The 104,204-nt window shown below is 46.5% G+C and overlaps 2 protein-coding genes and 1 long non-coding RNA gene across 5 annotated transcripts; 2 read left to right on the top strand and 1 right to left on the bottom strand.

The window, feature by feature from the left end:
• Positions 1 to 10,316: 10,316 nt before the first annotated feature.
• uba2 (ubiquitin-like modifier activating enzyme 2) lies at positions 10,317 to 57,845 on the top strand. Of its 2 annotated transcripts, XM_059993327.1 has the most exons (18): positions 10,351 to 10,491; positions 12,458 to 12,602; positions 17,259 to 17,342; positions 18,805 to 18,875; positions 23,777 to 23,841; positions 26,494 to 26,594; positions 28,267 to 28,388; positions 30,406 to 30,473; positions 32,467 to 32,588; positions 36,881 to 36,980; positions 44,931 to 45,094; positions 47,656 to 47,749; positions 48,416 to 48,528; positions 50,299 to 50,454; positions 51,500 to 51,596; positions 52,723 to 52,828; positions 54,264 to 54,400; positions 56,667 to 57,845. In XM_059993327.1, the coding sequence occupies exons 2-18, from the start codon at positions 12,501 to 12,503 to the stop codon at positions 56,849 to 56,851; spliced, it is 1,887 nt and encodes a 628-aa protein (XP_059849310.1). In that variant the 5' UTR covers positions 10,351 to 10,491; positions 12,458 to 12,500; the 3' UTR covers positions 56,852 to 57,845. The 2 variants fall into 2 exon arrangements, with proteins under 2 accessions (XP_059849309.1, XP_059849310.1); XM_059993326.1 differs by lacking the exon at positions 12,458 to 12,602 and having other exon boundaries at positions 10,317 to 10,491.
• Positions 57,846 to 57,995: 150 nt separating this feature from the next.
• On the bottom strand, positions 57,996 to 73,833 carry LOC132407074 (uncharacterized). Of its 2 annotated transcripts, XR_009516371.1 has the most exons (4): positions 73,020 to 73,833; positions 58,585 to 60,725; positions 58,149 to 58,528; positions 57,996 to 58,095 (listed from the first exon to the last, which is right to left on the bottom strand). It is a non-coding gene; the product is annotated as an uncharacterized LOC132407074 (long non-coding RNA). The 2 variants fall into 2 exon arrangements; XR_009516370.1 differs by having other exon boundaries at positions 58,149 to 60,725.
• A 37-nt stretch (positions 73,834 to 73,870) lies between these two features.
• Positions 73,871 to 76,220, top strand: LOC132407072 (Wilms tumor protein 1-interacting protein homolog). Its single transcript, XM_059993341.1, has one exon. It carries the CDS (start codon positions 74,287 to 74,289, stop codon positions 75,802 to 75,804), a length of 1,518 nt encoding a protein of 505 aa, XP_059849324.1. The 5' UTR covers positions 73,871 to 74,286; the 3' UTR covers positions 75,805 to 76,220.
• The last annotated feature ends 27,984 nt before the right edge of the window (positions 76,221 to 104,204 follow it).

The raw sequence follows: 104,204 nt of genomic DNA, 5'->3' as shown, positions 1-104,204 counted from the left end.
GTCAGGCCTTCATGTGTCCCCAGGTGTAACCCATCTTCGAAGATCCCTTCTCTCCCAGGGTATGAGATCTTTGGAGCTTCCCTTGTTTCTGTAGCTCTGGGTTTTTATGGAATTGGGTTGCTAGCCCCATGTCCGATCCTCTTTTCACACTTGGGCTTGGACCAATCAGAGTTCCACTCTTTCTAGGCCTTAAATATTCAATATTCAATGAGATTCTTCCCCCCCCCCCCCCCCATTCTATTAAACTCCATTGAGTAAAGGCCCTGAGCTGTCAAATGCTCCTCAGGATCATTCTCATGAAGCACCTCTGGACTCTTGCCACTGCAGGCACATCCTTCAGCAGGTCCCCAGTGTTATTTCTGATCCTCCAAGCTACACCCTCTGGGGGGGGGGGGGGGGTGGTTGGAGAAGTGTTGAACAGACAAGTTAAGAAAGCATTTAATTGGACTAAGGGGAAATATGAAGCTATCAGGCAGGAACCTGGAGGCATAAATTGGAAACCGGTGTTTTCAGGGAAATGTACGTTAGAAATGTGGCAAATGTTCAGGGGATATTTGTATGGAGTTCTGCATAGGTATGTTCCAAAGTGACAGGGAAAGGATGGTAGGGTACAGGAACCATGGTGTACAAAGGCTGTTGTAAATCTAGTCTAAAAAAGAAAAGAAGAGCTTACAAAAGTTTTCAAAAAAACTAGGTAATGATAGAGATCTAGAAGATTATGAGGCGAGCAGGAAGGAGCTTAAGAAAGAAATTAGGAGAACCAGAAGGAGCCGTGAGAAGGCCTTGTCGGACAGGATTAAGGAAAACCCCAAGGCATCCTACAAGTACGAAGAGCAAGAGGATAAGAAGTGAAAGAATAGGACCAATCAAGTGTGACAATGGAAAAGTGTGTATGGAACTGGAGGAAATAGTGGAGGTACTTAATGAGTACTGGACTTTGCTTCTGTGTTTACTACGGAAAAGGATCTTGGCAGTTGCAGAGATAACTTGCAGCGGACTGAAAAGCTCGAGCATGTCGATATTAAGGAAGAGGATGTGCTGGAGCTTTTGGAAAGCATCAAGTTGGATAAGTCACTGGGACCAGACGAGATGTACCCCAGGCTACTGTGGGAAGCGAGGGAGGAGATTGCTGAGCCTCTGGCAATGATCTTAGCATCATCAATGGGGACGGGAGTGGTTCCAGAGGATTGGAGGGTTGCAGATGTTGTTCCCTTATCCAAGAAAGAGAGTTGGGATAACCCAGGAAATTATAGGGCAGTGAGTTTTCAGTGGTTGGTAACTTGATGGAGAAGATCCCAAGAGGCAGGATTTATGAACATTTGGAGAGACATAATATGATTAGGAATAGTCAGTATGATTTGTCAAAGGCAGGTCGTGCCTTACGAGCCTGATTGAATTTTTTGAGGATGTGGCTAAACACATTGATGAAGGTAGAGCAGTAGATGTAGCGTATATGGATTTCAGCAAGGCATTTGATAAGGTTCCTCATGCAAGGCTTATTGAGAAAGTAAGGAGGCATGGGATCCAAGGGGACATTGCTTTGTGGATCCAGAACTGGTTTGCCCATAGAGGGCAAAGGGTGGTTGTAGACGGGTCATATTCTGCATGGAGTTCAGTGACCATTGCTGTGTCTCAGGGATCTGTTCTGGGACCCCTTCACTTGGTGATTTTAATAAATGACTGGGATGAGGAAGTGGAGGGATGGGTTAGTAAATTTGCTGATGATACAAAGGTTGGGGGTGTTGTGGATAGTGTGGAGGACCGTCAGAGGTTACAGTGGGACATCGATAGGATGCAAAACTGGGTTGAGAAGTGGCAGGTGGAGTTCAACCCAGATAAGTGTGAAGTGGTTCATTTTGGTGGGTCAAGTATGATGGTAGAATATAGTACTAATGGTAAGACTCTTGGCAGTGTGGAGGATTAGAGGGATCTTGGGGTCCGAGTCCATAGGACACTCAGCACTGCTGCACAGATTGACACTGTGGTTAAGAAGGCATACAGTGCCTTTCTCAACCATGGGATTGAGTTTAAGAGCCAAGAGGTAATCTTACAGCTTTTTGGACCCTGGTCAGACCCCTCTTGGAATACTGTGCTCAGTTCTGGTCATCTCATTACAGGAAGGATGTGGAAACTATAGAAAAGCTGCAGAGGAGATTTACAAGGATGTTTCCTGGATTGGGGAGCACGTCTTATGAGAATGAGGGGTGGCATTACTGGTCAGGGATACTATTACAGCTACAGAAAGGGTGGGTAATGTAGCAGGATCCTCTTTTGAGTCAGTATGGGTGGAAGTCAGGAACAGGAAGGGAGCAGTTACTCTACTGGGGGTATTCTATAGGCCCCCTGGTAGCAGCAGAGATACCGAGGAGCAGATTGGGAGGCAGATTTTGGAAAGGTGCAAAAATAACAAGGTTGTTATCATGGGTGACTTTAACTTCCCTAATATTGATTGGCACTTGATTAGTTCCAAGGGTTTAGACGGAGCAGAGTTTGTTGAGTGTGTCCAGGATGGATTCCTGTCACAGTATGTTGACAGGCCGACTAGGGGAAATGCCATATTAGATCTAGTATTAGGTAACGAACCGGGTCAGGTCACAGATCTGTCAGTGGGTGATCACCGCTCCCTGGTCTTTAGCATTATCATGGAAAAGGATAGAATCAGAGAGGGCAGGAAAATTTTTTATTGGGGAAGGGCAAATTATGAGGCTATAAGGCTAGAACTCACAAGTGTGAATTGAGATGATGTTTTTGTAGGGAAATGTACGATGGACATGTGGTCGATGTTTAAGGGTCTCTTGCAGGATGTTAGGGATAAATTTGTCCAGGTGAGGAAGATAAAGAATGGTAGGGTGAAGGAACCATGGGTGACAAGTGAAGTGGAAAATCTAGTCAAGTAAAAGAAGGCAGCAAATATGAGGTTTAGGAAGCAAGGATCAGATGGGTCTATTGAGGAATATAGGGTAGCAAGAAAGGAGCTTAAGAAGGGGCTGAGAAGAGCAAGAAGGGGTCATGAGAAGGCCTTGGCGAGTAGGGTAAAGGAAAACACCAAGACATTCTTCAGTTATGTGAAGAACAAAAGGATGACTGGAGTGAAGGTAGGGCTGATTAGAGATAAAAGTGGGAAGATGTGCCTGGAGGCTGTGGAAGTGAGCGAGATCCTCAATGAATACTTCTCTTCGGTATTCACCAATGAGAGGGAACTTGATGATGGTAAGGACGATATTAGTGAGGTTGATGTTCTGGAGCATGTTGATATTAAGGGAGAGGAGGTGTTGGAGTTGTTAAAATACATTAGGACGGATAAGTCTCCAGGGCCTGAAGGAATATTCCCCAGGCTGCTCCACGAGGCAAGGGAAGAGATTGCTGAGCCTCTGGCTAGGATCTTTATGTCCTCATTGTCCACGGGGATGGTACCAGAGGATTGGAGGGAGGTGAATGTTGTCCCCTTGTTCAAAAAAGGTAGCAAGGATAGTCTGGGTAATTATAGACCAGTGAGTCTTACATCTGTGGTGGGAAAGCTGTTGAAAAAGATTCTTAGAGATAGGATCTATGGGCATTTAGAGAATCATGGTCTGATCAGGGACAGTCAGCATGGCTTTGTGAAGGGCAGATCATGCCTAACAAGCCTGATAGAGTTCTTTGAGGAGGTGACCAAGCATATAGATGAGGGTAGTACAGTGGATGTGATCTACATGGATTTTAGTAAGGCATTTGACAAGGTTCCACACGGTAGGCTTATTCAGGAAGTCAGAAGGCATGGGATCCAGGGACGTTTGGCCAGGTGGATTCAGAATTGGCTAGTCTGCAGAAGGCAGAGGGTCGTGGTGGAGGAAGTACATTCAAATTGGAGGGTTGTGACTAGCAGTGTCCCACAAGGATCTGTTCTGGGACCTCTAATTTTCGTGATTTTTATTAACGACCTGGATGTGGGGGTAGAAGGGTCGGTTGGCAAGTTTGCAAATGACACAAAGGTTGGTGGTGTTGTGGATCGTGTTGAGGATTGTCGAAGATTGCAGAGAGACATTGATAGGATGCAGAAGTGGGCTGAGAAGTGGCAGATGGAGTTCAACACGATGAAGTGTGAGGTGGTACACTTTGGAAGGACAAACTCCAAGGCAGAGTACAAAGTAAAGGGCAGAATACTTGGTGGTGTGGAGGAGCAGAGGGATCTGGGGGTACGTTCACAGATCCCTGAAAGTTGCCTCACAGGTAGATAGGAGTGTTAAGAAAGCTTATGGGGTGTTAACTTTCATAAGTCGAGGGTTAGAGTTTAAGAGTCGCGAGGTAATGATGCAGCTGTATAAAACTCTAGTTAGGACACACTTGGAGTACTGTGTCCAGTTCTGGTCACTTCACTACAAGAAGGATGTGGAAGTATTGGAAAGGGTACAGAGAAGATTTACCAGGATGCTGCCTGGTTTAGAGAGTATGGATTATGATCAGAGATTAAGGAAGCTAGGGCTTTACTCTTTAGAGAGAGGGAGGATGAGAGGAGACATGATAGAGGTGTACAAGATATTAAGAGGAATAGATAGAGTGGACAGCCAGTGCCTCTTCCCCAGGACACCACTGCTCAGTACACAGGGACATGGCTTTAAGGTAAGGGGGGGGGGGGAAAGTTCAAGGGGGATATTAGAGGAAGGTTTTTCACTCAGAGAGTGGTTGGTGCGTGGAATGCACTGCCTGAGTCAGTGGTGGAGGCAGAAACACTAGTGAAGTTTAAGAGACTACTAGACAAGTATATGTAGGAATTTAAGGTGGGGGGTTATAGGGAGGCAGGGTTTGAGGGTCGGCTCAACATTGTGGGCAGAAGGGCCTCTAATGTGCTGTACTATTCTATGTTCTATGAATAGGTTGAGTGAACTTGGCCTTTTCTCCTTGGAGTGACGGAGGATGAGAGGTGACCTGATAGAGGTGTATAAGATGATGAGAGGCATTGATCATGTGGATAGTCAGAGGCTTTTTCCCAGGACTGAAATGGCTAACATGAGAGGGCACAGTTTTAAGGTGCTTGGAAGTAGGTACAGAGGAAATGTCTGGGGTAAGATTTTTATGCAGAGAGGTAAGTGTGTGGAATAGGCTGCCAGCGACAGTGGTAGAGGTAAATATGATAGTGTGGCGGCTCATTTCCTAGCGTATGCGAACCGACTCACAATTAGATAGCCTACGGGGGTTTGCGAGCACAGAGCTTTGGAGCCTCTTCGCCATGGGGGGCCGGTTGACAGAGGCTTAAAAGTGAGGCTGAAGTTTTCGAATAAAGTTTTTCCTTCGACTGCAGTTACCGACTCCGTGTCGTAATTTTAGCGCTGTTTGTAGCACACCGCTACAATTGGTGACCCCGACGGTCCAAACGATTTTTGGACCAGAAATGACCGACGCCGCCTCTGTTCATGCGGTTTCGTTGAAACTGCCGGGTTTCTGGACACAGCGCCCGGACCTATGGTTCCAGCAAGCCGAAGCCCAATTCCACGTTCGCCGGATCACCTCAGAAGACACCCGCTACTACTACGTGGTGGGCTCCCTCGACCAGGACACAGCGGCCCAGGTCGCGGAGTTCGTACAGTCGCCCCCGGCAGACGGCAAGTACACGGAATTCAAAGCTCTGCTCCTCAGGACTTTCGGACACTCACGGCGCGAGCGGGCTGCCCGTTTACTGCACCTGGATGGCTTGGGCGACAGACCTCCATCGGCTTTAATGAATGAGATGTTGTCTCTGGCCGAGGGACACACAGGCCTCATGTTTGAGCAGGCATTCCTGGAGCAGCTGCCCGAGGACATACGCCTGCTGCTGTCCGACGCGGATTTCAGTGACCCCCGGAAGGTGGCAGCCCGGGCGGACTTGCTGTGGAACGCCAAAAAGGTGAGCGGGGCGTCCATCGCACAGATCTCCCAGCCACGCTCCCGGCAGCAAACCAGTCCAGGCCCGGCCACAGAGCCCACTAACCCCCGGCCCAATGACCACTGGTGCTTCTACCACCAGCGGTGGGGCGCAGAAGCCCGCCGTTGCCGCCCGCCCTGCAAGTTCCCGGGAAACGCCAGGGCCAGCCGCCGCTGATGGCTACGGCGGCTGGCCATCGAGATAGCCTCCTGTATGTGTGGGACAGAAGGTCGGGACGCCGCTTTTTGGTCGATACTGGGGCTGAGGTCAGCGTTTTACCTCCGACAAGTTACGACACCCGCAGCAGGGCACCGGGTCCCCCCCTGAGGGCCGTGAATGGCAGCACAGTAAGGACCTATGGCACCCGTCAGGTGCAGCTACAGTTCGGCCCCAGCCAGTTCACGTGGGACTTCACACTGGCCGCCGTAGCCCAACCGCTTCTGGGTGCGGATTTTTTGCGAGCTCACAGCCTGCTGGTTGACCTGCCCAGGAAGAGACTGGTACACGCCGAGACCTTTCAGACGTTCTCCCTGGGCGCGGCCCAGTTGCCAGCCCCTCACCTCGGCTCCATCATGCTGTCCGACAACGACTTCACCAGGGTCCTGGCGGAGTTCCCATCGGTTCTGGCACCGCAGTTCACAGCAGCCATGCCCAGGCACGGCGTACAGCACCACATCCCGACACAGGGACCACCCCTCCATGCCCGTGCTCGGCGGCTTCCCCCGGACAAGCTCCGACTGGCGAAGGAGGAGTTCCAGAGAATGGAGGAATTGGGGATCATCCGGCGGTCCGACAGCCCCTGGGCTTCCCCCCTGCACATGGTGCCCAAAGCGACGGGGGGCTGGAGACCGTGCGGCGACTACCGCAGGCTGAACGAGGCTACCACACCGGACCGCTACCCTGTGCCGCACATTCAGGACTTTGCGGCAAACCTGCACGGCGCCCGGATCTTCTCCAAGGTCGACCTTGTCCGAGGGTACCATCAAATCCCGATGCATCCTGACGACGTCCCCAAGACGGCTCTCATCACCCCGTTTGGCCTCTTCGAGTTCCTCTGCATGCCGTTCGGCCTGAAGAATGCCGCACAGACGTTCCAGCGGTTAATGGACGCGGTGGGACGGGACCTGGACTTCGCGTTCATCTATTTGGATGACATCCTCATAGCCAGCGGCAGTCGTCAGGAGCATCTGTCCCACCTCCGTCAACTCTGTGCCCGACTGAGTGAGTACGGTCTTACAATCAACCCTGCCAAATGCCAGTTCGGACTTGATACCATTGACTTCCTGGGCCACAGGATTACTAAAGACGGGGCAACCCCTCTGCCCGCTAAGGTAGATGCGGTCCGCCACTTCCCCCGACCCACCACGGTCAAAGGCCTTCAGGAATTCGTAGGTATGGTCAATTTCTACCGCCGCTTCCTCCCTTCAGCTGCCCGGATCATGCGCCCCCTGTTCGCCCTGATGTCGGGTCCGAGCAAGGACATTACCTGGGACGAGGAGTCCGCCGCCGCTTTCGTTCAAACAAAGGAAGCTTTGGCTGACGCCGCAATGCTAGTACATCCCAGAATGGACACCCCTACCGCCCTCACAGTGGACGCATCAAACACGGCAGTCGGTGGGGTGCTGGAGCAGCTCATCGCAGGTCGCTGGCAACCCCTGGCGTTTTTCAGCAAACACCTGCGGCCACCCGAGCTCAAGTACAGTGCTTTCGACCGGGAACTGTTGGCGCTCTACCTGGCAATCCGGCATTTCAGGTACTTCCTAGAAGGTCGGCCCTTCACCGCGTTCACGGACCACAAACCGCTTACCTTTGCGTTTACGAAAGCGTCCGACCCCTGGTCGTCCCGCCAGCAACGCCACCTGTCCTACATCTCTGAATACACGACGGATGTCCGGCACGTCTCGGGTAAGGACAATGTCGTGGCGGATGCGTTCTCTCGCCCTACCGTTCATGCCCTTTCCCAAGGGGTAGACTTTGCGGCACTGGCAGAGGCACAGCAGGTAGATGAGGAGATTCCGAGTTACAGGACTGCAGTCTCCGGTTTGCAGCTCCAGGACCTCCCCGTGGGCCCAGGTGAGAGGACCCTACTCTGTGACGTCGCCACCGGCCAGCCCCGTCCGGTCGTCCCCGCAGCCTGGCGGCGACGTGTTTTCGACTCCATTCATAACTTGGCGCATCCCTCCATCCGGACAACTGTCCGGATGGTTTCCAGCAGGTTCGTTTGGCACGGACTCCGCAAACAGGTCAGTGAATGGGCCAAAACGTGCATGCACTGCCAGACGGCCAAGGTGCAGCGGCACACCAAAGCCCCACCGCAGCAGTTCCATCCCGCCCACCGGCGTTTCGACCACATTCATGTGGATATCGTGGGCCCCCTGCCAGTGTCGCGCGGAGCGCGGCACCTCCTGACTATCGTGGACCGGTTCACAAGATGGCCAGAGGCGGTCCCGCTCACCGACACCACCTCCGAATCTTGCGCCCGAGCCCTGATCGCCACCTGGATATCCCGCTTTGGTGTACCAGCCCACATTACCTCCGACAGAGGCGCCCAGTTCACCTCCAGCCTGTGGTCAGCTATGGCCAGCCTTTTGGGGACTCAGCTGCACCACACCACTGCCTACCACCCACAGTCGAACGGGCTAGTGGAGCGTTTCCACCGTCACCTGAAGTCGGCCCTCATGGCCCGCCTGCGAGGAGCCAACTGGGCGGACGAGCTTCCCTGGGTCCTTCTCGGCATCCGCACAGCGCCCAAGGACGACCTGCACGCCTCGTCGGCCGAGTTGGTATACGGCGCGCCCCTGGCCGTCCCCGGGGAGTTCCTACCAGCCCCGAGGGGGCAAGAGGAAGAACCCGCTGCAGTCCTGGGCAGACTTCGCGAGAAGCTCGGTAACCTGGCCCCCATACCCACTTCACAGCATGGGCGGCACCCGACCTGCGTACCCAAAGACCTACGGAACTGTAAGTTTGTGTTTGTACGAAGGGGCGGGCATCGGCCACCGCTGCAGCGGCCATACGAGGGGCCGTTTACGGTGCTCCGGAACAACGGGTCCACGTTCGTGCTGGACGTTGGGGGGAAAGAGGAGGTTTTCACGGTGGACCGCCTCAAGCCGGCCCATGTGGACCTGGCGCAACCGGCCGAGTTTCCGGCGCCTCGGCGCAGAGGCCGACCTCCCAAGCAGGTTCTGGCCCAGGCTGTGGACATTGGGGGGTGTATCGCCGGTTCTGGGGGGGGGGTTATGTGGCGGCTCATTTCCTAGCGTATGCGAACCGACTCACAATTAGATAGCCTACGGGGGTTTGCGAGCACAGAGCTTTGGAGCCTCTTCGCCATGGGGGGCCGGTTGACAGAGGCTTAAAAGTGAGGCTGAAGTTTTCGAATAAAGTTTTTCCTTCGACTGCAGTTACCGACTCCGTGTCGTAATTTTAGCGCTGTTTGTAGCACACCGCTACAATAGGGTCTTTTAAGAGACTGAACTTAAAAGTTCTAAGTAAATACATGTTTGGTTCAGCTTTGTGGTTATTATTCCTTTAAGGATTTATTGAGAATGTGCACAAGAAAATGAATCTCAGGGCTGTATATGGTGACACAAATGTACTTTGATACTAAATTTAAACTAATTGAATCACCGGAGGTTTCCTCTGGGTGGGTAGGTGAAAGGTTGAGGGAAATGCAGAGCGGAGGTTATAATTGACCAGCCTATGATAAATGAAGACTTCTGTATTGAGATAAAGATGTGTCAGAGATAAAATTTTCTACTTCAGAACTAGCGGTGAATGGAGATACAATTAGTTTAAATCGCTATAACGATTAGCACGGACACCTTGGGCCAATGATTTGCACTGTGTTCTTGGGCAGTTCCCCGAGGTCGAAAATAATTTGCTCCCTCTGCACGGATGGGGAGAGGGGTATTCGGGCCGTTGTACTCCCGCAGAGTATCACCTCTTAGTCCGGCATCGCCGCGAAAGGAGAGAGAGGAGCGACTCCATCCCGCACCGGTAAACAGGATGGGAAGGACCCGGTACCCATTGGGGAAGGTGGGTTGCCGGTTTCGTAGGGGGGCACGGGATTAGGAGCCTCGGCTCTGGACGCGGTACCGGTACCGCTAGTGGGTGCAGGGCTGGTCCGGTCACCGGAGGGGGCATGGGTTTGGGAGTTCCGTAGGAAGCGGGGGATGAGGAGAATCTGGTCCCGATAGGGGTTGGGAGGACCGTTTGCCCGTCCGGTGAGGATGGTGGGCGCCGTGTTCAGAGGTCTGTCGCCAACTCCGATGGGGGTGCCGAGTTGGGAGGTCCGGCTGCCTGTCCCGCTAGGGGCGCTGAGTTGGGAGGACCGCGTGCCGATGCCCGGTAGGGGGTGCCATGTTAGGAGGACCGGTTGCCGGTCCCGGTAGGGGGCGGTGCCTAGGGAGGCCACACCGAAACCCTCGGCTTTTCCCGGCGAGCGCTGTCCGCGCCTGGGCCGTTGGCTGTGGAAGATGGCGCTGGTCGGTCCCGTCTCCCGCGCTCTGGCCGAGCGCTTGTCCCGTTGTCGGTTGCTGGTGGTGGGCGCCGGCGGCATCGGCTGCGAGCTCCTCAAAAACCTGGTGCTCGCTGGCTTCAGAGACATCGAGGTGGTAAGGACGGGAAATCGGCGGAGCGGGTGGGCGGGAAAGGCCGGGTGGGCTCCTGGGCCTGGGCCTCACCTGGAGCTTTGATGCCGGCGGTGGAACCTCGCCGACGACAGGTGCCATGGGATGGGTGCGGCGAGTGGAGCAGGGAACCGGTTTCAGTACCGGTCGGTGGGTGGGGGTCCTGTCCGGTCCCCGGTTGGACGGTCAGGGATCGGATCCGGGTGTGGAATTGGAGCTGGTCCGTTCCCTGAGCAAAGGGGGAAATTGGTTCCTTACTGGGAAGAGCATTGTTGTGTCCTGGCTGACGCAGAGGGACCAGGGAGATCTGTCAGGCTGGTACGTGAGGTGGGGGGTTATTTTCTTTTCTTTGGAGCTGAGGTCGGTGGGCACTGGACTGGAGCTGAGGGTTGAGTGCAGGAGTTAGAGCTGGCGATCCCCTGATAGGGACCATTTCTTAATGTCCCAGTGGTAACACCACTGTGATGGTTGGACACAATGGCTAATGTGTACATATCAGGATCAGGAAGAAAGGGCACACTTTCCGTGTTTAAAGCTGCTCTAGTAAAGTAGTTCTGGGAGGTACTTCGGTCTTCGAGGTGAATCCTTGAGAAATCTATCAAGTTTAGAGGGAGGGAAAGTCTAAAAGGAAAGGAACAGAGAGGGGCAACACACAAAAGCGCTGGAGGAACTCAGAGGGGCAGGTATCATCTATGGAGGTAAATGAAAAGTTGTTGAACAGAGAGAGCTTAAAGTGAGGGACTGTGTTTCAGAGGAAGTGGTAAAGAAATTAAGGGAGGCAGTTAGTGGAGGGATGCCTGATAAAGGAAAGTGTTTGTAGTGTTGTGTGTGAGTGTGTGTGTGTGTGTATGTATAAGCCTGCACAGCAGCACCTGCATTTCCTGATGCTTGGACCAAGGCCTTCCTTTGACAAGCTTCTGTGAAATGGCTACCAAAATTCAATAACATTCAATTTAATTTCCAAAACGCAACTGTAAAGGAGAACAAGATCATTGTTACTCCGAATCTGATGCAGGGCAAAAAACACAATAAGATAAAGAACACAAATATAATTTACAATACATATAAGTAGAAAAGATAGCAAGTGACACTCGGCACAGGAGTGTCTGCACATAAGGTGACTGACAAGAAATGATAAAGTAGTGGTGGTTGGGGGTGTGGTGGGGTGTGTTATTGGGTGGAGGAGATGATCAGCATTACTGCCTGGGGAAAGTTACACTTTTTGAGCTTGGTGGTCCTGGGTTGGATGCTAGCTAACCTCCTCCCTTGAGCAGGGTGGGTGGGATTCTTTATGATATTATTGGCACCTTTCTGTATATATGTCCTTGATGGCAGGTAGGCTGGAGCTGGTGATATGTTGGGCAGTCTTGACCACCTGTTGTAGAGCAGTTTCTGTACCATGCAATGATGCAGCTTGTTAAGGATGCCCTTTACTGTGCATCTATAGAATGCCTAAGCACAGATGTGGAAAGTCCAGCTCGCTACTCAGAAAGTAGAGGCGTTTGTGAGCATTCCTGATTGTGTATAATGTATTCTGGGACCACGAGACGTGCAAGGTGTGCACTCCCAGGAGCTTGAAGTTGTTCGCAGTTGCCACAGCTGTGCCGCCGATACAAAGCGGAGTATGAGTGCTGTGAGTTTTCCTGAAGTGGATAACCATCTCCTCTGTCTTGTTGACATCAAGGAAGAAGTAATTGTTTAAGCAAGTGTACAGTAGCACAAACCAGCAGAGTCCTGGACCATTCATTCAGAGACAAGCAAAATTTACATTCCTACTATTTAACTTTATTGACTATTAGTAACAGTTGAAGACCCCACAGGAAATCTGCCTCTGTCATTAGAGGGTACAAAGGATATTGGCATAGTCATTGATAGCACCCACCCCAGCAAATAATCTGTATAAGTGACACAGGTTGGCACTGTAATTCCACACAACTCTTGTTCTATCCAGACACTCACGGGCAAACCCCCGGCCCACCAGTGAGCACATTCGTATGGAGCACTCCCACAGAAAGCAGCATCCATCATCTTCCCACTCTCTTCTCATTACGACCGTCGAAGAAGAAGGACAGGAACCTCAGGTCCCACGCCACCAGGTTCAGTAACAGTACTCCTCAACCATCAGCCTCCTGAACAAATGTGGATAATTTTACTCACCTCAACACTGAACTGATTCCACATCCTAGAGGCTCAGTTTAAGGACTCTACCATTCATGTTGTCAATATTTTATATTTGCACATTATGTCTCCTTTTGCACATTGGTTGTCAATCTCTGTTTATGTATAGTTTTCATAAAATTCAGTTGTTTCCTTATTTTCTTATAAATGCCTACAGGAAAATGGTAGTATATACCTACTTTGATAAAAATTTACTTTGAACTTTGACCTGCAGTCTGCCTGTCACGGGCTCGGCTTCCCCCTCCATCTTGAAGAGCTGCTGCTTGGTCGGTTAATTGCCCATAGGGTCAGTTGTTGGGCATGTGATTACAGGGAATTAAGTTCAAAGATTCAAAGTGCATTTATTATCAAAGAACTTAAAAATTATACAGCCTTGAGATTTGTTTGCTTAATAGGGGGTTGCAAAGCAAGGAACTCAAAATAAATTAATTTAAAAAAAAATCAGACCAACCCCCAGTGCCCACAAAGAAAGAGAAAAAAATCAGAACTGATCATGCAAACAGTGGAAGCGAGCAACAGCATTCTGAACCAAATTGGGTCCTTAGATCCAAATCCTTGGAGCACCTGGAGCAGGCTCAAAGCCTTGGTATTCAGTTCATGATATTAGCGGGGCAAATCGCCGCAAAGTTCGTGGACACGAAGCATAGCAGCTGGGTAGCAGTCTTGCAGCCTTAGTGTCGATGGGAGAGGAGCTCCCAGACTACCTGGGCTGGCTTTTAAGTTCTCCAAACCTCACACTAGGACCCAGGCCCCGCCACCAGCCAGTCACTCCAGGCCTAGATTTTCTGGCTGGAGAAGTCATTCTCAACCTCTCCAAATCTGCTGAACCTGAATGTGATCCAACCTCGTCCAACTCTCAACACCTTGTCTTTCCAGTCTATCTGAGCCAGTGTTTCAATTGTCCAAACAGCAGATTATACTTGGCATTAGTACCCGGGTCTTATCGCAGCAAATTGCTCTGGGCCTAGAACACACCTCTCAGTGATTTGCTTCAGACCTGGATTTCGCTGCCAAAGAAGCCGTTCTTGACCTTTCTGGATTGGCTTGACGTTTAGAGTGATCCACCCTCACACCCAGGTTAGTTGGAGTGGTATCAGAACTCCTCCATCCTATCTTCTCCCCTCCAAATCATTCACTCCAACCAGCAAGACTCCAACTCCAAGAGCGTCGATTTTGTAACAAACCAGCAAGGCACATCTCTTGTTCGCCACACCCTCCCTCACCTTTTCATTGTTTGCAGTAATGGCTTCCAAAAAAAAATTCATTAGTAAATTTTATAGTCGAATTCCAAAACACAAGTCAGCTGTCACACTTCAGTAGAATTGATGGATCGCTCTTAGACCTGGTAGTGATTTGATGGTCTGAATGGCATGTGACTTGAATCGTAAAAAGAAAATGAAGCAATAGAGGAGTTAAAGAAGCAGTTGTACATATTTTATCCAATGAAAGTTGAGTACAGAGAGGTGCTGGAAAAGGGCCAGCAACATCTTGAAGGATCCCACCCAGCCTGCTCATGGATGGTTTGTCCCACTCCCATAAGGGAGGAGACTACATAGCATCTGTGCCAGGACCACCAGACTGTTCCCAAGCAGTAAGGCTAATTGACACCTCCACCCACTAACCCACCCCTCCACACCCCCTATCTTATGTATTTATATTTATTGTTCTTTTAAAAATTATTGTGTTCTTTATGTAACTGTGATACTTTTTGTGTGCTGCTGAGTAACAATTATTTCATTCTCTTTTATGTTTGTGTACTGGAAATGACATAAAACAATCTTGAATGTTGAATAACACTCACAAGATGCTGGACACTTTCCAAAGTGTCCTGCATCAACAGTGTGTTCACCAGGTTTCCAGTGGTGGTCCTGACTGGATGAGTAAAGAATTTTTTCTTGGTTTGCTGATTTCAGGGATTAACACACAGCATAGAACCATGTAGCACAGGACAGGCTTCAGTTCATCATGTTGTGCCAGCCCTATAACCTACTCTAAGATCCCTCTAAGCCCTCCCTCCTACATAACCTTACACTTTTCTTTCTTCTATTTGTTTAGAGATGAGGCTTGTTACTGTGCCTGATCTCTAAGTGCATAAATAAAAGTTTGTGGGTTTCTGATAACGAAGAAGGCTACTGTTTGGTATTGATCGATTTTTATGTACTGAGAAATTCAGATGGAGTTGCATTCTGTGTGTGAGGTGATTCATCCTCAGCATCTCAAGTCAAGTTTTTTCTGAGAGATAGATGCGCAATGTTAGGACCACAGGGACCACTGAGAAATGTTGGGACTCAGTATACAACCCGTCTTTTCTCATCTGACTGTACATACATACAACCAAACAAAACAACATTCCTCCAGACCACGGTACACCCATACAACGTATATCACACACAGCACATAGAGCAAAATGTTGCCATGAATTAGTTAATAAAATATACAATTCAAAATGCATGTAGTGCACAGCACAGGTAAATAGCTCAGTGGTGACAGGGTATCCAGGAGGATGATAGTACAGATGATTACGCTGATTACTTGCCTTAATTGACCAACATATTGAATATAAAAACAGATTTTATAAAGTTCAGAGTAAGTTTATTATTGAAGGACATTTATGTCGCCATATACAACCCTGAGATTAATTTTCTTGCGGATGTACTCTACATCCGAGAAAAATTATAGAATCAATGAAAGACTGCACCCGAATACAAAGGGGAAAAAAAGCAATAAATATTGAGAACCTGAGATGAAGATGAGTTGAAGGTGAGCTCAGTTATGGGAACAGTTCAAAGGTGGGGCAAGTGAAGTTTCCCCTTTGATTCAAGAGCCTGATGGTCGAGGGTAATACCTGTTCCGAAACCTGATGTTGTGGGTCCTGAGGCTCCTGTGCCACCTCCCTGATGGGAGCAGTGAGATGGTCTGTATGGTGGGCATCCTTGATGATGGATGCTGCTTTTGTGTGACTGCGCTCTGAGTAGGTGTGCTCATTGGTGGAGAAAGCTTTACCCGTGATGAACAAGGCCATATCCACTACTGTTGGTAGGACTTTCCATTCAAAGGCATTGGTGTTTCCATACTACGCTGTGATGCTGCCAGTTGATACACTCTCCACTGCACATTTATAGAAGATAACATGCCAGGTCTTCTCAAACTTCAAACGAAGTAGAGGTGCTGCAGTGCTTTCTTTGTAATTGTACTTGCGTGCTTATGCCAGGACAGATTTTCTGAAATGACATCAAGGAATTTAAGGTTGTTAACCTTATCCAACCCTGATTCCATGGATCCCTCCCATGTTCCAGCAGGAATTGTTGGTGATGTATTAGCAATGCACTAATCAATAAGCTATCATAAACTGCTGGAAGGATTGTTCCCCAAATCAGATATGTATACAACCAAAGGGCATAGGTGTTGGGACAGGAGAAGAATACATTCACCCAGTGGGTGACTGTGATCCAAAATGCACTGCTATGGTGTGGTGGTGGGTGCTGAGTCTTTCCCAATATTGTAGAAATATTGAACACTTCAATCACCAAGGCATCAAATGCTCAGGACCTAAATGAGGTTTGTAGGTGGGTAGATAATGGTAGGGATGGACCCAGACAATGGGGATCTCAGTGAAACCTACTGAGTAGAGTACATGGAGAATCTAGGACCAGAGGGCACAACCTCAGAATAGAATGATGTCCCTTTAGAACAGCTTTTGTGTGTGCTGCTCTGGATTTCTAGCGTCTGCAGAATTGCTTGTGTTCAAGGGAAATAGTCTGCAGTAGTGTTAGGGTTTTTCATGTCAGTTTAAAAGCCTGATGGCAACAGGGAAGAAATTGTTGTTGAGTTGTGGGTCTTCAGGGGCTTGTACCTCCAACCTGATGGCAGCTTCAAGAAGAGAGCATGGTCCACAGACCCCTTGCTTAATGATATTGGTTAATGTCATAAAAAAGGTTGGGGACCCCTGGTCTAAACAGTGGAATTCCTGATGATGGATGTTGTCTTCCTGAGGCATTGCCTGTGGTTCTTCTGAAGCCCGTCACCCCAACTGACAGCAGCTCATGAGTCCTCGGTCCTGGGCTGAACGTTGATTGACCCCGTGGCTTCTGCTTTCCCCACATGACTGCATATGTTTTCCAGGAGAAGGTTTTTGGAGTTTCTGTTGCCATTTCTGTAGCTCTGGATTTTTACTGGATAGGGTTGCTATCCCATGCCCAACCCTCCTCCATTTGTAGCCAGACTTTGGACTGTCCATAGCAGAGTTAACGCCTCTGGTAAATGCCCTCAGTGGGGAGAGCTATACCCATGGTGGATCTAGCTGAGTCCACCATACTGACTAGCCTCTTGCTTTTCAATGTGTCCATATTTCCTTTCCAGGCGGTGATGCCTGAAAAATCAGTCATAATTTTCTTCACCTTTTATACAACTTGGGTTCCTCTGCTCCAGAGAAAGCAGTTCAGGTCCATCCAGCCTCTCCTTGTAACTCAAGTTGTCTAATCCTGGTAACGTTCCTCTGAATCTCCTCTGCAACCTCTTTAGTTAAACAATACTCATCCTCTAACTTTTGTTTCTATCTGTTTTAATGCTTCTAGGTTGACTTGGATACAATTGATGTCAGCAACCTCAACCGGCAATTTCTGTTCCAAAAGAAACATGTTGGAAAGTCAAAAGCTCAGGTAAGATTTGATCTTTTGCTTTCCCCTCATCTTTGATTTGTTATTTGGAAGATAGTCCAGAGGAGGTTCAAGAGAATGATTCTGGGAATGAAAGGATTAATGTGTGAGAAGCGTTTAATGTTTCTGGGCTCTTTTTTGCTGGTGTTTAGAAGAATGAGGGGTGATCTCATTGAAACATGTCAAATATTGAAAGGCCTATATAAAGTAAGACAGGGTAGATGTTTCCTACAGTGGCGGAGTCTATGACCAGAGAGCCACAACCTCAGAAGGACATCCATTTAGAACAGAGATGAGGAGGAATTTCTTTAGCCAGAGGGTGGTGAAGCTGTGGAATTAAATTGCCACAGACGATTGTGGAAGCCAAGTCGTTGAGTATATTTAAAGTGGAGGTTGAGAGTTCCAAGTGTGTCAAGGGTTACGGGGAGAAGGCAGGAGAATAGGGTTGAAAGAGATAATAAATCAGCCATGATGGAATGGTGGAGCAGACTTGATGAGCTGAATAGCCCATTTCTGGTCTTATGTCTGGGCTAAGATTTGATTGAAGTCTTTAAGATTATGAGAGGCACAGATAAGGTTGGCGAGGGGATGTTTCCCTTGGCAGTAAAGTTTGTTGTGAAGGCCGCAGATATAAAATGGCAGGTAGTGTATGAAGTTTGTACGTACCCCCTGCGAATGTGGGTTTCCTCCAGGTGCTCCGGTTTCCTCCCTTGTACAGGTTAGGGTTGGTAAGTTGTGGGTATGTTCTGTTGATGTCAGAAGCATAGCGACACTTGCGGGCTGCCCCAAGCACATATTGGGGCTACGTTGGTTGTTGCTGTGAGCAACTGTATGTATGACAAATGAAGCTAATGTATTCTTCCATGCATGTTTATCCTCTGAATCACCCCACCTTATCAAATAGCTTACTGAAGTCCACTGTCTTAGTCTTATCAAGCATCTTAGTCACCCCACAAAACTCAGTAACGTTGGTTCACCCCTCACAAAGCCATGCTGGCTGCTGAATACTCTGCCTATGTCATAAAACACGGGAGAACACAGTACCCCAAGTCTGGTCTAATCAGAGTTTACAGAACTACCTCAGGACTTGCTGCTGTACATTTACAGCCAGTTATATTAAGACATTAGCCACAGGAACAGAATTAGGCCATTCGGCTGATTGAGTCTGCTCTGCTATTCCAACATGGGTGATTTAACCCCATTATCCTGCTTTCTCTCCATAACCTTTGACACCCTTACTAAGCAAGAACTTATCAATGTTTGCTTTAAATACACCCAATGACCTGGCCTCCATAGCCATGTGGTAATGAATCCCACAGATTCACTACCCTCTGGCAAAAGAAATTCCTTCTCATCTCTGTTCTAAAGGGATGTCCTTGTATTCTGAAGAAGGTAAGCACGTCCATTGCTGCTTTGGGTTGGACAGAGCTGTGATGTGTTTGACTCTAGTTTATTTGGTTTGCAGGTGGCTAAGGAGAGTGCCCTACAGTTCTGTCCTGATGCCAAGATTACTGCTTATCATGACAGCATCATGAAGTAAGTCTTACTTTTCTGGGAAACTGAGGCTTGCTGTACAACAATATGAGCCAGAGAATTAAATTAAAATAAAAAGCTGCAGTTACTGGAAAGCTGAGGTAAATTCAGTCAGTTAAGGCAAGATTTGTGAAAGGAGAAATATTTAATGTTTCGAGAGTGGGACCCTTCATCAGAGCTGGGAGAGAAAATTTGCAGACACAAAATGCTGGTGGAACTCAGCAGGCCAGGCAGCATCTATAAGGAGAAGGGCCTCGGCCTGAAACGTCGACAGTGCTTCTCCTTATGATGCCTGGCCTGCTGTGTTCCACCAGCATTTTGTGTGTGTTGAGAGAAAATTTGCTTTTTTCCTTCAAAGTATCAAGTGTATTTATTATCAAAGTATGTATACAATATACAGCCTTGAGAGTTAAGAAACACCATAGGATCGGTTTAAAGAAAATCCCTGTACAACAAAACTATCAGATGGGTGGTGAAAAAGCAAATTGCGCAAACAGCAAGAAGTGAACTAATAACCCACAAAACATGAAACAGTAGAGTCCCCAAAACTGAGTCGACAGCTACAAGCTGCTGAGGCAAGTTAAGCCAGTCCATGAGCCGGTGGCTGCGGCCACAGCCACCGAATCAGTCAGTGTAGCATTCTGTCGATGGCTGCAGACCTTGATCAAATTGCACAAATGGTAAAGCACATTCAGAACGGAGGACGTGAAACATCAAACTGCAACTGAAAGTTGAAGTCCACAGCTGCAAGTCACTGATGTGATCACACTTTGCAGTGTAGACTCCTGTACCTTCTGCAGCAGCCCCGAGAAGGAAACCGGCCAGATGAGGTAGATGGTACTGAACACCCACACACTTCCCTCATTCTGCACCCTTACACAGATGCTGCCTTGCCTGCTGTGTGTTTCTAGCATTTTCTGGTTTTCTTAATTAGAGTAATATGTTTTAAAGTGATAATTTGTCTTCTGGTCTATCTGTGAAATGTTTGTTAATAAATCTGAAAGGTGAGGTTGTGTAGCAGTCTCCATAAATCTTAAAGATGTGCCTGAAGTATTACAGTGCTTCTGCCCTAGGTCAGTTGTTGCTCTTGCTATCTCACTAATTCTCTTCCCTATCTCCTTCCCTTTATTCCCTACTTCGCTGTCCTCTCCTATCAGATTGCATCCTGTTAGCCCTTTGTAACTTCCACCTATCATCTCCCAGTTTAATGCCATTCCTACTCCTCCTCTCCCCCACTTTCCCCCCTACATGGATCTACCTATCACCTACTAGTTTTTGCTTCCCCCGCCCCCGCCACTTTATATCTCCTGAAACATAGACTGTTTATTCCTTTCCATATTCCTGACCTGCTGAGTTCCTGCAGCATTTTTGTATGTCTTTGGGATATGGAAGGAAAGTGGAGCACCTGCTATCACAGGCATCATACATGTAGCAGCCATTTTGATGAGTCCTAGTAGCTGCACCAAAGTCCGTAGTATTATGAGGACAGATTTGTAGATAATATTTATGATCATTTTTGTATGAAGTATAACTGATCTGGTGAATGGGCATTGCCTGAAGATATACATTCAATGTTTTAGGAACAGCCTCTTCCCCTCTGCTATGATATTGCTGAACAGTCCATGAACACTACCTCATTATTTTGCTCTCTTTGCACTCTACTTTTTATTTATTTCTTTAAAAAAAAATACCAGGAGTTATGTATTGCTCCATACTGCTGCTACAATACAACAAAATTCATGACATATGTCAGCGAAAATAAACCTGCTGTGATTCTGATTGCATTGATGCCGTCAGACCCACTGAGTTCCATCAGCGTTGTGTGTTGTTGCTCATTTCCAGTATCTGAAATCTGTTGTGACTCCGTTAGCCTTTATTTGTTGTCCTTTGTAACCCTCAGCACATCCCGCTTCACAGCCCAGGGAGTGTCAGAGCAGTGACGTGCTGCTTGCAAGATTTTGGCTCCCAGCACAACAATGTAATAAACAGATAATCTGCTTGCTTGTAAATATTGGTCGAAGGGTGAATATTGCTTCCAAGATACTGGGAAGAATTTCGTCGTTATCTCAGGAGTAGTTTAAAAGGTGGTGGTTGGGGGAGAGAAACACAAGGTAATAGGTGAAACCCAGAAGGTGAAGGATGAAATAAGGAGCTGGGAATGTAACTGGTGAAAGAGCTACAGGGATAGAGAAGTCTAATAAGAGAGGACAGAAGGCCTTTCCTAGAAAGAAAAGGCATAGGAGTTCGAGGGGGAGGCAATGGGCAACAAGGTGAGAGAGGGAAAAGGAGATGAGGAATGGTGAAGGGGAGGGGCGGGTGGCCCTCGATGTTCATGCCATCAGGTTGGATGCTATTCAGACGGAATATGAGGTGGTGTTCCTCCAATCTGAGTGTGGCCTCATCGCGACAGAAGAAGAGACCATGGATTGATATATGGGAATGGGAAATATAATTACAATGGGTGGCCACTGGTATGTCCTGCTTCTTCTGGCAGAGCTCCCAGTGGCCACCCATTTTAATTACACTTCCCATTCCCAATCCCATTCCGATATGTCAATCCATATATTGATCATATTTGTTTAAGGGATGTAAACGTCATTGGCAGTGCCAGTACTGTATTTATTTTCCAAGGCACACAAAATGCTGGAGGAACTCAGCATCTATGAAGGGAAATAAACAGTCAACATTTTGTGCCGAGACCCTTCTTCAGAACTGGAAAGGAAGGGGGCAGAAGCCAGAATTGGAAGGTGGTAGGGTTAATCGTAAAAGATGGCAGGTTTCAACCATGTGAGGGGGAAGGTGGAGATGAAGTGAGAAGCTTTTGGAGGTGACAGATGGAAAAGGTAAAGAGAAGGAGGAATCTGATGGTCATAGAGAAATGCAGCACAGGAAGAAGTCCTTTGGCCCATCTAGTCCATGCAAGCTCATTTAAATTGCCTACTCCCATCAGCCTGCACTGGGATCATAGCCCTCCATACCCCTACTATCTATCCAAATTACAGAGGGAGGAATTACCGGAGGCTGGAGACATTAATGTTCATGCTATTAGGTTGGAGGCTACCCAGCCCACCATCTTATTCTGGCCCTTCCCCTCCTCCTACCACCTTATTCTGGTATCTTTCTCCTTCCTTTCCAGTCCTGATGAAGGGTTTTGGCCCAAAACATTGTTTGTTTATTTCTATTGATGCTGCCTGATCCGCTGAGTTCCTCCTGCAGTTTGTGTGTGTTGCCCTGGATTTCCAGTATCTGCAGAACTTCTTATTTAACATAGAACATTACAGCACAGTACAGGCACGTTGGCCGACAATGTTGTGTTGGCCTTTTAACCCTTCCACATAGCCCTCCATTTCTCTATCATCCATGTACCTTTCTGAGAGTCTCTGAAATGTCCCATATATATCTGCCTTTACTGTCCATCCTTGTTTGCCCTCAATATTGATTGGTCAGTAGTTGCATACAAGTCAGAGTGGATAAGATGGCAGATTTCCCTGAAGGAGATTCATGAACTGTGTAGGTTTTGACAACAATCTGGTAGTTCCATGGTTACAGTTACTGAGTCTAACTTTTCTATTTAAATTCTACATTTACTTAATGACTGGAATTTAAATTTTAATAGCCACCATGTTGGAATTCAAAATTATTTCTCTGGATAGTGGTCCAGACCTTTGGCAGTTGGTCTAGTAAATTAAACACTCTTGCGTTGCTGCCTTCCAAAGGCATCTGGAGGAGACTATCATCATTGATTCTGGATGCAATAAGAAATATTTTGCACATCAAGTGGTGTCTGTGAGAAGGAAGTGGAATTCTGATAGAAGCTCAACCAGCCTGAAGCTTTAACTCTGTTTCTGCTGAGATGCTGCCTGACCTGCTGGGTATTTTCATCATTCCCTGCTTTTATTTCATATTTGCAGCATCTACAATTTGTTATTTTTTAAAGTATGCTTTTTTGCCCACGCTGACTATAAATGAAAAATGATCAGTGCACATTAGAGCAAAGGATTAAATTGAAAACAGTTTCTGTATTCCTAACTGACATGGATTCCAGCTGAACACATCTCATTTGCTTAGAAGGTACTCATGAGTTCACTGTATCAAGACTTCTCATTCCAAAGACATCAGGGTTAGGGTTAGCAAGATGTGGGCATGCTATATGGCGCCAGAAGCATGACAATACTTACTGGCTGCCCCAGCACATCCTTGAATTGTGTTGGTCCATGATACAAACTGTGCATATCTTTACATGTTTGGATGTACTTGTGACAAATGAAGCTAGCCTTTAAAATAATGATCATAGGAATTAAATAATTCCTATTTATTCATTCAGTCATTTATCTATCATCTATTCTAGAGAGATGGTGCAGAACAGGCCCTTCTGGCCCAATGAGCTGAGCTGACCAGCAACCCACTGATGTAACCCTAACCTAGTCCCAGGACAATTTACAATGACCAATTAATCTACCATCTGGAACATCTTTGGCCTGTGGGAGAAAATCGGAACATCCGGAAGAAGCCCATGCGGTGATGGTCAGAGAGTACAAACTCCTTACAGATAGCAACCGAAATTGAGCTCCAAATGCCCTAAGCTATAATAGTGTTGTGTTAACTGCTACATTACTGTGATACTCAACCCTCTAGGAAGGTACTTATCTCTAGATGAGGTTACACAGCAAGTTCTGGATTTGCCAGCTTGAGATTTGACGGCTTTGACTGTTGCACTGAGGTCAGTTTTACCTGCTCACTTGACTTGATCAAACTCCCTTCATTTATCAATTTTTAGTTGGGCTATGGGACCAAAGAGCAAAGGCTTGTGGGTTACCAAGAGAGAGCACAATTTAACGAGGTACTGTTGGGTCTGTTGTATGTGATCTCGTTTACAACTTGGACTTGTGTTTTTATTTTCGCAGCCCAGACTATAATGTGGAATTCTTCAGGAAATTTACACTTGTGATGAATGCTCTGGATAACAGAGGTAAGCAGTTCTGGGCCTTGGGCTTGTCTTGTTTTCAGCCTAAATGATGGGTGCAAAGGAGACTGAAAAAATACTGACTACTCTGTAAGAAGTTTCACTTTCCTAAGTGTGATCTGCTCACTCAAATACTTGAATATTACTCACCTGAGCTACACGAGGAGGTCTTTTAACCTAAACAGGATATTGTTTTAATTTGATTAGACTATAAGACAGAAAGAGATTTGGGCCACTTAGCCCATTGAGTCTGCTCTGCCATTCCATCATGGCTGATTTATTATCTCTCTTGACCACATTTTCCTGCTTTCTCCTTGTAACCTTTGACACACTGACTAATGAAGAATCTATCAGCCTCCATTTTTAATATACCGAATGACCAGGCCTCAGAATTCCACAGATTCACATCCCTCTGGGAAAGGAATTTCTCCTCAACTCTGTTCTAAGTGGATGTGTCTTCTGGTCCTAGACTTCCCCAATATAGGATACATCCTCTCTATTCGATAGCTTTCAATGATATCCCAGTGAGTACAAAGCCAGAGCCATCAAACCCTCCTTGTACATTAACCCTTTCATTCCTGGAATAATTCTCTGGACCCTCCATAACTGATATATACATATAACAATTACAGCACGGAAACAGACCATCTCGGCCCTTCTAGTCTGTGCCAAACGCTTACTTTCACCTAGTCCTACCGACCTGCACTCAGCCCATAACCCTCCATTCCTTTCCTGTGCGTATATCTATCCAGTATTACTTTAAAAGACAATATCGAACCTGCCTCTACCACTTCTACTGGAAACTCGTTCCACACAGCTACCACTCACTGAGTAAAGATATTCCCTCTCGTGTTACCCCTAAACTTTTGCCCCCTAACTCTCAACTCATATCCTCTTGTTTGAAACTCCCCTACTCTCAATGGAAAAAGCCTATCCACGTCAACTCTATCCCCCCTAATAATTTTAAATACCTCTATCAAGTCCCCCCTCAACCTTCTACGCTACAAAGAATAAAGACCTAACTTGTTCAACCTTTCTCTGTAACTTAGATGCTGAAACCCAGGTAACACTCTAGTAAATCTCTGTACTCTCGCTATTTTGTTGACATCTTTTCTACAGTTCGGTGACCAGAACTGTACACAATACTCCAAATTTGGCCTCACCAATGCCTTGTACAATTTTAACATTACATCCGAACTCCTATACTCAATGTTCTGATTTATAAAGGCCAGCATACCAAAAGCTTTCTTTGCCACTCTATCCACATGAGATTCCACCTTCAGGGAACTATGCACCATTATTCCTAGATCACACTTACTGCATTCCTCAATGCCCTACCATTTACCACGTATGTCCTATTTTGATTATTCCTACCAAAATGTAGCACCTCACACTTTTCAGCATTCAACTCCATCTGCCACCTTTCAGCCCACTCTTCTAACTGGCCTAAGTATCTCTGCAAGCTTTGAAAACCTACTTCATTATCCACAATCTTAGTATCACCTGCATACGTACTAATACAATTTACCACCTCATCATCCAGATCATTAATGTATATGACAAACAACATTGGACCCAGTACAGATCCCTGAGGCACACCACTAGTCACTGACCTCCAACCTTACAAACAGTTATCCACCACTATTCTCTGGCATCTCCCATCCAGCCACTGTTGAATCCATTTTACTACTTCAATATTAATACCTAATGATTGAACCTTCCTAACTAACCTTCTGTGCGGAACCTTGTCAAAGGTGTTACTGAAGTCCAGATAGACAACATCCACTGCTTTACCCTCATCAACTTTCCTAGTAACCTCTTCAAAAAAAATTCAGTAAGATTTGTTAAACATGACCTTCCATGCACAAATCCATGTTGACTGTTCCTAATCAGACCCTGTTTATCCAGATAATTCATTCACTTCATTCCATTTATTGGCCATTGATCTGCATTCTTTGAGAATATAATAATCTGTTCTTTAACAGTTTCCGTCCCTACCACTGATAAGCACCTGGAACATAAATAGTTCCCTGTTTCCTGTCCTTCCTTCTTTCCTGAGCCCTAAGGATTGCCTCAAGGGGAAGTTCTACTAATGGAAAAATTTCTCTCCATACCTAATCTATCCACTATAACATAGGAGGGAAGTGTTAGATTGATCATAGAGTAGGTTCAGAGATTGGCACAACTTTGTGGACCAAAGGTCCTGTATGTTAATACATTGCAGGGAAAATCAGTAAGGTAATGGGATTACCCTGTGAGCCAGAATGGATGTGACGAGCAAGTGACAGCTTCCTATGTCAGAAAGAAAAACAATTCCTTTCCCCAAGCAGTAAGGCTGATCAACAGCTCCAGGCAATAACCCACCCCTCCACACCCCAACCATCATTACTTTACCTTTTCCTGTCAGTCACCTTGTGTACAGACACTCCTGTGTCTAGCGTCACTTTAGGGACGTGCAATCAGTCTATTTTTATAAACTATGTATTGATATTTATTGTTTTATTTATTATTATGTCCCTTTTCTTACTGTTTTTCTTATTTTGTTCTCTTTTACACTTGTGTACTGGAAAATGACATTAAACAATCTTAAATCTTGTAACAGCAGTTTTTGCTTCAGTGCAGAGTTTGCAGATCCCTAATGCTGTTGTTCTCCTTCAGCCGCCCGTAACCATGTGAATAGAATGTGTTTAGCTGCTGACATTCCTCTAATAGAAAGTGGGACTGCGGGATATCTTGGTCAAGTCACCGTCATCAAAAAGGTACGGAATGTTACTTGTATATTGTGGTAATCGGTGTTTAAGTCTAAAAATTTCTACCCTTGACTGCTCTTTTTTGTCTCATTGGATCTGAGTGGCAGCTTTTTGTCATGGCAGTGTGAATTCTCACTTGAATGTTTGAAGATAGAGGTTGCCACACATTGATGTACACCATCCTAGCCATTTTCACTGGGTGGTTATCAATTGTTGGGGTAGCACTTAATGTAATTTCAATTTAGAGATACAGCACGGTAACAGGCTCTTTGGCCTGGTGAGCTTGCACAACCCAGTTGCACATAGGTGGCCAATTAACCTAATACCCCAACCTCTCAGCTTCACCCCACCCCCTCTGATCTTCTCCTATTATTTCCATTTCCCCTCCCCCTCCTACTCTCAAATCTCTTACTATCTTTCCTTTCAGTTAGTCCTGACGAAGGGTCTCGGCCCGAAACATCGACAGCGCTTCTCCCTATAGATGCTGCCTGGCCTGCTGCATTCCACCAGCATTTTGTGTGTATAACCTAATACCCTGTCCACCTTTGGAATGAGAGAGGTAAAAGGGGCGTATGGAAGAAATCACATGGAGAAAGTACAAACTCCTTTCAGGCCATGATGGGAAGTGAACCCCAGTCACTGGCGCTGTAACGCCACGCGCTAACCACTATGCTACCAAGCCACCCTTATTGGAGGGTGGTTTGGGTTAAGATCAGCAAAACAGCATGGGAGCATTTGCTGCTTGTAAGTGGTTGAGGTTGACGCTGGGTATTCTTAAAGTCCCAAATTGTGACAAAACTCTACCTTGACCTCAAGCTTGAGCAGTTATCCAAAATAAAAACTTTACATTTCAATGTTCAAAAGGTTCAAAGTAATATATGTCACCATATACTACACTGAGATTCATTTTCCTGTGGACATTTACAGTAAATATAAAGAAACACAATAGAGTCAATGAAAGACTGCACACAGCAAGGCAGACAAACTAATGTGTGAAATACAACAAACCTTGCAAATGCAAAAAGAGAGAAAAAATAATAAATAAATAAACAATAAATATTGAGAACATGAAAAGAAGAGTCTTTAAAAGTGAATCCATGGGTTATGGGAACAGTTCAGTGATGGGGTAAATAAAGGTATCCCCTCTGGTTCAAGAGTCTGATGGATTGTTATTCGTGAACCTGGTGATGTGAGTCCTGAGGCTCCTGAACCACCTTCCTGGTGGCAGTGGTGGGAAGAGAGCATGACCTGATGGGGGTCCTTGATGATAGATGCTGCTTTCTTGCAACAGTGCTCTGTGTAGATGTGCTTAATTGTGTGGAGGGCTTTACCCGTGATGGACAGGGCCAGATCCACAAAGTTTTGTTGGATTTTGTGTTCAAGGACCATGATGAAACCAATCAATATACTCTGCATCACACATCTATAGCAATTTGTCAAGGTTTTAGATGACATACCAAATCTTTGCAAACCTCTAAGAAAGGAGAGTCATTTTTAAATTAACTTAAAGAACTTCTTGTAACACAAGATAACTCGGCGTTTCTAAGGAACTCATAGCCATTTCTTCTCTCAGTGCTGTTGCTTTTCATGTTACCATTCACTAGTTCCACCCCAGTGAAAGTCTGGAATCTGGCATGTGTCTGCAGAAATTAAATTGTTGTTGTGAATTGCCTCTATGCAGGGAATGACGGAATGCTATGAGTGCCAGCCAAAACCAACGCAGAAAACATTCCCCGGGTGCACAATCCGAAACACTCCTTCAGAGCCTATCCACTGTATCGTGTGGGCAAAGTACCTGTTCAAGTAAGGAGCAGTGTGATTGCGATTAGTGTGAAATTAATCTGAATCTTTTTTTGACAGACAGTCAGACAGACATAGTTTATTGATCCCGAAAGGAAATTGGGTTTCGTTACAGCCACGCCAACCAGGAATAGTGAAGAAATACAGCAATATAAAACCATAAATAATTAAATAATAATAAGTTAATCATGTCAAGTGGAAATAAGTCCAGGACCAGCCTACTGGCTCAGGGTGTCTGACACTCCGAGGGAGGAATTGTAAAGTTTGATGGCCACAGGTAGGAATGACGTCCTATGATGCTCAGTGTTACATCTCGGTGGAATGAGTCTCTGGCTGAATGTACTCCTGTGCCTAACCAGTACATTATGGAGTGGATGGGAGTCATTGTCCAAGATGGCATGCAACTTGGACAGCATCCTCTTTTCAGACACCATCGTCAGAGAGTCCGGTTCCACCCCCCAGTTCTGTCCTGTTCTGGGGACTGGACCCAATGCTCTTTGAAGGAGGGAATGGCTGGTGCCTCTGATCACTTCTCTCCCTCTCATTGTCTATTTAGAGATGCAGCACAGTAACAGGCCCTCTGGCCCAGTGAGTGTGACCACACAATCACACCCCATGCGACCAGTTAACTCGCTAACTCTTGTGTCTTTGGATTGTGGGAGGAAACCCGCATGGTCACGGGGAGAACGTACAACCTCCTCACAGACAATGGTGTGAATTGAATCCAGGTCACGGGCACAATAGTAGCATTATGCTCATTGCTATGCTGCCATGTGCCCAGTTTAAACGAGGTAGCTTGGCAACGTTCACACCATCTGTGTGTTGGTAGCCTGGTAGGTTAGCAGTCATTTGGTTGAAAGGGTATTCTTCTTCTCTTGCCCCCCCCCCCCCCCCGGGAAACTGAGTTCAATATATTTGCAAGTTGTAGCAAGGCACCTTACAGCGTAACTGAGTTGGTGTCAAAATACCTTGAGTTCACTCATCCCTTCCGTGATAGACTGGCCTCCTATCTGGGGGGGCGGGGAGGGGGGATGGGTCTCAGTCGCTTCACACCACGGAAGCAGACATAAGCACAGGCCTGATGAACCCATAAGGCTTTGGACAGACTTTAACTTTAACTAACCCACCTTTCAGGAAGGGGAACCTGCTGTTCTCCTACAGTGCCCCCACTGTGCATGACTCTTGTCTCTGAGCAATCAGAGCTGTGAATTATCCCATGCCCTGTGGCCAGTCATTCTCACTTCCTGCAACCCATCCAAAAAGAGAAAGGAATTGCAAGTTGGGGTATGGCTTCAAAAATTGTATACAGCCAATGGATTCCTGCTTCTGTGAGGAGTCTGAGCAAGATCCTATGTGATAAATGCATTTGAGCCACTGAGATGCAAACACTTAACCTGTCTGTTAGAGCCATAGAGTCACAGAACACTACCACACAGAAACAGGCCCTTTGGCCTGTCTAGTCCCATCAACCTGCACTTGGGCTATAGCCCTTCATAACCCTCCCATACATGTACCCATCCAACTCTCTCTAATCAAACTCCCAACCAACAGTTCTCACTAATTGCTTCTGGTATTTAATATTTTGTAAATGTTCTGGCTGTCTCATCTGGGGGAAAGGGGTTTGTCAAGTGGGTTTGAATAATCAGAGCACCACAGAGAGTGGGAGGGGCACAGTGGTCAGACAGCATCTATAGAAGGATATTGACAGTTAACGTGTTGGGTTGAGGCCCTTCATCTGAACTGGATAGGAGGAGAAGAGTGATAGCCAGTACAAGAGGGTGGGGGAAGCGGTGGAGCCAAAGCTCTGTCGAAAAGAGGAGGAAAGTTTCTGCAAGGAAGGCTTTCCTTGAAGAGACTTTGCAGTGGAGTGGCACAGTGAAGACTGGCAAGAGTCTTGAGATGCTGGAGATCTGCTTCCTATTCCTGCATCCCATCTGCAGCCTCCTCTGTCTCCATTTGACTAATCAGAGTGCACCTTTAAAGACAGGTGACCAGAATGTCAATGCTTTTGTTTCCTCAGCCAATTATTTGGAGAGGAAGATGCGGACCAGGAGGTATCACCTGACACAGCGGACCCAGAGGCTGCCTGTAAGTAAAGATAAAGAGTAGCTTTATTTGCAGCATGTACATTAAAAAATGGAGACATAGGTCGAGATGTGTCCGTTCAATAATGTGCTGGGGTGGCCCGTGTTTGCACTGGTGGAGATACTTCTACTGTGATCGCCATAAACATGAGCAAAAGGATGTTAGCCTTGCCAGCAACAAGTCCTGAGGTAAACCCGAGATTTTTCAAACATCTTAAATTATTCGTCAGGGTAATGAGTTCCAGAGCTGTGAGGTAATGTTGCAGCTCTCTAAATCTCTGGTTAGACCACACTTGGAGTATTGTGTTCAGTTCTGGTCTGAGTCTGCTTGGGATAGAGAGCATATTTTATGAGGAAAGGCTGAGTTTGCTAAGGCTTTTCTCTTTGGGGTAAAGAAGGGTAAGAGGTGACTTGCTGAGGTGTACAAGGTGATGTGAGTCATTGATCGAGTGGACGACCGAACTTTTTCCCCAGGACAACAAAGCTGATACGAGAGGGCATGATTTTAAGGTGATTTGAAGAAAGTATAGACTATATTACATTTATTAATTTACCACGTGTTCATAAAAACTTGCGATGAACTGTGTTGCTTGAGTTAACAACCTCCACAATCTGAGGATTTGCTGGGGACAGCCTGCAAGTGTCACCACATGTTCCAGCAAACGTAGTATGCTGACAATGTTCAGCAAAACAGCATGCAAGAAGCAACAAGGGCAAAACAAGCCCTTTTCCTTCCCACCCCATCCACACACACAGATGGGCTTCCAACCTCAGGACAGGCCACCTCCATTTTTTATAACGCAGAGACTGGTGTCTGTGGTGTGTGTGGGGGGGTGGTGGGGCCATTAGAGCCATTTAAGGGACTCTGAGATAGGCATGTGGATGAAAGTAAAATGGAGGGCTATACAGGAGGGAAGGGCTAGCATAGGTTAAAGGGGCTCCACGCAGGTGCCCCCCAGGGCTGTGTGCTGAGCCTTTTCCTGTACATTCTGCTCACACATGACTGCATGGCCAAACACCGGAATAATCACTTTGTAAAGTTTACCAGTGACACAGCGGTTGTGGGGCTCATCGCCAACAGTGACGGGCCTACAGAGAGGAGGCGTCAGAGCTCAAGACCTGGTGCCAGGCAAATAACCTCTTACTTAATGTCAAAAGGATAAATGAAATGATTATAGACTCCAGGAGAATTCACTACTCACACCCCCCTTAACAGCAGTGGCAACTGCGATCAGTTTCAAACTACTGGCAGTGTATGACGTGCACAACCTCTCATGGTCCAAGAATGCATTCTACAGTGTCTGGAAAGCCCACCAACGCCTCTACTTTCTGAGAGCTGGACTATGCACAGAAATCATTCTACAGAGGCCCACTGAAGAACATCCTGACAAGCTGTATCACTGTATGGTATGAAAACTGCACTGCAGCAGACAAAAAGGTTCTACAATGGGTAGTCAAAACTGCCCAATGCATCACTAATACTGGCTGATCTGCCATCAAGAACATATATACACAAAGCTACTGGAAAAGGGCCAGTAGCGTCAGAAGGATCCCACCTACTCGGTTCATGGACTGTTTGTCCCACTCCCATTAGGGAGGAGGCTACATAGCATTCATGTCAGGACCACCAGATTCAAAAACGGTTACTTACCCCAAATAGTGAGGCTGATCAACACCTCCACCCACTAACCCGCCCCTCCACACCCCCAACCACTGCTACTTTATCATTTCCTGTCAGTCACCTTATGTACAGACACTCCTGTGCCTAGTATCACTTTATGGACATACAAGCAATCTCTGTATATAAGCTATCTAATGTATTTATTGTGTTTGTGGAGTTTTTTGAGCTGATCGGATCTGGGTTAACAATTATTTGTTCTTCTTTACACTTCTGTACAGCAAATGACGTTAAAACAATCTTGAAATGTCAGCACAGTATTGTGGGCTGAAGGGTAAGTAATGTTCTACGTTCTAAGTGTGTTTGTATCTGTTGGCAGGGGAGTTGTCGAACGCAGCAGCAAGGGCAGGAGCTTCCAGTGAGGATGGAGATATCAAACGTGTTTCAACAAAGGACTGGGCCAGATCAACAGGCTACGATCCTGTCAAAATATTTAACAAGGTATAGTCATTAAGAGTTCTGGGTTTGTCCCCTGTTTAGTACTGAGATATTAGTGGACTCTTTTGCCCATGTTTAAATGGTGGCTTGTAATCATCTTTTGACAACTAAAGATTAAAGATCTATTGTGGCCACATTTTCGCACTACCTTGTGTGACTAACACAGCTGGTGACTGTCTCCCACTTGCCTCATCAAATTGAAGTTTAATTGTTATTCAATCACACATGAATACAGCCAAATGAAACAACATTCCTCTCGGGCCAAGGTGCAAAACACAGTCCGAACAGCATGTAGCACATAGCGCTCGTGGTCACAATAGCAGAAAAACAGGCAGTCACAAAAAAAAGCCCAGGTTGCCAAGTGGCATGGCCTGTAGATTAATGGAGACAGGATGCTGTCCTGGTTCAGCTTGTTCTTCCCCTGAGTGAATACTGGAGGGCAGCAGTGAAAGGAGGGGTCAATATGGATTCCAGTGAACACAGTAGGCCTTTGCTCTCCCCCACATTGCCTCCACTGTCTCCTCCCTTGGGCAACTGCAATAGGCGACGCCACGGCACAACTGATGGTCTAGTGTACGTCATAACTGAAGCAATGCAACTCCCCCACCGTCAGTCTCCACAGTGAACCTAAGTTACCAATATTGAGCTTGGGTAGCACTTTGCAAAGACCAATCTCAGCTGTGCCTTTGTTATATCCTGATGCTCTTGTGGTCCAAAGGTCCTTCAGAAGTCAAGACTGAAGCATAAAGCTTATTGCCAAGCAATTTTATTATTTGTTAGAAAACAAATGTAATTTTCTCACCGGACTCGGTACAAGCTTGGTTTGATAGCTACCTCTGCTAACAACCTCTTGACTCAGTGGTGAGAAAGCTATCTTTCATAAACAATATATGTCTAGGGTTTGTATGATTTGGGGTTCAACCAAACAGGAAAGTTGAGATGTTCCGATTAACAGAACATTGATTGAGCAAATGCTGTGTTAAATACTGCCCATACACAATTATTGGCTGACAAGAAGTAACAGATCGTTCACCACATAAAATTATAAAGAAAGTATATTTATTAATTTCATCTTTATCAAACAGTTATTAAGAGAAAGAAAAGACAAAAACATTACAGTTAAACCAGTCTAAATGTGCACATGACTGTTGGAGCTCGTCTCTTCTAAAAGCTGAGTATAATCATTGCTCTATGTGCTGAATTCTCATCACCAATCAATGGTAGAGACAAACAAACAGACATACTTTATTGATCCCGGGGGAAATTGGGTTTCGTTATAGCCGCACCAACCAAGAATGGTATAGAAATATAGCAATATAAAACCATAAATAATTAAATAATAATAAGTTAATCATGCCAAGTGGAAATAAGTCCAGGACCAGCCTATTGGCTCAGGGTGTCTGACACTCCGAGGGAGGAGTTGTAAAGTTTGATGGCCACAGGCAGGAATGACTTCCTATGACGCTCAGTGTTACGTCTCGGTGGAATGAGTCTCTGGCTGAATGTACTCCTGTGCCTAACCAGTACATTATGGAGTGGATGGGAGTCATTGTCCAAGATGGCAAGCAACTTGGACAGGATCCTCTTTTCAGACACCACCGTCAGAGAGTCCAGTTCCACCCCAACAACATCACTGGCCTTACGAATGAGTTTGTTGATTCTGTTGGTGTCTGCTGCCCCAGCACACAACAACAAACATTCCCATCTTCCCACCTTGGACCCCTTCGACTCACAAAGCGCTCCTTGCAATCCCATCTTCCCGTCAGATTGAATCCCAGGGGCGTCTTTCCCAATCTTTACCGCACCTCCTGCCAAAAGAGTTCATGGACTCTTTTGTAAACTCTTCCCCCGCAGCGCTCTAGAACCTTCTCTCACATCTCACAATCCTGATTGGTTGACTCACATTACAAAGTTAGACAACATGGGTCCTTATTTTAGCTGAAGTCAAACATGTTTCCCAGCACAGCAAACTGTTTTTACAGAAAACTGATAATGTAAACTACTTCACAGCATAGCAGTGGAAATCTTCACTAGAGCATTATACAAAGAAAGATAGAGGAGCTGAGAAAACAAAGAAAATATCAGAAAAAGCGGCCATGGTCTTCTCATACTTCGAATAACTAGTTAAGCCCATCACCCCTACTGAGGCATAGATTGCCGACAGCAGCTCACCATCGTCCTCGGTCCTGGGCCAGTTTTTCAAGTTACCTCCAGGTGTGGCCCATTTTCTTGGTGTCAGCTTCAAGGTTGCATTGTCAAGTGTTCATTGGCTGGGCTCTCTTCCACTTTCCACCTCAGTGCTTGCCTGGTGATGTTTGTACTTGGCTTACACAGAGTGTGTTCTAACCATCCCCATCTTCTTTTCTTTAATTGTTCATCCACTGCCAGCTGTTGTGTCCTCTGCCATCAATATTGCTGATTACCTCTGGCTGGGAGATCCGGAGAATTTTTCTCAAGCAGCTATTGATGAAGGTCTACCTACTTAGACTAGAAATAACAAAAATTCCAGTGATAACAGCTGATCTGTAAAATAGTCAGGTTCCTTAAGATTACCATAGCTGGGGGAGGTAGTGAGAATAAGCTCCCACTACCTATTAAATGCTCCCAATGGTGTGCATCTCAGGTAGCCTCTGACAACCACATCTAGCTCCTGGCCTTCACATGTGGCTTCTAAGTTGGCAGCTCTTCTAGGAGAAGAAAAACTGATCTCAAACCTCTGTTGCCTTGAGCTATGGGGAAGGCTTCTCGAGTAAATCCCAAGGAAATACCTGGAGTTGGGGCACCTAAGGCAATCAATCCTATGTTGAGCTCTACGCTGACTGGCATCTCATGCTGACTGCTGGTACTAAACTGTATCAGTCTGTGCCATTCCTTTTGGAGAGGGGGAATCTGCTGCATGGGCAGCAACTTACTCTCCACTTCACATTGCCATAGCTTGTGTATATGTTGACAGCTAGGTCACACTGGTTTGACCCCAACCAATGGAGGCCTCACACTGAAACATACATTAAAATACATTGTTTGCATTAATAACCAACATAACCTGAAGGTGTGCTCGGGGCACCCCACAGGTGTGGCCACACATTGAGAGCTTGCTGTGTTGGCACTGTAATGTTCAGCTGAATAACAGCAAAACGAGCCCTTTTCCTCCTTCCCGCCTCACCCTCACAAACACACAGACCTCTGACCCCAGCACGTTCCAGCTCCACACCTCCAGTACACTCGCAGACTCACAAATTAAAAAGGAAACAATTAGCATAGCACCCAATTACAGTGCCTTACTGTCAAGCCAGAGACCTTATCCACAGATAGATCAGGATTTGTAGCTGGTGATGTTCTTTGCCTTCTACGTTGAAGGAAGGGTTGAGTCATTCAGAAAAGTGGGTTGTTGTTAGTCATAATAATAGTTTGTGCATCAACTATATTCACCGTATACATTTCCAGTGATCAAGAATTTACTGTGGTGTGTTTGTGAGGGTGCACCATGCAACAAAAACAGCAATATTCAATAGTTCAAATTTACCAAACGAAACAATGTACCTCTAGACCATGGTGCACCCAGAATACGTATCACACAGAGCACACAAAACAAAATATTACCATAAGTTAATAAAATATTCAAAATGCATGTAGTGCTGTGCCCTAGTGATGAGACTTTGGTAATGGTGGGGTATTTATTAGACTCACAATCTGAGGGAAGAAGCTCCTGCACATTTTTCATGACAGTCATGGGTCAAAGAGATTGTGGAATGGATAATAGGGATCCTCAACAATACTTTGGGCCTTCATCTACAACGGTGCTGATAAATGTCAAAATAGTAAGAGAGGAAGACCCCGATGGTCCTCTCACTGGTGTTTACTGTCCTCTGTAGGATCTTGGGTCCGATGCCTTGCGGCTTCTGTACCACAAGTTGATGCAGCCAGACAGGACGCTTGAAGGTGTTCCTGTAGAAAGTAGTTAGAAGGGGTGCGGGGAGCTTTGCATACCTCAATCTTCTCAGAAAGTGTAGATGCTACTGTGCCTTCTTGACTAGTGAAGTGTTGTGAGTCCAGGTTAGACTGCCTATTAAGTGCACACCAAGGAATTTTGTGCTCTTCACTCTGTCCATAGCAGATCCATTGATATGCAACAGAGAGTGGTTGACCTGTGCAGTTCTGTAGTTAGAGAACTGATATAGAATAAAATGTGCATAAACACACAAATACTAGCATATATTTACAATGATAGTAATACAATCAACTCAAACAGGTAATTTTTGATCGTGTAAAATCCTTACAACCTGATTCTTTCTCAGCTTTTCCGAGATGATATAAAATACTTGCTCACAATGGACCAACTGTGGCGCAAAAGGAAAGCTCCTGTCCCATTGGACTGGGCTGCTGTCGAAAAAATTGGTAAGTTTGCAATTAAATAGAAATGCTGGTCTTTTTCCTTTTCTTCCAACCTCAAATGCATTGACGTCTCTTAGCACAGAAGTCTGTGCACTTAATACCTTGGAATATAGTCCCCTCGTGGTCACTCCACCAGCACAGTCTGGAGAAATTCCACATGCATTTCACACACAGTAACCAGTTATTCCAGTAACCAGTTATTCCACCCTTGTCTGCCTTCCTTGGATAAGGTAAGATAGATTAGCTTAATTTGTCAAGTGTACATCGAAACATACAGTGAAATGTGTCATTTTGCTTCAGCAACCTACTCAGTATGAGGATGTGCTGGAGGAAGCTCACATGTATCGCTAAGCTTCTGGTGCTAGACAGCAGGCCCACAACTTACCAGCCCTAACCTGTCCATCTTTGGAATGTGGGAAGAGACTGGAGCACCCAGAGAAACACATGTAGTCATAGGGAGAATATACAAACTCCTTACAGACAACGGCAGGAATTGCTGGCACTGTGAAGTGTTACACTAACCACTAAGCTACCCTGATGCTCGTGTTGCTATTCTGCCATCTGCAGAGGAGTTCATCGAGTCAACTGAATAATCTTCCAACACAATCATCTGCTGACATTGTTTATGAAATTGAAAGTTGTAGATACTCACTTTCCAAAGGTATTGAATACTAGAGGCCATAGCTTTAAGGCAAGATAGGCAAGATTTTTTCTCCTACACAATGGTAAGTGTTTGGAACACACTACCAGGGAAAATAGTGAAACAGGCACAATTGCAATAATTAAGAGGCATTTACACTCCTAATAAAACTCCAATTGCAACTTGATAAAATTCTAGCTGGGCATACATGTGGTGTATTGCATACAGTTCTGATGGCCCTATTATAGGAAGGATATTGAGGCTTTGGAGACAGTGCAGAAGAGGTTTACTAGGATGCTGCCTGGATTAGAGGGCATGTGCTGTGATAACTGGAGGTTTGACAAATTTGGGTTTTCTCTGAAGCAGTGGAGACTGAGGGAGATCTGATAGAGGTTTATGAGATTATAAGAAGCATAGATAGAGGAGACAGACAGTATCTTTTTCCAAGGGTTGGAATGTCTAATGCCAGAGGGCGTGCATTACGGTGAGGGGGGTAATTTCAAAGGGGATGTGAGGGGAGCGTTTTCTTTTTATAGGTAGTGGTGGATGCCTGGAATGTGCTGCCTGGGGTGATGGTAGAGGCAGAAATATTAGCAGCGTTTAGACAGGCACGTGAATGTGAGGAAAATGGAAGGATATGGACATTGTGTGGGTAGAAGAGATTAGTTAGCCATTTGATTACTAACTTAATTGGTTTGGCACTGCATTGTGGCGCAAAAGGCGGTGCTGTAGTGCTCTATGTTCTAGAAAGTACGTGAGCCTGTGGAGATATGGGCTATCAGATAGGGTTCGTTTAATTTAGCCTAATAGTCGGCACAAACAGTGGGGGCTGAAAGGCCTGTTGTGCTGTACTGTTCTGTTTGAGATAACTGCATAACATTTAACCATTACTTTTAGCATTAGCAGTGAAGATGAGTGAAAGAGGGTTCAGAGTAGGTTTACAAGAATTATTCCAAAAATGAAAGAGTTAAAATACAGGGAGCGTTTGATGATTCTAGGCCTGTAGACAATAGACAATAGGTGCAGAAGTAGACCATTCGGCCCCTCGAGTCTGCACCGCCATTCTGAGATCATGGCTGATCATTCACTATCAATACCCAGTCCCTGCCTTGTCCCCATATCCCTTGATTCCCCTATCCATCAGATATCTATCTAGCTCCTTCTTGAAAGCATCCAGAGAATTGGCCTCCACCATCTTCCGAGGCAGTGCATTCCACACCTCCACAACTCTCTGGGAGAAGAAGTTTTTCCTCAACTCTGTTTTAAATAACTGACCTCTTATTCTCAATCCATGCCCTCTGGTACTGGACTCTCCCAACATCTGGAACATAATTCCTGCCTCAATCCTATGAAATCCTTTATCTTAAACGTTTCAATCAGATCCCCTCTCAATCTCCTCAATTCCAGTGTGTACAAGCCCAATCTCTCCAATCTCTCTGCGTAAGACAGCCCTGCCATCCCAGGAATCAACCTAGTGAATCTACGCTGCACTTCCTCAATTGCCAGAATGTCCTTCCTTAAACCTGGAGACCAAAACTGTACACAATATTCCAGGTGTGGTCTCACCAGGGCCCTGTACAAATGCGAAAGGACATCCTTGCTCTTGTACTCAATTCCCCTTGTAATAAAGACCAACATTCCATTTGCCCTCTTCACTGCCTGTTGCACTTGCTCATTCACCTTCATTGACTGATGAACTAGGACTCCTAGGTCTCTTTGCATTTCTCCCTTACCTAACTCTACACCGTTCAGACAAATACTCTGCCCTCTTGTTCCTGCTTCCAAAGTGGATAACTTCACATTTATTCACATTGAATGACATCTGCCAAGTATCTGCCCACTCACCCAGCCTATCCAAGTCTCCCTGTATTCTCCTAACGTCCTCTTCGCATGTCACACTGCCACCCAGTTTAGTATCGTCAGCAAACTTGCTGATATAGTTTTCAATGCCCTCATCTAAATCGTTGACATAAATTGTAAAGAGCTGTGGTCCCAATACAGAGCCCTGTGGTACCCCACTAGTCACCTCCAGCCAGTCCGAGAAACACCCATTCACTGCTACCCTTTGCTTTCTATCTGCCAACCAGTTTTCTATCCATGTTGAAACCCTGCCCCCAATGCCATGAGCTCTGATTTTACTCACCAATCTCCAATGTGGCACCTTATCGAATGCCTTCTGAAAATCTAGGTACACTACATCCACTGGCTTACCCTCGTCTAACATCCTTGTTACACCCTCAAAAAAACTCCAACAGATTAGTCAAGCATGATTTGCCCTTGGTAAATCCATGCTGGCTCGGCCTAATCCTATTACTGCCATCAAGATATGCCACTATTTCGTCCTTAATAATGGACTCAAGCATCTTCCCCATGACTGACGTTAGGCTAACAGGGCAATAGTTCTCCGTTTTCTCCTTCCCTCCCTTCTTGAAAAGTGGGATAACATTAGCCACTCTCCAATCTTCAGGAACTGATCCTGAATCTAAGGAACATTGGAAAATGATTACCAATGCATCCGCAATTTCCTGAGCCACCTCTTTTAGAACACTCGGATGCAGACCATCTGGACCCGGGGATTTATTAGCCTTCAGTCCTATATTCCTCTGATATCTTATGACCCTGGCCCATCCATACATCTGGGAGATTGCTTGTGTCCTCCCTGGTGAAGACAGATCTAAAGTACGCATTAAATTCTGTTGCCATTTCCCTGTTTCCCATAACAATTTCTCCCAATTCATTCTTCAAGGGGCCAACATTGTTCTTAACTATCTTCTTTCTCTTCACATAGCTAAAAAAGCTTTTGCTATCCCCTTTTATATTCCTGGCTAGACAGAGCTCATACCTGATTTTTTCTCCCCGTATTGCTTTTTTAGTCAAGATCTGCTGTTCCTTAAAACTTTCCCAATCATCTGTATTCCCACTCATCTTAGCCCTGTCATACTTCTTTTTCTTTAATGCTATACAATCTCTGACTTCCTTTGTCAACCACTGTGGCCCCTTCCCCCTCTTTGAATCCTTCCTTCTCATTGGAATGAACTGCTTTTGCATCTTTTGTATTATGCCCAAGAATATCTGCCACTGCTGATCCACTGTCTTTCCTGCCAGGGCATCCGCCCATTTAACTTTGGCCAGCTCTTCCCTCATGGCTCTGTAGTCTCCTTTATTTAATTGCAACACTGACACCTCTGATCTGCCCTTATCCCTCTCAAATTGTAGATAAAAACTTATCATGTTATGATCACTACTTCCTAATGGCTCCTTTACTTCAAGATCACTTATCAATTCCTGTTCATTACACATCACCAAGTCCAAAATAGCCTCGTTCCTGGTTGGCTCAAGCACAAGCTGTTCCAAAAATACATCCCTTAGACACTCCACAAACTCCCTATCCTGGGGTCCAGCACCTACCTGATTCTCCCAGTTCACCTGCATGTTGAAATCTCCCATAACGACTGCATTACGTTTAGCACTTGTTGGAGTTTTGAAGAATGGGGTTGGGGGGGGGGGGGGGGGAAATACAGGACTGAAGGTGTTGTATTTGAATGCACACAGTATCCAGAATAAGGTAGATGAATTTGCTGTACAGTTGCAGATTGGCAGCTATGATGTTGTAAGCATCACTGAATCATGGCTGAAAGAAGATTATAGCTGGGAGCTTAATGTCCAAGGATACACGTTGTATCGAATAGACAGGCAGGAAGGCAGAGGGACGGCATTGCTCTGTTAGTAAAAAAAAACAAATCATTAGAAAGAGGTGACTTAGGGTTGGAAGGTGTTGAATCATTGTAGATAGAGCTAAGGAACTGCAAGGGTAAAAAGACCCTGGTGGGAGTTGTATACATACTCCAAACAGTAGTAAGGAAGTGGTGTACAAATTACAATGGGAGATAGAAAATGCATGCCAAAAGGGCAACTTTACAGTCATCCTGGTAGACTTCAATATTCGGGTAGATTGGGAAAATTAGGTTGGTGTTGGATTCCAGGAGGGAGAATTTCTAGAGTGCCTATGAGATGGCTTTTTAGAACGGCTTGAGATTGAGCCCTCTAAAGGTTCAGCTGTTCTGGATTGGGGGTTGTGCAATGAACCAGAATTGATTTAGGGAGCTTAAGGTAAAAGAACCTTTCACCTTGGGGGCAAATGATCATACTATGATCGAAATCACCTTGAAATTTGAGATGGATTAAAGTCAGATGTATCAGTATTACAGTGGAGTAAAGAGAATTACAGAGGCCTGAGAGGAGTTGGCCAGAATTGATTGGGGAAAGAACGCTGGCAGGGATGACGGCAGAACAGCAATGGCTGGAATTTCTGGAAGCAATTCTGAAGGCTTTATACATCCCGAGGAGAAAGAAGTATTCTAAAGGAAAGATGACACAACTGTGGTTAACAAGAAAAGTCAAAGCCAATGTTAAAGCCATAGAGAGGGCATATATTAGAGCGAAAATTAGTGAGCAATTAGAAGAATGGGAAGCTTTTAAAAACCAAAAGAAAGCAACTAAAAAAGTCATTAGGAAGGTAAAGATAGAATATGAAAGTAAGCTGGCCAGTAATATTAAAGAAGGTACCCAAAGTGTAAAAGAGTGATGAGGGTGGATATCGGATTGCTGGAAAACTATGCTGGAGAGGTAGTAATGGGGGATAAAGAAATGGCAGATGAACTGAATTTTGCATCAGCCTTCGCTGTGAGGACACTAGCAGCATGGTGGAAGTTCCGAGTGTCAGGGTAATGTGCTGTGTGAATTTACCATAACTAAAGAGAAGGTTCTTGGGAAACTGAAAGGTCTGAAGGTGATTAAGTCTCCTGGACCACAGACTCAACATGCAAATTAGCCTTTAAGGAATCCCACACAAGGACTCCCAAGCCCCTTTGCGTCTCAGCTTTCTGTACTGTTTCTCCATTTAGAATATAGTCAACCCTTTAATTTCTTCTACTGAAGTGCAGTACCATATACTTCCTGACATTGTGTTCCATCTGCTATTTCTTTGCCCATTCTCCTAATCCCTCTAAGTCCTACCATAGCCTCTCTTCTACTTCAAGCTACCTGTACCTCCAGTTATCTTCATATTGTCTGCAAACTTTGCAACAATGCCATCAATTCCATCATCTATATCATTGACATATAATGTAAGAAGAATTGGTCCCAACACAAAACCCTTGTGGAACACCTCTAGTCATTGGCAGCCAACCAGAAATGGCTCCCTTTATTCCCACTCTTTGCCTCCTGCCTATCAGCCACTGCTTTATCCATGCTAGAATCTTTCCTGTAGTACCAAGGGCTCACAGCTTAAGCAGCATCATGTATGACCTTGTCAAAGGCCTCTTGAAAATCCAAGTACACAACATCAACTGATACTCCTTTGTCTATCCTGTTTGTTATTTCTTCAAAAAATTCCAATGTATTTGTCAAGCAAGCTTTTCCCATGAGGAAACCATGCTGACTATGGCCTATTTTATCATGTGCCTCCATGTATCCTGAGACCTCACCTTTGATATTGACTCCGGTATCTTCCAAGCCACTGAAGTCAGACTAACTGGCCTATAATTTCCTTCTTGAAGAGTGAAGTGACATTTGCAGTTTTCCAGTCTTCCAGATCCATTCCTAAATCTAGTGATTCTTGAAAGATCATTGTTAATGCCTTCATGATCTCTTCAGCCAGCCACCTCTTTCAGAACTCTGGGGTGTACACCATCTGGTAGAGGTGACTTACCTACCTTCAGACCTTTCAGTTTCCCAAGAACTTTCTCTCTAATTATGGTAACTTCACACACATTGTGCCCCCTGACACCCAGAATTTCCACAATGAACTTATTCAGTTTGCTATTTCATTGTCTCCCATTACTACCTCTCCAGCATCATTTTCCAGCGCTCTGATATCTGCTCTCTCCTATCTTTTACACTTTATGTATCCTTCAGATATTAGACCGTTGAAAACCGATGCTGGGGAGGTAGTAATGAAACAGCAATAAATGCTGGCTTAGCTGGCGACGCCCACATCCCATAAATGAATAAATAAACAGGAATTTTTGGTATCCTCTTTAATATTAGTGGCTAGCTTACTTTCATATCCCATCTTTACCTTCTTAATTACGTCTTTAGTTCCCTTTTGTTGGTTTTTAAAAGCTTCCCAATCCTCTAAATTCCCAAAAGGCAGGAGATCGGGGCTGAGAGGAAAACATGTCTATGGTATTTCCTCATTGAAACCCATTAAATATTGAAAGGCCTAAGTAGAGTGGATGTGGGGAGGATGTCTCCTATAGTGGGAGTGTCTTGGATCAGAGAGTGCACCCATAAGAATAGAGGGAGCATCCCTTAGTAACTAAATGGGCTGAATGGACAATTTTGCTCCTCTGTCATATGGGAGGGAAGAGAGAAACGGCGGCTGCATTTTTAAATAAAATGCCATTCTGTTAAACACTGAACGAAAAGTAGTGGCATGGTGGTCTTGTAACAAATACTGGCACAGTAATGCTTACTTTGTACATCAGACCAACAGGGTGGATTGCTTTTCAAAGGTCCTGACCCTTCAGTCATTCTATACTTAACATTAGATCTGCTATCAGCTAGATCAGGTGTTGCCTTACCTGTAGTTTAACAAAGTATTATTGAAATAGGTTTGACTGACATTGAGTGCATTTAAGCCGTGATCTGTGTGTCAGATGCTGCTCCTCCTGTAGATGGCGATGTCATACCACTTTCTGTGTGGATTTTGTAGTAAGCCTGGAAGCTAAATAAAGTGGAATCCTGGATGTGTATCTCCAATCCACTGGCAGTGGGTACACCAAACTGAGGCACGCCCACCTGTTGCTCAAGTGCTTCTCTACAGAGTAGAGTCCTCGCTTCCTACCCAGCCACATAATTCCTGTGTGAGGGCATTTTCATTATGCAAACAGACTCTTAAATATCAAGGTTAGCTTTATTATTTGTCATGTTTACATTGAAACATACACTAAATGTGTCAACGACCAACACATGATGTGCCAGGGACAGCCTGCAGGTGATGCCATACTAACCTTAACCTGGCTGTCTTTGGAATATGGGAGGAAACCAGAGCACCCAGAGGAAACCCCCACTGTCATGGGGAGAAGTAGAAGCTGCTTACACACAGCAGCAGGAATCGAACCCCAACTGGTGATCATTGACTCTATAGCAATGCACTAACCGCTACACTAGCATATCATATTGACCAGTTAACTGGCCGAATTACTGAAATCATATCGACCAATTTTCCTGTGCTTTTCACTATATTGACCTGTGCTGGTACTCTTCCTCACCCATGCGGCCATGGTAAACATTTTGTTTGTGTCATTTAGAGACTGGCTCATCGCTGCAACAAACGGGCACCTCTCAGGCTGGTTTGAAAGATCAGCAGGTCCTTGACGTGAGGAGCTACGCACACTTGTTTGCACAAAGTGTTGATCACCTCAAAGCCCGTCTGGCTGAGAAGGGGGATGGAGGAGAACTGGTCTGGGACAAGGTCAGAATAAGTGCCTGTAATATTTCTATTCTGAATCTGGGACTTTACTTTGACACCCTCTGGAATTGGGTCAGGGTAGTGATGTTTCTCTTTTCAGAACCAGGTTTAAATTTCCTTAGACGAAACAACAGTGCGGACAGCACAGGTGCGGGCCCTATGGCCCACAATGTTGTGTCGACCTACTCCAAGATCATTTTAACCCATCCATCCCACATAATCCTCCATTTTTTCCATCATCCATGTGCCCATTTGGCTTTTTTATCATGTTGCTTGGCCAAGAGGCCTGTCCAGTGCTGTGCTGAGTCAGCATTGTATCCTTTATGTACTCTCCCTGGCCTTCTGGCACTGTGTTCAGTAAACTAAATGGTTTGGATTCCTATCCTTCCCACAAGTGAGCTGCTGAAAAGAGATCTTTAACCTTTTTTTGAAGATGAAGTTTATTTATCATATGTACATCAAAATGTACAGTGAAATACAATGTTTGCGTCAAAGACCAACGCAGTTCAAGGTTTTGCTGGGGACAGCCGGCAAATATCTCCATATTTACAGCACCAACAAAGCATACCGACAATTTACCAACCCTTACTAACCTGCATTTCTTTGGAATATGGAAGGAAATCAGAGCATCAAGAGGAAACCCATCTGGTTGTGGAAAGAATGTATAGACTCCTTACAGACAGCAGCAGGAATTGAACCGATCACTGCTGCTGTAAAGCATCACATTGGCTGCTGTGCTACTGAGCTCCTCCTTGGTCACAGAATAAATCAAATGGGCCTCTCTGCTAGGGAGCTGATGCTACTTCAGACTGAACTAGGCAGCCACTAGACATGGGGATGTGATAAGTGGGGGAATGGGGCTGCACAAGCTGTCAAGAGCAGAGATGGGCTAACACCAAGATCCTTAAATGCTCTTATGGTATTATGTTGAAGTTTTATAAGGCATGGTGAGGACTAGTTTGGAATATTGTGCACAGTTTAAGTCACCTACCAGCAGGAAAGATGTGAATAAGATTGAAAGAGTGCAGAAAGAACTTACAAGGATGTTGCTGGGACTTGAGGTCCTGAGTTATAGAGAAAGATTGAATAGGTTAGGACTTTATTCTCCGGAGAGTAGGAAATGAGGAGAGATTTGATAGAGGTATACAAAATTATGAGGGGTACAGACAGAATAATTGCAAGCAGGTTTTTTCCACTGAGGTTGGGTGGGACTACAACTGAAGGTCAAGGATTAAGGGTGAAAGGTGAAATCTTTAAGGGGAACATGAGGGGCAACTTCTTCACTAAGAGGGTGGAATGAGCTGCCAGTGCAAGTTGTGGATGCAGGTTCGATTTCAAAATTTAAGAGAAATTTGGATGGATACATTGATAGAAGGGATAGAAGAGCTAATGTTTAGATAGGTCAGTGGGACTAGGCAGATCAATAGGTCAGCATGGACTAGATTGGCCAAAGGGCCTCTTTCTCTGCTGTAGTGTTTTGTAGCATGCCACAACTTGCTAACTCTAACCTGTGAGAGGAAACTGGAGCACCCCGAGGAAGTCCATGCGGTCACGGGGAGAGCTCCATACAGATAACAGTAGGAAATGAACCCTGATGACTGACCACTGGCACAATAATAATGTAACACTAGCCACTATGCTACCATACTGCCTTGATGTTCAGTTATAAGACCATAAGACATAGGAGCAAAATTAGGTCATTCAGCCCATCGAGTCTGCTCTGCCATTCAATCATGGCTGATCCTTTTTATCTTTATCCTCCTCAGCCCCGCTCCTCGGGCTTCTCCCTGTAATCTTTGATGCCATGTCCAATTAAGAACCTATCAATCCCTGCATTAAATACACCCAGTGACCTGGTCTCCACAGCTATCTGTGGTAACAAATTCCACAAATTCACTACCCTCTGGCTTAAGGAATTACTCCGCATCTCTTTTAAATAGGTGCCCCATCGTCCTGAGGCTGTGTTCTCTTGTACTAAACTCCCCCACCATGGGAAACATCCTTTCCACATCAACTCTGTCTAGGCCATTCAGCATTTGAAAGGTTTCAATGAGATCCATCATTCTAAATTCCAGGGAGTACAGGCCCAGAGCTATCAAATGGTTTTGTATGATAACCCTTTCATTCCTGAAATCATCCTTGTGAACCTCCTCTGATCCTTCTCCACTGCCAGCAGATCTTTTCTTTGATAAGGGGCCCAAAACTGTTCACAATACTCAAGATGAGGCCTCACCAGTGCCTTTTAAAGCCTCAGCATCACATCCCTTCTCGACCTCTTGAAATGAATGTTAGATCAGAATTTTACTATTGGGATGTTGGTCTGAAACTACAGGGCATTGTGAGGGGGATATGGTGGGTGAATTTATTTGTACTGATGCAGGAGCTTGATGTTTGAAGGGTAATACCCGTTCTTGAAGCTGGTGGTGTGGGTCCTCAGGTATCTAGGGCTCAATCAAGACAGTAGGGACTAAATCCTGGGGATCTTTGATGGTGGATGCTGCTTTCTTGTAACAGTACTGCTTGTAAATACGCCATTTAATTTGTTTGCTTGATTGTGTTCCCAGGATGATCCCCCAGCCATGAACTTTGTGACTGCAGCCGCTAACTTGCGAATGCACATCTTCAGCATCAGTATGAAGAGCAAATTTGATGTGAAATGTAAGGTTTGCATGTTAAATATTCCATAAGACTTAGGAGTGGAATTAATACCCTTACTTTCAACCTTTGCTTTAAATATACTCAATGATTTGGCCTCTAAAGCTGTCTGTGGCAATGAATTCCACAGATTCACCTCCCTCTGGATAAAGAAATTCCTTATCTCCTTTCTAAATGGATATCCCTCAATTCTGAAGCTGTATCCTCTAATCCTAGAACCCCCCCCCCACCCCCCCGCCCCACACAATAGGAATCATTATCTCCACGTCCGTACTATCTAGGCCTTTCAATATCTGAATAAACCTGGAACGACGTTTATGTTCTGGAGGGCACCTGATTTTCTTCTCTTACACTGAGGATCCTCCTTTTCCGAGCAGTGGGTTCATGTTGGCTGCTTCAGAGGCCGTGAAGCAACACTGAATCCAGGTACCTGTAAGGTTGTTTAGAGGTACAACATGTCCCAGCAAGTCCACACTGTCCAGTTACACACCTGTGACCAATTAAGTATGTCTTTGTAATGTGGACAGAAACCCATGCAGTTCATGGGGAGGGGGAGAACATACAAATTCCTTACAGATAGCGGCAGGAATTGAACCCGGGTAATGTTATTCCACTAACCACTGCCATACTTGGATCAGCAGTTTTGTTAATTTGCCTTTTTCCTTTTAGCCATGGCAGGAAACATCATTCCTGCTATCGCCACCACAAATGCAGTGATAGCTGGCCTGATCGTTTTGGAAGGACTGAAGATTCTCTCTGGGAACCTAGAACAATGCAGGACAGTAAGTCCGGGGAGAGTGAGGGGGATATCTCAGGTCTGCCAGGATGTTGCTTCCTCAGTGGTGTCCAGGGAAGGCTGGTTCAGGTGCAAACCTGGCAGAGAAAATGTACGAGGATGTTGCTGGGTTTGGAGGACCTGCGTTATATGAAAAGATTGATTAGGTTAGGACTTTATTCCTTGGAACATGGAATATTGAGGGGAGATTTGGTAGAGGTATACAAAATTATGAGAGGTATGGGTAAGGTAAAAGCAAGCACACTTTTTCCACTGAGGTTGGATGTAACTGCAACTGGAAGGCATGGGTTAAGGATGTAAGGGGAACATGACAGGAAATTTCTACACTGAAGGTCATGAGAGTGTGGAAAGAGACCCCAGCACAAAGTGGTGCATGCAAGCTTGATTCCAACGTTTAAGAAATTTGGATAAGGTAGGGGTAGGGGTACAGAGCACTGTGGTCCTCGTGCAGATCGTTGAGAGTATTCAGTTTAAATGACCTAACTTGGACTAGATGGGCAGAATGGCCTGTTTCAGTGCTGTACTGTTCTAGGACGCTATAGTGTGGATACCTTTTAGGAATAGCTGCGAAGATAAGGGAGGATGAGAGTAAGTCAGGAAGGAGTTGGGATGCTATGTTGAAGTTGTATGAGGTATTGATGAGACCTAATTTGGAGTATTGTGTGCAGTTCTGGTCTGGAGTGTAGGAGAAAGAGGGGAGATTTGATAGAGGTGTACAAAATTATGGGGAGTATTACTAGGGTAAATGTAAGCGAGGTTGAGTGAGACTAGAACTAGTCATGGGTTAAGGGTGAAAGGTGAAATATTTAAGGGTAATATGAGGGAAATCTTCATTTGGTGGGTGATGAGTGTGGAGTGAGCTGCCAGCACCAGTGGTGGATATGGATTTGATTTCAACATTTAAGAGAAGTTTGGATAGGCACGTGGCGTGTGAGCCAGTGGACTCACTTTCCGGGACTCTGCAGCTCATATTCTATGTATTTAATATTTTTTTTTACTATTTGCACCATTTGTCCTTTTGCACATTGATATTTGTTGGTCTTTGTGGTATGTTTCTTTGTTTTCTGGCTGCCTACAAGAAGATGAATTTGAAACTTGTATATGGTAAACATATTTGAACTTTGGGTTAGAGGCGTATGGTGGTGCAGATGCAGAAAGATGTTATTAGGCAGAATAATAGTACAGCGTGAAGTAGATGGGCTGAATGGCTTGTTTTAGTGTTGTAGTGCTGTATGACTCTAAGATGATTCATAATTGTTTAATGTTATTTCCAGTACACCAGTGTAAAGGAGAATGTAACTCTAGATCCGATGCAGCACAAAAAATGTGATAAAACACAGTAAATGTAAATGTAGCTAATATACGTGCATTGTTTATATGTCCATAAAGTGACACTAGGCTTAAGTTTGTCTGTACTTACGGTGACTCTGACAGGGGATGATAAAGCAGTGGTGATTGGGGTGTGGGGGGTGGGTTAGTGGGTAGAAGTGTTGATTAACTTTATTGCTTGGGGAATGTAACTGTTTATGAGTCTGGTTCTGGCATGGATGTTCCCTGCCTGAATCAGCCTCACTGGATCACTCCCCTTCCCAGGTCTGGAGATGATATTTGTCAGTGTTGCCCCTCAGTAGATCAAGCACTTGGTAAGACAATGCCTATTTTAGGACAGTTGTGTTTCTCTGGAGAAGGGGTTGTGATTTCTGCAGCTTAGGCTGATGTGTCAACACTTGTCAACCTTGGACTTTTACCAATGCAGATCTTTCTGAACAAGCAGCCAAATCCACGGAAGAAGCTGCTAGTTCCATGTACCCTGGATCCCCCGAATCCCAGCTGCTACGTGTGCTCGGTCAAACCTGAAGTGACCGTCAAGCTCAACACCCAGAAAGTCTCTGTCCAGTTGCTGCAGGACCGGGTAAATAGTGTGTGTATGCGTGTGTGTTGTTTAATGTATCACTCACTCTCACACTCTCTCACTTGTGCTCTCTCTTTCACCTTATTAAACAATCTTGAATCCTTTAAGATCAATCTAACCCTTCCCTCCCACGTAGCTCTCCATTTTTCTATCATCCATGTGACTATCCAAGAGTCTCTTAAGTGTCTCTAATGTACTGTTATCTACCTCTACCACCACCCCAGCAACGTTCCATGCACCCACTAGTTTAAAAAAAAGCAACCACCATCTCCGACAGCCACCCTTCCCCCCCCACTTAAAATCACGATCCTCTCATTAGCTCTCTCTGCCCTCGGGAGAAAGCAGTAACTCCATCAGTTAACCCCTCAGCCTCCTCTGCTCCAGGGAAGACAGAGCCTATCAAGTCTCTTCCTACTCTAACCCTGGTGAATCTCCTCTGCGCTGTCTCGAACACAAATCCACTTGAATATCAGTCCCTTTAAAGTAGTCCCATCTACTTAAGTTCAACATATTCATTCTCTGCCCTTTTTAGTTTTTGGCGGTGACTTGATTATCCCTGGAATGTTGACCATAAGACATAGGAGTGGAATTAGGCCATTTTAGCCCATCATGTCTGCTCTGCCATTCCATTATGGCTGATTTATCATTCCTCTCAACCCTATTCTCCTGCCTTCTTCCCATAACATTTGATGCCTTAACTAATCAAGAGCCTATCAAGTTTCGCTTTAAATATATTCTATAACTTGGCCACCACAACCGTCTGTGACAATGAATTCCACAGATTCACTACCCCCTGCCTAAAGAAATTACTCCTCATTTCTGTTCTGAATGGACATCTCTCTAATGTGAGGCAGTGCTCTCTGGTCCTTGTCTCTCTCACTCTAGGAATCATCCTCTCCACATCCACCCTCTGTTTATTCTTCTGAGCTCCAATGAGTACAGGCCCTGAGCTAACAAACATTCCTCCTTGATGTCTGAGTTATTTGGCATAAAGTGGAAGATTCTATAACCATATGTTAAGGTCTGCTTTTCCATTCTTAATCAGATTTTGAAGGATAAATTTGGAATGGTGGCTCCAGATGTTCAGATAGAGGACGGCAAAGGAACAATCCTCATCTCCTCAGAGGAAGGGGAAACTGAAGGTATATTACTGTTTCATTGTGTTACCTGGCTCTGCTGAGGTCAATCACACTGAATCAGAATGCCGTGGGTTCACTGCCACTTGAGGGACAATGTGTGGGATGATTTTCTGTACAGTCCCACTGGAGGTAATGAGACATACAACTGGGGCTCTGCTCTCAGATTGGCATGAGAGATCTCACAAACAGAAGAGATTCTGCAGGTGCTGAATATTGGAGGAACTCAGCAGGTCAGGCAAAATAAACAGATATTTCAGGCTGACTCTTCATTAGCACTGGAAAGGAAGGGGACAGAAGCCAGAATAAGGTTGGGGAAGGAGGACAACCTAAAAGCTGATAGATGAAGATAGGTAGATGGGGGAAGGGAGGAAAGAAGTAAGAAACTGGAAGATGAAGGGTGGAGAAGGTAAAGGGCTGAAGAAGTAGTAATCTGAAAGGAGAGGAGAGCGGACCAAGGGAGAAATGGGAGGAGGAGGAGAACCACAAGGAAGCACAAGCTGGTGAGGAGAGGTAAATCAGTGAGAGGGGAGTCAGAATGCAAAAAAAAAGAGAGAAGGGGAAGGATGAGAAATTACCAGAAGTTAGAGAAATCGATGTTCATGTCGTCAGGAAAGATCTCATGCTACTATTCGAGATGCAGTGCAGAACAGGCCCTACTGGTCCTTTGAGTTGTGCTGCCCAACAACCCTAGATTAACCCAGCCTAGTCACAGACTATTTACAATGATCAATTTACATAGTAACCTGTGCACCTTTGGACTGTGGGAAGGAGCTGGAAGAAACACACGCATTCCTTGGGGAGAACATGCAAAGTCCTTACAGATGATGTCAGAATTGAACTCCAAACTCTGACGCACCAAGCTGTAATAGTGTCATACTAACCGCTATGCTACTGTAGTAGTTCTGTTCCTTAAAGAACATTATTTGGAATAAGGAGCTGATTGCTGAATGTGAGAACATCCTGCCCATAAACTCCTAAAATCACAACAGTGTCCCTGCTTTAGATCTTCCGAGGTTAGTAATAAAGGATGGAAACCGTGAGTGAGTGAGTGATTCTAGCCAAACTGCTGTGACCGCTCAGCAAAGGCAGAAACCTATCTGTCTGATGTATCCATCGTTATCCATTGCAGCAAACAATAACAAGATCCTGTCTGAGTTTGGCATTCGCAATGGAAGTCGTCTGCAGGTTGATGATTTCTTGCAAGACTACACTCTGACAGTAACACTGCTGCACAGGTGAGAAGCCATCACCTTAGTTGTCGTAAGCTTTTGTGGACTTGATGTGAGAATCAGGTTTAAAAAAATAATCTCTTACTGTTTATCTCTGATATATGTTGTGAACTGTGTTGCTTTGTGGCAGCAGTATGGTGTAATATATAAAAAATATTACTATATGTTACAAAAAATAAAAATAGTGCAAAGGAGGAATAGTGAGGTAGCGGTGGTGGTCTTCAGGCTCCTGTAGCTCCTCCCTGATGGTATAAATGAAGAAGGGGCCATACCCTGGATGGATGTCATCTTGAGGCACTGCCTTCTGAAGATGTCCTTGATGGTGGGAAGAATTGTGCCCATGATGGCTGAGTCTACAGTCCTGTGCAGCCTCTTCCCATCATTTACATTGAAGTCTCCAAACCAAGCGGTGATACAACCATTCAGAATGTACATTGTAGAAATTTGGTGATGTACCAAACCTCCTGGCCTCATAACGAAATTGGTGCTTGGAAATAGGTACTGAGAGGATGTCGGGGGTAAGTTTTTTTACACAGAGTGCTGGGTATGTAGAATGCACTGCTGGTAACGATGGTGGAAGCAGATACAATAGGGTCTTTTCAGAGCCCCTTATAGGTACATGGAGTTAGAAAAATTGAGGGCTTTGCGCTAGGGAAATTCGAGGCAGTTTCTAGAGTAGATTACATGGTCAGCACAACATTGTGGGCCAAAGGGCCTGTAATGTGCTGTAAATTTCTATGTTCAATGAAATACAGCCACTGGTATGCCTTCTTTGTAATTGCATTAAATGTGTTGGGCCCAGGATAGATTCTGTGACAAGTTGAGCCCCCAGGAACTTGAAGCTGCTCACCCTTTCCACTGCTGACCCTTGACTGAGAACTGGTGTGTGATATTCTCCTGGGCCTTGTCTCAAGATTTTCGATCCATTCCCTTCCCTGGTACCATATGGTCACCCACTAGTAATTCAGAACAGTGAGCTGAGAGCAAAAGTAACTGCAGCCAGTTAGGCTACACAGACATTGTGTCCTTATCTAACTTAGCCAGTGTTGGGAGCGAAGAACTGGGATGCTGTGATGAACAGCATGTTCTGAAGTAGCTGTAATCTAGCAGAAGAACCAAACTTGGCCACTTCTTTGCATGTTTTTCAATACAGATTGGGTGTATTGGTCACATGTACATCAAAACATATAGTGAACTACATCATTTTGCATCAGTGATGAACACAGCATCCCCGCAGCTCAGTGACCTTAACCTGTATGTCTTTGGAAACCCAAGCAGTCACAGGGATGACGTGCAAACTACTTACAGGCAGTGGCAGGAAATGAGGAATGTGCTCATTTGGGGGGCAAGCGTGGTGTGAAATGCTAATTTTGGGTTGTGTTTTGAAATGAATTCCTTGGCTGCTGACCTGTTCCTTGAATTTTGTTTTGATTACTTGAAGTGAAGACCTAGGGAAGGACATTGAGTTTGAGGTGGTTGGTGATGCCCCTGACAAAGCACCTCCCAAGCAGAGTGAAGAAGATGGCAAGGCCATTACCAACGGCAGCGATGATGGAGCCCAGCCTTCTACCTCCAAAGGTAAGAGTCTCCCACCTTTATCCTATCACCCGTCATCAACACTCGAATGCAGAAGCCTACGAGTCACCACACAGTGATAGGCCACTCACAGATTCCTCCTCTGGCAGCAAAGGGGTTTCATCAGCAAGCAAAAGACAGGCAGTTGGCGCTGAATCTCACTTGCCTTCCGCATTCGCCTCAATGTCTCAATCTTCCTTTATACTTTAGTCGGCGAAATCAGCTCACTTCCCAGAATCTTCTCGGAGACAGCAAAGCACTAGGTCACTCAATCGATCACCAAACTGTAAATCAGAGGCTCTGACAGTTCCAGAAACACACTTAAGGTGCAAAACAGATCTTATCTCTCTTCTTCTCAAACCCCAGTGACTCCCCGGCCCAATCCACTCAAACACTTATTGGAGAAGATTAGAGACAGGTTTATGGACACTTGAAGAAGCATAGTCTAATTCGGAATAGTCAGCATGGCTTTGTGAGGGTTAGGCCGTGACCCACAAGTCGATTGATTTCTTAAGAGGATGTGACAAAGCACATGATGGATGTGGTGTTTAAGAATCTTAGTAGGGGAATTGATAAGGTTCCCCATGCTAAGCTCTTTCAGAAAGTCAGGAGGCATGGGATCCAGGGAAAGTTGTCATTGTGGATTCAGAATTGGCTTGTCCATCTCAGGCAGAGGGTGGTAATAGATGGGGAGTATTCTGCTTAGAGGTCAGTGACCTGTGATGTTCCATAGGGATTGCTTCTGGGACCTCTGCTCTTTGTGATTTTACAACTTAACTTGGCTGAGGAAGTTTGCAGCTAAAGTTGATGGAGTTGTGTTTGGTGTAGAAGAATATTGTAGATTACGACAAACATTGACAGAATGCAGAGCTAGGCTGAGAAGTGGCAGATGGAGGTCAATGGAGTGACGTGATTCACTCTGAAAGGTTGAGCTTGAAGGCAGTACTGGGTTAATGACAGGATTCTTAGCAGTTTAGAGGAACAGAGGATTCTTGGGGTCCACATCTATAGGTCCCTCAAAGTTGCCATACAGGTTGATAGAGTTGAGGTGTGTTAGCCTTTATTTGTCGGAGAATTGACTGTAAGAGTCGAGAGATAACATCGCTGCTGTATAAAACTGCTTAGACCACACTTGGACAGTATTGTGTTCAGTTCTGGTCATTTGTAGATGTGGAAAGTTTAGAGAGGGTGCAAAGGAGATTTACCAGGATGCAGCATTAGAGAGCGTGACTTAGAGGAAAGGTTCAGCAAGTTAGGGGTTTTCTCCTTTAAGCGAATGAGGATGAAAGGTGACTTCATGGAAGTGTATATGATGATAAGAGGCATAGTTTGAGTGAACAGTTGGCACTCTTCACCCTGGGTAAAAGTGACTAATGTGAAAGAGAATAATTTTAGGGTGATTGAGGGAAAGTGGAGTGGTGGGGGGGGGGGGGTGTCCATGATAGTTTTTTTGCACACAGAGTGGTGTTGTGTGAAATGCCCTGCCAGGGGTGGTGGTGGGGACAAATATATTAGGGGAATTCAGAGAGAGGCACATGGATGAAAGGAAAATGGAGGACTATGTGAGAGGGAAAGATTACAATGATAATAGGTTAAAAGGTCAGCACAACCTTGTGGGCTGAAGGGCCTGGACTGTGCTGTAATGCTTTATGTTCTATACCCCATATCATCCTCTTAGTTACCATCCCGTAGCTCACTTGTCCACTGATCAGTGCATCACTTTTTGTACAGCTAAAGCTAACTTCATTGTAAACCTTGTGACTCTCCTGCACCCTATCTAGCTTAAATGCCTGATATGTGATTAACAAATCTGGGTAAATAGCTGAAGAGGGGTATTGTCAGGTCTGTAGGGTAAAAGCTCGATGTTTTTTTAAAAATAAATTATTTAGAGATACAGCACGGTATCAGGCCCTTCTGGCCCAATGAGCCCGATTACAGCCATGTGACCAATTAATCTACAATCCATCTGTTGGAGTGTGGGGGGAAATCCATGCAGTCACAGGGAGAAGGCTACTCCTTACAGACAGTGGCAGGAATTGAACCGAGATTGCTGAGACGTTATGTAAGTACTACACTGCTGTGCCCCCCACCCCCCCGAAAAACAAAAGCATTCTTATTGTAGTTGGCTGAGTGTTAATTAGGTGGTTTGCTGGGCAGTTCAGCTCAGTAAACCGGAAGGACCTGTTCCTTGCTGTATCTCTAAAACAAATGAATAACTTCTCTGATGGCGCATCATTCCCTTCCTCTATAACCTCGTCCTGTTCCTCAGCTGCAGGACAGGATGACGTGCTTATTGTAGACTCTGACGAAGAGATGCCCTCATCCAGTGGAGCTGAGGCCAATGCTGAGAGCCACAGTCTGAAGAGGAAGCTGGACGATGAGAGGGAAGGTGTCAGTGTTAAGCGGATATGTCCCATGCAGGAGGAAGATGACGACATCATCGCACTGGACTGAGCAGCTCATTCCCCTGACCCTTTCGTCCTGGTGTCACACTGTGCTGTCAGGTAGACTATAAGGTGGGATGGGGAGATTTTAGTTAGGGATATTGAAGAGAGGGCTCAGTGATGTCCCAGCCTTAATCTATCAGGTCAGTTTTGGGCTAGGGGAGGGGAGGGGGTTGGAGAGATGCAAGGAGCAACTGAGAAGAGCACCTATTCAACAGGTTTGGAGACGATGTCTGTCACATTACTGGATGTAAATTGTCACCCAAATCTTTCGGTGCACTGCCTCATTGTAAACACTTCTCAAGCATCAACTTAACCTGCCTCCCCTTTCCCTCTTGGCTCATGAATCTTCATATAAAATTCGCTGTTGATGAAGTATTAAACCCTTCCTCTTTGTATAACTTATGCTCAAACAGCGGTGTGTTTTGTATATTACTGTAAACACTCACTTTTTCCCCATCTCTGTTTGTATTTCCTGACATCAGAGCCCCTTTTGTCAATTCCAGGGCCTCCACTTGTGTCTTGTTACAGTTTGTAGTTATTTATATGTGACTTTTGTATAACACAAATATCTTAACTTCCATTTCCACAAACCTCAGTGATCAGATTGTGCCCAGAAGCCCCAAAGATTGGAATGAGCCAGGGCATGTATCCAGGAGATTTCTGTGACAATGAAGTCCCTAGCTGTTTGAGATGGACTGCACACTGTAGTGAGGGTGTCAGAGGGGCAGGGCATTTTCAGAAGAGCAGTGACCGTATTCCATAGGGAGGCGAGAAAAATAGATTGGAATCTGCATTTGGACTGTTCTGCATCCAGTACTGATCTGATCAACATTTAGAAAGAGAGAGATGTACATGGCAGATGGTGTAGCTGGAGGTATTTTTGTAGCGAATTTTCATTGTTGTTTCAGTACAGTTTTTTTTGTATCCAAATCGACTACAAACATAAAGAAATGCTTTGTTATCAATGGCAGTTTTCCTGATTAAAACATTGATTGTGTAAAGTGCTCGTCTCTTCTAGGTGAATCAGTGGCAAATGATGAATTCACAGAATATTTTCATGATGCTTTTTGAAATCAGTATTTTGAAGAACCCAACAGGGAAAATGACATTCGGGATTTCATATCATGCATGGCACTGCAAACCTCTCCGATCTGTGATCAGAATAAGGTTTACTGTCATTGACAAATGACCAAACCTCAATGATCTGTAATCAGAATAGGGTTTACTGTCATTGACACGTATCGTCCAAACCTCTCCGATCTGTGATCAGAATAGGGTTTACTGTCATTACCAAATGTCCAAACCTCTCCGATCTGTGATCAGAATAGGGTTTACTGTCATTGACACGTATCGTCCAAACCTCTCCGATCTGTGATCAGAATAGGGTTTACTGTCACTGACAAATGTCCAAATCTCAATGACCTGTGATCAGAATAGGGTTTACTGTCATTGACACGTATCGTCCAAACCTCTCCAATCTGTGATCAGAATAGGGTTTACTGTCATTAACAAATGTCCAAACCTCAATGACCTGTGATCAGAATAGGGTTTACTGTCATTAACAAATGTCCAAACCTCAATGATCTGTGATCAGAATAGGGTTTACTGTCATTGACACGTATCGTCCAAACCTGAACGATCTGTGATCAGAATAGGGTTTACTGTCATTGACAAATGTCCAAACCTCTCCGATCTGTGATCAGAATAGGGTTTACTGTCATTGACACGTATCGTCCAAACCTCTCCGATCTGTGATCAGAATAGGGTTTACTGTCATTGCCAAATATCCAAACCTCTCCAATCTGTGATCAGAATAGAGTTTACTGTCATTGACACGTATCGTCCAAACCTCTCCAATCTGTGATCAGAATAGGGTTTACTGTCATTACCAAATGTCCAAACCTCTCCGATCTGTGATCAGAATAGGGTTTACTGTCATTACCAAATGTCCAAACCTCTCCAATCTGTGATCAGAATAGGGTTTACTGTCATTGACAAATGTCCAAACCTGAACGATCTGTGATCAGAATAGGGTTTACTGTCATTGACAAATGTCCAAACCTCTCTGAACTGTGATCAGAATAGGGTTTACTGTCATTGACACGTATCGTCCAAACCTCTCCGATCTGTGATCAGAATAGGGTTTACTGTCACTGACAAATGTCCAAACCTCAATGATCTGTAATCAGAATAGGGTTTACTGTCATTGACACGTATCGTCCAAACCTCTCCGATCTGTGATCAGAATAGGGTATACTGTCATTGCCAAATGTCCAAACCTCTCCGATCTGTGATCAGAATAGGGTATACTGTCATTGCCAAATGTCCAAACCTCTCCGATCTGTGATCAGAATAGGGTTTACTGTCATTGACAAATGTCCAAACCTCTCCGATCTGTGATCAGAATAGGGTTTACTGTCATTGACACGTATCGTCCAAACCTGAACGATCTGTGATCAGAATAGGGTTTACTGTCATTGACAAATGTCCAAACCTCTCCGATCTGTGATCAGAATAGGGTGTACTGTCATTGACACGTATCGTCCAAACCTCTTCGATCTGTGATCCGAATAGGGTTTACTGTCATTGACACGTATCGTCCAAACCTGAACGATCTGTGATCAGAATAGGGTTTACTGTCATTGACAAATGTCCAAACCTCAATGACCTGTGATCAGATTAGAGTTTACTGTCATTGACACGTATCGTCCAAACCTTTCTGAACTGTGATCAGAATAGGGTTTACTGTCATTGACACGTATCGTACAAACCTCTTCGATCTGTGATCAGAGTAGGGTTTACTGTCATTGACAAATGTCCAAGCCTCTCCAATCTGTGATCAGAATAGGGTTTACTTTTATTGACACGTATCATCCAAACCTGAACGATCTGTGATCAGAATAGAGTTTACTGTCATTGACAAATGTCCAAACCTCTCCAATCTGTGATCAGAATAGAGTTTACTGTCATTGACAAATGTCCAAACCTCTCCAATCTGTGATCAGAATAGGGTTTACTGTCATTGACATGTATCGTCCAAACCTGAACGATCTGTGATCAGAATAGGGTTTACTGTCATTGACGCGTATCGTCCAAACCTTTCTGAACTGTGATCAGAATAGGGTTTACTGTCATTGACGCGTATCGTCCAAACCTCTTCAATCTGTGATCAGAATAGGGTTTACTGTCATTGACAAATGTCCAAACCTCTCCGATCTGTGATCAGAATAGGGTTTACTGTCATTGACACGTATCGTCCAAACCTGAACGATCTGTGATCAGAATAGGGTTTACTGTCATTGACAAATGTCCAAACCTCTCTGATCTGTGATCAAAATAAGGTTTACTGTCATTGACAAATGTCCAAACCTCAATGATCTGTGATCAGAATAGGGTTTACTGTCACTGACAAATAGCGTCCAAACCTCAATGATCTGTGAATTAGAATAGGGTTTACTGTCACTTACACATCACCAAACCTCTCCAATCTGTGATCAGAATAGGGTTTACTGTCACTGATAGTTATTGTGATATCTGTTGTTTTGTGGCAGCAGTACAGTGGCATAAAAAACTGTATCACAAATGGCAGTGTTGGTTGTCCCTGGTATCCACTGTTGACAGAAAATCTGTGCAGGAAAGTTTGTAAAGTGGAAAAGCCAATACATTGGGGCAGTTGTACTCTCTCAACCTTGGATGTCCAGGTCTGATGGTATGAATAGCTGTCACAGCTAGAGACTTCTTGGTTGCAGTGGATGACCATGATTTCTCCATGGAGTGTTGCAGAACCTTCATGAACCAATGTTGGATCACATTGTACATCTCTACCGGCCAGTGCGCTGAAGCTGACTTCACGTGATGGTATGAGGCCTTCCTGGCTGAACCTGCTTGTCAAAATGGTGTACAATAAGAAATATTTTTTTAAATAATTAAGTAGTTCAAAAAGAGAGCAAAATAGTGAGGTAGTGCTCATACATTCGTAGACTGTTAAGAAATCTGATGGCAGAGGGGAAAAAGCTGTTCCTAAAATGTTGAAAGTGTGTATCTTAAGGATCCTGTATCTCCTACCTGATAATACCAATGAGAAGTGATGTACTTAGATGACCTAATGGCCTAGATAGCCTAATCTCTTTCTTAAAACTCTCATCTCTGACCTTAAACCTATGCCCTCCTGCTTTTTGAACCCCCCCCCCCCCTGCACTCTGGGGGAAAAGATGACATATTGTCATCTTGGCTATGGCTGACGTGATTTTGTATACCCCTATGAGGTTACCCATCTGGTTGAAACTCAGGCTTCTAAGTCCAGACAGCATCCTGGTAAGTCTCACTACTCCAAGGGTGTACTCCAATGTACAATCTATTTTGATCACCATGTTATAGAAAGATAACATTAGATATCACAATTCCATTGTAGTTGTCAAATATGGTCAGTATTTTCTAACCTTCCTTGCACATTTCAATAAATTCAAATAAAGGGAGCATAAATACCATCATCATTAACCCTTCCCAGTTGTTCTCTGTTCAAAGTGAAGGGGCAGGACCCCTTTGTGCCAGGTGAGGTTATTCAAGAGAATTATCGCAGGTATTTTCTGATGGCTCTGCCATAGTTGGGTGCATCGGCAAGGGAGATGAGGCTGAGTACAGGGCTACGGTGGGAAACTTTGTCACATGGTGCAAGCAGAATCATCTGCAGCTTAATGTGAAAAAGACTGAGGAGCTGGTGGTGGATCTGAGGAGGGCTAAGGCACTGGTGACCCCTGTTTCCATCCAAGGGGTCAGTGTGGACATGGTGGAGGATTACAAATACCTGGGGATACGAATGGACAATAAACTGGACTGGTCAAAGAACACTGAGGCTGTCTACAAGAAGGGTCAGAGCCGTCTCTACTTCCTGAAGAGACTGAGGTCCTTTAACATCTGCTGGACGATGCTGAGGATGTTCTACGAGGCTGTGGTGGCCAGTGCTATCATGTTTGCTGTTGTGTGCTGGGGCAGCAGGCTGAGGGTAGCAGACACCAACAGAATCAACAAACTCATTCATAAGGCCAGTGATGTTGTGGGGATGGAACTGGACTCTCTGGCGGTGGTGTCTGTAAAGAGGATGCTGTCCAAGTTGCATGCCATCTTGGACAATGACTCCCATCCACTCCATAATGTACTGGTTAGGCACAGGAGTACATTCAGCCAGAGACTCATTCCACTGAGATGTAACACTGAGCATCATAGGAAGTCATTCCTACCTGTGGCCATAAAACTTTACAACTCCTCCCTTGGAGTGTCAGACACCCTGAGCCAATAGGCTGGTCCTGGACTTATTTCCACTTGGCATGATTAACTTATTATCTAATTATTTATGGTTTTATATTGCTGTATTTCTTCACTATTCTTGGTTGGTGTGGCTGTAACGAAACCCAATTTCCCTCGGGATCAATAAAGTATGTCTGTCTGTCTGTCTGTTTCCAAAGCGTCATGCTCCCCTACTGCACAAGGGTCCATTGGTAATCAGAATCAGCTTGAATATCACTGATTATTTCATGAAATTTGTTTTGTTACTACAGCACATTGCAGTACATAATTTTAAAAACTAAATTACAATTAGAAATATAAATTAAAAGTACATGGGTTCATTGTCTTTTCAGAAATCTGATGGTGGAGAGGAAGAAGCTGTTCCTGAAATATTTCAGTGTGTGCCTTCAAGCTCCTGTACCACCTCCCTGATGCCCTGATGGTAGCAATAAGAAGAGGGCATGTCCTGGGTGAGGGGGGTCCTTAATGATGGATGCTCTTTTTTAAGGCATTGCCTTTTTAAGATGTCCTTGATGCTGGGGAGGGCACTGCTCATGATGGAGCTGGCATAGTGGTGAAAACATGCTGTCAGAGATGTCTTGATCCACTAACATTGATTGAGAAATCCTTTACATTCCCTGCAAGATCCGGCTGACCTACTTCCCTGTTCGCCTGGTTCCATCTCTATCTGCATCTGACTCAAGTTCAATTGTTTAATATTATTTCCCGCACATAAATATGAAGGCAAACAAAATAATTGTTACTTTGGGTCTGATGCAGCACAAAAAAAACACAATAAATAGGATAAAGAACACAATAATAAAAAGACACAATAAATAAAGATGGCTAATGTACCACAGATTGATATGTCCCTAAAGTGACACTTGGCACAGGAGTGTCAGTAGTGTTGATTGTGGGAATGGAGCGGTGGGTTAGTGGGTGGAGGCCTTGCTGCTTGGGGAAAGTAACTGTTTGAATCTGGCATGAATGCTATGGAGCCACCTCCTTAATGGCAGTGGGACCAACAGTCCACAAGCAGGGCGGGTGCTATTCTTCATGTTACTGGTTCTTTTCCGGCACCTTTCTGTATATTTGTCCCTGATGGTGGGTAGGCTGATGCATTGAGCAGCTTTGGACACCTGTTGTTAAGCCTTCCTGTCCTTTGCCTGTGTAATGATTTTTGTTTGTTTCAGTACTTTTAAACCTGGCCTTGGCCACGTGTTCAATAACTAACACTAAACTGCTGTCCATTTCTGTTTGTATGACCAGCATTTTCTGAGCCCTGCCTTTCTTTATGGTAACCGAGCGTCTTCACTTAATCAACTTCCTACACCAGTAACTGCATGCAGGAGTTGTCTCCCTTCAAAGCAGGGAGTTCATCCTTCAGTCAACACACTCAAGGTGCTGGAGGAACTCAGCAGATCAGCCAGCAGTTGTGGAAATGAATACAGTCGAGGTTTATCAGGACTGGAAAGGAAGGGAGAAGATGCCAGAATAAAAGGGAGGGGGAAGGGAAGTAAGAAGCTGGGAGGTGATAGGTGGAAAAGGCAAAGGGTTGGAGAGGAAGGAATCTGATTGGAGAGGAGAACGAACCATAGGAGAGGGGACAATGGGGGGAGATGATATGAGAGAAGAGGGAAGGGGTGAAAATCACCGGAGGTTGGAAATCCTCCAGTCATCTGCATACCGTGCACACCACCACCACTATACATTCTGTAGCAGTGACTACCTACCACAAGAAACTTTGCAGAAACACCTTCAGATTCATTAATTTATCACGCATACTGTAATAAACACAAGATTCTGCCAATCCAGAGTAACACAAAATGCTGGAGGAACTCAGCTTCTATGGAGAACCAGTAATCTTGGGAATGTGGGTGGAAACCAGAGCACCCGGAGGAAACCCTTTCATGTTTGAGGGGCTTCCCCAACTGACTTGTCTCCTCCAGTGTGCAGTAACAGGAGGCCAAACTGCCATCTTTCCTACAGAGCCCTTGCACTGGGTGCTCCGAGATTCGGTGTGTCCTTCAGCACGTCCTGGGCCAGTCAGCAGCATTCCCTCGCAGAATGTATATTAAAAATTAAAGAAGTAGTGCAAAAAGAGTAAAAAAATTTGAGGTACTGTTCATTTGCCATTCAGAAATCTGATGGCGGTGGAGAAGAAGCTGTTCCTAAAGTGTTAAGTGTTTTTAGGCTCCTGTGCCACCTCCATGACGGTAGCAATGAGAAGGGGGCATATCTTGTGTAATGGGGGTCCTTAGTGATGAATGCCGCCTTTTTGAGGCATCACCTTTTGCAGATGTCCCTGATGCTGGGGAGACTAGAGCCCATGATAGAGCTGGTTGAGTTTGCAACCTTCTGCAACTTTTCTGATCTTGTGCAGTGGCCAAAGGGCTTCCTTCATCAAGTTGATCTTCTAGGAGCACTTGATGTTCCCCTCAGTGTGTGTCCCCATGGATTTCTTCTGGGTGCTCTGGTTTCCACCCACATTCCAAAGATGTACCAGTTAGTAGGTTAATTGGTCACTGTAAAGTATACCGTGATTAGGCTCGGCTGAAATCGATGGGTTGCTGGGCAGTGCCGCTCGTTGAGCCAGAATAAATAAATAACATAAAACCAGAAAATGATGGAAATACTCAGTAGGTTGATCAGTTCCTGCAGAGAGGCAAATAGTTTCTGTTCAAAGAACCTTCATCAGAAATGTGAGGTAGTAAAAAAGGTATTAAGCTGCAGAGAGAAAGGGGGTGGGGTGGAAGGACAGAGAAAATATTTATGAAAAGGTGAAGCCAAGGATGTGGTAGGGATAAGTAGTAAACAAGGACAGCCAGAATGGCAACACCTCATATTCCATCTTCCATCACCTCCAACCTGTTAACATGAGCATCAATTTCTCCAACTTCCTCCTCTTCATTTCCCCACTCTGGCCTCATACCTCTTCTTCTCACCTATCACCTCCCCTTTGTACCCCTCCTTCTTTCCTTTCTCCTGTGGTCCACCCTGCTCTTTTATCAGATTCCTCCTTTTCTATCCCTTTATCATCTCCCAGCTTCTTACTTCATCCCCCCTGTATCACTTTCTAACTTCTTCCTCTTCCCTTCTTTTTCTGCCATCTTTGCACTTCCTTTCCAATCCCAATGGCCTTGTCCTGAAATGTCAACAGTTGACACTTTTCCTTAGATGCTGTTGAGTTCCTGCAGCATTTTGTGTGGGTTGTTCTGTTTTGTTATGATATAAGATGGAGGCACGGAGAAGTGGTCAGACTGGGAGTGAGGTGGTGAATTCAGGGAGCAAGTAATCAACAGCTTAGAATCGCCCCAACATTACCAATATACTTGCCAACACAGGGTCTGCTGAACTGCAAGTCATATCGTCAGATCCCAGAGAATTACACCCCATCTGCATCTGCTATATGCAAATACTAAGGACACATACAGTGCCCTAGTCCGGCAGATCAGATCATAACCCAGTGCACCTGCAGCCCTTGTACAAGCCTCTGGTCCAGCAGCAACTTGTGATCAAGAAGTCTGTTAGGATATGGTCACAGGAGGTGAATGAGGTTTCTGTTTACTCCTCTACAACATTCCTCCCCTCTCATCCCTCACCCTCCATCTCTCTCTCCAAGGACACTGGAGAGCCAATGACCACAGACACATTTGACTGTCTCTGTCGAGCAGGTAAGGAGAAGCTCGGCAGACTTCACCCAGGCTAGGCTTTGGGCCTAGGCGACTCAAGGTATGCCTCTAGACTACCGTAAATCCATCACTGAACCCCCTGTAGTTTGCTTACCATCCACATACTGGAGCCGAGAACACCATTCTTTTACTGCTTCAACAGCAGTACTATGAGAATCGCGTTCTTTGATTTCTCCACTGCTTTAACATCTACGACTTGCTTTACTATGGAGTAAGTTCATGGAGATGCAGGTGACCATGGTATATGTGATTGCAGAGCTGTATATCGGATACTGTGGTCGGCAGCACAGGGGCACCTCAGGGGACTCTCCTGTCCCTCTCTGTTCTCCATCTACACTTCGAACTTTAGATACAACTTGGAGTCCTCCCACTTGGAGAGGTTTTCGGACGATTTGGCAGTTGTGGGCTATATCAGCCGGGGTCAAGAGGCCGAGTACAGAAGAGCGGTGGACAGTTTTGTTGAGTGGTGTGGGCTGAATCACCTGCAGCTCAACATCACTAAGACAAAGGAGTTGGTGGTGTATTTCAGGAAGGTGAAAACACCCTGCATTCCCACCTCCAGCAAGGGAACAGATGTTGAAGTTGTCTGGGTCTACAAACACCTGGAAACAGTAAACTGTTCAATAAACTGGACTGGACTAAAAGTACAGGGTCTCTGTACGAGAAGGGACGGAGCCGTCTGTACTTCCAGAGGAGGCTCTGGTCATTCAACGTCTGCAGTACTGTGTTCTACGAGTCAGTAGTGGCCAGCATTCTATTTGACGCTGTAGTCCGCTGGGGCAGCAGGGTGAGAGCAGCGGGCGCCAGGAAGATCAATAAGCTCGTCAGGAAGGCTGGTTGTGTTCTGAGGTGGAACTGGATTCCCTGGTGGTTGTGTCTGAGAGGAGCATGCTGCAGGAGCTATGGAGCACTATGGACAATCCCTCTCATCCCCTCCATGGCGTACCGGAGAAACAGAGGTGCACCTTTAGTAACAGACTGATTCCACTGAACGCCACAGGAGGTCCTTTCTCCCCGTGGCAATAACACTACAACTCCTCCTCCTCAAGTGTAAAAGTATATGGTTTCAATGCACAGCTGTATTTTGCACTGTTACTTTTTAATGCACATTTTGTAATTCAATGCTTACATTTTGTATTTTAAAGTATATATAGTATATACTGTTAGTATATACTATACATATAGTGTAGTAAGTATAAGATAGGTGGCATTGTGGATAATGAAGTAGGTTTTCAAAGCTTGCAGAGAGATGTAGGCCAGTTAGGTGAGTGGGCTGAAAGATGGCAGATGGAGTTTAATGCTGGTAAGTGTGAGGTGCTACATTTTGGTAGGAAGTATCAAAATAGGACATACATGGTAAATTGTAGGGCATTGAGGAATGCAGTAGAACAAAGTGATCTAGGAATAATGGTGCATAGTTTCCTGAAGGTGGAATCTCATGTGGATAGGGTGGTGAAGAAAGCTTTTGGTATGCTGGCCTTTATAAATCAGAGCATTGAGTATAGGAATTGGGATGTAATGTTAAAATTGTACAAGGCATTGGTAAGGTCAAATTTGGAGTATTGTGTACAGTTCTGGTCACCAAATTATAGGAAAGATGTCAACAAAACAGAGAGAGTACAGAGGAGATTTACTAGAATGTTACCTGGATTTCAGCACCTAAGTTACAGAGAAAGGTTGAACAAGTTAGGTCTTTATTCTATGGAGCATAGAAGGTTGAGGGGCGACTTGATAGAGGTATTTAAAAATATGAGGGGGATAGATAGAGTTGACGTTGATAGGCTTTTTCCATTGAGAGTAGGGGAGATTCAAACGAGAGGACATGGGTTGAGAGTTAAGGGGCAAAAGTTTAGGGTAACATGAGGAGGAACTTCTTTACTCAGAGAGTGGTAGCTGTGTGGAACGAGCTTCCAGTAGAAGTGGTAGAGGCAGGTTTGATTTTGTCATTTAAAAAAAAATTGGATAGGTATATGGACAGGAAAGGAATTGAGGGTTATGGGCTGAGTGCAGGTAGGTTAGAGTAAGCGTTCGGCATGGACTAGAAGGGCTGAGATGGCCTGTTTCTGTGCTGTAATGGTTATATGGTTATATTTCAGGTATATTTCAGACTGAACAACCTCGCAACAATAATTTCCTTTGGGATAAATTAAGTTTTATCTTATCACACCGGAACATCACAAAATCAGAATTAGGTTTAATATCACGGATGTGTCATGAACTATGTTGTTTACCAGCAGCAATACATTCCAAGACATTAGAAGTTCAATAAGAAATATACATATAAAAATTAAACAAGTGGTGCAAAAAAATAGTGAGATACTGTTCATGGGTTCATTGTCCCTGCAGCTATCTGATGCTGGTGGGCACGTAAAAATAGAACACACAAAAGATTCTGCAGATGCTGGAAATCCAGAACAACACATGCAAAATACTGGAGGAACTCAGCAGGTCAGGCAGCATCTATGGAGGGAATAAACAGTTGATGTTTCAGGCTGAGACCTTTCATCAGGATTGGAGAGGAAGGGAGAAGATACCAGAATATTTTCATAGTTGCTACTTGACCTGTTAAGTTCCTCTAGAATTTTGTGTGTATTGCTCTGGATTTCTAGCATCTGCAGAATTTCTTGTTTTTGTAACACTCAGTGTTTGTTTTACTAAAATGTAGAACTGTGTATGTGGTTGTGTTGAAATTGCCAATTCCAAGCCCGTTTTTCAAGTTAATGAGCGTCTTCCTGTGTCTGCTTCAGCCCATCTCCTGACTCATTCTCCACCGCACCCAGACATTCCCAACAGAATCTTCCCAAGGCCCATCAGAGCAGTGTTCCATGTTTAAAGCTGCTGGGGCACTCCCACTCTCCTCTCTACTGCTAGCTGTCCGTCAGATACTTGTACCCTGACCAGCATTACACCTACTCTGCAAAGATAACATCAGAATCAGCCTGAAGAAATTCTACATGACATCTTAAAAAGTGGGAAGACATTACTCGCAGTAGTTACACCTGGGGGAAATCTGTTCAAGAGGGAGCTGTGCAACAAGACAGTGAGCTCCACTGTGCCACAGAGAACAAACAGCAGCTGTGAAAGGGGAGACTGAATAGCCAAAAGACTTGACCACTGCACCAGGATATGTGGATCAGATCCTGGATCGGTCCCTACAGCCACCCGAGGCCCTTCCTGTGACAAGCCTTCTGGAGAACTCAAGTGATCACAGATCTTCAGAGGGTCGGCTACACCTGTCCTCTTCCCCTTGTGCCACGTCGACAAGCACAAACTCAGCATATTTGATGTAATCATTCTGTGCCTGTCTCAACTGTTCCCAGCCTGGAGAGAGACACACAAAGAGTGCCAATGCTGCAACCTAAGCTCCAAACAATCAGAATCAGGTTTAATACCACTGGCATATGTCATGACATTGATTTGAGGCAGCTGTACAACGCAATATCAAGTCAAGTCAACTTTTATTGTCATTTCAACCATAACTGCTGGCACAGTACATAGTAAAAATGAGACGTTTTTCAGGGCCATTGTGTTACATGACACAGTACAAAAAACTAGACAGAACTACGTAATAGAAAAAAACAACACAGAGAAAGCTACACTCGACTACAGATCTACACTGGACTGCAAAAAGTGCACAAAAACAGTGCAGGCATTACAATAAATAATAAACAGGACAGTGGGGCAAGGTGTCAGTCCAGGCTTTGGGTATTGAGGAGTCTGATAGCTTGGTGGAAGAAACTGTTACACAGTCTGGTCGTGAGAGCCCGAATGCTTCGGAGCCTTTTCCCAGACGGCAGGAGGGAGAAGAGATTGTATGAGGGGTACATGGGGTCCTTCATAATGCTGTTTCCTTTGCGTATGCAATGTGTAGTGTAAATGTCCGTGATGGCAGGAAGAGAGACCCTGATGATCTTCTCAGCTAATTTAAAAAATAATAATCTTAAAAACTAATGTTTCTCCAGCATTTTGTGTGTGTTGCTTTGGATTTCCAGCATCTGCAGACTTTCTCATGTTTGTGAATTACAATAAGAACTATATTTTTTAAAAAGATATTCTGTATATAAATATTGCAAAAAGAGAGGAAAAAAGGAAAAAAAATAGTGAGTAAGTGTTCATGGTTTCATTATCAATTCAGAAATCTGATGGTGGAGTTTAACCTACTACCTGTTACACTGCTGGCATTTAGGGCAGCAATGAAGGTCCTCCATCTCTGTGTGCCATACCATCACACACGGGTAAAGAAGGATCCCTTGTTGCTGTTCCTGTAACAGTTTTGTTTTACAAGTCAGGTTTGTCAGCCCTGAGTTAAACCCCTGAACCTGGAGGACTGATGGACCACTCTTATTCTGGCCTCTCCCCTTTGACCTGTTTGGCATTGATGAACCTACCAAGAGCCAAGGCACAAGGCCCCGACTCTAGCCAACATAGCTTTCTGAGTCTTTGAGGCACATAAGCCTCCAAACCCTACGACAGGTTGTGGTCCTCTTGGAGGGGAGGGGAAGAGGCTGTTCTTGAAACATTGAGTGTGAGTCTTCAGGCTCTTGTACCTCCTCCCTGATGATAACAATGAGAAGAGGGCCTGTCCTGGGTGATGGAGGTCCATAATGATGGATGCCATTTTGAGGCATCACCTTTTGAAAGTATCACTGATGCTGGGGGAGCTAATGCCCATGATGGAGCTGGCTGAGTTTGCAGCATTTTCTGATCCTGCTCAGTGCCCCCCTCCCCCCCACCGGCGGACCAGACGGTGATACAACCGGTTAGAATGCTTCCTATGGTACATCTGCAGAAATTTGCAAGAGTCTTTGGTGACGCACCATCTGCTGGAGGAATTCAGCAGGTCAAGCAGTGTCTGTTGGGGTAGGAAGGGGCATTGTTCATGAAATACTGCAGCAGGACCTCTATTCTCGTTCCTAAGTAAGCGTTCGGCACGGACTAGAAGGGTCGAGATGGCCTGTTTCCGTGCTGTAACTGTTATATGGTTAATACATCTCCTTTCACCCTTCCATTCTAAGGGCAGCTTGGTGGTAGAGCAGTTACTGTAATGCTTTACAGTGCCAGCAATCAGGGTTCAATTCCTGAAGTCTTTACATTCTTCCCTGACTGTGTAGCTTTCCTCCCATGTTCCAGGGTCAGTAAGTTGAGGGCGTATTTCATTGGTGCCGGAAGCATCGTGACACTTGACACCTCAGCACGTCCTCAGATTGTGTTGGTTATTAATGCAAACAATACATTTCACTGTATGTTTCAATTTACAAGTAACAAATAAAGCTCATTTTAAATTTAATCTTTAAAAAAAATCATCAATTATCTCTCCACATGCTGCTCTACCTGCTGAGTTCCTCCAGCAGATAATTTTCTGCCCCAGATTCCAGTGTCTGTCATCTTGTGTACAGTACTTAATTTCCTCCCTGTATTCCCATGCTTCTATCCATGAATCTTAATTCCATTCACCGAGAAGACCATAAAACGTGGGGCAGATATATTTGAGAATCTCTTAGATAGGCACATTATTGATGGAACAATGGAGGGTTATGTAGGAGGGAAGGGTTAGATTGATCTTGGAGTAGGTTAAAGGCCAGCACAACATCGTGGGCCAAAGGGCTGTACTGTGCTGTACTGTTCTATGTTGTACATTGCACAGAATTAGGCCATTCAGCCCATCAACTGTATTATGCCATTAATTATGGCTGATTTATTATCCCTCTCAATCCCATTCTTCTGCCTTCTCCCTGTAACCTTTGGAACTCTGATTAATCAAGAATCTATCAAATTCCTCTTTAAACATACCTAATGGCTTGGCCTCTACAGCTGTCTGTGGTAATGAATTGCATAGATTCACCACCCTCTGACGAAAGAAATTCCTCCTCTTGGATTTGGAAAAGCTGTTTCTCTAAATTCCCTGTAGGAGAATCACTAGATACCATCCCACTTACAAACTCCTCTCTCCGGCCCCTTACATAACCTTCTGGACCTCTCAAGCCAGATTAAAAATTGTCACTATCAATAAATTATGTTCAAAGTAAATTTATCATTTAACTACATTTATGTCACCATATACAACCATATTCTTGTGGGCATACTCAAATCCAATAACCATAATAGAATCAATGAAAGACCACACTAACAGGGTGGACAATGTTTGTGCAAAAGACTCTGCAAGTACAAAAGGAAAAATGATAGGCAATAAATATCGAGGGCATGAAATAAATAGCCCTGAGGTTATAGGAACAGTTCAGTGTTGGTGTGAATGAAGTTATCCCCATTGGCTCAGAAGCTTAATGATTCAAGGGGTAATAACTTTCTTGAATCTGGTGGTGACAGTTCTGCGGCTCCTGTACTTCAGGACCAGATCTGAGGTACAGATTCCCTCAGTTCCTTTGTCTCAGGAACGGGCCAGGCAGCCTGTTCAAACTGTGGACTGCAGTTAGAGTTCCACCGACTTCGGTGCCATCTGTGAGAAGTCTGCACGTTCTCCCTGTGACCAATTGCCTCCCCTCCCCCACCAGTGTGTGAGTGAGGGGTAGAATCCAGTGGGTGTGGGGGAAGTTCAAGATTCAGCATTGTTTTATGATATTTCCTGTATGCAAGTGTACAAAATAATTGTTAATCCAGATCCAAGCAGCACAAAAAACCACAATAAAGAACACAATGATGATAAAACACTAATAAATATGCAAGATACCTCATATACAGAGATTTGTATGTAAATAAAGTGCTGGTGGGCTGTACGTAAGGTGACTGGAGGGTGTGTCACATCCACACCAGGACCACCAAACAGTGAGGCTGATCAACACCTCCACCCAACCATCACTGCTTTATCATTTCCTGTCAGTCACTTTGTGTACAGAAACTCCTGTGCCTAGTGTCACTTAATGGACATACAATCAATGTATAAGCTATTTTATATATTTATTGTGTTTTTATTATTATTGTGTTCTCCTTTACACAAGTACTGGAAATGTCATTAAACAATCTTAAATCTCCTTATCCTTCCATTCATGTGGACAATGTACCCTTGGTTGCAAACTGTGACCACACCAAACCTCGTTGCTAGGGGCTCCATACACGAGGAGGCATACTGGAGTGAGGTAGATCAGCTGGTTGAGTGGTGCCTCAACAACCACCTTGCTCTCAACCCCAGTAAGATCAAAGAATTGACTTCGCACTTCAGAAAAGCTAATTGGAGGGAACACACACCTGTCCTCATCGAGGGATCTGCAGCGGGAAGGGTGAGCAGTTTCAAGTTCCTGGGTGTCAACATCTCTGAAGATCCATCCCGGGGCCAATGTATTGATGCAATCACAAAGAAGGTGCAGCAGCTATATTTCATTAGGAGTTTGAGGACACTCACTCCAAACGCACTGTGGAGTGCATCACTGAATGGTATGAAGGGACCACTGCATAAGATGAGAGGGCAGCAGAAAGTTATAAATTCATCCAGCTCCTTTGTGGGCACTAACCTTCCAGGCATCCAGAATCTTTAAAAATTGAACCTCATTCTGAATGCGGGGCGGGGTCCGGTCAGTGTTGGGACAGCCGGGATGAGCATCTGCCCCTTCCCACCCATCCCGTGAGCAAACAGGCTGCCGGACGCAAGTCGAGGCTTACTCGTGGGCTGTGTTGAGCTAGGAAGGGGGCGAAATCCGAAGGGATCAATGCCCAGTGACATCCGCTCCCGGGCCGGCGGCAGTAGCAGCGATTCGCAGACTCCAGGGCTCGTGTGCTCCCGCAAAGTCTGGGTCCTCAAGCGGCTTCTGAAAGTTGCCCCTATCTCGCTATCGCTCTTCCTCCCCGCCCGGACTCTCTCGCTCACATTGTTTGGCCTCGGAATTAAACACATTCCTGACTGCCTCATCGCTACCCCCTTGGGCTATGACAATGCGCGCATTCCAGAGCCGGTCAAAGAGTGCACGGAGGAGGGGGGAGACAGAGGCGCTGATCCATCCACCTCCTCCACCCAATAACCCTCCCCTTCTCCTCAAACCCAGACCAGAGGGCGGAGGGGCAACAAGGTGACAGACGGGGAGGGGGTGGGGGACGTGACAGGGCTCAAGAGGGAGGGAGGGGCTCTCCCTGCCGTCCGGATATTGTTGCTTTTCTCCGCAGATTGTTGCACGTTCGCTGGGAAGTCGCAACTCGCCTCCGCCGTGCGCGCCATTCCGCTCGGTGCTGCGGCCCGGCTCGAACTGAAAAGGGGAGTTTATAAGGGGGAGGAGAAAGAGAAAGAATGTTTGTTTTTTGTAAAATTCAAACGCAAAGAATAAAATGCGGCATGTGGGAGAGAAAGAGAGATGGACGGTCGATGCACGCTTTATAAAATAAATAATGAATTAAAGAACAAAGCGAAGCTGGACGGTGCTCTGCAATTTTCGGAAGATTATGTTTTAAACCCCGGCTTTGCTACTTTTTTCTTGGAGTTTGTCCGCAGTTTCCTAAAGGTTACATTTGATGGACGCTGCAAATTATGTCTAAATACGAGGAAGACGTGGCCGTGCAGGCGACTTTTCTTCAAGACCTTTCCCTGTATGAGGCGCCCACCGATGGTCTGTACGGCGCACGGAGGCTGCTGGGCAGCCCCAGTCTGGAGGAAACAAAGCGAACCTTCTTGCTACAGATGATCCCGGGGCACCAGCACCACGTCCTGGAGGCGGCGAGCAGGATGAACGGCTCAGCCACCGATCCGCACCTACAAGACCGAAGTCTGGGCACTTCCTGCAAACTCTCCGCAGCGCCCAGGGGAGCGAATGGCAGCCGCTGCGGCCCGGAGCCGCAGCTGGCGGGCGAGCCCGACCCGGTGAGCTGTTACTTCAAGGGGCACGGAGCTGCGACAGCTTTCGGTTACAACAACGCCGACAGCCGCAGGTACAGCGGCGGCGCCGGGCTGCTCTACGAGCCCGGCCAGGCGTGCGGTCGGCAGGGAGGCTACGCGGCGTATCCCGGTGCCTGTGCCGCCGCGGCCGGCAGGGCTAACAATGTCTCAGCCGCCAGGAGCAACAACGTATCGGCGGGCCGTTGTAACAACGTGTCGGCCCCCGGGCAGCCCCAGGACGCGCGTCTCGGCGCCACCAGCCCCCGCTCCAGCCTCGCCTCGTCCTCTTCCTCCAACTCCACTCAAGAGCACGGCAAGCACCCGAGCCCCCGCTCCAGCCTCTACCCGAGCCCCCGCTCCAGCCTGGTGGTGGGAAGCTCGGCCCAGGACAAGTACTCGAGCCCCCGGGCCAGCCTCGTCCAGTACGAGGGCGGCGGCGGCGGCCTGAGCTCCCGCTCCAGTTACGCCAGCACAGCGAGCGACACCAGCAAGCACTCGAGCCCCCGGGCCAGCCTCAACGAGGGCGGCGGCAGCAGGCCGAGCAGCAACCGGACCAGCGGCATCAGCATGGGCTACGACCAGAGGCACGTCAGCCCGCGCTCCAGCTACTCCGACTCCCGCTTCGCCCAGGCCGACGCCGAGGCTGCCGGAGCGGCCCAGGGCCCGAGCGCCCGCAGCAGCATTTCCAGCCAGAGCTCCCGCGGCTCCCTCAGCGCCGCCTACGGCGACCTTCAGCTGCCGTCGCCGCGATCGTCGCTGCTGGGCGCCGGTCTCCCGGAGGAGAGTTACCCGGGGCTGGAGAGCCAGCCGGCTTGCGCCGGCGACCCGTGCTGCCAACAGCGGCCTCCGACGGAGGCGGCGGCCGTCACTCTCCACCCGTACGGCTACAGCCCGGGCAAGGGGCCGCCGGCAGCGCACAAGGTGCGGCTGCCGTACCAGGTGACGCCGGGCCGGGATAGCGGGCCGAGCCAGGCCGAGAAGCGGCTGGAGGCGCTCACCCGCGAGTTGGAGAAGGAACTGGAGCTGCACGTTAAGAAAGAGTATTTCGGTAAGGTGCCTTGTCCTGGCTCTCTCCTTCTCCCATTGACCGGGTCCCGGTGCTCCCGGAGCCGCTGCCTATGCCCATACGTGAACCAGTCGCCGACAGCGGGGGTACGGAGGGCAGCGCGGTAATTACTCTCTGCTAACGCTGCATCCTCTGGGCAGCCGGCTTCTTTGGTATAGAGGGGAAGATGTCAGTCACTGTACGACACCTGGCTACAGTACTGGTGTGGACTGGTCTGCCACTGTGTAACACCGGGGTACGGTACCGGTGGGGACGGGTCTGTCACTGTGTGACACCGGGGTACGGTACCGGTGTGGACTGGTCTGCCTCTGTGTAACACCGGGGTACGGTACCGGTGGGGATGGTCTGTCACTGTGTGACACCGGGGTACGGTACCGGTGGGGATGGTCTGTCACTGTGTGACACCGGGGTACGGTACCGGTGGGGACGGGTCTGTCACTGTGTGACACCGGGGTACGGTACCGGTGTGGACTGGTCTGCCACTGTGTAACACCGGGGTACGGTACCGGTGGGGACGGGTCTGTCACTGTGTGACACCGGGGTACGGTACCGGTGGGGATGGTCTGTCACTGTGTGACACCGGGGAACTGTACCGGTGTGGACGGGTCTGTCACTGTGTAACACCGGGGTACGGTACCGGTGGGGACGGGTCTGTCACTGTGTAACACCTGGCTACGGTACCGGTGGGGATGGTCTGTCACTGTGTGACACCGGGGTACGGTACCGGTGGGGATGGTCTGTCACTGTGTAACACCAGGGAACTGTACCGGTGTGGACGGGTCTGTCACTGTGTAACACCTGGCTATGGTACCGGTGGGGATGGTCTGTCACTGTGTGACACCGGGGTACGGTACCGGTGTGGACGGGTCTGTCACTGTGTGACACCGGGGTACGGTACCGGTGGGGATGGTCTGTCACTGTGTGACACCGGGGTACGGTACCGGTGGGGACGGGACTGTCACTGTGTGACACCGGGGTACGGTACCGGTGGGGACGGGTCTGTCACTGTGTGACACCGGGGTATGGTACCGGTGGGGACGGGTCTGTCACTGTATGACACCGGGGTACGGTACCGGTGGGGACGGGTCTGTCACTGTGTGACACCGGGGTACGGTACCGGTGGGGATGGTCTGTCACTGTGTGACACCGGGGTACGGTACGGGTGGGGAGGGGTCTGTCACTGTGTGATACCGGGGTACGGTACGGGTGGGGACGGGTCTGTCACTGTGTAACACTGTCACTGTGTGACACCGGGGTACGGTACCGGTGGGGATGGTCTGTCACTGTATGACACCGGGGTACGGTACCGGTGGGGATGGTCTGTCACTGTGTGACACCGGGGTACGGTACGGGTGGGGACGGGTCTGTCACTGTGTAACACTGTCACTGTGTGACACCGGGGTACGGTACCGGTGGGGACGGGTCTGTCACTGTATGACACCGGGGTACGGTACCGGTGGGGACGGGTCTGTCACTGTGTGACACCGGGGTACGGTACCGGTGGGGATGGTCTGTCACTGTGTGACACCGGGGTACGGTACGGGTGGGGAGGGGTCTGTCACTGTGTGATACCGGGGTACGGTACGGGTGGGGACGGGTCTGTCACTGTGTGACACCGGGGTACGGTACCGGTGGGGACGGGTCTGTCACTGTATGACACCGGGGTACGGTACCGGTGGGGACGGGTCTGTCACTGTGTGACACCGGGGTACGGTACCGGTGGGGATGGTCTGTCACTGTGTGACACCGGGGTACGGTACGGGTGGGGAGGGGTCTGTCACTGTGTGATACCGGGGTACGGTACGGGTGGGGACGGGTCTGTCACTGTGTGACACCGGGGTACGGTACCGGTGGGGATGGTCTGTCACTGTATGACACCGGGGTACGGTACCGGTGGGGATGGTCTGTCACTGTGTGACACCGGGGTACGGTACGGGTGGGGACGGGTCTGTCACTGTGTAACACTGTCACTGTGTGACACCGGGGTACGGTACCGGTGGGGACGGGTCTGTCACTGTATGACACCGGGGTACGGTACCGGTGGGGACGGGTCTGTCACTGTGTGACACCGGGGTACGGTACCGGTGGGGATGGTCTGTCACTGTGTGACACCGGGGTACGGTACGGGTGGGGAGGGGTCTGTCACTGTGTGATACCGGGGTACGGTACGGGTGGGGACGGGTCTGTCACTGTGTAACACTGTCACTGTGTGACACCGGGGTACGGTACCGGTGGGGATGGTCTGTCACTGTGTGACACCGGGGTACGGTACCGGTGTGGACGGGTCTGTCACTGTGTAACACCGGGGTACGGTACCGGTAGGGACGGGTCTGTCACTGTGTGACACCGGGGTACGGTACCGGTGGGGACGGGTCTGTCACTGTGTGACACCGGGGTACGGTACCGGTGGGGAGGGTCTGTCACTGTGTGACACCGGGGTACGGTACCGGTGGGGACGGGTCTGTCACTGTGTAACACCTGGCTACGGTACTGGTGGGGACGGGTCTGTCACTGTGTAACACCTGGCTACGGTACCGGTGGGGACGGGTCTGTCACTGTGTAACACCGGGGTACGGTACCGGTGGGGTGGGTCTGTCACTGTGTAACACCGGGGTACGGTACCGGTGGGGACGGGTCTGTCACTGTGTGACACCGGGGTACGGTACCGGTGGGGACGGGTCTGTCTGACACCGGGGTATGGTACCGGTGGGGATGGTCTGTCATTGTGTGACACCGGGGTACGGTACCGGTGGGGACGGGTCTGTCACTGTGTGACACCGGGGTACGGTACCGGTGGGGATGGTCTGTCACTGTGTGACACCGGGGTACGGTACCGGTGGGGACGGGTCTGTCACTGTGTGACACCGGGGTACGGTACCGGTGGTGACGGGTGTGTCACTCTCTGACACCGGGGTATGGTACCGGTGGGGATGGTCTGTCACTGTGTGACACCGGGGTACGGTACCGGTGGGGATGGTCTGTCACTGTGTGACACCGGGGTACGGTACCGGTGGGGACGGGTCTGTCACTGTGTGACACCGGGGTACGGTACCGGTGGGGATGGTCTGTCACTGTGTGACACCGGGGTACGGTACCGGTGGGGACGGGTCTGTCACTGTGTGACACCGGGGTACGGTACCGGTGGGGACGGGTCTGTCGCTGTGTGACACCGGGGTACGGTACCGGTGGGGACGGGTCTGTCACTGTGTGACACCGGGGTACGGTACCGGTGGGGACGGGTCTGTCTGACACCGGGGTATGGTACCGGTGGGGATGGTCTGTCATTGTGTGACACCGGGGTACGGTACCGGTGGGGACGGGTCTGTCACTGTGTGACACCGGGGTACGGTACCGGTGGGGATGGTCTGTCACTGTGTGACACCGGGGTACGGTACCGGTGGGGACGGGTCTGTCACTGTGTGACACCGGGGTACGGTACCGGTGGTGACGGGTGTGTCACTCTCTGACACCGGGGTATGGTACCGGTGGGGATGGTCTGTCACTGTGTGACACCGGGGTACGGTACCGGTGGGGATGGTCTGTCACTGTGTGACACCGGGGTACGGTACCGGTGGGGACGGGTCTGTCACTGTGTGACACCGGGGTACGGTACCGGTGGGGAAGGTCTGTCACTGTGTGACACCGGGGTACGGTACCGGTGGGGACGGGTCTGTCACTGTGTGACACCGGGGTACGGTACCGGTGGGGACGGGTCTGTCGCTGTGTGACACCGGGGTACGGTACCGGTGGGGACGGGTCTGTCGCTGTGTGACACCGGGGTACGGTACCGGTGGGGACGGGTCTGTCGCTGTGTGACACCGGGGTACGGTACCGGTGGGGACGGGTCTGTCTCTGTGTGACACCGGGGTACGGTACCGGTGGGGACGGGTCTGTCGCTGTGTGACACCGGGGTACGGTACCGGTGGGGACGGGTCTGTCGCTGTGTGACACCGGGGTACGGTACCGGTGGGGACGGGTCTGTCGCTGTGTGACACCGGGGTACGGTACCGGTGGGGACGGGTCTGTCGCTGTGTGACACCGGGGTACGGTACCGGTGGGGACGGGTCTGTCGCTGTGTGACACCGGGGTACGGTACCGGTGGGGACGGGTCTGTCGCTGTGTGACACCGGGGTACGGTACCGGTGGGGACGGGTCTGTCGCTGTGTGACACCGGGGTACGGTACCGGTGGGGACGGGACTGTCGCTGTGTGACACCGGGGTACGGTACCGGTGGGGACGGGTCTGTCGCTGTGTGACACCGGGGTACGGTACCGGTGGGGACGGTTCTGTCGCTGTGTGACACCGGGGTACGGTACCGGTGGGGACGGTTCTGTCGCTGTGTGACACCGGGGTACGGTACCGGTGGGGACGGTTCTGTCGCTGTGTGACACCGGGGTACGGTACCGGTGGGGACGGGTCTGTCGCTGTGTGACACCGGGGTACGGGACCGGTGGGGACGGGTCTGTCGCTGTGTGACACCGGGGTACGGGACCGGTGGGGACGGGTCTGTCGCTGTGTGACACCTGGGTACGGTACCGGTGGGGACGGGTCTGTCGCTGTGTGACACCTGGGTACGGTACCGGTGGGGACGGGTCTGTCGCTTTGTGACACCGGGGTACGGTACCGGTGGGGACGGGTCTGTCGCTGTGTGACACCGGGGTACGGTACCGGTGGGGACGGTTCTGTCGCTGTGTGACACCGGGGTACGGTACCGGTGGGGACGGGTCTGTCGCTGTGTGACACCTGGCTACGGTACCGGTGGGGACGGGTCTGTCGCTGTGTGACACCGGGGTACGGTACCGGTGGGGACGGGTCTGTCACAGTGTGACACCTGGCTACGGTACCGGTGGGGACGGGTCTGTCGCTGTGTGACACCGGGGTACGGTACCGGTGGGGACGGGTCTGTCGCTGTGTGACACCGGGGTACGGTACCGGTGGGGACGGGTCTGTCGCTGTGTGACACCGGGGTACGGTACCGGTGGGGACGGGTCTGTCGCTGTGTGACACCGGGGTACGGTACCGGTGGGGACGGGTCTGTCGCTGTGTGACACCGGGGTACGGTACCGGTGGGGACGGTTCTGTCGCTGTGTGACACCGGGGTACGGTACCGGTGGGGACGGGTCTGTCGCTGTGTGACACCGGGGTACGGTACCGGTGGGGACGGGTCTGTCGCTGTGTGACACCGGGGTACGGTACCGGTGGGGACGGGTCTGTCGCTGTGTGACACCGGGGTACGGTACCGGTGGGGACGGGTCTGTCGCTGTGTGACACCGGGGTACGGTACCGGTGGGGACGGGTCTGTCGCTGTGTGACACCTGGGTACGGTACCGGTGGGGACGGGTCTGTCGCTGTGTGTCACCTGGGTACGGTACCGGTGGGGAAGGGTCTGTCGCTTTGTGACACCGGGGTACGGTACCGGTGGGGACGGGTCTGTCGCTGTGTGACACCGGGGTACGGTACCGGTGGGGACGGGTCTGTCGCTGTGTGACACCTGGGTACGGTACCGGTGGGGACGGGTCTGTCACTTTGTGACACCGGGGTACGGTACCGGTGGGGACGGGTCTGTCACTGTGTAACACCTGGCTACGGTACCGGTGGGGACGGGTCTGTCACTGTGTAACACCGGGGTACGGTACCGGTGGGGACGGGTCTGTCACTGTGTAACACCGGTGTACGGTACCGGTGGTGACGGGTCTGTCGCTGTGTGACACCGGGGTACGGTACCGGTGGGAACGGGTCTGTCGCTGTGTGACACCGGGGTACGGTACCGGTGGGGACGGGTCTGTCGCTGTGTAACACCGGGGTACAGTACCAGCGGGACAGGTTTGTGATTGTAGCAGTTGAGGGGTTCATTGTGTGTTCCCAGCTCAGTTTGTGATGGTGCTGCATTTGACAAAGTGGCCTCAGGAAGGAATGCATACCAGTTAGTGGAAACATGGAGGTGTCAGAAGAGTTGAAGTTTATTGTCATTAATACAGCTAAATGAAACAACATTCCTCCAGGACATAGGGCACCCACAAAGCATATCGAAGTCTAAGTGAAGTTTATTATCAGAGTACGTGCATGTCACCACAAGCAACTCTGAGATTCTTTTCCTGTGACATACTTGGCAAATCTGTAAAACAGTAACTTTGAACATCAGAAACTAAACAAACTGCAAATGTAGATAACAGTATTAAATAACAAAAGTCCCTAAATGAGTGTAGTTATTCCTTTGTGTTCAAGAGCCTGATGGTTAGAAACATAGAAAATCTGCAGCACAATACAGGCCCTTCGGCCCACAAAGCTGTGCCGTACATATCCTTACCTTAGAACTACCCAGGCTTACCCATTGCCCTCTATTTTTCTAAGCACCACATATCCAACCAGGAGTCTCTTAAAATACCTATCATTTCCACCTCCATCATCACTGTTGCCAGCCCCTCATTCCACGCACTCACCACTCTCTGCGTTTATATAAAAAAAATACAACCTACCCTGACATCTCCACTGTACCTACTTTCAAGTACTATACCCCCTCATGCTAGTCATTTCAGCCCTGGGGAAAAGCTTCTGACTATCAGTAACTGTTCTTGAACCTGGTGGTGTGAGTCCTGAGGCTCTTGTACCTGATGACAGCGGTGAAGGAAGAGCATGGCCTGGGTGGTGGGGATCTTTGAAGGATGCTGCTTTTCTACGGTAACACTTCATGTAGATGTTCTCAATAGTTGGGAGGGCTTTACTCGTGATGGGCTGAATCCACTCAAAGGCATTGGTGTTCCATACCAGGTCGAAGTACAACCAGTCAGCACAACTTACGCACTTAGAAAAGCTTGCCAAGATTGTTTGATGACATGCTGAATCTCCACAGACTCCTGAGGAAGTAGATGCGCTGTTGTGCTTTCTTCGCAATTATGTTTACATGATGGGTATAGGACAGCCCCTCTGAGTTAGAGACACCCAGGAATTTAAAGTTGCTGGTCCTCTCCACCTCTGATTACTGGCTCATGGACTTCTGGTTTCCCTCTCCTGAAGCCTACAATCAGTTCCTCCGTCTTATTCACGTTGAGGTTGTTATTACACCACTCAGCCAAGTTTTCAGTCTCCCTCCTGATTTGTCACCACCTTTGATACAGCCCACAACAGTTGTGCCACCAGCAAACTTGTACATGGTGTTAGAGCTGGACTTGAGCTGCAGGTGTGAAGTGAGTAGAGCAGGGGGCTAAGCACACATCTCTGCAGTGTTGATGGAGTTGTGGAGGAGATGTTTTTGCCGATTTGGACTGACTGGGGTCTACAAGTGAGGAAATCCAGGATCCAATTTCACAAGGTGATACTGAGGCCCAAATCTTGAAGTGTACGGTTTAGTTTTGAGAGGAAACGTGTGTCACCCATAGCACAGAACAGAATATTACCACAAATAAGTTCATGAAGTATATTTTCAGACTGCATGTAGTGCCAGCACAGGTAAATGGTAAACAGCTTGCTGTCCTGGTGACGAGACCTCGGTGGCGGCAGGGTATTCGTTAGTCTCTCAGCCCGGGGGAAGAAGCTGTTCCCCAGTCTGGCAGTCCCAGTCCTGATGCTCCTGTACCTCCTTCCTGATGGTCATGGGTCAAAGAGATTGCAGTAGGGATCCTCAACAATGCTTCAGTCTCTTCATCTGCAGTAAATGTCACAAGTGGAAGAGAGGGAGACGTGCGTAGTGCCCCTCTGTCTGGATGGTAATGTGCTGGGCAAAGGACAGTGCAACTGTTCTTCATTGTGAACTTTCTGATGTCCTCCAATTGGCAAGGTGAAGGTGCTTCCCAACCCTCCCTTAAGAACAGCATAGCGTAGTGGTTAGTGTAATTGTAATGTCAGCGACCCGGCTTCGATGCCTGCTGCTGTCTGTAAGGAGTTTGCACATTCTCCCTGTGAGCACATGGGTTTCCTCCAAGTGCTCTGGTTCCCTCCTACAGTCCAAAGGTGTACGGGTTACAGTTAGTAAGTTGTGGACATGCTATGGGAGCACGCGGCACATCCTTTGATTGTGTTGGTCATTGTCACAATTGTATGTTTCAATGTACGGTGTGACAGTTAACATTAATCTTAATAGTTATATCCTGTAATCTCCTGACCAGACAGACAGTGGGCAAACTGTTCTGTAAAATATTGTCCCCTTCCTAACCTGCTTGGCCTGTTCTGACTGCAGGCACTGGGATGTGTAAACTCTGCTGTCCTTTGGGTGAGGGTTTAAGGTGTGCTACTCTTCCCCATCTGGTGCTGGCGTGAGGTCAGGGAGCATGTTGAGTGTTCATCTGGAGATAGGGCAGGTGTCGTTCAGCCACATCAGGAGCCCAGCAAGTTAGACTGGGGAGCATCCCTTATCTATGATCAAAATCAGGTTTAAATCACTGGCTTATGTCGGATAATTGTTTTCCAGCAGCAGTACAGCAAAAATGAACGTTAGTGATCGTTGTTCATTCAGAATCAGACAGCAGAGGGGCAAATGCTGAAGATTATCCCACTGAGGAATATCTGAACATCTACCTTGGGGTTCTGTATGTATTCCAATCAAGTTTAATATCACTGGCATTTGTAGTGAAATTTATGCTTTTGTGACAGCAGTATGTTACAATGCATAACTTTAAAAATTAATTACATTTAGAAGTGTGTGTATATATGTATTTATATTTGAGTAGTGATTTTTTTTTTAAAAAAGGAAAGCAAAGGGTGTCATGGGTTTATTGTCCATTCAGAAATCTGATGGCCAAGGGGAAGAAACTGTTACTGAAACATTTGAGAGAGAGTCTTCAGGCTGCTGTACCTCTTCCCTAATGGTAGCAATGAGAAGAGGGCATGAAGGGGGTACTTAATGATGAATGCTGCCGTTTTGAGGCATTGTATTTGGAAGGTGCCCTCGATGGTGACAAGGCTTGTACCCATGATGGAATTAGCTGAGTTTGCTGGGTTTTTTTGTTTTTGCAGCTATTATTTATGTTTGAGAAGCATATATTATGTCAGTTTGTATTTTGTAAGTATATTTATTTCAGATAATGCCCAGAAAAAGAGTGGTCCATAAGGGATTAAAGACACAATCTATGTGTGGATCCAAGATCAACATTCAAGTAAATTTATTATCAACTCTGAGATTAATTTTCTATCAGGAATTTCCAGGATTAAATAGGTACAATAGAATTTATAAAAATAACATACATAAAGACTGACAAACAACCAGTGTGCAAAAGAAGACAAATTGAGCAAGTAATAAAAATAATACTAAGAACATGAGTTGCAGAGGTTGCAGAGTTAGTTCAGTGTGACGAGTGCAGTTATCCACACTGGTTCAGGAGATTGATGGTTAAAGGGTAATAACTGTTTCTGAAACCGGCGGTGTGGGACCTAAAGACCCCTGTGCCTCCTACCCATCGATTGTAGTGAGAGGAGAGCACGGCCTGGGTGTTGGGGGTCTTCTTGTGGCAGGGCTTATTGTGAATGCGCTCAATAGTGGGGAGAGCCTGAAACATTGGCTGTTTATTCCCCTCCATAGTCCATAAGATATAGGAGCAGAGTTAAGCTATTCGGCCCATTGAGTCTGCCTGCCATTTCATCATGGCTGATCCAATTTTTCTTAGCCCCAGCTTCCTGCCTTTTCCCTGTATCCCTTCATGTCCTCATCAATCATGAATTTATCAACCTTTGCTTTAAATATACCCAATGACTTGGCCTCCATAGCTGCCTTTGGCAAAGAGTTCCGCAGATTCACCACTGTCTGATTAAACAAATTCCTCTTCATCTCCGTTCTAAAAGGATGCAGTTCTATTCTGATTCTGTGCCCTCTGATCTTGGACTGCCGCCATAGGAAACATCCTCTACACAGCCACTCTATCAAGGCTTTTCACCTTTCGATAGATTTCAATGAGGTCACCTTCATTCTTCTGAATTCTAGTGAATACAGGCCGAGAGCCATCAAACACTCTTCATTTGACAAACCATTCAATCCTTTCTAAGATAAGGGGCCAAGCTCAAACTTGCTCTCAATATTCCAAGTGGGATATCACAAGTCCTCACCACAGACTCAAACTGCAAATTGACCTTTAGGGAATCCTGCACAAGGACTCACAAGCTCCTTTGTGTCTCAGTTTTTTGTATTTTCACTCCATTTAGAAAATAGTCAACCCTTTCATTTTTTCTACCAAAGTGCATGACCATACACTTCCCAACACTGTACTCCATCTGCCATTTCTTTCCTGTTCTAAACTGTTTCTGTAGCTTCTCCACTTCCTCAAAGCTATCTGCTCCTCAAGTTTTATCTTCATATTGTCTTCAAACTTTGCAACAAAGCCACTAATTCCATCACCCATATCATTGACATATAAGACCATAGATATAGGAGTAGAAGTAGGCTATTTGGCCCATCAAGTCTGCTCCGCCATTCAATCATGGGCTGATCCAATTCTTCCAGTCATCCCCACTCCCCTGCCTTCACCCCATACCCTTTGATGCCCTGGCTAATCAAGAACCTATCAATCTCTGCCTTAAATACACCCAGTGACTTGGCCTCCTTGTAAAAATAATTGGCCCCAGCACAGACCCTTGTGGAACACCACCAGTCACGGGTAGCCCATCAGAAAAGGCTTCCTTTATTCCCACATTTTTACCCCTGCCAGTCAGCCGCTGCTTTATCCATGCTAGCATCTGTCCTGTAAATCTATGGGCTGGTAGCTTGTTAAGCAGCCTCACGTGTGACACCTTGTCAAAGGCCTTCTGAAAATCTAGTACAAAACATTAACTGATTTTCCTTTGTCTATCCTGCTTGTTATTACTTCAAAGAATTCCAACAGAGTTGTCAGACAATATTTTGCCTTGAGGAAACCATGCTGACAATGGCCTATTTTGTCATGTGCTTCAATGTACCCTGAGATCTCATCTTTAATAATCAACTCCCAACCACCTGTAGTTTTCTTTCTTCTGCCTCTCTTCCCTTCTTGAAGAGTGGAGTGACATTTGCGATTTTCCAGTTTTCAGGTAACATTCCAGAATCTTGCGATTCTTGAAAGATCATTACTAATGCCTCTACAATCTCTCCAGCCACCTTTCAGAACTCTGAGGTGTACGCTGTCTGGTCCAGGTGACTTATCTACCTTCAGACCCTTCAGTTTTCCAAAAACCTTCTCTCTAGTGATGGTAACTTCACACACTTCGTGATACCTGGAACCGGAATGGTTTCTACAGTTATATTAAAAGCAAGAGGATAGTGAGGGATAAAATTGGCCCCTTAGAGAATCAGACTGGTCAGCTATGTGTGGAACCGAAGGAGATGGGAGAGATTTTGAATGATTTCTTCTCTTCGGTATTCACTAAGGAGAAGGATATTGAATTGTCTAAGGTGTGGGAAACAAGTAAGGAAGTTATGGAACCTATGACAATTAAAGAGGTGGAAGTACTGGTGCTTTTAAGAAATTTAAAAGTGGATAAATCTCCGGGTCCTGACAGGATATTCCCCAGGACCTTGAGGGAAGTTTGTGTAGAAATAGCAGGAGCTCTGACGGAGATCTTTAATATGTCATTAGAAACGGGGATTGTGCCGGAGGATTGGCGTATTGCTCATGTGGTTCCATTGTTTAAAAAGGGTTCCAGAAGGAAGCCTAGCAATTATAGACCTGTCAGTTTGACATCAGTGGTGGGTAAATTAATGGAAAGTATTCTTAGAGATAGTATTAATAATTATCTGGATAGACAGGATCTGATTAGGAGTAGCCAGCATGGATTTGTGCGTGGAAGGTCATGTTTGACAATCCTTATTGAATTTTTTGAAGACGTTACGAGGAATGTTGACGAGGGTAAGGCAGTGGATGTAGTCTATATGGACTTCAGCAAAGCCTTTGACAAAGTTCCACATGGAAGGTTAGTTAAGAAGGTTCAGTCGTTAGGTATTAATGCTGGAGTAATAAAATGGATTCAACAGTGGCTAGATGGGAGATGCCAGAGAGTAGTGGTGGATAATTGTTTATCGGGATGGAGGCCAGTGACTAGCGGGGTGCCTCAGGGATCTGTTTTGGGCCCAATGTTGTTTGTAATATGCATAAATGATCTGGATGATGGGGTGGTAAATTGGATTAGTAAGTATGCCGATGATACTAAGGTTAGTAGGTGTTGTGGATAATGAGGTGGATTTTCAAAGCTTGCAGGGAGATTTATGCCGGTTAGAAGAATGGGCTGAACGTTGGCAGATGGAGTTTAATGCTGAGAAGTGTGAGGTTCTACATTTTGGCAGGAATAATCCAAATAGAACATACAGGGTAAATGGTAGGGCATTGAGGAATGCAGAGGAACAGAGAGATCTAGGAATAACTGCATAGTTCCCTGAAAGTGGAGTCTCATGTAAATAGGGTGATGAAGAAGGCTTTTGGAACGCTGCCCTTTATAAATCAAAGCATTGAGTACAGAAGTTGGGATGTAATGCTAAAGTTGTACAAGGCATTGGTAAGGCCAAATTTGGAATATTGTGTGCAGTTCTGGTCACCGAATTATAGGAAAGATATCAATAAATTAGAGAGTGTGCAGAGACGATTTACTAGGATGTTACCTGGGTTTCAGCAATTAAGTTACAGAGAAAGGTTGAACAAGTTAGGTCTCTATTCATTGGAGCGTAGAAGGTTGAGGGGGGATTTGATCGAGGTATTTAAAATTTTGAGAGGGATAGATAGAGTTGACGTGAACAGGCTGTTTCCATTGAGAGTAGGGGAGATTCAAACTAGAGGACATGATTTGAGAGTTAGGGGGCAGAAGTTTAAGGGAAACACGAGGGGGTATTTCTTTACTCAAAGAGTGATAGCTGTGTGGAATGAGCTTCCTGTAGAAGTAGTAGAGGCCAGTTCAGTTGTGTCATTTAAGGTAAAATTGGATAGGTATATGGACAGGAAAGGAGTGGAGGGTTATGGGCTGAGTGCGGGTAGGTGGGACTAGGTGAGATTAAGGGTTCGGCACGGACTAGGAGGGCCAAGATGACCTGTTTCCGTGCTGTGATTGTTATATGGTTATATGGATGGTCCCTGGACAGGACGGATTGTAAAAAAAGAGCATGCAGTTAGACAGGCAGGTGATAGGACATAATTGTTGCTAGCAGGGTTAGTATCAGTGTATTAAGGATGTAGAATCAAAAAGGGTGGCAAATACAGTACTCAAAGTGTTATATCTCAGTGCACGGAGTTTCAGAAATACGGTGAATGATCTTGTTGCAGTATTACAGATAGTCAGGTATGATGTTGTGGCCATCACTGAATCTAGCCTGAAGGATGGTTGTGTTCCAAAGTTACACACTGTATCGGAGGGATAGGAAGGAAGGCAGAGGGGGTGGCATGATAAAAAATGCCATCAAATCAGTAGGAAGATGTGCCATTGGAATATGTTGAACCCTTGTGGGTTGAGATAAGAAACTACAAGAGTAAAAGGACCCTGTTGGCAGTTTTATACCACCCAACAGTAGCTGGGATGTGGACCACAGATTACAATGGGAAATAGAAAAAGTGTGTCAAAAGAACCACTTCGATTGTAATTGGAGATTTCAACGTGCAAGTTGTTTGGAAAAGTCAGGTTGGTAATGGATCCCAAGAGAGTGAGTTTGTTGAATGCCTACAAGATGGCTTTTTAAAGTAGTTTGTCACTGAACCTATTAGGGGATCAGCTATACTTGGGCAGTATAAAGGACCCTTGGGCAGTGATCACAATATGACTGAGTTCAACTTGAAATTTGATACGGAGAACGTAAAGTCAGATGTAGCAGTATTTCAGTGGTGTACAGGACATAATGGTATGAGAGAGGAGTTGGTCAAAGTAAGTTGGAAGGAGATGCTGGCAGGGATGACAGCAGAGCAGCAAGGCATGAGTTTCTGGGGAAAATGAGGAAGGTGCAGGATGTGTGTATTCCAAACGTGATGAAATAGCAAAATAGTACAACTGGCTGACAAGGGAAGGTGAAGCTACTGTAAAAGTATAAGAGAAGGTGTACAACAAAGCAAAAGTTAGCAGGAAGATGAGGATTGGGAAGCTTTTCGGCTCCTACAGAGAACAACTAAATTCATTATGAGGGCAAGATGAAATATGAAGGCAAGCTATCAAACAATACCAAAGGAAGAGAAGTGGGTGCAGTTACTATTATAAGGGAGAAAGTGCTCAAAAAGCTGAAAGACCTAAGGGTACATAAATCGCGCGGACCAGAAGGTCTGCACCCTAGGGTTCTGAAAGGGATAGTGTTAGAGATTGTTGAGGCATTGGCAATGATCTTTCAAAAATTATTGGGACTCTGGCATGGTTCCAGAGGACTGGAAAATTGCAGATGTCATTCCAACATTATATTTAAGGAAATTATAGACCAGGGAAAATCTTGCCTGATGACAAACCTATTGGAATACTTTGATATTACAAATAGGATGGATAAAGGGGATGCAGTAGTACATTTGGACTTTGACAAGGTGCCACACATGAGGCTGTTTAGCAAGTTAAGAGACCATGGTATTGCAGGAAAATTACTGGCATGATTAGAGCATCGGCTGATTGGTAGGAAGCAGCGAGTGGCAATAAAAGTGGATCCTTTTCTGGTTGGCTGCCAGTGACTTGTGGTGTTTCGTAGGGCTTGGTGGGGCCGCTTTTTGTGCAGTATATCAATGATTTAACTGATGGAATAGATGGCTTTGTTGCCAAGTTTGCAGGTGATAACTTAATATTATTGGCTAGCTTTTTTGTATTCTATCTTTTCCTTAATGACTTTTTTAGTTGCCTGCTATTGGTTTTTCAAAGCTCCAACTTCCCACTAATTTTTGCTCTATTTGTATGCCTTCTCTTTGGCTTGGCTTGATCTTCTCTTGTTAGCCAGGGTTGTGACATCTTTCCTTTAGGATACTACATCCTCTTTGGGATGTATATATCCCCCAAAATCCTGTGCCTTCCAAATTGCTTCCAGAAATTCCAGCCATTGCTGCTCTGCCATCATCCCTGCCGGTGTTCTTTTCCAATTAATTCTGGCCAACTCCTCTTTCATGCCTCTGTAATTCCCTTTATTCCACTGTAACACTGATACATCTGACTTTAATCCTTCTCAAATTTCAGGGTGATTTTGATCATATTATCACTTGCCCTCGAGGTGAAAGGTTATTTTACCTTACACTCTGTAAATCAATTCTGGTTCATTTCACAACACCTAATCAAGAAAAGAATCCTGTTGTAATTTGTAGGTAATATCCTTGCTATTGTTTGGGAGTCTGTATGCAACTCCCATCGGGTCTTTTTACCCTTGCAGTTCCTTAGCTCGATCCACAATGATTCAACAGATTCCAACCTATGTCACTTCCAAACGATTTGATTTCATATTTTACCAACAGAGTAATGCCGCTCCCTTGCCTTCCTGCCGATGCTTTTGAAACCATGTGACATTAAATTCCCAACTATTTTAGCAATGATTCAGTGAAGCCTGCCACATCATACCTGTGACTGAGCTGAAAGTTCATCTGCCTTATTTCATATACTGCACACAATCAACTACATCCCCTAAAATCCTATATTCACCCTTTTTGATTTTGTCGCACCATGCTCAACCTTTTGATTTCTAACTTTGAAATCTGCATCCACAATTGCTCCAATAACAGTTCTGGCAGTCCCCCTGAAACTCTATAGTTTAAAACCCCAATGTGCAGCTTTAACAAACCTTCCCACTAGGATATTAGTCCCCCTCCCGTTCAGGTGCAAACTGTCCCTCCTACGCAACTCTTTAGCCACGTGTTAAGCTGTATAATTTCCTAGCTCTGGCACATGGCACAGGTAGCTGGAGGTCCTGCTCTTTAACTGAGCGTCACAACTTGTAGCAGTCAGCACAACACTATTGCAGCTTGAGGCTCAGAGTTCAGAGTTCATTTCCAGTGCTACCTGTACGTTCTCCTGTGACTGTGCAAGGTTTCTCCCGTTGTTCCGGTTTCCTTTTCCGTTCTGGTGGCTTCACTGCAGGAAGAACGTGGATACTGTGCAGAGGAGATTTACGAGGACATTGTCTGGATTGGGGAGCATGCCTTATGAGAATAGGTTGAGTGAACTCGGCCTTTTCTCCTTGGAGCGACAGAGGATGAGAGGTGACCTGATAGAGGTGTATAAGATGATGAGAGGCATTGATTGTGTGGATAGTCAGAGGCTTTTTCCCAGGGCTGAATGGGCTAGCATGAGAAGGCACAGTTTTAACGTGCTTGCAAGTTGGTACAAGAGGGATGTCAGAGGTAGGTTTTTATTGTACAGAGTGTGGAACGTATTGCCAGCAAAGGTGGTAGAGGTGGACACAATAGGGTCTTTTTTAATGTACTTTATTTTAAACAAACAATAAGATCAACAAGAACATATAAGCTCAGACATGTATGAAAGTAAAATGAGCAAAAAAAAAGGACATAGCATTAGAGGGATGCCTGTTGTACAAAGTGCTAAATATTAAGTCTCAAATGAGGGCTGTGAAAGATTAACTGGGGGGAAGTACAGCCATACAACAGTCTCTGACGCTGGGGCTGGCTGTCAGTAAATGACTTGTCCCGAGGGAATGGAAATCACCTCTCCCCCTTTCCGGAGATGGATGGCTGACATGATCTCAGTCAGACAGATGGAGAGACTCGGGTTCTTGAGAACCAATTCAATTAAAAAAAACTTTCAGCTATCTGGGATCCATTTCTTGCCTACCTAGACGAGGCTAGGGGGAGATAATAGGGTCTTTTAAGAGATTCTTGGATATGGAACTTAGAAAAATGGAGGGCTATGCGGGAGGGAAATTCTAGGCAGTCTCTAGAGTGGATTACATGGTTCCAACAACATTGTGAGTTGAAGAGCCTGGTTAATGTGCTGTAGATATCTGTTTCTAACTCCCTGAATTCCCTATATAGTACTTTGTCACTCATTCGACCCATGTCATTGCTACCTACGTGAACTATGGCTGTTCACCATCCCACTTAAGAATGCTGAGAGCTCAATCTGAGATATCCTGGACCCTGGCATCCAGGGGGCAACTTGCCATCTGGGAATCTTGTTCTTGTCCACAGAACCTCGTGTCTGCTCCCCTCACTAACAAATCCCCCCCTCACCACAGCGTGCCTCTTCTCCACCTCACCCTCTTCCTGTCCGAGACGCAGAGGCGGACTCAGTGCCATGGACCCGACCACAGTCCGTTAGGTCAACCTCCCCCCAGCAGTATCCAACTGATATACCTGTTGTGAGGGGGACGGCCACAGGGGTATTCTGCACTGGCTCTTTAACCGCTTTCCCCTTCCTGACTGTCACCCAGTTTCCTGAACTTTGGGTGTGCCTACCTCAATATGTCACCCCTTCAGCTTCTTGACTGATCCGGAGTTCATCCAGATCCAGTCCCAACTCCTTTGTTAGAAGCTGCAGCAGGATGCACTTCACACAGCTGTAGTGGTCATGGATACTGGAAGTCTCCCTGCCTTCCCAATCCCGCAAGAGGAGCTTTCAACTATCCTGCCTGGCATTTCTACAGTCTTAGCTGAGTAGATATAAAAAGAGAAATAAGAATTGAGCTTTCCTTTTCCTGAGTGAAGCCTTTAAGATCACCACTCTATGTACATTAAGGCAATGGCCGCAGTGCTTGCCCCACCTTCCTTTAATTAGCTCTTACTAATTCATCCCAACTGCCAATTGACGCTGGTCAGAGCTCTGATTACGCTGCCGAGATCCATTCCTGCTTCTTGTCCTTCTGGTAGAGGACCTGACTGAAAGGCCCGACAGTCCAAACTTCCGGTGTGCAGATTAGCTGCTGGTCAAAGCTCTGTTACTAGGTTCCAGATTAGTCAGGGCATCAAAGGTTATGAGAAGGCAGGAAAATGGTGTTGGCAAATGGGATCGAAAATCAGCTTGGTCAAATTATTGTCACGTGCACTGCGATGCAGGGGAAACTGTCCATACCAATCGACTGGTTATAACAAAATGGGGAACAAAGTACCAGGGCAGTAGAGAGTGTGCTGGTTGACAGTAAGGTGAGAGGTCACAAATACTTGGGAACCGTTCAGTAGTCAGAACAGCAGGGTAGAAGCTGTCCTTGAGCTTGGTGGTTCATGGAATCAGCTTTTGCATCTTCTGCCTAATGGGAGGATGTCTGGGGTGGGTGAGGGCTTTGATTGCACTGGTTGCTTTACTGACGAGGCAAAAAGTGTAGAGTCCATGGAGGGAAGGCAGGTTTCCATGATGTGCTGACTTGTGTCCCCCTCTCCCAGTCACATGCAGAACGGTTGCTGTCTCAATCTGAATAGGACGCTTTCAATTAAAAATTGGTGAGGGTCAAAGGGGACACGAGGAAGTAGAGGTCATGGTGTCTGTGACTGGGTCAGGGCAGGCTATTGTGATGTTCACACCTAGGAACTTGAAACTGGCAACAGTACAGTGCAAGGTGTAAAATTACTGTAAATAACAGCAGGAATATGTAAAAATAGTGCAAAACACTGTTACAACAGGAATACATAGAAAAATGTGCAAAAAGAGAACAGAATAGTGAGCTAGTTTTCATAGGTTCATGGACCATTTAGAAATCTAATATCAGAGGGGAAGTAACTGCTTCTAAAGCTTTTGAGTGCATCTCTTCCACAGATTCAACCCCCTCTGGCTTAAGAATTTCCTTCTCGTCTCTGTTCTGAATGGATGTCCCTCTATTCTGAGGGTGTGCCCTCTGGTCCTAGACAGCCCTACTATAGGAAGCAGCCTCTCCACATTCACTCTGTCTAGGCCTTTCGATATTTGGTAGGTTTCAATGAGATCGCAGAGAGTACATGCCTAGAGCCATCAAATGCTCCTCAGGTGTTAACCCTTTCATTCCCTAGACTCATTGTCATGAGCCTCATCTGGACCATCTGCAATGTCAGCATATCTTTTCTTAGATTAGGGGTTTCCCAAAACTGCCCACAATTCTCCTAAGTGCTGTCAGCATAACGTCCTTGTTGCAATATTCTAGTCCTCTGGAAATAAATGCGAATTTCCCTTCCTAACCACTGAGTCAATCTGTAAGTTGACCTTTAGGGAGTCCTGTGCAAGTCCCTTTGCTCCTCTAATTGTTGAATTTTCTGCCTTCATTCCTTTTAACAAAGTGCATGAACATAGATTTCCCTGCAAACAGCCACAAAACCATCAATTCATCATGCAAGTCATTGACATATAACGTAAAAAGAAGCAGTCCCAACACTGACCCTTATGGAAAACCACTAATCACCAGCAGCCAACCAGTCATCTTCTGTCCATGCTAGTATCTTCCTGGTTCTGCAGCCTCATGCACCTTGTCAAAGGCCTTCTGAAACTTCAAGTAAACAACATCCACTGACTCTCTTTATTCCATTCTACCTGCTGAAATTCCCTAAAGAATTTCCTCTTGAAGAAACTATGCTGACTTTGGCCTGTTTTGTCAAATGCCTCCAAGCACCCCCAAACCTCATCCTTAACGATCTATTCCAACATCTTTCCAACCACTGAGGTCAGACTAACTTGCCCATAATTTCCTTTCTTCTGACTCCTTCCTTTCTTGAAGAGTGCAGTGACATTTGCAATTTTCCATTCTTCCGGATTCAATCCAGAATTTAGTTGTTCTTGAAAGATCATTACTAATTACTCCACAGTCTGTTCAGATACCTTTTTCAGAACCCTGGGGTGTAGTCCACATGGTCCAAGTGTCACCTCTACCCTCAGTTTCTCAAGCCCCTTCTCCTTAGCAACTACACTCACTTCTGACCCTGACACTCAAATTTCTGGCGCACTGTATTTTCGGCAGTGAAGACTCGCAGAAAATACTTAAGTTCATTTGCAATTTCCTTGTCGCTCATTACTGCCTCTCCGGCGTCATTTTCCAGTGATCTGATATCCACTCTTGCCTTTTGCTTACTCTTTATATGTCTGAGAAAACACTTGGTATCCTTTTTAATATTATTGGAGAGCTTGCCTTCATATTTTGTCTTCCCTCTCCTTGTGGATTTTTTCGTTGCTTTCTCTTGGTGTTTAAAAGCTTCCTGATCTTCTAATTTTCCTTTAATTTTTGCAATGTTATATACCCTCCCTTTTGCTTTTATGCTGCCTTTGACCTCCCTTGTCAGTGGCAGTTGACTCATCCTCCCTTTAGAATACCTCTTCATCTTTGAGATGTGTCTTTCCTACGCCTTCCGAATTTCCCCCATAATCACCAGCCACTGCTGTTCTCCAGTCAGCCCTGCTAGTATCCTTGTCCGGTCAGTTTTGGCTGGCCCCTCTCGTGCACCTGTAATTCAATATACTCCACCGCTATACTGATGCTCTTCTTCCTCTCAAATTTAAAGGTGAATTCTATCACACTGTGATCACTGCCTGCTAAAGATCCCTTTATCTGAAGCTCTCTCATCAATTCCAGTTTGTTATATGACACCTAGTCCAGAATAGGTGATCCCCTAATAGATTTAACCACGAGTTGTTCTAAAAAGCCATCTCGTAGACATTCGACAAATTCCCTCTCGGGATCCAGCACCAACCTGATTTTCCCAACCTTCCTGCATATTGAAATCCCTTGTGACAATTGTAACTTTGCCCTTTTGGCATGCATTTTCTGTCTCCTGTTGTGACTTGTATCCCACATCCTGACTACTGCTCGGAGAAACGTACGCAGTTCCCATCAGGGTCTTTTTGTTTGTTTCTGATTGAGTAGGTTCCTTCTGCATTCCAAAGAGGTATGGGTTCCCACACCCCGCACTTCCCGTTTCTACCTCCTACCTAAGATTCACAAACCTACCTGTCCAGGCAGACCCATTGTCTCTGCTTGCTCCTGCCCCAGTGAACTCATTTCTGCCTATCTCGACTCTGTTTTATCTCCCCTTGTACAATCCCTTCCCACCGATGTCCGTGATGCTTTACATCTCTTCAAAGATTTCACGTTCCCTGGCCCCCACCGCCTCATTTTTACCATGGACGTCCAGTCCCTATATACCTCAATCCCCCACCAGAAAGGTCTCCAAGCTCTCCATTTCTTCCTGGATTCCAGACCCAGCCAGTTACCCTCAACCACCACTCTTCTCCGCCCCGTGGAATTAGTCCTCACCCTTATCAATTTCTCCTTTGGCTCCTCCCACTTCCTCCAGACTAAAGGTATAGCCATGGGCACCCGCATGGGTCCTAGCTACGCCTGCCTTTTTGTCGGCCATGTGGAGCAATCTGTGTTCCAACCCTACAACGGTATCTGTCCTCTTCTCTTGCAATATATCGACGACTGCATCGGTGCTGCTTCCTGCACGTATGCTGAGCTCTTCGACCTCATTAACTTCGCCTCCAACTTTCACCCCGCCCTCAAACTCACCTGGTCTATTTCCGACACCTCCCTCCCCTTTCTAGATCTTTCTGTTTCTATCTCTGGAGACAGCCTATCCACCGACGTCTACTACAAACCTACTGACTCCCACAGCTACCTCGACTATTCCTCCTCCCACCCAGTCTCCTGCAAAAATGCTATCCCTTTCTCTCAATTCCTCCGCCTCCACCGCATCTGCTCTCAGGATGAGGCCTTTCATTCTAGGACAAAGGAGATATCTTCCTTTTTTAAAGAAAGGGGCTTCCCTTCATCCACTATCAACTCTGCCCTCCATCGCATCTCCCGTATTTCACGCATCTCTGCCCTCACCCCATCCCCCCGCCAGCCCACCAGGGATAGAGTCCCCCTGGTCCTCACCTATCACCCCACCAGCCTACAGATCCAACGTATAATCCTCCGTAATATCCGCCACCTCCTATGGGATCCCGACACCCCCACTATCGGCTTTCCGCAGGGATCGCTCCCTACGCAACTCCCTTGTCCATTCATCCCCTCCCATCCCTCCCCACCGACCTCCCTCTGGGCACTCATCGCTGCAAACGGAAGAAGTGCTGCACCTGCCCCCACACTTTTTCCCTCTCCACCATCCCAGGCCCCAGACAGTCCTTTCAGATGAGGCACCACTTCACCTGCGAGTCAACTGGGGTGATGTACTGTATCCGGTGCTCCCGATGTGGCCATTTATACATTGGGGAGACCCGTCGCAGACTGGGAGACCGTTTCGCCAAACACCGGCGCTCGGTCCTCCAGCAGTGGCGGGATCTCCCCGTGGCCACACACTTCAATTCCACAGACCACTCCCACTCCAACGTCTGTCCATGGCCTCCTCTACCGTCAAGATGAGGCCACACGCAGGTCGATGGAGCAATACCTTATCTCCCGCCTCGGTAGCCTCCTTCCTGCTGGCATGAACATCCAACTCACTGACCTCCGTTGATATCCCTGCCCCCCACCCTTACCCCCATCCCTATCTATTATTTTAGTCTGGTTCTCTTTCTCTCTCTTTCCCCTCCTCACTATAATCTCCCCCCATCCCTACCTTTCTTTCTCTTTTATTTCCCATAATTCTCCACCTTCCCCCTAGCCCATTTCCCTTCAGCCTATCACTTCCCAGCCCTCTACTTTATCCCTCCCCCCACTTCTTATCCCCCCTCGACCATCCCATGTTACTTCACTCCTGATGAAGGGTTTCGGCCCAAAACGTCATCACTACCTCCTCCCATAGATGCTGTCTGGCCTGCTGAGTTCTGCCAGCATTTTGTGTTTTTATTTATTTCCAGCATCTGCAGATTCACTCGTGTTGTTGATCACATGGGTGGTGTGGGCTCGTTGAGCCAGATGGTTCATGTTGCATCTCTGAAGTTTTAAACTTGGTTGATATTTATTCATTTCCCTTTGCTAATAAAGAAGCAAAAATCTTCACCTGGGTTCTACTGATCTCCATACTCCAGCTCCTCAGTGTTGAGTTAGGGAATAGTTTTGTGGGCAGCAGAGCTGGAGTATGGAGATTGATTCAAAATTGTTCGTTGTCATTTCCAGTATGCAAATGAAAAGGAGAACAAAATAATTGTTACTCCAGATCCTATGCAGCTCAAAAAACAAAGAATATAATAATAAAAGAAATACTAAATATAAATGTATATGGTAGCTTATATTCATTGAACTGTCTGTCCATAAGGTGACCGACAAGAAATGATAAAGTAGTGGTGGTGGGGTGTGGAGGGGTGGGTTAGTGGGTGGAGGTGTTGATAAGCCTTACTGCTTGGGGAAAGTAACTGTTTTTGAGTCTGGTGGTCCTGGTGTGGGTGCTACGTAGCAGCCTCCCCAATGTGAGTGGGAGAAACAGTCCATGAGCAGGGTGGGTGGGATCCTTCCAGCTCCTTTCTGTATATCTGTCCTGGATGGCAGGTAAGCTGGTGCTGGTAATGTGTTGGGCAGTTTTGACCACTTGTTGTTGAGCCTTGCTCTGCAGTTTGTGTACCATGGTGTGATGCAGCTTTTTAGAATGCTCTCCTGTGTCTGTAAGTACAGAGTCAGCCTTCTCAGCTGGTGCTGATCGAGTTGAGGGGGCTCGCTGGGTCGTCTGATTAATAATGTTAAGGTGAGCACAGTAGGCTCGCCCAGTCTCACTGGGCTGTCCGTCCGTGTGGTTTGTGTGTTCTCCCTGTGAGTGAATAGATTTCATCCTTCCCCAGCCTCCAAGCACTCTCATTTCAACCCAATATGGCGTACCAGGCTAATTGGTCATTGTAAATTGTCCTCTGGTTAAGCTAGGGTTAAGTTAGTGGGCATTGGACCTGTTCCATGCCGTATCTCTAAATAACGAGAAAATAAATAGTTTCAGGAGAACTGAATTGGATTGGGTTGGTGGGCCGGTTGCTCTGAGCTAGTACCAGCTCGATGGACTGAATGGTCTTGAGTGAAGTGGAGGTGTATGCAGAGACTGTGTACACATCTGCAGTGGATTGTATGAAGTGTTATTAATCCAGTGGTCTGTGTGGAGCGCTGAGGAGGGAGATTTCACCATGCACTGTGGGAAGGAATGCAAACTCTCCCACCCCAGTCCCTTGGGAGAGCTTCAGTCCGTGAGAAATCCCGACAAAGGCTGATATGCATGAAAGCAAAGTTTTCTATAAACTCCCACAGCTCTGAGTTGCGCTTTGTTCGGGTCTGTGGTCCATGAAAATCTGCTCTGTAACAGCACAGACCCTCTCCCTGGCCAGAGCTGTCAGACCCCAAATTTCTGGTCTCCCTCCACCCCTGGGGCTGAGGAAGTGATGTGGAAGGGGATGGTGAGGCAGTGCTCCATTGTGGGAGGCCAGTGGGGACAGTGCTGGGAGGATGTGGGCACAGAGCTGGGGGGGAGGGGTTTGCGGGTGGCCATGGAGCTGGTGGATTTGGAGATGGGTGTGGTGCCAGGGGATTTGGGGATGGGCATGGAGCCAGTGGGGGGGAATGTGGGTTTGGACCAGTGGGGACAGTGCTGGGAGGATGTGGGTTTGAGCTGGTGGGCACAGAGCCGGGGGGAGGGGTTTGCGGGTGGCCATGGAGCTGGTGGATGAGGATTTGGAGATGGGTGCGGTGCCAGGGGGTTTGGGGATGGGCACGGAGCCAGAGGGTGGGGGGGTTTTTTTGTTGAATAATCACCTGGAATGTGATGTGGGAAAGCACATGGTTTTTTTGTAGCAGCAGGTCAGGTGCTTGAAATAAAATAGATTCGGGAAGGAGTTGGGCAGGAATAGACTGACTGAGTGAAGCATTGGCTGGTCGGCAGAAAACGGAAAGTGGGAATAAAGGGATCCTATTCTGGCTGGCTGCCAGTCACCAGTGGAGTTTCGCAGAGGTCAGTGTTGGGAGCACTGCTTTTTACGATGTATGTCAATGACTTGGACTATGGGATTAATTGATTTGTGGCTAAATTTGCCGATGATGCAAAGATTGGTGGAGGAGCGGGTAGTGTTGAGGAAACAGTCAGCTTGCAGGGAGACTTAGATAGTTCAGGGGAATGGGTAAAGAAGTGGCAAATGAAATACAATGTTGGAACGTGTATGGTCATGCACTTTGGTGGAGGAAATAAACAGGAAGACTATTATTTAGATGGGGAGAGAATTCAAAATGCAGAGATGCAAAGGGACTTAGGAGTCCTTGTGCAGGATACCCTAAAGGTTAACCTCCAGGTTGAGTTGGTGGTGAAGAAGGTGAATGCAATGTTGGCATTCATTTCTAGAGGTATAGAATATAAGACAAGGGATGTGATGTTGAGGCTGTATAAGGCTGTCATGAGACCACACTTGGAGTAACGTGTGCAGTTTTGGGATCCTTATTTTAGAAAGAATATACTGACACTGGACAGGGTTCAGAGAAGATTCATGAGAATGATTCCAGGAATGAAAGGGTTACCATATGAGGAATGTCGGACAGCTCTTGGGCTGTATTCCCTGGAGTTCAGGAGAATGAGGGGGGATTTAATAGAAATAATCCAAATGTTAAAAGGCCTGGACAGTTTAGATATGGCAAAGTTATTTCCCATGATAGGGGATTCCAGGACAAAAGGGCACGACTTCAGGATTGAAGGATGTCCTTTTAGAACAGAGATGTGGAGAAATTACTTTAGTCAGAGGGTGGTAAATCTGTGGAATTTGTTGCCAAGGGCGGCTGTGGAGGCCAAATCACTGGGTGTATTTAAGGCAGGTATAGATAGGTTCATGATTGGCCAGGGCATCAAAGGGTATGGGGAGAAGGAAGGGGAGTGGAGATGACTGGAAAAATTGGATCAGGCCATGATTGAATGGTGGAGCAGACTCGATGGGCTGAATGGCCTACTTCTGCTCCTGTATCTAACGGTCTTTCTCTGAGATCACCATCATGTGCTTGAGCTGAATAATCTCCCTGTGCTATCAGAATCAGGCTTAATATCATTGGCATATGTCCTTAAATTTGCTTTGTGGCAAAAATACATTACAACACAATAAAAATCAAAATTAAAATCATAAAGAATGTATTTTTAAATATACTTAGTGCAATAAGATCAAAAAAAGAAAAAAAAGTACTGAGGTAGTGTTCATGGGTTCATTGTCTGTTCGGAAACCTGTTGGCAGAGGGGAGAAGCTGTTCCTGAATCGCTGAGTGAGAGTCTTCAGGCTCCTGTACCTCCTCCCTGATGGTAGCAATGAGAAGAGGGCATTCCTTGGGTGATAAGGGTCCTTTATGATCGGTGCTGTCTTTTTCGGGCATCTCCTTTTGAAGATGTCCTCAATGCTGGGGAGGCCAGTACCCTTGATGGAGCTGGCTGAGTTTACAACTTTCTGCAGCTTTTTCTGATCTTGTGCAGTGGTTACCTGATGCAACCGATCAGAATGCTCTCCATGGTACGTCCATAGAAAGTTGCGAGAGTCTTTGGTGACAAGCAAGAAAGAAGTCTGAAATATAGCCGCTGTTGTGCCTTCTTTGTAGCTGCATCAATAGATGGGCTCAGGATAGATTCTCAGGTGTTGACACGTGTACTCATAGTGTTGTTGAACTGTGTTGGTGCGTCCCTCATTTTTGGAGTAACCCTGGCTGCTGGAATCGTTTGCACCCTCCGGTACAGTGCTTCATGGTAATGCAGCAGTTCGAACATCTTACAGTGCCAGCGACTGGCCACTGTCTGTAAGATGTTTGTACGTTCTTTGTGTGAATTTCCTCTGCATGTTCCAGTTGCCTCCCACGTTCCAAAGATGAGCTTGTTTAGGTAAGTTGTGAACGTGCTATGTTGGCACTGGAAACATGGTGACACAAGTGGGCTGCTCCCAGTGCGGCCTCTAACTGTGTTGATTATGTTTGCTAATCTTTATCTGTACAGCACTGAAACAGGCCCTTTGGCCCATTGGGTGCATGCCGACCCAATGAACCTCTTTATATTACAGTGGATTCTGTTTAACTGGGACACACAGCGATAGCCCAGTTAAACGGCTGGCTTTATTAGCCAGTTTCATGGAAATGGTTCAGAAGGTATTAAACAAGACAGTATAACTGAGTAACAAATTATGTATTTAAATGAAATACAGAACAAATTAGAACACGGCTGATGCTACTATAAAACAATATTAGTTATTAAAATTAGCATAGACAGCTAATGCATATAATGGACTGCCTTCATGCTGAGTTGCCAACGATAGATTTTCCAAAACGTCATTTTCATTGTAACACTCCAGATGATTGTTGATACCTTCAAACTCTTCATTGAAGTAGTGACATTGTTGATTTTTCACTCCCAGCTGTTTCTGGCATCTCCAAGCCTGAGCAAAACAAAGTTCCAAGTCCATTTGTTATCAAAGTATGTATACTATTTACAATCTTGACAGGCAGCTGAAAACAAAGAAACCCAGTAGAACCCATTTTATTACAAGAAGATTTCTCAGGCACCCAAAGTGCAGAAAATAAACAGGAGTCATGCACACAATAAAAGTACGCAGATAGAATTCAGAAGTGAAGTTCACCAAAGTGAGTCCATTGTATGAAGCCGATAGTCACTGCAGTTGATCCAGGAGCACGTTAGTTCCAGACCAGAGACGAGCAAACCTTCAGAGCAGCAAGCTGTACACCTCTCCTCCAGCCCTGACACCCTGACCTTCTCGATCTGGCCCAGTACTTCAATCGTCCAAACCTTTGCTCTCTACCCTAGCCTCTACCACTTCCATCCGCTCTCAGGCCCAGGCCCTGACGCCTCGACTCAGCCCGTGCCGACTATTTCAGTTTGGTCTGGTGCTTGAGTTGGTTGAACCTCTGGTCTCCCTGCTTTCGGGCCTACGCCTAGGCCTGGACCCGCCACCACGACTCTGCACCAGCCACAGAAGTACACGCAATTGATGGTAGTTAGAAACTGTTCAGCAAGTCTCCTGTCCCAATTAACTGAGGGGAGTCCCAGCTATTTTCTAGATTAGTTTTTGTTCTTTAAGATTTGTTGCTCTGATTAAGTGGTAGCCTGTTTAACCTGAATCCACTGTAATCCTCTCACTGGTACTTGATTCATGTACTTTGTCCCTGATGGTAGTATTACAGAGGGCATGTCCAGATGTGGGTGTCACCTTCTTGAACATGCCCTCGATGGTGGGAGGCTATTGCCGTGACAGAGCTGGCAGCATCTTGTTCATTGGTGCTTCCATACCGATCACAATGCCCTTTCCTCACGTTCCTCTGGTGTGTTGCCTTCGTGATTGCATCAATATGTTGGGCCCAAGACAAATCTTAAGAGGTGTTGACACCCTTGACGTAGAGCAGGGGTTCCCAAGCTTTTTATGCCATGGATCTTTTCTGTGGACTCCACATTTGGTACCCTGGCATAGAGGACATGAAGCCAAGTGCTTCCTGGATAGGTTGGACTGTCAGATGAGTTGAATAGGTTTGTGTTGACTGGAGATCTGAAGGGTGGGGAGGGGATGGATGGTGAGGGTTCTGAGTTTGGGTAATAGACTGAGGAAGGAGTTTCCCTTGGCAAGAAGCATGGGGTTACAGACGTGGGATATCAGGTGAGGCACCAGAATGAACGGAGTTGAGGTTTCTTCCATCAGAAGTTGCAACCTTCTTCCACTAAAGGATGCAGTGGCTATCACTGAATATATTTGAGAAAGTGATGTGTGTAGAAATCTTTGGGGTAAAGGAGATTTTGTAATGAGAGGGTGGAATGGCTTGCTGTTATTCATTTCCCTCGATGACCTA

Source organism: Hypanus sabinus, chromosome 17, assembly GCF_030144855.1.
Source record: "Hypanus sabinus isolate sHypSab1 chromosome 17, sHypSab1.hap1, whole genome shotgun sequence".
In the NCBI taxonomy this organism is placed as follows: domain Eukaryota; kingdom Metazoa; phylum Chordata; class Chondrichthyes; order Myliobatiformes; family Dasyatidae; genus Hypanus; species Hypanus sabinus.
This window is presented reverse-complemented; position numbering and strand designations above follow the sequence as displayed.

Bases quoted from the DNA above. Each gene is read 5' to 3' on its own strand.
- uba2 (XM_059993326.1), top strand. From the start codon at position 10,354: ATGGCGCTGGTCGGTCCCGTCTCCCGCGCTCTGGCCGAGCGCTTGTCC. The intron at 17,343-18,804 runs GTAAGATTTGAT...TTTGGTTTGCAG, and splicing joins TTGGAAAGTCAAAAGCTCAG to GTGGCTAAGGAGAGTGCCCT. The intron at 50,455-51,499 runs GTAAATAGTGTG...ATTCTTAATCAG, and splicing joins TCCAGTTGCTGCAGGACCGG to ATTTTGAAGGATAAATTTGG.
- LOC132407072 (XM_059993341.1), top strand. From the start codon at position 74,287: ATGTCTAAATACGAGGAAGACGTGGCCGTGCAGGCGACTTTTCTTCAA.